The sequence below is a fragment of the Cnephaeus nilssonii genome, assembly GCF_951640355.1.
Source record: "Cnephaeus nilssonii genome assembly, chromosome: 7".
Taxonomy (NCBI): Eukaryota; Metazoa; Chordata; class Mammalia; order Chiroptera; family Vespertilionidae; genus Cnephaeus; species Cnephaeus nilssonii.
In genome coordinates, this window is record NC_137078.1 from 66,881,195 (window position 1) to 67,012,305 (window position 131,111).

Consider the following 131,111-nt stretch of genomic DNA (forward strand, 5'->3'; position numbering starts at 1 on the left):
TCTCTGTCAACAATCTTGACTTTGTTCCCTGAGAAGGAAACAGCTCCGGGAGGGACCTGCAGAGATGCTGCTTGCAAGAAAACCGTTTGGGAGCAGGGTGAAAAAAGACAGCGGTTACAGGAAATGGCAGACATTTTTTGTTGAATTAAACCATTAGGAGTGACCCCCAAACCAGAGCGAGGCAAAGGGAACAACTGGATACATTTAGGTCAGGACAAGCAGCCAAGTGAGGAGCTGAAACCAATTACCATAAATGAATGTTTCTCTTTTATTCACGACCACCATGCCTGTTCCCAGGATGCTCTTGGGCGTCTTATAAAAACAGATGAACTCTCTGGTTTTGTTCGGGGAGTTATTAGCTAATGCAACTGTTGGGCAATTTATCAAACATTAGCACATGCTGCAATTAATGACCAAAAGTTGTCACTGGCTGGTCCAAAGCCACAGGGGCTGCCCGGACTTCAGGGCTCAGGGTAGGTCTCCTCCTTGGTGGGATCATTTACTTGGGATGCTGATGCCCTAAGAGAAACAGTCACCCTCAGTATCTGCCCTTTCTGCAGGGTCCTTCTAGCCATGACTTCCCATGGTCCCTAGACACTGGTGGAATTCTGCTCTATGCTCCAGCCACCTAATCTGCCCACCCAATGCTGTGCTCTCAGCCTGGGGTGTCTTTTCCAACTTGCCCACCTGACCAAAGTCATCTCAATGTTCAGCGCTCAGCTCAAATGCTTTCTTCTCTAGGAAGCCTACCTGACTCCTGCTGGCAGCCTGGGGGTCTCCTTCTGTGTGACCTCTGGTTCTCAGAGGACCCCACTGCAACTTGCACCATATTAGGTTGGAATTGTGCGTTTACAGGTTGGTGACCTAGCTCCTGATCTCCCCGGAGTCAGGGACCGTTTGATCCCTGATGTGTCCCTAGTGCCCAGCTGAGCTTAGAGAAGGGGTGAATCAAGGGTTTTTGAATGAATAAGTGAATGGCAGAGCCATGTACAGCAGTGCCCTCCTGGGACTCCTGTGGTCTTAAGCTGTCTCACGGTCCACCAAGGGATTGTGGTTCTCCCAGCTGAGAGCTGCACAGAGCCATTACAGGGGAGGAGGAAGACCTGGGTTTATGGCTTGCTGCAACTACTTTTTCTTTTCAGGCCTCAGTCTACTCATCAGTCTACTCATCTATGAAATGGGTGGGTAATTCACCTTTGAAGCTTCTGGAGAGAAAAGTTGTAATACATGGTTTTAGGGGCATTCCCAATCCCAAAGGGAGGGGGGAGCAAACTGAATAAAAGGTGCCTCACTGCTTGCCCTTGAGTAACCATGACTTGAGGAAAAATAGTTCAGCTTCTTTAGAGACTTTTGGCTAAAGACCCTCTGCATGGGGGAGGAGAAGAGCTGATCTTCAGAGTTATGAGGCGTTGGGTCCAGTCCTGCTTAGCAGTGTCTTTGCTGTGTGACCTCAGGGAAGTCACCCCTCTTTTGGAGCCTTGGCGTTGATTCTGAAAAATGGGCCGATAATGTCAATATCTGAAAAGTGCTGTGTCTAGACCCTGGCCCAGAGCAGGGACTCATTACATAGTAGCTTCTATTATTGCCATTAATTATATATTAACAAATGTCACAGGGTAGGGGGGCAGTGAGAGGTGGGGAAGAACAGCCCTCAGTCTGTCATCCCCTCTGTTGTTTTTTGCCAACAAGATGTTTTGTAGGAGGTTCAGTGTTGCAGAATTAACATTCTTCCTCTCTGCTAATTCCACCAAAATGTGTTTCCAACCTAGCAGTGGCCCCTATGCCAGACTCTGCAGCAGGCCTTTCCAGGCCGAGCTGCCCTGTCCCCGGCTGGCGGGGGCTGACATCTGCCAGAAAAACAGACCACCTTCTCGGATTTTCCGTTTGCAGCTGGGAGGGCGGCTGGCAGAGCAAATTACAAAGCAGGCTCCAGCTCCAGCTCCTGATGGGGTGGGGCAGGCCCCTCGTGTGGTGGGCGAGGCACTGCCAGCAGCTGTCCTGAGATGGACTGGGAGTAGCAGGCGCCCACACCAGGGCACACAGGAGTCCCCAAGTGTCCCTGGGCCAACAAGGATAGCAGGGAAGGTGAAGGCAAGGTGCAGAGGGTCTTCCTGGCTGCAGGAGGGACTAAGGTGAGGGACCTCTCTGTGGACCTCAGGCAGGTTGTTTTGCCTCTCAGACTGTTTTCTCTAACTGTAGAATGGGAACAAGTGTAGGTCCACAGTCCCTTATCTGACACACTTGGGGCCAGCTGTAGCTTGGAAGTCAGAATTTTTCAGATTTTTAGAAGGCCATGTTGAATATACTACACTTTATGAAACACTCCTGGTGGGGTAAAGGAGAGCCTGTAAACAAACAAAATGGCGATTTTTCAGTGAAATGTATGAACAGTCATATTAAGCGTAAAAACCATAAATAGCCTCGTGTAGATTTGTTTTGGGTTTTTTGACACCTCTGTGAAAAAAATGAATTTCTGCAAATTTACAGGAGAGCTCTCCTTTTCAGAGCTTCCTATATTTCAGAATCCTATATAATAAAGAGGTAATATGCAAATTGACCATCATGACCTCACACGATGGCTGCCTATGACCAGGCTGGCAGGGGGGTTAGTGAGGGATGACCAAAGGATTGAACAGCAGGCTGCGTGGGGCAACCAGGCCAGCGGGGGGGGGGGGGGCGGGGAGGGAGCAGTTGGGGGTGACCAGGCTGGCAGGGGGGGGCAGTTGGAGGTGACCAGGCCGGCAGAGGGGGGCAGTTGGGGACAACCAGGCTGGCAGGGGGGGCAGTAAGGGGTGACCAGGCTGGCAGGGGGGGCAGTTAGGAGTGACCAGGCCGGCAGAAAGGGGGCAGCTGGGGGCGACCTGGCTGGAAGTGGGGGGGCAGTTAGGGGCGACTAGGCCAGCAGGGGGGGCAGTTAGGGGCAACTAGACAGCAGGCAGGTGAGCAATTAGGCGCCAGCAGTCCAGGATTGTGAGAAGGATGTCCGACTGCCGGTTTAGGCCCCATCCTTGGGGTCTAAACCGGCAGTCAGACATCCCCTGAGGGGTCCCGGATTGGAGAGGGTGCAGGCTGGGCTGAGGGGACCCCCCCCATGCACGAATTTCATGCACCAGGCCTCTAGTTATGGATAAAAGATGGTGCCCCTGTAGTGACTATGGGATAGGGTTGCTGTAAAGACGGCAAGAGATTGTGGGTATAATGCAGCCTTCACACCTCCAGGAGGTGGGGGATACTGGCTTTCCCACCCCCACAGCGCTGGCAGTGAGGCTTCAAAGCCCTTTTTGGGTGAGTCTTTACTTTATTGAGATACTAGAGGCTCGGAGCACGAAATTCGTGCACAGGGGGTGGGGGAGCCTCAGCCTGGCAGTTGGACATTCTTCTTGCAACCTGGTACTGCTGACTCCTAACCGCTTGCCTGTCTGCCTGCCTGATTTCCCCTAACCACTCTGCCTGCCTGCCTGATTGCCCCTAACCACTCTGCCTGCCAGCCTGATTGCCCCTAACTGCTCACCTGCCTGCCTGATTGTCCCTAACTGCCTCTGCCTCAGCCCCCACCACCGTGGCTTTGTCCTGAAGGACATCTGGAAGGTCATTTGGCTGTCCGGTCTAATTAGCATATTAAACTTTTATTATTATAGATAATTCATATAACAAGTAATTCATCCACTTAAAGTACTGTATACCGCCCAATGATTTTTAGTATAGTCACAGAATTGTATAACCATCACCATAATCAGTTTCAGAATATTTCATCACCTTCCTTTTCATCCCCCTACTTCCCCATCCCCCAAGTCCTACTTCCCCATCCCCCAATCTACTTTCTACCTCTACAGATTGCATATTCTGGACATTTTATGTGACTGGTTTCTTTTACTTAGCATGTAATTTTCATGGATCATCTATGTTGTAGCATGCATCAGGACTTTATTTTTTTTAATGCCTGAATAATATTCCATTGAATGGATATACCATATTTTAAAAATCTATTTGTCTATTGATGGACATTTGATGTAATGCTGCTACGAATATTTGTATATACGTTTTTGTGTGGACATATGTTTTTATTTTTCTTGGGTATATGCCTAGGAGTGGAATTGTTGGGCCAAATGCTGGTTCTGTTTAACTTTTCAAAGAAATGCCAGACTGCTTTCCATAGCAACTGCATTATTTTATATTCACACCTGCAGTTTATTTATTTATTTTATTTTTTTAAAAATATATTTTATTGATTTTTTTACAGAGAGGAAGAGAGAGAGATAGAGAGTCAGAAACATTGATGAGAGAGAAACATCGATCAGCTGCCTCCCGCACCCCCCCCCCCCGGGGATGCACCCGCAACCAAGGCACATGCCCTTGACCAGAATTGAACCTGGGACCCTCTAGCCCGCAGGCCGACGCTCTATCCACTGAGCCAAACCGGTTTCGGCCACACCTGCAGTTTATAAAGGTTCTGACTTCTCCGCGTCCTTGCCAACACCTGTTAGTATCTGACGTTTTGATTATAGGCATCCTAGTGGGTATAAAGTGGTATCTCATTATGGTTTTGACTTGCATTTCCTTGATGACTAATGAGGATGATATCTTTTTTATGTGCTGGTTGGCCATTTGTATCTCTTATTTGGAGACATGTCTTTTTAGGTCCTACATTCATTTTAAAATAGGATTATTTGTGTGTATGTTTTATTATTGAGTTTCAAGGGTTCTTTATGTATTCTAGATACAAGTGTCTTATTGGATATAACTTAAAAATATTTCCTCTCTTCTTGTGGGTTGTTTTTTCACTTTTTTGATAGAGTCCTTTGAAGCACAAAAGTTTTTAACTTCGATGAAGTCCAATTTATCTATTTTTTCTTTTGTTGCTTGTGTTTTTCATGTCATATCTGAGAATCCATTGCCAAATCCAAGGTCATGAAGATTTATCCTATATTTTCTTTTAAGAGTTTTATAGTTTAGGCTTTTATATTTGGGGCTTTCATCCATTTTGAGTTAATTTTTGTATATGGTGTGAGGTAAGGGTCCAACTTCATTCCGCTTTCCCTTCTTGGTTAATGCATGTAGAGTTTGAGAGCCACTGATGTAGAATGCAAATCCCTAAGAAGTCAGAGCTTGTATTTGCTATGTCCTTGGCACCGACAACAGCAGCATAGGAATGAATGGATAGATGAATAATGTGTACACGCCTGAGACTCCAGTGAAGGCAGATGTTCCATGAGTCAGAGACTCTAGGTGTCAGGTCAGGCTAGGTGTTGATGGAGACCAACCTCCCTTCTCGGAGTATCCCCTCTTGGCATGGCAGAGCTTATTCAAGTTCATTTTGACATTCCTTTGGTGGTGGGGAACTTTCTCCCCTCAGGGCTAGTCATTGCAGAAGGGTCTTGTTGACCTGAAGGAAAGTTCTTCCCTGCACAGAACTGAAACCTGCCTCCTCGTAGCTTATAACCACCCCACCCCCTGCCCTTTCTCCAGCCCCGGCTCTTCCCTCTGGGCCCCACACCCAGTACTTCAGCTTCCTCTGCTGGGTCATCCCCAGAGGCTGTGAGATGGGGATGGCTGCAGCATCCTCCCCTGCAGGCTGAGTAGTACTGTCTCCTCATGGGATGGGTTTCCATCTGCTCACATCCCAGCTACCTCCCTTGCATCCATCCAGCTGTTTTTGTTCTACCAAGAGGTAGGCATAGGCCTCAACACATTGTATTAACTGGGATTTAATCAACCAGCTCAGAAAAGAGAGGTTCACTCTCTCCCTTCTTTTGCACCTTTGACTTTCATCAATTTAGCCAGAGCTCACATAGCTCTCTTTAATTAGGCCCAACACACTGCTCACTCAAATAATGATTTATAGGATAATCTATATATACTAGTGGCCCGGTGCACAAAATTTGTGCATGGGTCGTTGGGGGGGTGAGTTCCCTCAGCTCAGCCTGCACCCTCTCCAATCAGGGACCCCTTGGGGGATGTCAGACTGCTGGGATTGGGCCTAACCGGCAGTTGGACATCCCTCTCACAATCTGGAACCACTGGCTCCTAACCTGCCTGCCTGATCGCCCCTAACTGCCTCTGCCTGCCTGCCTGATTGTCCCTAACTGCCCTCCCTTGCTGGCCTGATCTTGCCCCTAACTGCCCTCCCCTGACAACCTGATCTCGCCCCCAACTGCCCTCCCCTGCCGACCTGATCTTGCCCCCAACAGCCCTCCCCTGCCGACCTGATCTCGCCCCCAATGGCTCTCTCCTGCTGGCCTGATCTCTCCCCCAACTGCCCTCCCCTGCCAGCCTGATCTCACCCCCAACTGCCCTCCCCTACTGGCCTGATCACCCCTAACTGCCTCTGCCTCAGCCCCCACCACCATGGCTTTGTCCGGAAGGAAGTCGGATGTCCGGAAGATGGCCGGTCAACCCTGTCTAATTAGCACATTACCCTTTTATTAGTATAGATAAAAGCCTACATGACCGAATGACCAAATGACTGGTTGACCGGTAGCTATGATGCACACTGACCACCAGGGGACAGAAGCTCAATGCACAGGATCAGGATCCCTCCTGTCTGAATCAGGCCTGCGGGGATCAGGCTCCCTCCTGTCTGGATTAGGTCTGCAGGGATCGGGCTCCCTCCTGTCTGAATCATCCCCTGAGGGGTCCTGGATTGCAAGAGGGTGCAGGCCAGGCCGAGGGACTACACTGGTGCACGAATCTGTCCACCGGGCCTCTAGTATACTATATTGTAATATATTTACAATATATTAGTATTATCAATATTATATTAGAATACTAGAGGCCTGGTGCACAAAATTCATGCACTGGGGGTGTGTCCCTCAGCCTGGCCTGCACCCTCTCCAATCTGGGACCCCTTGGGGGATGTCCAACTACTGGCAGTTGGACATCCCTTTCACAATCCGGGACTGCTGGCTCCTAACCACTAACCTGCCTACCTGCCTGATTGCCCCTAACCACTTCTGCCTGCCAGCCTGATCGCCCCCTAACCACTCCCCTGCCGGCCTGACTGATGCCTAACTGCTCCCCTGCTGGCCCGATCACCCCCAACTTCCCTCCCCTGCTGGCTCAATCGCCCCCACTGCCCTCCCCTGCAGGCCTGGTCGCCCCTAACTGCCCTCCCCTGCTGGCCTGGTCACACCTAACTTTCCTCCCCTGCTGGCCCAGTCACCCCTAACTGCCCTCCCCTGCAGGCCCAGTCACCCCCAACTGCCCTCACCTGCAGGCCCAGTCACCCCCAACTGCCCTCCCCTGCAGGCCTGGTCGCCCCTAACTGCCCTCCCCTGCTGGCCTGGTCACCCCTAACTGCCCTCCCCTGCTGGCCTGGTCACCCCTAACTGCCCTCCCCTGCAGGCCTGGTCCCTCCCAACTGCCCTCCCCTGCTGGCCCAATCACCCCCAACTGTCCTCCCCTACTGGCCTGATCACCCACAACTGCCCTCCCCTGCTGGCCATCTTGTGGTGGCCATCTTGTGACCACATGGGGGCGGCCATCTTGTGATGACATGGGCGTGGCCATCTTGTGTGCAAGGACATGACAGTCAATTTGCATATTACCTCTTTATTATATAGGATATTAATGTTTATGGCATCATCTACTAAATGTTTACTATTTGCTGAGTGTTGCATAGATGGGCATTGAGACCTCTGTTAGAAAGTCATTCTTGTACCCATTTTAGAGAAAGCTGAAGCTCAGAGAGGTAGCTTGGGATGGGACCTGTGTTTGTCTGATATCAAAGCCCTTATTATAAGCTCTGTGCTATCTTTCCTCCTGGTGATGGTCCTCCTGGAGGTGGCAGTGGGGGCTGCTCTGGGCCTCTGATCTGTCATCCCACTTCCCCAATCCCCTTTCTGCAACTCTGGGCTTCCCAGAGTGTCTTCAGCCTGCCCTCTATGTCTTTATTGACAAAACTAGAGGCCCGGTGCACGGATTCATGCACCGATGGGGTCCCTCATCCTGGCCTGTGCCCTCTCGCAATCCGGGACCCCTCGGGGGATGTCAGAGAGCCAGTTTTGGCCCGATCCCTGCACCAGGCCTCTAGTATGCATATAAGATCTTTGGTTAATCTCTTCCTACCTTCTCCCCTCCCTCCTTTCCTCTGAGATTTATCAGTCTGTTCTATGTTTCCATGCCTGTGCGTTGAGCGTCTGCCCTCTGGTGGTCAGTGTGCATCATAGCTACCAGTCGAATGGTCAAATGGTCGATTAGGCTTTTATATATATAGATTCTGACCAGGTCAGGTGTGTGGAGAGGCAGCATCCTTAGTGTTTATTCAAGATCTTGTCCACCCCAAGATTACGTGGTCAATGGGAAGTCCCACTGACATGCCTTGTCTTTGGGGCCCTAGGCACCTCCCCTGGAGATTGAAGAAGCAATCACTGCATCACTTTCTCTCTCTTGGAACTTGGTACATCCCAGAGCATGACCATGGCACGGCATGTGGGGCCTGCCTCCCCATTCTGAGGAGTAGAGTGTTGGGAGTGTTGCAAAGATGGGCACTGAGACTGACCAGAGCCAGAGCTGGATCCTGCTCTGCAGACTTACCCTGCACTTTCCCTTTAAGGAGGCACTCACTGCTCTTCCATTGCCAGGCTGGCTGACCCCTGAGGCTGTGAGCAACTTGATAGTGGCCTGCAGGACCCTTGGAGGCCTCTAGTAGAAGGAAGGCACTTGGAACCATTTCACAAGTTCATTAGACACAATTTTAAGACCCAAATGGGTGCCAGAAGATCACAGAAATACCTGGTGGTGTATTTCCAGCCATTGTAACTTGACCAACTCACTTCAATTCATTATAACAAACGGGTAAACCAGACACAATTTTTACCTTCTCATCCACTCATTCATTGATTCATTCAGTGATTCTCTCATTCATTTACCACTGTATTCTGTGATTTGTTTGTTCATTTGTCCAGTCATTCATTTCCTCTTTCATTCATTTGCTCAGACACCTGCATAGGTCCACTTCCTCCCCTCTTTCAAGTCTTTTTTTCAAATGCCACATCATTAGAGTGGCCCCTCATCCCCTCCCCTACCACACACACAAAAAAAAAAACAACAAAAAACCCTTTCCCTGTTTTTTTCCCCTCCATAGCATTTTTTCTAAATACTAAGTTACTTGTTTTATTCATTGTCTGTCTCTGCCAACTATAATAAACAGGGATTTTGTCTACTGCTTTTATTACTAGTGCTTTAGTGCCTACAATAGTATCTGGCACATAACGGACTTAAGGATTGTTTATAAAATTAGTGAATCCACTCATTTATTCCATAGATTTATCCCTGAGAGTCTGCTGGAGACGGCGTTGCTTTTGAAGGGGGTCAGGATCCAGGATAGGGGCTTGGGAAGGAGGCCTGTGGACTGAGCTGTGAAGGCTGGGGATGTTGAGTTGGCAGAGATATTGATGGTTGGTGGGACAGCTAGTGCAAAGCAAGTGGAAGAGTGTAGAGCGTGTTTGCTGATGATCTGAGGCCTATGGCTGAATTGGTGAATGTGGAGGCTGAGGGTGGGGAGGTTTTGGGGATGACTCAGGTTATGTGTTGGAGAGTCTGGGTGGAAGGTGATGTCATTAACCAAAGGGGACTTTGGGGGCTTTGACCGGAGAAGGAAAGATGATGGCTTCAAGATCTCCCTTTCAAAAGCAACTTTCAATTACAATTTGACCCACATTTTTTGTGTTGTGTTGACTTTATTTTTGATTCACGTTGCCAAGCGCCAGGAGAAGAGGGCGTTTTGGCCGCCCCATCCATCTCTGCTGTCTTACGTCTAGGTGTCTGTGAAATGTGGCTTCTTAGTGTGGACGCGGAGGGGGTTACACCATGGAAGACCCGCCCAGGAGCTTTCCTTTGCCGTGGTTGGCGTGGGCTGTGGCGAGACTGGTCCTGGAGACGAAGCATTAGTGTTTGACACTTGGACCCGACTGCTTCCAAATGATTGTCTGCCTTTTGAAAATTATAGGTAAGCCTGCTTTGGCATTTTGAGCAAACATCAGTCACAGCTCCGAAGCTATGGATTTTATGTGAAATTACATAAAATCCCCCAGAGGAGAAGGGAAAGGGAGTGAAGCAACTAGGAAGACTTCTTGGGGGAGGAGTCTTTCAAGAGGTGTTTCAAGAGCTGCCCCCCCCCCCCCCCCCCCGCCGAGGGAAGGCAGGAGGAGGCATTTCTAAAGCATGAGGAAGGTCCCCTTCACAATCAGATTGTTCTAAGAATAGGATGGGTGGACTTGAAAAGTAGTGAGCTCCCTGATCCCTCAAGTGTGCACGCAGGGGCTGAACAGCCACCTGTTAGAGAGGCTGCAGAGTGGTGTCTTGTTCTGGGTGAGGAGCTGGAGTGAATTTTACCTTCGAGGTGCTCCCAGGGCTCATACCCCAAGCTGCTAAGAGATTTTAAGATTAAATATGTCGTATCATCGCCCTTCCCCCTGAGACACCCACTCCCCACCGGGACCCAAACCCAGGACTGTGAATGATGGAAATTAAGGTGTCAAGAACAGGTCAGAATAAAAATGTTCTCACTAACGAAAACAACAACAACGAAAGGACAGGGTTGGTGTCACCTGCTGTTTTGGAAAACCCAAGGGATGAACGGATTGAGACACTGAGCGTCAGAGCGTCTAACAATCCCAGGAAGAGACACAGCCAGACATTATGTGTTTCTGCCAAAACAGCACAGCCCCACCATTCGTCCTGCTGGAGGGGTCTGAGCCTACGTCTGACCTCCCCTCTGATTGCAGCTGCCAATTTGCAGGGAAAACAGAGGACAAAGAAAATGGTGAACGTGCCATGAATATACGTTCAGCAAACTCCAGTCTGTGGACCCTCTATAGCGCAAGGAGCCTTATCTTCAGCAGATGAGGTGTCAGGAAAATTAAGGATGGAGGTGGAACGCTGGGGGTCAGGAGAGACCTAAATTAAGAGTTGTCAAAGATAGAAAATGGGCACGACTAAGCCACAGTGTCTAGGGATGTGCATTTGAATGATAAGATTATAAGGGAAAGCAAGAAAATTATAATGACCAAAGTTAGGACTGTGGTTATGTTCAGGGAAGGGAGGGGGCTGTGATTGGGGGAGGCATTCCGAGGGCTCCTGGGGTGGCTGGCACGCCTCTGCCTTTTGATGTTGGTAACGGTTACACGGGTGTTCACCTTATAATGGTCATTAAACTGTATGTTTGCTTTGTGCGGTTTCCTGTTATTTTACAATAAAAAGGTTAAAAAGAGTGAGCCGCATACGCAGTGCTTTGGTGTTACTCTTCACGTGCCCGTGTGCTGGCAGCCCTTGGCTGCTCTGAGTGGGTGACAGGGACTGGCGACCTCCCCTTTCTTCCAGCCCCCAGACCCTCTGCTGGGAGCGATGACAGAGAAGGGAGAAAAATGGCCGGATGGAGAACAATCATTACTTAAAACCGCAGTGACAGCAATAGCAAGAGGGAAGTCCATCCTCGGAGTTTTCTGTCTCCAGTTAAGTTGATGTGTCCCTTCCTAATTATCCCCTCTTTGGTGGGACTTGGTGGGGATCCAGGTTGGGGAAAGGAAATATTGGGGGCGGGGAGGGGACTGTTATACTGACCTGTGTCCTAAAGGGGCCAGACCTCCAATCCTGCTCCCAACAGGGAAACAGAGAGGAGTCTTCAGAGAATTTTCTTATGAGCTTCAGGGGTTGGGGAGGTGGGGGTTGGGGGGCACTGGGGACTTTCGAGAAGCCTGAGGCCATCTTATCTTTTCCATCCCAGGGGACCCCACCCCTTGGCAGCATTGCCCTGGGAAATTCAGCAGGTCCCCTGGGTCTCACAGCCTCCCGGGAGAGGTGATAATCGGTTTCCTGTGAGATAAGGCGCAGGAACATATTTAGATAAAAACAAAATCAATTGAAATCCCTCAGGGGGTGGTACAGAAAGGTCCTGGAGCCCACGCAGTGGCGCCAAGGCTTCCAGTCTGGTGAACAGGGAGCCTGGCCCTGTCTTGTGCTGGAGACCGCCAGGCCTCCAAAGTCATGTGCACTTGTGTGTGTGTGTGTACTAGTATGTTTGGGTGTTAATGTGTGTGTATGCCTATGCTGGGAGCCCTGGAAGGGACAGGCCTGACCCCTGCTCTGAGGGGCTTACATGAGGGTTCCCCAGGTTGGGCCAGGCAGGAAATGCAGTAGAGAAACTCAGCTCTGAGGTTGGAGCTCTGGCACTGTTCTGAACACCGCTGTGTGACTTCTCTGCTCCTCTATTGTCTCAGGAAAAATGAGGGGATGGAATAAGATGGCCCGGGGGTCCCTCCCAGTTTTAATAGTAAGGGACTCTGAAACTGGAGGATTTCTGAGCTCATATTTTTTTTTCTTCTTCTTTTTTTTAATCCTCACCCAAGGATTTTTTTCCATTGATTTTTAAAAAGAGTGGAAGAGAGAGGGAAAGACAGAGAGAAATATTGATGCGAGAGCAACACATTGATTGGTTGTCTCCTGCATGCGCCCTGACTAGGGCCCGGGCCAGGGAGGAGCCTGCCACCAAGGTATGTGCCCTTGACCAGAATCGAACCTGGGACCCTTTGGTCCGCAGTCTGCTGCTCTATCCACTGAGCCAGACTGGCTAGGGCTGAGCTCATATTTCCTTGCGCTTCATCCTGGGCACCAAATTGTTTTCTTAGCTTACGCTTATGCCTCTCTCCTGGGGAAGATGCCGAGCTGCCTTGACATCTAACCTTCTCATTTCTTACCATCTTTGAAAAAAAAAAAAAAAGGTGCATCTCCGCCTTTCTTGACTCACTCCCAGAGCCTGCGGTGCATGCACGCCTTGTGGACATTAGACGGAGGGCCACTGAGCTGCACAGCCCAGCGTGCTCGTTGCTTGGCTGGTGGAGAGCAGACGGTGGCTATGAGCAAACTGGAAGGAAGAGCCCCTTTGATTCAGAAGACACAGCCTGGCGGCGTGCGCACAGTTTGCGGAGCAGAACAAGAGCTGAACTTCGGCCCCACCCCCTGGTAAGGTGTCTTGGACAGTGAACACCTGTACAACTGCACACGGTGGACTGTTTTACTGACCTGTGTCCTGAAGCGGCCAGACATCCATTCCTGCTCTCATCAAATAAACTAAACAAACAGAGAGGAGTCTTCAGAGAACTTTCTTATGAGCTTCAGCGCCCAGGACAGGCCCGGGAGAGGGTAGGAACCAGTAGGGTTTATGGAGCCTTCGACATCGTGGTTCAGCAGCCCAAACGCAGGTGGACTGTGCAGACTCGAATGGTCCCAGCAGATGCCCTGGCCTCCTATTCACGAAGAAACAGAAGCCAGTACAGGGGACCTCCCTCAGCTTCCCGCCACCAGAGCCAAGAGTCTAGTTGAGTCCCGGCTGCATTCCTCCTCCCTCACCGTCTCCAGCCACGCTGCCCTTTTCTGCATTTCTTCCTCCCACTTCCCCTCCTGCCTAATGCATCTGTTGATCTTTCATGTCTCCTTGAAGCATAACTTCTTCCAGGGCCAAGGGGAGGTGGTGGGGGCTTCCCTGACACCCACACCTGTTACAAACTCCAGTAGCTTTCTGCACTTTTTCATAATACCCTGCGTTTGTCATTTATTCCTTCAGCTTCTTTCCTTCCCCATAGACTGTAGGCTGCCTGGGGCGGGGGTGGGGCCTGTTCATTTGCTACAAACTCGGTTTCTCGCAGCCAGCCTGTAGTCTGTGGCTGAAGAGATGCATGGCCCCATGTGTGCGAAGTGAGGTGTACATTCATTTGTAAGTGAATGCTCTAAGCCCCTGTGGCTCACTTCCTCTGATCTCATCTGCAACGTGGCCCCCTGGGCCGCCCCCGAAGAATAAAACCCCACCCAGAGCTGCCTCCACAATTGCAGCCCACGGGCAAGGAGAAGCCAGGCAGGGCCAGGCCCTGTGCAGTGCTGGGAACCCACTGGGGAATCGGGGAGAGGCGTTAGGGTTGCCTTCATTGTGCTGGCCATGGGCACCCAGGGGGCTCCGTGTGCAGGCTTTGTGCATGAGAGAGACACACTGTGGGGATCTGAGGGACGTGTGTAAGAGTATGAGGCTGTGTGTATGAGCAGCAAGATGTGCATGGAGCTGAGTGTGGGTGAGTGCGACTGTGTGAGACCGTGAGGGCACAGCGTGGAGGGCACGGCACCGATGTGTAACCGTAAGGGGTGTAGCTGTGTGGGTGTGTGCGGCAGTGAGCCTGTGAGGTGCATGTGAGCATGTGTGTGTAACTCTGTGTGGGGTGCATGTGTGAGAGTGTGTGTTCTGTGTGCACAGCTAGGAACAGTGTGCAGAGAACAGACTCTCTGGTGATGTGGTTTTCCCAGCAAGCCGTTTTCTGTTTTAATATATTTTATTGATTTTTTACAGAGAGGAAGGGAGAGGGAGAGAGAGTTAGAAACATCGATGAGAGAGAAACATCGATCAGCTGCCTCCTGCACACTCCCTACCGGGGATGTGCCCGCAACCAAGGTACATGCCCTTGACCGGAATCGAACCTGGGACCCTTCAGTCCGCAGGCCGACGCTCTATCCACTGAGCCAAACCAGTCAGGGCAGCAAGCCGTTCTCTGCAGAGACGCATTTGAAGTGGGCAGCAGGCAGGGAGGGGGAGACGGAGTGGAAGTGAGGGGCCAGGGCTTCTGTGTCAGCCTGCAAAGGTCTCGGAGGTCCTCCCTCCTAGCCCAGTGCTCACCTCAGTCCATGGCGTGTCACGGGGGTGAAGTAGAGCCCGTGTGCTGCCTCCCTGCTGGGGGCTCTGCCTGCTGCCACTGCTGCCCCTAACCTGGCTGCTCCCTGCCGTGAAGCTGGGCCTCGGGCTGGGAAAGGGCTCAGGAAAGCCTGGCCCGTGAGCGATGTTTGGATCTGGCAGCGGCCCTGGCTGTCGGCTGGGAAAGGGACTTCAATCCCTTTCAGTGGCGGAGACAGCCCAGTGCCCTTCCTTTCCTGGGCATGTCCTCCACCTGCGCTCACACCCCACTCCCCAAAACCTGGACTGGAGGGCAGGAGACGGCCTAGAGCTCAACTCCGCACAGACCTGCGGTGTGACCTTCAGAGCCCCTTGCCTCTCAGGAGGATGGATGGGTGCTCTCTCATCTTAAATTCAGAGAGACAATGAGGCCCAACTCATCTCCAAAGAGAAGCAAAGCCCTGGGACCCCGTTGAGCAAAATTATCTCTTGAAGCTCTAGGGCAGGTGCTGAGTAGGATCTCTAGTACAGGAGAGGCACACAGTAGGGCTTCAGGAAGTGCTTAATGAACTGGAGTGGGACTCAGGCCTTCTGAGAAAAGGCCACCAGATATATGCTCCAGGGGACTAGGCTGGGGACAGAGAAGCGAAGGCAGGGTCTCCACTGGACCTCAGGATCTCTCTAGAAAAAGGCGCCCCCTGTGGGTGGACGCATAATAGCAATGATGAACCAGTGATGCTTCCCGGAGCACCTGCCAGGTGTCAGGGAACTTTCCATTAAGCCCTCACGCTGATCCCCACCCCCTCTCCACGTGGGAGGCATTATGAACCCCACTTAAGGGAAGAGGAAGCGGAGGCTCCTAGAGAGAGGTGTGCGCTGGAACAGCAGGCGACGCAGCGCAGTGGCCACCTGTCCTGCCCGTGTCCCGCCGCCGCCAGCCCAGGGCTGACCTCCGCAGGCAGGGCAGAGGATTTGCACAGCGCAGCTTCCTGAGAGAGTGGGATTAAGGGGAACTGCTCGGGTGGGCCAGAGCCAGGGGCCAGGGGGAGGCCAGGCGGAAACCCAAAACCTCTGCAGCTGTTTCCAGTTTGCTGCCTGCTGGACCACGTGGGGTGCGGTGAGGAGGGTGGCCAGTACCTCCCCGTGCTTCTCTGTGCATCCCTGTCGTGTCCTGGGTCTCTTCAGCTCTCAGACTGTCTCTCTTTCTCGCCTTAGTTTTTTTTTTTTAAATCTATCCCATGGAATCAAGGGAATCTTGGGGGTACTGGGTTCCCCGACCCCAAGCCTTCTGCTAGTCCGCACTGGACTCTCGCTGCTGCGGGGAGGGAGCTCCGCAGCCGGAAGGGTGGCCACGAAGCCCAGGGCTCAGAGCTCAGCATCAGGACAGTAAAGTGCCAGCACCAGAGGTCATGCCAGGGCTTTGGGGACGCCCTTCACCGCTTGGCCAGGCTCTGCTGCTCCACGCCCCCCCCGACTCCCTTTCCTGGGCGTGTCCTCCACCTGCTTTCACCCCCCAACTCCACAGGTTCACACAGGAAATCTCCACCAGGAGCTGGTTCCACCTCTGACTGCATCTCCAGGCAGAAGGCAGGACACCTCTGACCCCGGAGACAGCTCAGCCAGGGGTGGGGAGACAGTGGGCTCTGGAGTAGACCGACCTGGGTGCGAATTCTGCGTGACTGCTTCCTAGCTGTGTTCCTGCGAGCAGCACGCTCTGAGCCTCAGCTGTGAAAGGAGGTGGTCCTTGGGCAAGCAGCGGCGCAGTGCTTGCTGCAGAGTAGGCCTCGGGACGCAGGGCTGCTGCCCCATCCCTCTCCAGCCCATGACCCCCTAGGACCCCAGCACTCGCCTGTTCTGGTGCTTCCAGGGCTCACAGCACCCTCCACTTTGGCCTTCTACATGGCTGTCAAATCTGCCTTTCAGGGACTTACCCCAAAAGCACTGAGAGAAGCTGGAACAACGCTCTGCATTCTCCCACTGCCATCCTTTCCCCACGAGCTCCCACATATTCATGTGACTAAGGCCTGCAGGCCTTCCATGACGTCTTCTCTAGTCCCTCTGCTGGAAGAGGGCCACTTACTCGTTGCTTCACTCGACCATGCAGCCTCATGAAAACCCCCATCAGTGCCAGGTCCTGAGCGAGGCACGTGGGTCAGAGAAAGGGCCAGGCCGCCTACGCACTCTGTGGGCTTCGTCAGGTGGGAGGGGGACGGCCTCATCCCTGGCACCCAGAGAAGAGCAGGAGGGCCGCCAGGGAGAGGAGCACGAGGGGAGGCATGCCCGAGGGCAGCTGGCGGAGCTGCAGTGGGCACTTCTGTTCTCTCCCCAGCAGACCTCCCACCCAGCTCTCAACACTTGTCAACTCACCCACAATAGAGTTCCTTGGTTGAGGCTTAGAGTTCAGACTCCAAGTCCCAGGCCAGGTGCCAAGGGCACTGGGTTACCACTTAGGTAGGAAAGCCTTCCACAGGCAGGGCTGCCAGGCCCACTCGCCCACCTTCAGGCCGAGGGACTCAAGATTCCCCATGGGAGAGGGCAGTGTCAGTTTCACCCGTATTGGAGTGTCGCTTCTGTTACTTTCTAGGTTTAAAACCATGGGCACATTTTTGAACTCTTTTAAGCCTGAGTTTCTCCTTTTGGAAAATGAGGATGAAGAAGATAACAGAGAAAAAAAAGTAACCAAGAGAAGCCACACTTAAAAAAAAAAAAAAAAGGAGATAACAGAGAACAACGGTTATGGAACTTTAGTGTGCATCCCCTGGAGGGCTTGTTGAAACAGACTGTTGTCCCCTCTCTGCCCCCTCACCCCCATGGAAATTCAGATCTAGTAGGTCCGGGCTGGGTATGGAATCTGTATCTCTAACCCCCTTCCGGGTGAGGGCTAATCCTGCCAGTCCACAGGCCACATGGCACTAAGTGGCATTGAGATGGGAAAAATGGGCTGGCTCTGTCACAGGTGCTGTTGGGGTGTCACATGACTTGTACCTGGTGCTCTCACCTGGCTGCCCTCCTGGGGAAGAACCCAGGTTCTTCTCCTTCCTTTTGCTGCGGCCCACCTCTGGGTGGGGCTCTGGGCAGTGAGCACTTCACCCCTACAATCCCTGCCTGCAGAGCCCACAGCAGGGCTGTTAAAATCAAGTCATGAAAACCTAACAGAGCTCATAAGGCCCCAAGATGGACATTTCAGCAGCTTGATCCCCATAGAGGCACAGAGGAGCCAGGCCTGGGTTTGGGGTGGCCACGGACAAGTGACCAGCGCAGGAGAGTCCTCCCAGGGCACTCGCTGAGGTTCTTCCTGGGCTCTGTGGTCACCCCTAAGCCAGGCCTCAATCCAGACCCCTGTGGTAAAGCCTATCAGGAAGCCACCGCTCAAACTGAACAGTCACCCAGGCGACGTCACTGAGGGTGCTGCTTTGTCTGCCTCATGCTCTTTAGTCCTGAAAACAAAACTTAGAAGTTAAGTGACTTGACCAAGGGCACACAGGGAACTCTTTGTGGGGCCAGGGGCAGGACTAGCGGTTCTCCTGGGGTGGCCTCCTCTTTCCCTGCACTCCGGGGGACAGTGACGGCAGCCTCCTCTCTCTGGTGAAGCCTGTGGTAGCAGCACCCAACGTGTCACAATGGCGGAGGAGGTGACGATTGTTGCAGGGCTGTGTCTGTGAGCCTGTGCGCTCGCTTTCGGAGCCTGGGCTCCGTGCCTGACGCAATACATGCCTCCGGTTTGCACCTCAGCCCACCCTGCTGTGACCACTGCTCTGATCCCTGCTCCAGAGATGCGGACACTAGGAGCCATCTTTGGTGCTCATCTCCCCACCGTGAAACCTTTATGCATCCCGGGGTCTCACATCCCACCTCCGACGGTGCTGACCTCATGGTGTGTCCTGGCTGATCTTGGGCAGCTGTGTCCCCCTCTGAGCCTCCTCGGGCAAATCCAGGCTGGACTGGGTTCCCGTCCACGAGGCAGAATGAGCGCCCAATCACAGGGACACCCTGAGCCCGGTCGTGGCCTCAGGCTGAGTCCTGGCTCTATGCAGTGCACCGCCGGGCACAGCGGCACTTGAAGGGGGAGTTGGTGTTGCTGCTTTTCTCACACATCAGAGCACAGCCTTTTGTCACGAAGCACCTTTCGTCTGTGAATCCATGAAGTCCCTGCGTATAGTTATTTAGAATTGGGTAAAGGAAATAAACTCCATGTTTCTTCAGAAAAATGTGACCCCCAAATGTCTATAACGAAAGACTTTGAAGTCACCACTGAACATGAAGGCCCCTGACCTCAGAGGTGAGGCAGGAAGAACTTGGCCTCAGGGCTCAGAAGCGGTGGGCACGGTGGCCTCCGCTCACCTCCAGGGGAGCCTGAAGATGTTGCTTCTGGTCTGTGCAGTCACGGCCTATGGCTTTGGTTTCTGAGTTTTATTACCCAGGGTGAATTGTTTCGAGAGTGTGTGTTTATTTGTGTGTCTGTGGGTCAGAGTGTGAGGCGGTGCAGTTGTGTGCACGCATGTGATACCTGTGCGTGTGCTTGTGCAGGATGTGGGCTGCATGCAGCATGAGTGGGATGTTGGATGTGTCTGCCTTTGTGGTGTGTGTGTGTGTGTGTGTGTGTGTGTGGGGGGGGGGGGGGGACTGATGTGGGTTCTGGGAGCCTGTGTGATGACTTTAAAAAGTCTTGGAGCTCTATATGTGTTGTAGGCCTCTTCGGGGAGGCGGCGTGGGTTTGTGGAGGGCTCCGGGAATCGGGAATGGGCAGTAAAGCTGACTGGGACACGAAACAAATACAAGAAACGTGATCTCCTTATGACCCAAGAGCTGAGGTTTAGTTCGATACAAAGGCAACAGTTGGAAAACAGACCATCAAAGGAGACCATTTCTGATCCACTTTTGCTTTAAAAAGAAACCAGTCCCAAATGACAGTGCAGTTGATGCAAAAGTTGTCTTTGAGCCAAGGGCACAAAGCTGGCTGTGGAGCCGGGCACCTCTCCTGGGCCTCAGCCCAGCAGCCCCACAGCCAGCTTTGAAGTGATGCTCTGATGTGCGGGAAAGAGCAAGGGCCTATGCACAGTGGAGATCTGGGTTTAAATTCCAGCTCTGATGTTCACTCGGTATTTAACTTTGAGCAGGTAGATTCCTTCTCCGCCTCAGTTTTCTATCTGTAGGCCAGGCAATGGTATTGTCTTACAGGGCTATTAAGGCAATGAAGGACGCAATGTATGTACAGCACCTAATAGTTTATGGGACAGAGGCATTTAATAAACAGGTGCTTACTCTCTGAGCTAGTTAATCTCTTTCTTTCCCCACCAGCTTTGTGACACCCCCCGCCCCCACCCAATTCTCTGCCTTCTTCTGTGCCGCAGGAGTTTGACTCTATGTATGGTTTCACCTGGGCTCCCTGGTCCTTTGGCTTCCTGTTGTATTCAGCCAATGGAAGGCCCCAGAAAGAACTGGAGGGCTGGGGAGAAGGCCCGGTGTTCATTGTTTCCTCCTCTACTCCCTCCCTGTTGGATGCTGACTTTGGTAGTGGCTGTGTCTTCAGGTATGGTTGTAGCTCCTGTTGGGCAGCCCCTCTCCCAACAGTGGCTATCGCTCTCACTAGTAAATCCCTTGAAGAAAAAGGGGTGGTAATGGCTGGTCCCTGGACACTTCTATCCCGTGTTGGGTTCCCTATGCCTGCCAAATCCTCTGTAAATAGCCCTTCATTAAATTCCAATTAACCTTCTGGTTGAACCATCTGTTTCCTATAGGGAACCTAATAGACACACTCATCACTCATCCTGGTTTGATCTAGTAATTTATCCCTGTAGAGAGCTACAGAAGACATAGAGATGAATTCAGTGGACTTGTGTGAGCTTAAATTCATAATTGAGATCCAACATCTCATTTTGCCAATGGGAGAAAAAGAGGCCCAAGTTGGAACAGGACAAAGTCATGTCAGACAGCAATAGAGTGACCAGATGGATAAGAATTTAGAGCTCTTACTGCCTCAACCCCATAGACCCATTGATAATGGCTTTAGTCTTTCATTAGAAACTGGTGTATAATATTGTTTACTTGTGTCATAAGTCTAGTCTCTGACAATATTGTAAATCATTTAGGGCAAAAATCTTGACACATATTCTAAACATCCCCAAGACACTCAATACATGTTTTATTTATTTAACAACATTTTTGAGTATACTATATAATAAAAGGCTAATATGTAAATTGTCCCTTCAAGTGGGAGTTCGACTGGGAGTTAGATGTGTGCTGACAACCAGGGGGCAGCACAGAACATGGTGGGTGCCGGTGACACAGTGCTGGCAGTGGGTGGCAGTGGAGGTGCTGCTGGCCCTGATGGGCCCCGATGAGAATAGGACCATGGCGGGATGGTGGAGAGGGTGAGTGGGCAGCACCAGGCCAAGGCGGGTGTGAAGGGAGGCCCTGGCTGGCAGCTGCAAGGGACCCTACCTGTGCATGAATTTTGTGCACTGGGCCTCTAGTCTTATAATAATAACTATAATTTGTTGAGAGCTTCCTATGTGTCAAACAGTAAATTAACTACTTTATATACATGTTTTCATCTAATTCTCATTTTATAGATGAGGAAATTAAACCACAGAGAAGTTCACCAACCTTCCCTAAGTCTTGAAGTTAGTGAGTGGCAGAGTGGGGTTTTCTTAAGCACTTTGCTCTCCTGCTTCTCTATGATGTGTCAAGGTCTGAGTCAGATGCTGAGGATTCAAGAGCTTGTCAGACATGACCTCTGTTCTTAGGAAGCTCAAGGCTGAGTGGGAGAGATGTGTGTGAACAGATATTCCAGGGGCACACAAATCCAACATACAGCCTAATATCTGACAAGATGATAAAGTAATGCTGGATGCTGGATCTCACCTCAAAATTGAGCCCTGGAGATGCCACAGATTCAGAGAGATGTGAATTAATTTCAGATAAAAAAACACACAAAACAACTTTGAGGAGATGCAGAAGGAAGGTGGTAGAGTCCTGGGGATATGAGAGGTGGATGGATGCCTGAAGCAGAAGAGTGCAGGGGCCATGGATGGGGGTAGGCTGGGAGAGGATTATGTGGCATCCTTGAATGTTCTTCACATTGCCCTTGATGGGTCTCTGACCATCCTGTTGTCACTGCAGGGTAGAAAACAGCAGTGACAGTGCTAATAATATGTGCAGGAGATGGGTCAGCCTCTGAGCGCTCCCGAGGAAAACAGTTGGTATACCAGGAGGAATAAGAATTTGAAATAAGCATAAGTGTCGCAAAGAGATCAAGTGGGGTACTGATAATATGAAGTAGGTCCAAATAGTTGTAGAGGAGAAACAAGGGGATATTCTGGACATAAGACAGTTTATCACCAAAAATTTTCTGAAAGAAACTTCTAAAAGGTGTATTTGAGAAGAAGGATAGTGAACCCAGAAAGGAGTGTGATACCAAAAGCAATACTGGGAAAATAAAAGTAAATATGAAGATATATTTCAACAAACACTGACTAAATCAAACAACAATAATATAATATTAAGAATTATAATAAATTTAGGGGTCAAAAGTTAAGGTAGAATTAAAATACTGAATAATATCATTTAAGCCCGACCAGTGTGGCTCAGTGGTTGAGCATTGACCTATAAATCAGGAAGTCATGGTTTGATTCCAGGTCGGGGCACATGCCTGGGTTGTGGGCTCGACCCCCAGTGTGGAGTGTGCAGGAGGCAGCCAATCAATGATTCTCTCTCATCATTGATGTTTTTATCTCTCTCTCCCTCTCCTTTCCTCTCTGAAATCAATAGAAATATGTTTTTAAAATGTCATTTAAGATGAGAGGAAGAATTATTTAAGTTGAAACATTCTAAAGTCTTTGCATTGTTGGGAAAGAGGAAAAATGTTACTTAATATTAGATTTGGTTAAGTATGCATGTTAAAAATTTAAAAGTAACTAGTAAAAAGGTAGAAATAAAATGTACCCATTTTAAAATAGTACAGAAAAAAATAAATTAAAGAAAAGTCTTGGTTAATTCAAAAGTAACAGAAACAGAAAATTAAAAAAAGAAATAGAGGAGATATAGGGTAATCAGAAAGCAGAAAATAAGATGGTTAACATAAATCCATATAGATGAGGAACTCCAGTAAAAGTAAATGGACTAAAATCTCCAGTTAAAAAAGGATTGTCATATTGGGTAAAAGTGAACAAAAAACTCTCTGCCCCTATGCTGGCTATATGCTGTTTATCCAAGACACACTTGAAACATAAGGACTCAGAAAGGTGGGGAAAAAAGAGTTTGAAAAAGATATTGTGAAGGTAAGTAAGATTGACAAATGATTCCTGACTTGCCAAACCCAGCAATGTTTACTAATAACATATTGTGACCTGTTTGTGTTTTTTCTATTAATGCAAAGATGATTTAACATTTTGAAATCTATTAATTCAAGCTCAAATATTAACAAATTAAAAGAAAAAACAATGATCTCAATGGATTCAGAAAAAGCATTTGCCCATTTATAAGAATTTTAGTAAACTAGGATTTATAAAGGATATTCCTTAACCTGAAAAATTATTCCTTAACCAAAAAGTCATAGCAAACACAATATGTTATGGGGGAAAATTTGAAATACTCCCTTTAAAACCAGGAATTAGGCAAGGATGTTTACTATCACTGTTTCTATTCAACTGTAATTCCTAGCTAGACTAGTAAGGCAAGATGAATAAGTAAAAACCAGATTGTGAGTGCTTATGATAAGAGATAATGATCTATGTAGAAACCTAAGAATATCTACAGACAAACTATTAAAATTAATTGGAGCTCAAAAAAATGAATTGGAGCTCAGTAAATTTGCTAGATATAAAAAAATCAATATACAAAAATCGGTTGTGTGACTATATACCACAACAAAGTGTTAAAAATGAAAATTTAGAAAGGTAACATTTATAATGTGAACAAATAACATAAGGTACTTAGGAATAAATTTAACAAAGCATGGGAGAAAATTATAAACCTTTATTTTAAAGTACTGAAGAAGATCCAAATAACCGGAGAGACATATATTAATGGATATGAAGAATCAATGCTATAACAATATCCTTTTTCAGTAAATTAATTATACATTTATTGGAGGCCCAGTGCATGAAAATTCATGCACAAATTTACTGAGTGGGGGGCGGGGGGGTCCCTCAGCCTGGCCTGCCCGCTCTCACAGTCCAGGAGCCCTCAGGGGCGAGAGGCGACCCGGCAATCAGGGGAAGGTGACGCCCCATCACCACTGCTGGCAGCACAAACCTCAGCCGGCCCTGGTTACCTGAGCCTCAGGTGGCCCTGGGTGGCTGGGCAGCTGCCATTTGAGGCTTGCCTGCACCTCGGGCTGGCTCTGGGTGGCTGGGGTGCTGAGGGGACTGGGCGCTGCCTTCTTGTGGCTGTGGGCACTGCCATCTTTGAGGGCATGGCAGTCAATTAGCATATTCCCTCCTTATTGGCTGTGGGTGCTGCCATCTTTGAGGGCGGGGCAGTCAATTAGCATATTCCCTCCTTATTGGCTGTGGGTGCTGCCATCTTTGAGGGCGGGGCAGTCAATTAGTATATTCCCTCCTTATTGGCTGTGGGTGCTGCCATCTTTGGCTGTGGGCGCTGCCATCTTTGCAACAACATGAGGGTCAATTAACATATTCCCTCTTTATTAGATAGGGTTGGAATTAAAATAAAAATCTCAACAGCTTGTGTGTGTGTGTGTGTGTGTGTGTGTGTGTGTGTGTGTGATTTTAATAGCTCATTCTCAAACTTATATGGAAGAGTTAAGATTCAGTAACAGTTAAGAAACAATTGAAGAAAAAGAGCAAGTTGACTAAATTTGTCCTAGCAAAAAGTAAGACATTTTAAAACCTTAGTAATTAAGACATTGTGTACATCTGGACTAGATATGGCTGTGTAAATCAACATATTTCTCCTTCTCCTAGAAATCACCCAAAAGCAACAGAAATAATTTTAAAAAATATATTTTTGGCAAAACTTGAGGACAGGTATTATCCCAAACTCCTAAATATGTGTAAGAACAGCCCAAAGAAGCTAAGATTAGAAAGAAAACAAATAGGAGAAGATGAAGAGAAAGAAGCTCAGAAAAAGATTTTTTGGATATTTATCCAAAAGTTTATTGAAGGGCAAATATCCTTCCTAAAGGTAAAAAGGTATGTCCAAATTTGCAAAACTATATTGCCTATTTTCAAAAGCAGGTGCAATGATGGAACTAAAATGGACCAAAGGGAAATACCTTCCTAGAACTGATTTTGTAAGATGTATATATAAAGTTAATAAGCAAGAATTGCTTTCATGTATACATATAGCCATTTGGAAGATATAATGAATGAAAACATCTCATTTACAAGGGCAATGACAACAACAGCAAAATAAACTACTTTGCTGTAAGGTTAACATGAAGCAGCAAGACCTATACACAGAATATGTTGAAACACTCTAAGGACACAAAGAAGACTTAAATAAAGGAAAAGACCATGTTTTTGGCTAAGAAGATTCAACATCATAAAGATGTCAATTGTTCCTAAGTTAATTTCTAAATTTAATGCAATCCGAATGAAATCCCAGCAGTTTTTTTTTTAACCAGACAAGCTAATTTAAAGTTCATGTGAAAAAATAAAGAAGTGATACATTCAGGAAAACTCTGAAAAGAAGAGTAGTATCAGGGGACTAGCTCTACCAGACATTAAAACATATTAAAAGTCTCCATAATTGAAATAGTGAAGAACTGAAGCATGAATAGCAAGACAGGACAATCAACCATAATAGAAAGTCCAGAAATAGAAGTGAGTGCACAGATGGGAGTTTAGGTCATGAAAAAACAGGCCTCTAAAATCAGTGGGGGAATGATTCACTATTCAGTAAACGCAGTTGAGGGTCACTGGTTGGCCAGGTGAAAAAAAGATAAAGTTAGGTTTGTACCTTGCACTATGTACAAGGATAAATTTCAAATAATTAAAGATTTAAAAGTAAAAACAGTGCTACAAATGTGCTATTAAAAACCCGGGAAATCTATACTAATAAAAGGGTAATATGCTAATTAGGACGGATGTCTTCCGGATGTCCTTCCTGACAAAGCCATGGTGGCGGGGGCCGAGGCAGAGGCAGTTAGGGGCCATCAGGCAGGCAGTGGAGCAGTTAGGGGCCATCAGGCCAGCAGGGAAGCAAGCAGTGAGGGGTGATCAGGCTGGCGGAGGAGCAAGCAGTGAGGGACGACCAGGTCGGTGGGGGAGGAAGCAGTGAGGGGCGACCAGGCCAACAGGGAAGCAAATGGTTAGGAGCGATTAGGCTGGCAGGCAGGCGTGTGGTTAGGAGCCAGCGGTCCTGGATTGGGATAGGGCAGTTGGACATCCCCTGAGGGGTCCCAGATTGGAGAGGGTGCAGGCCGGGCTGAGGGACCCCCCTATGCACGAATTTCGTGCACCGGGCCTCTAGTCCTATATAATAAAAGCCTAATATGCTAAGTGTCCAGGTGTTCAGTCGGCCATTCAATCAATCAAAGCATAATATGCTAATGATATGCTAAGGCCACTCAACTGCTCGCTATGACTTGCACTGACCACCAGGGGACAGACGCTCTGATAGGAAGGTTAGCTTGCTGCTGGGGTCCAGCCAATTGGGACTGAGCAAGACAGGCCAGACATGCCCTGGAGCCCTCCATGGTCCCTCCCTGGCTGGCCAACCTCTTGCATCCCTCCCCGGCCCTGATCATGCACAGGGCTCGATTATGCACCAGTGGGGTCCCTCAGCCTGCCCTGTGCCCTCTTGCAATCCGGGACCCTTTGGGGGATGCCAGAAAGCTGGTTTCAGCTTCAGGAGGTGAAGTAACTTAGCAAAGAACCATAGTGAATGTTTGGGGCTGATGGTGACAAATTCAAGACTCGAACCAAGAGACTACTGATTGCAAAATGAGCTCTTTCTGATAATATTCCATGATGCTTTATTCCATATGGAATGGAATAATATTAGGTTAATGGATCCGAATAGAGAGACTTGAAACAGACGCCTACTTACAAGGAAACTTTTAACACAATAGAGGTGGCATCCCAAACCAGTGGGAGAATGACGGACAACTCAATCAGTTGTTTTGGGAAAACTGTTATCTATATGGAGAAAGTAAAACTGGACCACTAACTCTCATTCTGCACAAGTTAATTTTAGAATCAATATGAAAAAATGTGGGAAACAAAAACTTAACACTTTTAGAAGAAAACAGAGGAGTGTCTTCATGGCCTCAGGGTATGAGAGGATTTCTTAAACAATTCACAAAAAAACACAAACAAGGGTGGAAAAAGATGGATAGATTTGACTACATTAAAATTTAAACATTTATGTGCATCAAAGGACACTATAAACAAAGTAAAAAGAGAAGTAACAGACCAGGAGAGGGAATTTGCAACACAAATAACCAAAAAAAGTGATTTCTAGCCAGAACATATGAAAAGACCCACATATCAATTAGATAATGCAAAGACCCTTACAGAAAAATAGTCAAAATATAGGGAGAATCAGTTCACAGAAGAGAAAAACTGAATGGTACTACATATTCGAAACAGTGCTGCAATGTACTACTAATTGGTGAAAAGCAAAATGAAATCACACTGTGATTATATTATGCACACATCAGATTTGCAAAAATGTGAAAGCTGGACAATTTCAAGCGCTGAAGAGATGCCCACAGAACAGTGGGCGCACTCAGGCACTGCAGATGGGGGTGCAAATGGGTAAAACTGCTTTGAAGAGCAAGTTGGTAATACCTGATAAAGATACACACACGCATTTCATGTATGCATGAAATTCTCACACAAGGAGGCATGCACAGGAATAGTCTCGGCGACATTGTTAGAAAGAGTAAAAAAAAAAAAGGTTGCAAATTAACTGTTCAAGAGCAGAAGTGATGAGTAAGTTGTGGTTGCGTTGAAAGGAACTGTTAGCGTTGACAATAAAAGAACCGGAGCTACATAAATCAATATGCGTAAATCCCACAAACATAGAACTGAACAAAAATAAAACAAAACACACACAATGTAATACACAGGTGATGTATTATAGAATTGCATACTGGAAGCCTATATAATTTTATTAACCAATGTCACCCTAATAAACTTAATAAAATTAAAAGAACACACACACACACAAAACAAATTGCAAGAAGACCTATATAGTATAGTAACATTTGTATAAAGGTTAGAGGCAGGCAGAAAAAACACTACATAATGTTTATGCTCACAGGAATTTTATATAATGTGTGGTGGGGCATTCCTAAAGATCTGAATGGAAAGGATACAGCTTGTCAGAGAGTGCGATTACCCCCAGCGGGAGGGAAGGAATGGGTGGGAGAGGTCCTCTCAGATCTTCACTGTATGTGAATTGTTTTCTTTTCAATCAGAAGGTGGGTACGTGGATGTTGCTTACTTAAAAAAAATATTTTGATTGATTTCAGAGAGAAAGGGAGGGAGAGAGAGAGAAACATCAATGATGAGAGAGAATCATTGATCGGCTGCCTCCTGCACGCCCCACACTGGGGATCAAGCCTGCAACCCGGGCATGTGTCCTGTCTGGGAATCGAACCGCGACCTCCTGGTTCATAGGTCGATGCTCAACCACTGAGCCACACTGGCGGGCTTTTACTTTTTTTATTCTCTACATCTTCTCATGGCAGACATATTTTTAGATTGCAAAAGGTGAGTGTTGCTTAACAACAGAAGTAACTACTATCATAGAAAATACAATAAGGTATAAGATACCTCTTCGTTTTTTACGCTAGCCACAGAAACTATTAAGTATCTAGAAATTAACTTATAATACTCAACTCCATGGAGTACCAAACAAAATTTCCTTCTCTCCCACCCTCACCCTATTCTTTGATGTGGACAATTGATGGTTTCGCAATTTTACAGCTAATGCCTATGAAGCACTGAGAGCAGGTCTCACACACAACAAACACGGATTAAATGGGATCAATTATGACGTTTTAATCCACCACCGTGAGGTGGCCTCTCACACTTTGACTTTGTTGGGGATTTCTAAAAGGTCAGGGTACTGTGAATGTTAATAGAATAAACAATAAACCACTTATTCGTCAAGGGTGTGGTGTGTGTGTGTGTGTGTGTGTGTGTGTGTGTGTGTGTGTGTGTGTTATTTTCAACTTATGAAAGAAGAAAAGGGACCTAGAGAGGGAAAGGGTCTGACCTGAGTTGTGCAGCAGGGCAGTGGCTGAGCCAAGATTAGAACCTGGGGTTGGGCTGAGAAGGAGAAGGGTGAAGGTTGTGAAAGGAACTGGTGAGGAAGGGCTAAGAAGGGAGAGGAAGGGAGAGAGACGAGAGGAATAGTGAGGGCCAAGGAAGTGAGACTCCATTTGGGTCTGTCTTCTGGCTCTCTCCGGCTGGAAACAGTTGAGGACACCTCAGCCTCCTCTCTGGGGGAATTTCCTTGTCATACTTCATGGTACTGTTCCACTATCTCAATGCAGTGGCATCTTTTGGCCGATTCTGCTCTTGAACATTTAAGTTGCACCCATTTTTTTATTTTCAACAATGTTGCAGAGACTATTCCTGTGCATGCCTCCAACTCCATTTGTCTCTGCATTCTCATGAAAACCACAGGTTCCTAACTGGTCCCCAGTACAATGTCAGCCCCTGGGCATTTCAATCAGAAGCCTGATGAGAGATGAGTTCATGGGACCGTTCTCCCCCCCACTCCCCGCCCTGCCCCGCCCCGCCAGGTCTGTCTCTGGTGAGACACTGAATCCCAGCAGAACATGATCATCAGGGGGATAGGCTGGGTCCCCAACCTGAGGACAGACCACCAAGGATCTCAAGTCCCTGGGAGGGGCTCTCCATCCTGCGGTCCATTTCACCTGCCCCATCAGTCAGACACAGCCACATCCGCACTCACAGGAAGTGAAGGTTGGAGGCTTCTCAATGGAAAACATCGCATCCCTGTTGAGGACAGAGCATCTGTTATACTGGAGAACAGACACATTACCTCTCATGATGCTGGGAACAGCCCCTCTCTGGTGAGATAGGAGGAGGGGTCAAAAGGGACGAAAGAACACTGGTTCCCTCCAGAGCTCTGCATTCTGTATTGCACAATCTTCCCACTAACTCCACAGGGTGGGTATTACTAATTCCAGTTCACAGAAGAGGACAGTGAGGCTCCAGGAGGTGAAGTAACTTAGCAAAGAACCATAGTGAATGTTTGGGGCTGATGGTGACAAATTCAAGACTCGAACCAAGAGACCACTGATTGCAAAATGAGCTCTTTCTGCTAATATTCCATGATGCTTTATTCCATACGGAGTGGAATAATATTAGAGTTGTTGTCTGAAAAATAGGAGTGCAGAATCCAGGGGAGAAGGCTGGAGCCACAGAGACAAGGATGAAACCCTGCAGCAGGACCCCGGAGACTGCACTGGAAGGGCTCTCAGTCCTCAGGCTGTGATCTCAGGACACGGGCCCTCTGGTCTCGTCTCCAAGTTCTCCTTCTAGGTTATGAATGTTCAAGCCATGAGCTCTCTGGAAAATCACTTCTTCACATCTAAGCCTGTGACCCCGGCATGCCAACCATCATCACACTGTGGGATGTGGATGTTGGCCCATGGCTTGAGTGCTGACCCTAACTTCAGGCATGGACGTCTGTGGTCTCCACAGGAAACTGCTCCTGTGAGGCAGGGACCAACTTCTTGAGTGCAGGGCATGGACATGCAGGGTGGGGGAGAAGCAAGTTTACAGTTGTGAGTATGTAAAACCGAGTTTATTCTTGTATTATTATTTATTAATTATTGTATTACTGTATTTTTCATGTGAACAACTATAGACCTACGTTTGCCCCACCCTGTATTTTAACAGCATGATGGCAAAGGAACATGCCTCCAGGCTCAGGGCACAACCCTCAGCTGGAAGGGATGGTGCTCAGGGGAGCGGAAGCAAGAGTAACTTAGCAATCATTATCTCTAGACTACAGGTTCTACATCCATGTTCCTGACAGTGCCTCTGTGTGTGTGTGCGTGTGCGTGTGTGTGTGTGTGTGTGTGTGTGTGTGTGTTCATGGTGGGTGTGTACATGTAGTCTTTGCTGTGTGCAGTGATTTGATTCTCCATCATCCTCTTGAATTAATTCACCAATCTTGCAATCCTATGGGGAGAGCTATAGGCCCTTCCATGGATCTCCACTCCTCTGGGACAATGTCCAAGTTGCTCTGAGGAGTACACTGACTCTCCCTGACCTGACCCTGATGGCCTCTTCGCCTCCTCTCTTGCCATTCCTAACCATGACCCTCACCCCTCTTCCCCAGGTGCGTGCCATTCTCAGATTGCCCCAGGCCTACTTACCTCTATGCGTTTGCACATACAGTCTCTCTGCTGGAGTGTCCTTTTTCCTTCCCATGTCTAGCCAACATAATCAAGGGCCACTTCCTCCAAGAAGTCTTCCCTGACCTGACCAGGGTGGGTTCTGTTTGTATACCTTTGCCATACTCACCCATGCCCTCTGTAATTATCCATCTCTATGTCTGTTATTCTTCCACCAGAGTGTAACCCCCTTATGAGAAGTGGGTCTAATCCATCATTGCATTTCTAGAGTCCCACACAGGGCCAGGCACAGTGTGGGTATCCAGTGAGTGTTCGATGAATGAATGAATGAATGAATAACAATGTAAGGGTTATGGGGGCTGGCCTTGGGTCCCTGCTGCCTGAATTGGAATCCTAATTACTGTACTTACTGTGTGTGACTGTGAGCAAGTTTCTAATCTTCCTATGCCTCAGTTTCTCATCTGTAAAATTGGGCCAAATCGGGGTGCCTGCCTCATTTGGAGTTGTTATGAAGAGTTCATGAGTCAACATATGAAAAGCACTTAAAATGGTGTCTGGCACATGGCAAGTGGCATAGTAAATATTAGTTGTAATTTTTATTGCAACTAAATAATTTGTTCATTTCTTCAATTGTTGCTAATTTTCCCCCCATAAAACATTTCATCTAGTGCCTTTTCCTGTGACAGGCATTGGGTTAGGCATCGGAGTCACAGACATAAGTCAGATAGCTTTTGTCCTCAATATTGGCAGGGCCAGGGGAGACAAACACAAATACTGAAAATTACATCCCCAGGGAGGGGTCCCAGTGCTCAGAGGAGCATGGCTCAGGGCGGCAGACAGCCCCTCTCCTCTTGGAGCTCACTGAGGATGAGGTGGCTCCAGGGAGAGGCACCTGTATAATGAGAGTTGAACCTGGGAGGTCCTCGGGGTCTGGGAGCCCTGAAATCCAGGTCCTTTGAGTTTTCATTGACTAATGCTGCATTTCATTGAATGGAAGCGTCCTGTTAAATCAAAACAGACGAGGTTTTAAAAATAATTCTAATTGATTCCATCCCTAGAGTTCAAATCAGTAGCTCTCGGACCCCGCCAAGAGAGGAGTTGTGTGAGTGTGCATGTGTATGTATGCCCCTGTGTGTGTGCACACCCAGGTATGTACAGACAGATGACAAAAGTGGTCACTTTTCAAATACCTACAGTGCACCTGTCACAGTGCTAGGCATCTTTCCTACTTGATTTCATATAGTCTTCATATCACCTCTAGGAGGCAAGCACTGTCATCAGCACCATTCAAAGTAAAGGGACTGGAGCTCAGAGAGGTCAAGACACATGCCCAAGACCATGAAGCGGTAAGTGGTAGAGTCAGCACTTGTTCTTGGTTCTTCCCAGCTTCAAAGCAGCACACAGTGAGGGGTTATGAGAGGAGTGAGACCAGAAGGTGAGAGAGAGTCACCGGGCTTGTTTTGATGAAACAAGGGACCCGAGAGATGTGTGATAACAACAAAACTAATACTAATGACAGATGCCATCTGGTGAACCCACCTACTGTGTACTGTCATTGGCGATTTATAGATATGAAATCCTCATACTATTTCTGAGAGGAAAGTATTATTATTCTTAGTTTTCAGATAAGGAAATTGAGGTTCAGAAGGATTAAAATAAACTTCCCTAGTCATATCACAAATAAATGTTTTGGGCTCTGAAGCCCTTGTTTCTCTGTGGATATTATGTACATTACTAGAGGCCTAGTGCATGAAAATTTGTGCACTCAGAAGGGGCAGGGGGGCAGTGTCTCTCAGCCCGGCCTGCACCCTCCAGCAGTCTGGGAGCCCTCAGGGGATGTCTGATTGATGGCTTAGGCTGCAGTCTGGCTTCCCTCTGCAGGAGGTGACCAGGCAGGCTAATCAGGGAATGGCACTGGTCGGTGAGCAGCTGCCCCCCCTTCTCACCCCTCCACTGCTGCTGGTTGCTGCTGCCCCCCCCCCATTGCTGTCCCCTTCCTCTGCCCACTGTCACGTGCCTTGGCTGGCCTGGTGTCGCCTGCTCGCCAGCCCCATGCCCCACTGACCGGTCGTTCTGTCGTTTGGTCAATTTTCATACTATGCTTTTATTATATAGGATACACACACACACACACACACACACACACACACACACACTAGAGGCCTGGTGCATGGATTTGTGCACCAATAGGGTCCCTTGGCCTGGCCTGTGGGGATCGGGCCTAAACCAGCTCTCGGACATCCCCTGAGGGGTCTCAGATTGTGAGAGAGTGCAGGCCAGGCTGAGGGACCCCACTGGTTCATGATTGGGGCCAGGGAGGGACCGCAGGAGGGCTCCAGGGTGTGTCTCGTCCGTCTGGCCCAATCCCAATCCACAGGACACCAGCAGCAAGCTAACCTACTGGTCGGAGCATCTGCCCCCCATGGTCAGTGTGCATCATAGTGACTGGTCAAATGGTCCAATGACCAGTCAGACACTTAGCATATTAGGCTTTTATTATATAGGAGATATATATATATATATCTCCTATATAATATATATATATATATATATATATATATATATATATATATATATATATATATATATATATATCTCCTATATAATAAAAGGGTAATATGCAAATTGATCCTAATGGCGAAATGACCAGGAACCACTGGTCACTATGACATGCACTGACCACCAGGGGGCAGATGCTCAACACAGGAGCTGCCCCCTGGTGGTCAGTGTGCTCCCATAGGGGGAGCTCTGCTCAGCCACAAGCCGGGCTGACTGCTATGAGCACAGCGGCAGTGGCGGGAGGCTCTCCTGCCTCCTCAGCAGCGCTAAAGCTGTCAGTCGGACATCCCCTGAGGGCTCCCAGGCTGTCAGAGGAATATCTGACTGCCAGCTTAGGCCCGATCCCCCGGGGAGTGGGCCTAAGCTGGCAGGTAGATAATCCCCAAGGAATCCTGGACTGCAAGAGGGCACAGCCAGGCTGAGGGACCCCCCCCCCATCCGAATGCAAGAATTTTTGTGCACCAGGCCTCTAATATATATATCTCCTATCTAATAAAGAGGGAATATGCTAATTGACCATCATGCCCTCACAAAGATGATGGTGCCCACAGCCAATAAGGAGGAAATATGCTAATTGACTGCCACACCCTCAAAGATGGCGGCGCTCACAGCCACAAGATGACGGCACCCAGTCCCCTCAGCCCCGCCAGGGTGGCAGGCGCAGCACAGCTGGGCCTGCCCCTAGCTGGGTCTGGCCACTCTGCACACCTGCTTCTGGAGTCCCCCAGTCCCCTCAGCCCCTCAGCCGCCCAGGGCTGGCTCGAGGCTCAGGCAAGCCTTGGATGGTGGCTGCCCAGCCGCCCAGGGCCACCTGAGGCTCAGGTAACCAGGGTCGGCCGAGGCTTGTGCTGCCGGCAGTGGCAGCAACAGAGGTGTGATGGGGGCATCGCCTTCCCATGATTGCTGGGTTGCCTCCTGCCCCTGAGGGCTCCTGGACTGTGAGAGGAGACAGGCAGGGCTGAGAGATCCCCTCCAGTGCTCCAGTGCATAAATTTTCATGCACCAGGCCTCTAGTGTGTGTATATATATATATATATGTCATGGAGATATGATTGTGCTGTTTCTTCAGAATATTCTATTTAGTTCTCACACTCTGAAGTGTGAGCTGCTTAATTCATTTATCCACTTGGTTACTCAACACCTGCTCTGGGGCTGACTCCTTTGCAGGTGCTAGGGACACCTGACCACAGGAAGTCAGAACAGAGACCAAGACAACAAGACAATCAAGGTTTCTACTCTCCAGGAGCTGTGGGCAGAGACAAAGGCCCTGAATTAAGATACCAGGAGGGCTTCAGTTGTTTTGGGAGTGGCTATTTTGGTAGGTCGATTTAGGGGGAGCGGGACATTTATGAAGATAAGAACTGACCATGTGATGTTTTCGAGGAGGAGCATTCCAAGCAGAGGGGGCAGCTATTGCCTAGGTCCTGAGGCTGGAATAGGCTTAGTGTGTTTGAGCACAGAAAAGAAGGCAGGGGGCGGGGCAGGAAGGAGATGAGGTCAAGGCAGGTGCCTGGATTAAATAGTGCCTGGTAGGACAGCACAAGGAGGTTGGATTATGTGTTATGTGTTGATTACAGTGGGAGCCAAAGGAGAGTTTTAAGCAAGGGTGTGGCTTGAGCTGATCCATGTTTATAAGGATTTCTCTGTCTGAAGAGTGGAGAGTGTTGGGGGAAGAGGTGGGGCAATGTGGCAGCAGAGAGCCCCATCAAGAAGCTACTGCAGAGTCCAGGGGAAGGATGGCTGTGACCTGACCGAGATGTCTGCAGCCAGGTGAAGAGAGGTGGACAGACTAAGGATATGTTCCTGAGGAAAGAGCTTTCTGATATACTGCATGAGGGGTGTGAAGGATGGAGGAATCAAAGGAGACCCTTAGGTGAGTGCCTGGGTGAATGATGGAGCTTTTACTGGAGATGTAAGAAGACCAAGGAGGGACAGGATTTGGGGATCAATTGGGAGTTGAATGGGGAAGCGAGAGATGCCAGTTAGATGCTCAAGACAATGCATCTGGAGTTCATGGCTGTGGATTTAGATTTGGGTGTCACCAGCACATGAGAGACAACATTTAAAGCCAAGAGACTGGCTGGGATAACCTAAGGGAATGTGGAGACAAAATTCAGGAGAGCCAGAGAAACCAGATACAAACCTGAGGGACTCCACTGTTGCTTTGGGGTGTCCTGAGAAGGAAACAAGATGGTTCAGATACTTTGATGTTCAAAACTGGTTTCTCTCAAGATTTTGATAGACCGTGCTAACTGTGAATCCAAGCCAACTTCAAATCCATTCTTAAGTTGTCTTCCTTTTGATACTTTCTCTGATCTCTCACGGATGCTCTCTTTCCTGTCTGCTCCTGGGGGGTTGATTGCCAAGTTTAGGAGAAGGAACTAGGCTTGAGCGACTTAACTTTCTCGCTCTCTCAGGGATCAACCTGCTTGCAGAACAGTTGTACAGGTGCCCCAGCCTCGTATCTGCCAGGCCCGCACTGATCTTCTCATACTGGCAAGCCAAACCTAAGTCCTGTGGGCCTTTACTTTCCCTCCACTCCTTTGCCTTCCTCCCTAAAGATGAGAAGGGATTGGCTAGAGACATAGCTAGAGTTTCTACTCAACTCAAGTTCATGTGGGGGTCTGGAGAAATGAGACAGTCACACAGGAAACTGCTGGGAATAGATCCAAGAGGGGATGGAACCCACACCTGGAGTGTGTACACCACCCCAGAACTCTCCCCTGGGCCCAGGCCCTCACATCCAAGTTGCAGAGCAGACATCTCCACCAGAGCCTCCAGGTGAACTCAGCCCAGCCAAGCCCCCCGTCTTCCCCACACCCCTGGCACCCACTGTGTGGGAAGATAGCAGCCACTCTTCTCTGTCTCCTTTGAGACTGTGGGTGCTGTGAGTGCAGGAGGATGTCATATTCACATTTGTTTCCTGAACAGAGTATAAAGCTCCAACTAGAGCTGACCTGCCTGGGAGTGACTGAGGATGGAACCGAGGCAACAGAGCCTGGATCTGTGGGAGTGGGGAGGACCAAAACCAATAAGGTGGGCTGTGGGTCCCAGGGGGAGGGAGTAGCGACTGTTGGGCCCGGTCCTGGTGGTACAGCCCTCATAAATGCCTCTAGGACTTTGTGAGAGTGAGGGAGCATTTTGAGTCTGGTCACCCCTAATTCTAGGACTGGAGTTGGAAACACCAGGGACTGGAGGAGTTAGCCATTTACATGGGGAAATTGTAAATGGGAAAGATAAACATTGGAAAATTAGGCACTGACCCATGGGCTCACTGCTGGGACAGGGAAATCTGAGCCGAGCTCATGGAAAAACTATAACCAGAGTAGGCTGAGCCCCACCGTCCCAGAAAAGCAGATGGGGGCAACCATAAAACCTGACCCCTTTGAGCTGGCCAGGCCAAGCCACGTGCTATTTTTAGACGCCAGTGTTATTCTAAAGCATTCCTCCTCCTTGAAATGCTGCCCTTTGCCCTGTCATGCAGTGTGGTCCAGGGGTGCGTCACCTGAGGTCCCTGGGTCTCCACCTCTCCATCTGTGGAATGGGGTGATCTCTCCTCTTCCCTGTCAACCAACACGGGTCTACTTGGGGTAAAGAGAGAGTGCTTTTGCTAGAACATTCTAGAACTCTGCGATTCTGGTTCCCTTCTTCACTTTTTGTCCTGCATTAGGAGGAGAAAGGTTTTGGAGCTAGCATCCCAGTTCTCAAGCGTTCCTAGCTGTGTGATGTTGGGCCAGGTTTTTCAGCTCAACATCTATAAAAGGTGGGCGTGGTGGGAGTGGAGGGCCTTCTCCAGCCCCACCTGACTCTGCCTTGCCAACTTCTTTGCTCAGTCTCCCCGTGTGCCCCTGTCTCTGTGCGATGACTCTGTCTGGGATGCTTTCTCCCCCTCCCTCCGGTGTCCACACTCCTTCGACTATTCCACAGACGGTCACTGGGCACCTACCTCCTTTCTCCCAGTCAGGCACTGGGAGATGAGTGCTGGGCTGTGGAGCCCAACCTGGGGACCCTGAATGCTTCCCACAGGTGTAGCGCCTGGTGGATCCCGAGAAGAGAACAGGGACGCCGAGGAGGGGAAACTGGCAGCAGGTATTTCAGGCCAAAGGAATGCGTGGGCCAGCGTGCAGAGGGAAGCTTGCATGCGAATGAAACGAAGCACAATGGTGTTTCAGGCCCATAAAGCGCAGGGTGAGGTGCGGGATGGGGGGTTCTGGAGAGGATCTTCGGGGATAATGTGTTTGTACTTACTCTGCCTGACAGCAATGGGGAGTGACAGCCAATTTGCCATCTTCCCTCTCTATAGACCCCACTCTGACCAGGGGACACTTGCAATATTTCTCTGGGTGTTTCACAGCCCATCTGCTCAGCATGGACTTGTTCGTTCCCATTCTCACATGGCCTCCAGGTCCCTGCCTTAACACTCTGATACAGGCAAGTCCTTAAAGATGATGTAATCCAAACCCCCATTGTACAGATGGACAAAATGAGACCCATAGAAGGGCAGATTCAGGACTGGAGTCTGGTCTTCTGACTCCCGCCCAGGACTCTGCCACGCCATGCCTTGCCTCTGAGTCCTGAACACGCTGGGCGTGGTGGGAGGGATTGTGCCTGCAGGCCTGTGTGGGCTCTATCATCACTCTTGAGATGCAGTCAGTCTCTTGAGAGACTCTTTCATAGTCCATCTCCTCCCCTCCATTTTAAGGGCAAGTTGCTTGTAAAACAGTCAAAATTAAGCCATTTATAGCAGAGGAGTTTGGAGAGGGTTATAAAAATGTATGGCTGGGGGCAGGGACATTGTTTTTCTTTTTCCATTTCTCTTCTGACTTTCTCTTCCAAGGGCTTAACTGGAATTGTTTGGAGCCTGGTAAACTCCTGAGAGATGAATGCCAGCAAGGGCCTGATGGTAGAAAACTGTGGGGAGTGGCATCACCCAGGTACTTCCAGAAAAGGCTGGGCTAGAGTGGGCACCCATGGAGAAGGAGACCAGGAATCCTGGCCCTGGAATACCAGGTCTGAGGAGTTTCTTAAGAAGAAAGAGGAGAAGATGTGGAAGAAGACAAGAGAAAGCCAGGTCCTTATCTTAACCCTCAGATACCATGTCCTCTAAGGGCAGGACAAGTCCTTAAAGATGATATAGTCCAAACCCCCATTATACAGATGGACAAAATGATACCCAGAGAAGGGCAGATTCAGGACTGGAGTCTGAGGGAGATTCAAACTAAACCAGAGTTTTGGAAAGAGAGGGCCCCACAGGGACTGGGGAGATGGGGGGAGGGAGGGAGGCAGTCTGATGGGGGAGGCACCTCAGGCTCCTGTCCTGAACTCACTCTGCAGGGCTGTTAGCCTCTCCCCCTCAGTGTCCTCATTCTCAGAGTTGGAGCTGCTCCCTGCCCTACACATGGCTGTAAGAGTCGGGAGATTATGGATTATGACAGCATCCTGTAAAGGTCTCACGAAGAAGGGGAAGCATTGTGAATGTCATCATCACTATTTCCAACCAACAGTGAGGCTTGGTCCTGGGCCCTGGAAGACCCTCAGCGATAGAGAGCTGAGCCTAAGCCTGCCCAGAGAGCTGAGCGGGCACTTCACCCACAGTCTTGGCCTGTGGACTTCCATCCAGGATGGTTACTGACCTCCCCTCCCCTGTGGGAAACCTACGGGCACAGCACTTCTCCACCCACCCACCATCTCACTGATTCCTTGCCCTGAGCCTAGGAGGCAGGTGGGGCAGAGAGCATTTGACCATCACAGGGCAACTTGCCCAAAGCCATGCAGCTACTAAGCAGAAGAGCTCCCACTTGCAAAGGCCAGTTCTGGCCATTGGGACCCTAGATTTCCTAACAGATGAAGGCAGCCTGAAGCCAGAGTTAATCATTCAATAGTACTTGCTAACATTTCTCAACACGTACTCTGTGCCAGGGGCTCTTCTAAGTACTGTAGGAGCAAAGCATTGCATTTGTTTGGTCCTTACACCAACCCTATGAAGTAGGCGCTTTCATCATCCTATGTTTTATGAGGAAATGGCGTCATAGAGAAGGTAAGTAACTCACCTGAGATCACACAGCCAGGAAGTAGCAGAGCTGGGATTTGAACCCAGGCAATCTGGCCCCAAACTCCATGTTCTTAAACACTTAGAAGTATACAAGCAAACCCCCAGGGGGAAGTGTCCTGGGGGAATTCCCTGGGAGAAAGTGGCATTTGAGGAGTATCTTATTCTTTTCTGAGATCAGCTCTTGGCAGGGAGGCCAGAGAGCCCTAGGCCTATGGGGAGAAAGGGAGCAAGTCTGAGTGTGAGCACCAGGCTTGTTTAAGTCTCTGGGTACTGGGGGATCTCATGTGTCAAGTGCAGTTGACTAGAGCAGGGCACCCCCAGCCTCCCAGGCCCTGTCATCCACCAGTTTTTAGAGCCAGGCACACCTGGGCGTGATCCTTGATTCCTCTTCCTCCCCTGCAACCAGTCCACCTGTGAGTCTAGCCAGTGCTTCCCCAGGATACCTGTTGAATTTGCCAACCTCTCTGCCTCCCCTGCTGTCACCTGCCTCCCCGGTTCCTCTCTCACTCCACCTACAACCCATTCTCCACACAGATGTCGGAGGGATTTTCTTAAAATATAAATCGAATCACATCACTCTTCAGCCCCAAAACTCTTCATTGCACTTAAATAAAATCCAGATTTCTGGCCATGGCCTAGAAGATCCTGCATGGCCCGGCCCGTTACCCTCTCCGATGTCACCTGTGCTGTTTAGCCCTCGCTCCCCGTGTCCCAGCCCAGCTCGTTCAGTTTCTGTCGTGCACCAAGCGATATTCCCCCTCAGGGCATTTACATTCTGTTCCCTCTGCCTAGAGCAGTTGTTCCTCGTTCTTCCCGAGGTTAACTTCTCATAAATGTCACCTCCTTGGAACGGTCTTCACTGGCCACCCTCTGGTTGGTTCCTTTGTGACTTAGAATTATTTCCTGAGGGAGGCCTTGTTACCATCCTCCCATCAAGGCAATGCCTGCTCTGCGCCTTGTCAGGGTCCATTGTGGGGGAACAGGGGTGGAGATGGAGAGCTTCCTGGAGAGGGGCTGTGAGCGCGCCTTGATTGAGTCATTCGGACGGGAGGACAGATGAGGACATCCAGAGAGAGGACAGCACTTGGAAAGGCTGGGAAGGAGGGGGTCTGCTGGGAGCAGCAAGAATGACTGGGGTGGCCGTGGGCGTGGATGTGAGGAGGAGCAATCCAGCAGGAGGTCAGGGCCAGGTGTGAAGTCCACCCTATTTTTTCTGCCCACTGTCACGGCCATGGCCTTGTTGATAGCACCATCAGCAAGGGCTGGGGAGTGCCTGAATTTGGAAACTGGGGCCAGGGATCCTGGTGAGGCCTGGCAGCTGTGACTTCCAGGGCACACTCGGGACCCCATCCTGCCACCGATCAACTGGCTCATCCCAGGATCAGCTGCAGGAGTCTGCTCAGAGGTGACTGTGAGTTGAGGAAAAGCAGGCGTCCTGGGGTGGGAGCACGTGAGGGCTATGAACGCACGTGGAATGTGTGTGTGTGTGTGTATTTGTACATGCTATGGGTCTGCTGTGGGGAATACATAGTCTGTGAGGTGTGGGGTGCGTGTGGGCCCATGTGCAGGCACTTGTGTTTCTGTGGGACCTGCTGGGTGTGCTCTCTGTGCATGCCTGTGTCTGTGAGTCCCAGCTGCCTGTGAGTGTGTGTGGTATGCGTGAGGGCTGTGGGTGTGGGACTGTCCCGTGCACATGCGCTCCCTTCAGCTGGTGTTAAACACTCTTTGGACAGCTCACTAGGTAAACATTCAATAATGTAATTTGGAAACCGAGTCCCCAGGGCCCCGCTGTGTGGCCAGGCAGCTGGTGGGTGGTGGGCGGATTAAGATATTAGCGCATTAATGCCATATCAAAGCCCAGCACCCTGGGCCGCAGGGTGTCTGCTGACAGCCGCACAGTGCCCAGGGCTTCGTGGGCCAGCAGCCCCCGCCGCATCTCTCCCGGAATCACAAGGAGGCCTTGTGCTCCGAGCAGCTCTCAGAGCCACAGGGCTTGCAGACATGAGCTCATGCCTGCCAGTCCCTTCGGGAGGCGGTGGGTGGCCTGCTGGTTCAGCAGGCCTCATCCCCACCACAGGGGCCAGGATGTGGGAGGAGTGGGGGCCGGGCTTTGGGTCTGCGCTGGTCTTTTGACCTGGCCAAAGTAGGCACTTAAGTGTTTGGTGAGTGAATGAATGACTGAATGTCTTTCCAGGAACTCTCTTGAAACTCCCCAATGGCATGGGCCAAGTTCCCCTCACCTTGATATTCCCGCTGCCTAGCAATGCTTACCACACAGTCAGTGGTCAGTTACCGTGTAGTGGATGAATGGACTGCTGGCAGAGAGTGGAGGACTGGACTGTAAGTCAGCAGGCCTGGATTTGCGCTTTTGATGTGCTTTGTGGCCCTGCGGGAACCCTTTACCTGCCTGAGGACCGAGTCAGGTAACAGTGATGCTAAGTCGGACCGTGAGTGTGAGCCCCCATGGCAGAGATCGTACTGGGTCTGGCACCTTTTCCCTGGGAACAGATCATGTGGAGGGTTCAGATTATTGACGCGAATCTTTGTCTGAGGAGGTCCTCAGGACTGACCAGAAAGACAGGAGCCAATGCAGAGATTTCTACAGAGCAGACAGAGGGAGGAACACGAGGCTCAGATAAGTGGGTCCATCTCCAAAACAATTTAGCCTGATCTTCCACTGTATAGCTGTGAAAACTCCAGAGAGGATAAGGGATGTCCAAGGTCACTCCATACACAGTGTCCACGCCAGGGCTGGTACCAATCCCTGAGCAGAGGGAGTCGGCTGTTTGAGGGCTGGCATCAGAGCACAGCAGGGAGGACACTGTGTAAGGAAGGGAAGAGGTGAGAGGATGAGGTTGGGACCTCAGATGGCTAGGGCCTTGGGCCCAGAAGTGAAGGAGCATTTTCTGACTATTGGGCTGATAAACAATCACCAGTATTGTGAGTAACAATAGTAATAGTCAGGGGTTACAGGATTGGTAATGGTGTAGAAGCTACCTTTGATGAAGGCCTCACTGAGTGCCAACTGTTGTGTTCAATGCTCTACACATTTTCTTATTCATCCTCACAAAGCCCTGTCCTCACAGAAATCCTAGACAGGGAGCGTGGTTTGCCCCAGGTTACGGTGCTAGTAAGCCAAGGAGCCAGTGTGCACTAGGCCTCCAACTTCTTCCCCACTAGATGACACTGTGAGCTCTTGAGGTGGTGGGTGTCCTGCCTCTGGTACCTGAGCAGAGGCCGGTGGCCCTGTCAGGGGAGCTGGAGAGAGGCCCTGGCAATGGGGGGTGGGGAAGAATATCAGACCTGATGACTTGATGTATTGTTCTATTGCCAGAAGCATCTCAGACTCCTGTGAATCTATACTCCTGAGAGTCGAGGAGTTTAAGGATTTACGTTGACTCCTACCAGATGTCACCATCATTTGCTTCTCTGACACTGAAGGAAGATGCTGAAAAAAATAAGGAAAGTGTCCCAGAGGCCTATGTCTAATTTCCAGGCAAGGAGTCAGGTCCAACAGTCAACGAGGGACAGAATGAAGAGGGCATCCTCTCTGCTTTTGGGAACTCTTGATTCTTGGGATCCTAGTTTTTCAGTTGGAGGGTTCCGTGGAGGTTACTAACTTGAGGCTTTCCCATATCGCTTCTTTAATTCATTTCTACCCTAGTCAGTTCAACTTACTTTACCTCAACTCAGCTTTACTCAAGATCATGAAATTCAACCCATCTTATCTCAGTATGTCACAAATCAAACTCAATCGATGCAACCCAATCCAAGCCAATGAATCAAACTCTAGTTAGCTCACCTTGACTCATTGCATCTCACCTCGCATTCCAAGCAGGAGAAAGAGCCTGAGCAAAAATGTGGAAGCTAGAGAGCTTCCATGGGGGACAGCGGGGATAGGAGCACAGTCAGCTAGGTCAGCACCCTGGGACAGAAAGCATTAAGATGGGACAGACTGAGAGGGACCCTGGCTCTCACTGCCACAGCTGCCATGCCGGGCTGAGGAGGTAGCTTCGCCCACCTTCACTAGCTAATACTGAGAGTTCCTTGGAAGAGTTTGACTCCAGAGAGGAGAACCTCAGAGCTCTGCCCTGGAGTCACGAGGAGACTCATGCTAGGACCCCAGATGAGCCCTTAAGGAGGACGTTGTATGGGAAACCCTGCCACATATGCTCTCACAGAGGAACCATTAAGGTTCTTCGCAGCTTGGCAGAATCTGGAAGGCAAGTTTGCTGTCCTTTTCCAGGAGCCACAGAAAAGAAGGAAATAAACGCCCTAGAGCAAGCTGGAGACCACCCCCCTCCCTTTGCACCATGCACAGCTTCCATCTTGACCCTGCTGCTTATTAGCTCTGTGTGTGGCCTGCAGCAGGGCACTGTGTGTCTCTGGACCTCAGTTTCCACATCTGTCAAATGGAGCTCTCACATGGTATTATTCACATCGAACAAGGTAACTTGAACTTGACACCAAGCACAGTGCCTGGTACCCAGCAGCAAATAACAGAGACCCTACCTCACTTCTTAACTAATGGCCAGGCACCAGCCTATGGAGAATGACAATTTTAGTGAGTATCCCAGCTCTGCTACTTATACCAACCATGTGACCTCAGAAGAACTACACACCTGCTCCTTAGCTTCAGTGTCCTCAAGTGAAGACCATGCAGCATTTATCTTATAGCATTAATAGGACAGTTGAGAGCACTTAGCATAGATCCTGGCACTTAATAAACTTTCAATAAATGCTTTTATTATCACTGACCTCCTCCCATCCGAGAGGTAAACTGATAACACGAAAAGCTTGTTTTCCTCTGCTCTGGGCCTCAACTTTTCCACCTCTCAAGTGGGTGTGCTCATCACTCTTCAAGGCCTCTTTTCTCCGATATTCTGGGCCTTCTAGATTGTGCTGGCTCATGAGTCTGAAGGTCAGGTAAAGGCAGGGGGACATGGGTTGAGGGTGGTTTCCAATCTCCTGGGGTGTGGCCCTGAGAGTTCTTGAACCACAAACCCTGCAGGACCCAGGGAGCCCCTGACACCTCTTACCCCCGCCTTCCCCCAGCGCTGCCATGGGAACCATGCGAGCCAGTGTGCAGCAGCTTGTGATAAATATGCATGAACGGGCTATGGTTGGAGCTCCTCCTCGAGTCCATTTGGGGCACCTCAGTGAGCTAATTGAGGGTGGCCATTGTCCCTGCATCCCAGCCTGGGCCCCATTTTCACATTCAAGTGCCTGGCCTTGGTTTAGAGTGGTCGAGTGGCGGGTCCTATTTTTATTCAACAAAAGCCCCTTGAGAGGATGGATGGAGAACTCTGTGGGCCAGCCCATTGCCTGAGCCCATTCCTGTCCAGGGCCAGGGGGAGGGGGTCACACCAGACCACCTGATTGCAATTGAGGTGGAGGCCGCAGGATAGGCACAATGCATGTTCAAGAGGTCCGTTCAGCTATTGGGATGAATAGAGTAGGCGCTTTCCCTTCAACCCCCTGTTAGAACCTGGTATAAGTTCCCCCGACTGGGGGGAGGGTGGGCTCTTCAGGATGAGAAGGGGCAGAGGAGAGGATGGGCTGTAATAAAGCCAGAGGCTCTTTGAAACCCACCCAAAAGACTCTGCTCCTTTGCCCTCCTCCCCTACCAGGAAAATGTCCAGTTAGCTTAATGATGGCACGAGTGGCCTTCACGAAGGGCAGGAGAGCCTCGGGAACCACAGATGGAGGGGGAGAGAGTAGTTAAGACTTAGGGTGTCTCACCCCACCCATAGCTCCCATCATGAAGGGCTCTTAGCTAAAATGCAAAGGGGAAGAGAACAGTGAGAGCCCCCCCCACCCCCACCCACCCACTCAGTGGTGGCCACCTTCACACAAGGGCTAAAGGCCGGGGTGGTCCACCGAAGTTGGCTCTGCATCCTAGCTATAAAAGAAACAGCGCTAGCAGCGAGGAGAGAGAAGGGCAAGGATGGGTGGTCCACTCTCATTTCACCTCCTATCGGGGAGCACAAAGCTTGTTGCAAGGTTGGTGTTCAGAGCGCCTCTGTCCCAGCACTCCCCAAATCTCACCAGCCTACAGGGGATGGCTCAGCCCTCCAGCCTATCAGTGAAGAGACTGACCTCAGAAAGCTGAAACAGCTTGCCCAACGTGAAGCTCCAAAAGACAGCAGGGCCCAGCAGAGAGGACAATGGCTTTGGAGGCCATAAACCCCGTCTTGGCCACCCACGAGAGGACAGAACCTTGGGAAATCAACTATGCTCAGACATCAGAAAAGAAAGTGGCCTATGAAGAGGACAGCGGGAGAACTGGAATGAGCAGTGTCCTAGAAACCAAGAGAAGAGAGAATTTTAAGAATGAGGAAATGGTCAACAGCAGTTGCTACAGCTTAGCTGAGGTACTAATTCATACCAAGAAGTGGGTGGTTGATAGAGCCAGGAGGACATTGCAAGATTACTTAGCACGACTTTTTTTTTTATGTCGAGGAGATGGGGAGATTAAGGTCCTAAGAAGTAAAGGGATTAACCTAGAATCACACAAAATTAATATCAGGGCTGTAGTTTGAATGCCATCCAAGGTTCCCATGAGTGGCTGTTCTCCTGGAGACATTTTTTTGAGGCCTTCTACACCTTTCTTAAAAGAACAACTATCAATATCTTGCTTCAAGAGTTCCCTGTGGTTGGATTTGAGTTGATGGTGACTAATTTTGGCACAGGAGCAGACCATGGGAGGCATGCTGAGGCTTAGTCCTCCAGCCTGCTGGGCAGTGGTTGCCCAGAGGGCCAGCCCATATTTTGAGGCCAAAATACACTTGGACAAAAATCCCTAAATGGGAAATTCAGGGAGTTTCCTCATTAAATCTCAAAGATAAAGGAAAGAAAATCCAGGTAAAGGAAAAAGTTGAGAATGTTTTGGAAAAGAAAATGAGGAGGTGAAAGTGACTGAAGAGTGTGATCCCCCTGCCTTGTAGAGTTGTCATAGTCCAGAGAAAGGGGGCACACTCTGAGTGGTGCATGTCCCTGGAGGCTAGGATGAGGTTACAGACACATCGCTGCCAGCCACACATTTTGAAGAGCGTTGAAGTCAGAACTACCCCATGGTGGAGCTAAAACTCTCCAGGTAGTGAGGTCCCCATTAACAGGGGCATGCAACCAGGGACTAGTAACTCCTGGGATATCTACTCTATGGAGATTTGACAAGATGCTTCCATATTCCTTTTATCAAAATCTAGAATTTTCTCAGACCCAGAGTGGTTTGGGTTTCCTGAGTGAAATGAAACCACCTGGAACGGGTGGAAAGGCCGCCCACTGTGCCAGGCCAGGAGGAATGTCCACAATGGAGCCTCAGCAGATGGGCCAGACCACAGCCTTGGCAAGACCAGATTATTCCATCACAACTGACAGGCGTTGCTAGGATGGAAGAACTCTGGGGGCTGTTCAAAAGAAACTGCCCCATTGGGATTTATGGCAATGCACAGGAGTGGTTCTGGGCACAGCTAGATTCCTATCACCCATTGGTGGGACCTGGCCAGGTGTGTGTGTATGTGTGTGTGTGTATGCACACGCATGCGCTTGCACACGCTCAGTATAGCTCCTGCCTGACCATCAGCTGGTTGGTGGATCAATGAGTATTTTATTAAGCAAATGTTTTGAGCTGGGCACTGTGCCAGAAGCTGGGCTACACAGTGAATGAGAGAAAGCTCAGCCTTACTCTTCAAGTTTGGCAGGCAGACACATAAACATAATAATAATAGGCAACCCTAACAGTTTATTCTCTATCAGGCCCTATTCTAAATGCTTCGATCAGTCAGGATAGGAGAGGTATGTTGCAGTAACAAATGACCCCCTAAGAAATCCCTATGGCTTAAAATAGCAAAGGGTTATTTCTCATTCATATCACATGTCCATTATGAGTAGCAGAAGTGCACAGCACAATCTCCTCACTCAGGAACCCAGGCTGAGGGAGAGGCAGGACAAGGGGACATGGCCAATTGCAGTGTCTCCTTAGGCGTCCTCCTGGAAGTGGCATACATACCTGGGCTCACAGTTCATTGGACAAAGCAAATTACATGGCCATGATAGACCTTAAAGCGGTGGGAAGTTCAGTCCTGCCATCTGCCCAAAGGAAGAGAGAACCAGGGTACCTGTGAACAGCCCCAGTGACTGCCACCTGCCGTATGACCATTGTGAATTTAAACTTCACCTCAGCCCAATGAAGTAGGTGATTTAATTATCCTCACTTTACTGATAAGGAAAAAGGCACAGAGAAGTCAAGGGGTCATTCCAAGGCCACAGAGTTGGCAAGTGGCAGAGCTGGGATGTGAACTGGGCAGTCTGGCTCCAGGTCCATGCTCTAAACTGCTGGGCCTCACTGCCATGCATAGAATCAGGAATAATAGGGAAATATAATTGCAGTGGTCAAGGAGATGGTCAAGGGGTTAAGGGAGCTTATCACAGGGACCCCCAGCCCAGTATGGGGTGGCAGTCGAGGATGGCCTCTAAGGAAGTGACCTTTGTCATAAGCCAGGAAGAATGAACACTGCCTGGGTGAGGGGAGAAGAGGGAAGATGCCCAGGGAGGGAGGGAACTGGGTGCACTGGAGGGGCATGAAGCCAGATCTCAGCAGGCGAGGTGCCAGCATATAGGGAGTCAGAGAAACTAGAATTGGGGGCTGTGAGAGCACAGCCTGGGGCATCAGGGAGGGGTTGCTGGAGGAGGTGACATCTAAGCTGGAGAAAGTAGGGAATCCCAACCATGTTCCAGGAAGAAGGAACAACATGAACAGAAGCCAGGAGGGAGGAGGGGCGTGGAGGGCCCAGTGAAGTGTGGGCGCTGCCTGTGAGGTGGGAGGTGAGGCATATGGGTGAGCAGGAAGAGACTCACAGCAACCGGCTTCTCTACTTCTCTTCATCCTGGATGCTGGGAGTTTGGGTCTGTCTGATCTTAGATATTGAGAACCTACTGTGTGCTGGGCTTAGAACTCTCTCAGCCCTTATCTCCTGGGTGGAATCCTGAACTTTTGAGCTAACAGGTGGGATGTCTCCTGCTGCCAGTGTGTTTTGTTCTTACCTGACTTTCTCATACAACTGCTGCCAAGTGGCTCTGGGTGTCAGCCTGGACTCCACAGTCTGACTTCAGGGCACCAGCAATGCCATCTCTGTCCTTTCTTTCCTTTGTCTGCAAGGGCCACCAGGCCCTTTTTCTTGGCAGTTAAACTGGGAACAAATGCAGTGTTCCATCAGAGAACAAAGCCTGGGTCCTCGAGGGCAGCTTGTCCACTCCGTGGCTTTGGACAGAGCCACCGAGTCTACATACTGTGGGCAGTCCACCTTGAGGCCTTGTGCTCGGGCCACTCCTCTTCCCAGCATAGGCTCCAGGCCCATCCTGACCCTCAGGTGAGCTGGGACTGACCAGGTCTTCTGCAGTGGAGATACCTGTCCTATTATGATAAGAAGACGATCGCCTCAATTTAAGTAAATTTAACTGAACTGCACATCTGCTATGTGCTCTGGCCCTTGCTAAGCATCAGGAGAAGCATTGCTTACTGGCCCTCTATCCCACCTGAAGCTTTAATGTGTTTTGTGTCCTGTCAGTTCTTCCTCCTAAGCACGTCCCAAATCCATCTCTGGGTCTCATTCCAGCTGCTCCATCTCAAGGCTGCCTGTTGTCATCCTCCTCCTGAAGTGTCTGGGGTGGCCTCTTACCTGGTCTCCACACACTACACCACAGCCACGGAGGCCCTTCTAATCTGGAGATTTCATCATGGTTTCATTATAAGCATCACCTTATAATCTGCTTGAAATCCTTTAATAGTTCCCTGTTGACCTCAGGATAAAGTCCAGACTCATTAGCTTGGTATTTGAGGCCTTGTCTCAACAAGCTGGCTGCCCCTTTCTTCTGCCTTGTTCTCCACTTAACGAAACCATTCTTGTCCTTCTAATCTAGGCTGTACTGCAGCCACCCCTCTTCCAGGAAGCCTTCACAGATCACCCAGTCCTCAGAGATTTCTCCTTCTCCCTCCAGCTTTTGTCTTTCCTACTCAGCTGTCCTAGATGGATTCAGCTACTTACCCCTTTCTCCCTCTCATCCTTCTTCAACAGATACTTTTGGCTAGCTAGATACTGGATGTGGGTGCATGAATGAATGAAAATATGGTATGATGACAACTGTTATAATAGAAGGAAGCCCAGGAGGCTGTGGGGACAGGAGAGAGCATTTGATTCTTACGGGGTAGGAGTTCAGGCGAAGCTTCCTAGAGGAGGTGAAGGCTGAGCCAAGTTTCAAAAGGGGTCGATGTTTTCTAGGAGAGAAGAGTTCCAGGTAGAAGGAACAGCATGTGCAAAGCTGGAAAGTGGAGAAAATATTGTACATTTATAAGTACATATGACTGGAGTGTAGAATGTGAGGGCAGAGGTGGCAAGAGAAGAGGCTGGGGGTGGGGATGGAGCCAGGGCCAGAACATGGAGAATACTGTAGGTCTTAATCTTGACTCCAGAGGGTAGGTTTTAAGGGGTGTGTGACCTCAGCTTTTTTGGGCTTTAGAAAAATGAGTCTAGCTGCAGTGTGGAGAGTAGGCTAGGGCAGGGATGTGGGTGAGGGCTGCTGGGGCAATTCAGCGGAGTGGATGAATTCCAGAGACATTTAGGAGGTAGGCCTGGTAAGTCTTGGTGATTGATCGAATTGGGGGGTGGTGAGAGGGAGGAGAGAGAATAAAGATAATCACTGGAAATCCCAGGCCCTTGGGCTCTGACCACAGTCCATAGTGGGTCCCGTCAAGTGCCTGGATGCTGTCCCTGGGGCTCTCAGCTTGGAGTCCCTGACGTCATTTACACTGAACAGACCCTGTTTCCTGTCTGGCCATGGAGGCCTCAGAAGGGATGCCCTGGAGGCTGGCCCAGTGGCTTCAGATGCCAGAGTGACTTGGCTGAGATTCAAGGAGCTTGAGGGGTGAAATCTGGGCACTCAGTGTACACATCCTTGTCTGCTCCTAGAGACCTCAGTGTGGGGCAGAGATGCAATGGGGAGGCAACAGAGGCCAATGTCTTGGCATCCAGAGGAACAGCGGATCCCGGGGAAGCTGACCTCTCCTGGGGGCATGGAGAACAAAAAGTGGATCGGAGTCAGATGCAACATTAATCAAGCTGTTACTATGTGCCAAACACTGTGCTAATTGTCTGGGAGTCAGAGACACACATCTCTGCCTTTGGAGAGTACCCAGCTCCTAGACGTAAAGTGTACTGAAGGGCTCTGCCTGTCAGCCGTCCTGGAGCAGGTGGAAAAGGGGAGGCTGGAAAAGGGGAGAGAGGGCTCAGGGAAGTTGGGGGTGGCAGCCTTGGCTCTGGCTTTGCAGGGGCACTCTACTGCAGCCACTGGCCACTGGCCTGGGCCCCACTCTCTCCTCACCCTTGACTGCTGGGGCCAGGGATTCCCACAGACTGACAGACTGCTGACGGCTGCGGGGTTAGCTGTAGTCGTCATTCTCTGTGGGGCATATCCTTGTTCACATGGGCACTATGTCAGAGACCCTCTTCCCCTCTGTGCCACCAGCCCAAGGATGTCTGCCTTCTGAACTCACCCGGCATGGCCTATTGTCTTTATTCTGAAGCTTTCGGGCTCCCTCTCACTCCTGAATAGCCCTGCCGCTGGGATCTTGATCTGTTTCTCCCATTCATTCGTTCATATAAGAATTCTGATTATCTTTTCATATGGGCTCTTGAGCAGGTACTGAGGATACAGTAATAAACAAAGCATTCAAGCCCCAGTTTTCATAAAACTCACAGTCCAAGAAAGAACAGATAGCAGATAATTATAACTGAATGTGAATAAAGCCCTGAGAGCCCAGAGGAGGGGTTGCACCAGCCGGGGAGTTCAGACCTAGCCTCTCAGGCAAGTGGTGCCTAGCTGAACCCTGGGACGGGTAGTAGTTCTGAAGTGCAGTGTGGGGAGGAGCGTGCCCGGCAGTGGGCACAGCTTTTGGAGAGAGTGTGGGCATTCAGGCATTGAAGGAATCACACGACTATGGGACTACCTCTGGCGTTCCCCTTCTAAGCATATGAGAGGGTTGCCCTGCCTGGCCTCCCAGTGGCTGGGTGGTTTCATAAGACTAGTTATGGCCAATGACTTGTGAAAGGAAGTGACATGTGCCCCTCCGAGGCTCCAGTGTGAAGCCTTCCACGGACATCTTCCTTCCAACAGTGACTGTGAACGTTCAAGGTGGCTGCTGCTCCAAGCCGGGGACCCTGAGTGACTCTGATGACCAGAGCCCCTGGCAACCCACAATGGCCATGTAGTGTGAGTGAGAAATACTGATATTTTAAGCTTCTGAGATTTCTAGTATGCTAGGTAACTACAGCATAACCTAACCCACATGCACTAATATAGTGACAGAGTGGGGGGTATTTCCTATAGAAAATTATTTTTAAAGTTTTAAGCAGAGAGAAACCAATTAAGATCTGTGTTTTAGAAAGACGGCCCTGGCTGCTGGGTGGGGGATCTGAAGCAGGCTCCAGTGACCCATGTGAGCCCTTAACTAGGCTTGACCGTGGGCGGTGAAAAGATGTGACTGGATCTGAGAAATCTGTGGGAGGAAGAACGGACAGGTCTTGGGAATTGGGAGGAAAGGGCAAGAGAGATGTCAGGGACGACTTCCCAGTTTCCGGGTGGAGCACCTGGTGAACGGCAGTGCCTTCTCTGAGGAGCCACTGAGGGGAGGGAGAGTTCTGGTTGGGACATTTTGGGTCTCGAGGTTGTGAGAGCTCAAGGAGGGGTATCTAGTAGTCAGTTGAATATGTGGGTCTCAACTTTGGAGAGAGGGAGAGACAGGCTGGAGGGAGAGCTGGTGGGGGGCCCGAAGCATGGAGATGGGGACTGAAGCCACCAGTGGGGAGCTTGCTCTCCTCGGGGGAGCCCAGGGTGAGCAGGGCAGAGCCCCAGGGAAGCTCCAGGGGACAAAGGAGGTGGAGAGGCACCGAGTACCCCAAGGGAAGCACGCAGCCCTTGTGGTTGAGCCGGCACTTTGGGGCAGGGACCTTGTCCGGAGGCACTCCCTGTCCAGGGTGGAGGCCTCTCTGGGCTCACCTGGCTCTCACCGCCCCCGGAGGCTCAGGGACCTGCAGCAGCTCTAATGCCTCCACAGCAAATGAGAACATCCAAGGCCACGGCAAGTTCAGCATTCAGAGCCCTCTGTTGGAAGCAGGGAAGCAGGAAAAGTGTAAAGTTTCCCGAGTTCTCTGCTGCTCGCCGTCTAAGATTCCAGACCTCTCGGAAAGTCAGGTCTTGAGATCCTGTTATTCTAAGACCCCATGACTGGGGCCCACGCTACCTTCTTCCATGGCAGAACTCAGCCTGAGTCAGCTGGTTTGGGCTTTGCTGGCTCTGTCTTGAGCTCATCTCTTGTCACGTTTCCTGGAAGAGGCAGATGCCACCTCTGCTCACTGTCACCTTCAAAGGTGCTGTGAGTCCTCTGGGGGGACATGGGTGCTCAGAGAGCCGGGCTCCAGAAGGGCCTTTGCTGCATTAGCTGCAGCCTGTTCTGAGCCCCTGACCCTGAAAGCTATCAAATCCCCTAAAGGATCTTCGCAAATCTCCGTTTTGCAGCAGCTTCCACCTCAGGGCGGCGAATGGCTGGCTAGGAGAAAAGCCTAGAATTTGACCTGAGCCTGTTTCCTGGGAAGAGGTGGCTGGGGCACCTAAGGATGAGAGCAGTGGGGCGGGCCTGGGCTCTGGACCCCGGACCCCTGACCTGTCCCGATTGTCCTTCGACTCTCCATTTGGGGCTTGGGCCATATTGATTTAGGGAACAACGATTGTAAGGCCCAGTTTCTTTTTACAAACGCCAGTGTTCCCTCCTGCAATGAATTCCAGATGGTGGGAGCTCTCGGTGAGGGAGCTGGCTCCTCCGAGGATGGCCTTCCCCCTGCAGAGTGACAGCGGGCCGCGGACGAGCCAGCAGTCTCCTGACACTCCGGCCTTTACAAGTTACTCGACCCCTTTCCAGTTTGTTTAAAACCTTTTTCTTTTTCCATGCAGATGTTCCTCCGGGTGAGCGATCTTTATAGTTTTGAAAAGATTATATCAGTTTTCCATGAGATTGTGTTACTGTGTTTCTTGGGCTCCCCCTTCTTTAATGGCACTGGAAAGGCCAATTCCTCCAGCAGACATCACTAGTGGAATGCGGAGAGGGAGGCGGGCGGCTGAGCGCTAAGCCCAGGGCTCAGAGTCCTGCAGAAGGAAAACAGACTTCCACCGGCCGCCTTCCAGAGGTGGCTGCGCTGGTCAGAGAGCTGAGAAAACTGCTGGGGCTGCGCATTTTTCGATGATTATCAAAGGTGTTAAAATAGAGACAGAGGCACATGTTTGGCCGGAAGGTGGGAGAGGCCACCGCACAGTTTTGCAGGCTTCAGCTGTCTTGAATCAAAACTATCACTTTGATACTGGAAAATTATTATGAAAATGTTAGTTTTGGGCCTTGGAGCACAAAGCAAAGATTGCTTGGAAGGCGGAGGGCTCTTCATTTAGGATTTGTGTCAGGTCCAAAAATAACCTCTCCCAACTGCTGGATTTCACCTTTATCCAGGCTTAGAGGCGGCTCCGTCCTGCCCTGGAGCTTTCTAGGGCGCTTGAGTGAGCCTGAGGCCACCTAGTGTGTCTTCTTCCAGTTCCGAAAAGATGGGAGGGGCAAGGCCAGCAAGGCTTCCTGGGTGAGAAGGATTAGCTCCAGGCTTTGGAGGAGAAACAATGTATACAAGGAGAGGAGGCAGGAAAAGGGACATTTTCCGAGGACCTAGTCTGCAGCCGGCTGTGTTACTGGTGAGGTTTAGAGTGGTTATGTCACACACGGAGGCACCTGGCGAATGAGATGAGGTTCAACCTGCATCCCTAACAATACTGGCCAAGACTAATACTGGCCAAGAGCAGAGGGGAGGCTAGAGGCCTGAGGGCCGGGTCTGCGATCTGGGCTGCAATGAGTGTGGAAGGGGCGGCAGTGACCCGGAGAGCGCCTCCAGTGCCAGCCAGTCAAGAGGACTTTGCTCTGTTAGATGCTGGGCGATTTAAACAACTGCTACTCAAATTCTAAATTAACTTTTTCAGCCCGGTTGGCGTGGCTCAGTGGTTGAGTGTCGACCTATGAACCAGGAGGTCTTGGTTCGATTCCCGATCAGGGTACATGCCCGGGTTGCGGGCTTGATCCCTAGTGTGGGGCGTGCAGGAGGCAGCTGATCAGTGATTCTTTCTCATTATTGATGTTTCTATCTCTCTCTCCCTCTCCCTTATTCTCTGAAATCAATAAAAATATATTTAAAAAAATGTTTTCCATGCCCCAAGGCCCTTTGCTGTATTTGCTTCCCGGAAACGAAGAGGAAAGAGATATAGACATTTATTGACCTACTGTGTGCTGGGCTTTAGGAAACAGAAGCAAGGAAGGTACAGAGCCTGCCCTCAAGAGGCTCACAGAGAATCAAGAGGAGGGCAGAAGCCCCAGGAGCCCAGAGCAGAGGCTGCTCACTCATCCTGCTGCGATCGGAGGCAGCTTCCGGAGGAGGACTGGATGCCTGCTCCGAGCTTTGGAGGACGAATAGGAGACGGCTGAGCTGAGTCTTCAAGGTAGCTGTGCACCAAGGAAGAGGCTGGGCGGGGCACTTCAGGCGGATGGTGCTGTTAGGGGCCAGGTTCGATGCAGGTCCACGGAGATGGGGAGAGCAGCCCCCACTGTGATGTGGCTGCTGAAAGAGCGGGGTCTGGGAGACAGCAGAGATGTTATTAGAGAAACACCGGTCACCACCCCTGCGGACTCTGAGCTGCCCAGACCACCTGAGAAGGGCTCTGTGCCCTTGCTGTGCCCTCCCTGGAGGTGGGGGGGGGGGCGGGGCTGAGGGCTTCATCCTGGCAGTGATGGTCGCAGGAGTTGGCAGTTGTGCCAGGAATTCCTCAGACTCAGGGCAGAGCGGCTACTTTGAATCCCATCAGGTGTGTTCTGGGGCAGAGAGAGCAGGGGTGCTGTGGGATGTGGCCCCAGGGAAGGCTTGGGGCCAGGAAGGGGTGATCAGCATCGTGCTCATGCTGTTTGCATGGTGGTGAGCTGTTGGCGTGGTGACTCGGACTTGCTCTCCCATGTCCTCCACTTCACTCCCAGACCTTCTGCTGGGACCTTCTGTTTGGTCCCTCGGGTCTCATACCTGTCCTCATCTGGTGTTGACTTCAGCCTCTAAAATCTCCCTTCCCCACTCCACATTTTATCTCCATCTTTGAGGCTGTCCATCGCCGTGAGGCAGGGATCTCAATAAAGTGCGCATGCTGGGGAGTGATCTGATCTAATTCTGGGTCACAGGACTTGGGGTCAAGTCACTGACTTGCTGCATGACTCATGGGAAATTCACTCACCTCTCTGGGGCTGGATTTCCTTAACTGGGTCAGGGAACTGAGGACCCCTGTCCTATCTGCCTTCCTCCCAAATGAGGACAAGGATGGTGGCGGGCACATTCTAGTTGTTAGAGGCAGCCCAGGGCCGGGAAAGGCTACGTAGATCCTGGCTTCTGGCAGTTCTTGGCCACGCCAATCCCCTCACTCTGGAGCCTCAGATGCTGTAAGTGTTTACAGGCCAGAGGTGAGGAAGTTCCATCCATGATCTCAACTTCCCACTGAAGTCAGCTTTTAAAGCAGTAAGTGTAGAATCAAGTGGGGGCCCTTTTGGAAACACTTTGGGGGCTTTCCATTGTCAGCAGACCAAGGTCTCATGTGTTGCCTGCTCTCTCTGCTCTCTGGTCACAAGGAGGAAACGAGTTGAGCACCCCGCCCCCCTGCCTCAGGGCCTTGGCACATGCTGTTCTTGTGCACAGAGCACTCACTCTGCCCCACACCCTTCCTCTGGCTTACTCCTACTCAGCATTAGGTCTCAGCTTAAATATTATTTCTTCAGAGAGGCTGCCTTCAGCCCCTGCCCTGCGGATGCTCTCTTTGCACCTAGCATATCCTTTCCAAAGCATTAACCCGGTGCATAAATTGTTTATTTATTTGTGTGGAGGTTTGTGTTGCCAGTTACCTCTACAGACTGTAAACTCTACAAAGTCAAGAAGAATGGCTGCTTTGTTCACCACTGTATTCCTGGTACCTATTCCAATGCTTCACCCACAATAAATGCCCAATAAAGTCTTTGTCCAACTGAATGCATTGAACTATCCAGTACACTTGGAGGTCATTCTAAATGTGTCCGTGTTGCTTGTAGGAAAATAGACTGGGAGAAGAGAGGCAACTTGCCCAACTTCTCATAGTTAGGGCCTCTCGTCCGGTCATTCATAAATTCTGATAGCCTGTGCTGAGAAGGGGAAGAAAAGGGAGACTAATCAGGCTGGTCCAAGAGAGGGCTGCTGTCCTACCTCTCTGGCTCTGCAGTGCCTCCACACTGGCAGACCTTGGGCTGAACTTGGTGGGCAGCCTGAAGCTCTCCTGTGTTCCTGCCGCCTACAGGTGCAACCCACATGAGCAGGTGAAAATGCAGAGGTGCTGACAGCTCTCAACCCTGCACGCCCAGGGGCATCTGGTTTGGATTTGGTCAGGGTTTTTACTAGTTGTTTTAGAGACACTTAAGCTTGCACGTTACACCTTGAGCCCACCACATGGCTCCTCCAGGGCCTCATTGAGCCACCCAGGGGCAGAGAAAGGGCATTCCATGGACCTGCCATAGAGAGAATAAGAGGTTCCCGCCAGCACCCTTTGGGGACCAGGCAATCAGCAATCACTATGCTGTGGGCCATGCCCTGCAGAGATGTGGGAGACACATGCAGAGTCTAGCCCCGAGCCGCCAGGACCTCTGTCTTTTGATCCCAATGTCCCATCCCATCATCATCTCTCTCTCTCAATGCCCCTCCATGCCCTTGACACTTGAGATGTTCACCTCCTGTGTACATACCTTATGCCTCCTGCCTTTGCTTATGAACTTGTCCCCGCCAGGATTGCCCTTGCCTGTGTGGGACAAAGAATCATAAATCCTCTTCCATCATTCTGGCCTTTGCAGCGGGGAGAACCAGGACAGGATAGAAAGGTTGATTCCAACTCCATCCAAGCAAACTCTTTCCATCAGAGTTTCCCAGGAATGGGCTGACCTGTCTCAGCTTCACCCAGGGCCTGGGACATCCTCCATTAGCAAACCCCGGGGCCAGTCCAGGTCTGCCTCCAGCTGTGGCCTTTTCTATCCCATCAGGAGTCCTTCTGCCTTGGTCTTCATTTCAGAGGCAACTTCATGCCTTATCACAGCTGCCATTTGTCCCAACTCTCATTCTTTAGGTCAGTTTTCTCTCCCTGGCACATGTTCTGGTTGTCACTGTGCCCCTGACATTGTAGTGGAAACTTTGTCTTTTCTCTGAACTCGGTTGCCTGTCGTAAGGCTGGGCTGGCCTGGCTGAACCGGAGCATGAAACACGAACTTCTGACAACCCCTGTTGGTTATAAGGGACCCTAAGTTTCTGGTGTCCCAAGGTCCTGGGATTCTAGATCTTATTTGTCTAATGTCTTGTGATTCTATTATTTGGTACTTTTAAGGATTCCAATACCCTAAGAGTGCATGACACTAGGTTTGTAGCATTCCCTGACTCTAGACTGCCCTGTGCTTGCAAGCCTCCGGTGGCCAGCCCAGGGCCTGACATCTCACAGGCATTCAAGAAATATTGCTGTATGATTCTCTGTTTCTCTTACTCTTCAATTCTACTTATTTCCACATTTCCAGGATTCCCTGAGTCTATAATTGATCATTTCACTCATCATTGACAGAGACTGGGCTTTCCACTTTGTAATCAATTGTTGCAGAGACAGCTTTTTCTGATGAGTCATTATTTTGGGAGTGGGAGGTCGAGGGGGGTGGCAGGCCACATAGATGGGCCAGCTTTCTTTCCAGCTCATTTCCTCTACTTGTGGGTGGTTGAATGGAGTCTCTTGGGTCAGCTTTCACTGGAGCAGGCTGTGTACATGATAGGGTGTGGCAGGAGTCAGCCTTTACGGCCTGACATCACATATGCACCGTCCTGCACAGCCTGTGTCTCAGCCAGGGCACAGTACAGCTTGCCAGCATGGCCTTGGGGGAGCTGTTAGGTAGTCCTCCTGCCCCCTGGGACTCTTGAAAAAGGAGATAGGAGCCTTCCAGGCCTTTAGCCCCTGAGGGGATAGAATAAAAGGGGATGGAATAAAAGGGGATGGGATAAAAGGGGATAGAATATCTGAGTGTCTGAAGACAAAAGGAATTTCACTGCTTTCTCCAGAGGAAAAGATGCAAGTGGCTTATAGTTGTCCTTTCATTCTCATGTGCTAGAGGTGAGTGCTGCCCTGGGTGGATGATGGAATTCCCTCTTCAGGTGTTAGGTGCACCTAGATTGGCTTGAGGCCAAGCATCTGAGAATGAAAGCAAGGCCCATCTCTGGTGATTAATCCCCCAGGGGCAAGAATCCTGAGGATGTTGGAGGGACCCTGCCTGATACTCATGAAAGAAGCCCTTGGGAGGAAGAGGCTAGCCTGAGAACCAGATCCATTTAGTCCTGGCCAAGCACAGGGAGGATTCAAGGTCGCCGGGAGTCCAGGTTGTTTTGGATGGGATGTTGGCCACATGACCTCAAAGCTTCCTTTCTGTTGAAGGAGACGATGGTCAGATTCAGGGTGTCAGAGTGAGAAGGGGTCTTCAAGACAACTGAGGGCTACCCCCTCATTGTTCATGTGGGGAAACTGAGGCTCCAAAGAGGAAATGTCTCACTGTGTGAGTTGATTGCTGAGCCGAGACAAGATACCCATGGTTTTGTCTCCGATCACTGTGAGCTTTTTTAAAATTAACAACAGATCAAGGTCAGCCATGTGACTTTCTTAGCCCTGGAAGAGTGACGATAAGCAACAAAGCTTTAGGGCAAGGAGGACCTGGGTTCAAGGACCAGCTAGACCATTTAGGTGGTTGGACTTGGGCAAGTGAATCACCCCAAGCCTCAGTTTCTTCTGTACAAAGTGATAGCAATAAGAGCCACCCCAGAAGCTTCCATGCCCCCACTTCTCAAACTTTTGGTGGTAAAACACTACTTGTTATCTGCAATCTTTTGCTGACCAGTAATACTTTTGTGAACGACAATAAATCTTGTCACGGCAATGCCACCTATTGATAAACATTTCTAATAGCTTTCTTTCAATTTCTGAAAACTCATCAGAAACTGGTAACCAAACAGCCAGGGCCTGCTGGTACCAGGCCTAGGAGCGCACTTGGAGGGCAACTGATATTGCTGTGTGTACTCAAGAATGTCTTGAGTAAGTTCACGGTGGAGGAATGAATCAGCAGGAATCACAACATTATCATGTGCTAAGCACCTGCCCCATGCCTGGTGGGCTACCCACATTATTTTGTGTGAAATCCCGTCCGCCTGCCTGGGTGGCATGATGACCTCATTCCGCAGGCTTCTCTCAGTTTCCAGGTTCCTTCTCCCAAGAGAAAGGATGATGATCACAACGGAGTTGGCCTTGCAAGGGTTATTCGGGTTGACAGAATGAACATTTCCTGTTGCTGTTTAGGAAAATGCCTCCTTGGCCCTGGTGAGAAGTTGTGGTTCCCACCCAGAGCACATGGCACGGGCTGGGCACCACCCCAGCTCCTCAAGTTAGGGGATCTGGCCTGCAAGAGGCTCCCTGGCACTTAACCCTTGGGCGATTGGGCACAAGACTCTTTAGGTTGGCAGGAGAAACAAACCTGGGCTTTGCTCTGCCATTCTGCGTGCACACTGGAGAGGAGATTTATGGTGGCAATCTGGGGGAAGGGATAGTTTATCTTCTAAAGGAAAACTTTGGGAAGCCTCTGCTTGGGTCCCAGACCTCACAAGGATCTAATTAAAGGCCTATTAGTCAAACTAATTCCCGACATGACATCGGTTTGCATTAGACAAACATCTTTGACTTTTCAAACGCTCTCTTGGGAGCCAGGACTTGATCGTGTGACATCTATTGATACATAATCGGGGAAATGGCTGACAAGAAATTGGGCTGTCTGATGCCAGGGGTGGGGGGTGGGGGGTGAGTGCTGGAAAATCATGAGGCTGGTTTTATTTGTTTGGCAGGTGTTCAGCTCATGAACCCCGTGGGGCTCCATTTCTCTGCAAGGTGATCCCTCTCCTTTGTTTGTTGATTAAGTAAATGATTAAAGGCCTAATAAGGCCCTTGCCGGTTGTCTGTGCCAGGCTATAGGCTGCTGGTCTCTGTGTCTCTGTGACCAGACCAGGACCCAGCACATAGTAGGTGTTCAGGAGTGGGGCAGAAGGAAAGGCTCCATGACAGCAGCCCAGCCCACAAGCGAATAACACAGTCTCCGCTCTTGAGGAGAGCAGAGGCCAGTGGGTGGGCGTGCACATGAACAGCGAGCGACACGGTGACCCAGCGCTGTGGCCGGACAAGCATGGGCTGTGGAGGGAGTATCGACGTGTGTATGTTTCCAGTGGCAGAGGCTGTGCCTCACGCAGTGCTGTGACTTAAATGTGTCTGCTTCAAGCGCCACACTCAGCCATTTACACCTTCTCGTTGGCCATCTCCCCTTCCCACAATAATACTCACTTGTGTGTGAGGCTATGGGTCAGAGTCGGGCCCAGGATCAGTGTATAAAAGGGTTAGGATTCAGGCTGCATCGAGGCCTCGTCTGAGTTGGGCCTAGGCCTTAATCTATAACTAGGTTCAGGGCTCGGTTAGCTATCCAAGATCAGGGCTGAGTCAATAGGAGGATCAGGGCTCAGACAGGTCAGTGTCAGGCTCGGTCAGTAGCCGGGCTCAGGACTCACACATTTGTCAGGGTCAGGCCACAGTCTGCTTTCCCTGTGGAAAGTTCTTGGAGGACGGAATCAGTTCTTAACCATCTCTCTTCTCCTAATCTTGTTGCACAGGGAGTTCTCAGACGGTGTTTATGAAACAAACTCTGCTGATTTGAATCAAGAATGATCACAGTCTTTGCAAGATTGTCCTGTGGCAAAGAAAACAGGCAAAAGGCATTTTCTGAGGGACCCCATAAGGAGTGCTGCTCCATAGTCTTTATAGGTAGTGAGCTTCTCATTCCGGGAGGTGTGCAAGCTGAGGGAACAGGGGATTGTTGCCCCAGCGGGGGATGAGCCACAGTTTAGACATTTAGTCTGTGGGCATCCCAATTCAGAACACCAACCATTACGACAAAGATTCTGCACAAACAGCAGCTGCCCAATCCACAGCCAGGGCCAGTCCCAGGCTTCCGATGTTCCCCATGTCTTCAGCTCACGGGGTCAGCCTCATCCATCAGCAACGCTGCCTGTCATCAGCCCTCTGACAGGCCTCTGGCCACCAGGGTCTGCTGCTTGGTGAAAGCCCTTATTAAAATTAATCTCATTTTTACGACGGCACCATCTATCTTCTGTCCAGTGGGGACTCAGGGGTCACTGTATTTTTGTTTACTGTCAGCCTACTTCCTTTGGCCATAAATTGCTTTCCTTCCCAGCTGAGCTGGAGCCCTAGAGAACAACCCATTTTTTTTTAAAGTCAGCCCAGCTTGCGTTGCCTCATTTCTCTGGCCTCTGCTGCTGCCCTCCATCTGCTCTCAATTTGGGGAGTCTGGTGATTTCAGTTTTTCCTGTCTCTAGGTGGCAGCCACCCACACTCTGTCCTCTGTTCCTCTCTCCTTCCAGGCTAGAGAGTCCAGTTGTTATGAAAGTTCTCGAGATATGTACTGAGCATCTGTCATGGCCAAGCATTGTGCTAAGGTCACCAGAGAGCACATTCCAGCAGGAGAGATGGAGAGGATACACATATAGTGCTGCTGTTCCTTCCACCTAGAGTACTCTTTTCCCCAGAGAACTCCTATTCATCCTTCAAAACCCAACTCCAATTGTGCCTGCTCTGAGAAGCCTTTCCTGATCTTTCTCCAAGACTGAGTTACATGCCATGTCCTCTGTGTTTCCACAGAGGATTTTTTTTTTTTACTACCACATTTCCATGCTGTCTTGTAATCAGCTGTTTATGTAGTGTTCCTTGAAAGTGGAGAACATTTCTCTATTAGCTTGTTAGGGATGCCATGACAAAGTACCACAAACTGGGCGGCTTGAAACAGCAGAGATTTATTCTGTCAACATTTCTGGAGCCTGGGAAGTCTGAAAGGAAGGTGTTGGCGGGTCATGCTCCTTCTGAAGCTCTGGGAGAAGATCCTTCCTGGCCTCTTCCAGCTTCTGGGAGCCCCAGGCGTTCCTCGGCTGTGGCAGCGTCACTCCAGTGTCTGCTTCTGCTGTCACATGACACTCTTGTGTGTCTGTGTCTCCTCTTCTTATTGGGACACCAGTCATATTGGATTAAGGGGTCCACCCTCGTCCATCATGACCTCATCTCAGCTTATCTAATTACATCTGCACTGACTCCATTTCCACAGAAGGTCATGTTCTGAGGTGCTGCTGGTTAGGACTTCAAGTCATCTTGTTGGGGGGGACACAATTCAGCCTCACAACAATCTCTCTTATTCATTATATTCCAGACATCAAGTACAACCTGTAGCATGTAGTAGGTGCTCAGGAGATTATGTCAAATAAGTTAACACTTTCTTGAACAAATATATAAAACTAGAGGCCTGATGCACGAAATTCGTGCAAGAGTAAGCCTTCCTTCCCCTGGCTGCCGGCACTGGCTTCCCTCTGGCACCCGGGACCCGGGCTTCCCTCACAGCCCCAGCTTCGTCTGGAAGGTCGTCTGGAAGGACATCCAGAAGGATGTCTGGTCTAATTAGCATATTATGCTTTTATTATTATAGATTCAAGGTAGCAAAATACGGAAGCCCTAGAGCAGTGATGGGCAACCTTTTGAGCTTGGTGTGTCAAACTTTGCCAAAAAACTGAGCATAACTCAGGTAGTGTGTCACTTTGAGGAAAAAACTAACTCCAAGACTCTAGTCGCAAATGTTTCATCCTCAGGAGCAGCAAATGTTTCATCCTTGGCATGCGGCCGCGTGTCATCAGAAATGGCTACGCGTGTCAGTGCTGACATGCGTGTCATAGGTTTGCCATCACTGCCCTACAGAGAGAGATAAGTGAGTGTTCTATGCACCAGGGGGAAGAGAAACTAATTCCACCTTCTGGGAGGCACTTGAAGAATAACTAGAAGTTCAAATGATGGACAAGTTGGGTGAAGGCAGTAAAGGAGCAAAGTCATGGACACAAAGTAAGGACTAGTCACATTGACCTTTGGGCCAAACACACCTTGGAAGATAGACTTGTTTTGCAGTCACATGGCTAGGAAATGGCAGAACCAGCAATAAAATCCTGATCTCTCCATTTCTAGTCTGGTTTTCTCCATTTTTGTGTTTCTCTTTTGCATTAAAAATTGAGTTCCCTCTGAAAGATCTGTGTCTCCTTTCTTTTCTTTTTTTAAAAATATATTTTATTGATTTTTTTACAGAGAGGAAGGGAGAGGGATAGAGAGTTAGAAACATTGATCAGCTACCTCCTGCACACCTCTTACTGGGGATGTGCTCTTGACCGGAATCGAACCTGGGACCTTTCAGTCCGCAGGCTGACGCTCTATCCATTGAGCCAAACTGGTTAGGGCTGTGTCTCCTTTCTTGAGAAGATCTTACTTGTCTCAAATAGGCAAATCACTGATGATTCTCTCTGAGACTTGTCTCGTTCGTGTTCTCATTGTGGGTCTGTGGGCCTGTGTTAATTTCCCCTTTGGAAACCCACTTTTCAGATTGGCATGTGGAGGCACAGAGTGAGTGCTTCTGTGCCCAGTCCCTTCAGGACACTATGGAGTAAAAGGAGCAGGATATGGAGAGCTGCTACTCACCTGCTCCCCCAAAGTGCCTCCCATTCAACAATTCCTCCAGCATTTTTTTAAAAGCATGTATCCATGGGACTATGGCAGGCATAGAAAAATCACCTATTCACCTCTTTCTCAGGACGGTCTTGCGAGTAATACACTCCACTGGTGCAGCACATCAGTGCGAGTTGGGGAAGAGCTGGGTCAGGAGTAGGGGTTAGGGACATGGGCTCCAAAGACAGACATCCCGGGCTTGTATCTTGGCTCTCCATTTACTAGCCGAGGCCTGTGCCTCAGTTTCACCATCTGTGACAATATGGCAGTACCCACCCCGTGGGGATTTTTGTGAGCATTAAATGAGTTTGGATATGTAAAGTGCTCAGAGCAGTGCCTGCCACGTAACAATAGCAGTGGCAGCTGCTATTATTATTATTGCGTTGAATTGAGCTTCATATGTAACACGAAGAGAGAATGGGTTGGAAGGTTCGGGTCTGGAACATGTATCTAAGATCGTGATAACTTTGGCTGGAGACCCTTAGAACCTGTAGCCTCCTCTCAGCATCACTGCCATCACATGGGAAGGCTGCTTCCTGATCCAAGGGGCTGTGACGAAAGAGTGAGGGGACAGGGTTTCAAAGCAGAATCTTTGTGAACAGAGGCGGTGAGGCAGCCGGGTGGGGCCCTTGGATCTGGGAGGAAACCAGAGGTTTTGGAAGCAAGCACTGAGCCGAGTGAGACTACAAAAAGGCATCAGTTTGTGCCTACTCTCTGTATTTATTTCAGTCTTGCTCTTTTTTTTTTTTTATCATTGTCTAAAGTTTTACATATGTCTTCTTTTTCCCCAATTGACCCCCCCCCCCCAACTTCCCCAGCCATTCCCATCCCAGGCAATTGCTCATCTTTTTAAATCTTGCTTTATATAATCTTATAACCGAGTTTAATGTAATCTTTTAAAATTTACTGTTACCAGTATTTGATTATACAAAATGGACAGTAACTCAATCTGGGAAACATCAGAAGATTCTCTGAGGATAGCTTCTTCCTTGCCATCCTCTCTGTGAAATCACTTGCCAGTTACCTGATCCTCTTCCCTTCGTCACATCTGTCTCCTTTCTTCATCCATGCTTCCCCGGCCTTGTCTACCTGAGCCTCCCTCACCTGGCTCCTGCAGCAGCGCCCCTGGCCCGGGGCGAGTGGGCAGGTCGGCCTTCACCCGCTCCTCCCCATGCTGAACCTCTCTGCCACTGCAGAGCTGGGTTCGTGGAGATTGGCATCCGAGGCCCCCCAGGATTTGGCTTCAATCTCTCTTTCCAAACCTCTTTCCCACCCCTGCCTCAAACATATTCTTTCCTCTTGCCAAAATGGACAGCTTGTATGGGGAAAGAAAGGAAAAACCATTAGGCCCTGAATACAAAACCACAGTTAAAAAAAATGTTCGTGTGTCTCTAAAGTGTGTGATTCTTTTTCTCACCATGTTTCCTGAAATGACTTCCCAGCTGTCTGCCCATTCTATTGACTGAATTCCTCCCCTCATCCCACCAGTTGTCCCAGCTCAGCTTAGCCGGTGTTCCACCTCCCCAGCCTTGCCAGAGGAATTTATGTCTACTCAGAGTTTCTGCAGCTCCTTATTTTTCCATTTCTTTGGACTTCCATCATTTTCTGCCTTGCATTATATTTATTTCTTGTGTATCTCCTCCACCAAGCTCTGAATTCCTTGAAGGAGTAAGCTACTTGTCATTAATTAATTAATTAGTTAGGTAGCTAATTAATTAATTAATTAATTCCACGGAATGTCCAAAATGCCAGGTCTTTTCCTAGGCTGTGACAAGACCAAGACAAATAAGGCAGGTCTTTGCCTTCAAAGAGTTTGACTCTCATTAAAAAGTTAAATTGAAAAACCCAGTGATTCTTAGCTTTTTGGGACCCTTGACCCCTGAGAGTGAATGCTGTCATTCACCAGCGAGAGTGTGCACAGAATATTGTCTGACACGCAGGGTGCTTCCGGAAGCCACCGGGCAGTTTCAGGAGCTCTGGATCTAAGGGAAGAGAGATGAACAGAGCCCTTACTATGTGCAGTTCTTGCAGAAGGGACTTCACCCGTACCATCTCTCAATCACTGCACCCCCAACCTCCCCCGCTGCCTAGCACAGGCCGGCTCAGCCACGGCTCAGGATGAGCCAACAGGTGCTGTCTGGGGGCACGGCTCCCTCGCCAGAGCCTTGGGCTGCTGAGGGGACACTCAGGGCTTCTCTTCCCCGCGCTGCCAAGGGGCAGAGGGGTGGAGCGGAGGCTGTTCTCAAAGGCAATGGTTTTGTGTTTTTCTAAGAACCCGTTTCCTATTTTAGGACTTGTCACCGGAACAGGATGGCCTCTGGCCAGGCAGCCTCGCTGCGGGGAGGTGACTGTACTTGGGAGTGAAAATGTCACAGGCTTATTGCAGGCGAGCCTGTCTGGGTCTCCCTGACATTTATGCCAGTGCCTGCTCCTTACATTTGCAGCACGGGAGCAAGGGGAGCGGGTGAGAGAAATCGCTCGGCTGGCCTTTCCAGAGCCGAGGAAATGAGGAGAAGGACCGGCTCGGAGAATGGGAAGGAGAGGGCTGTCAGGTGGGCTCCTCGCTGCAGCCCAGACACAGGAGCCTGGCCTTTGAATGTGGCCATCTTGGTGCATGTTGGCATGGAAGAACAATCTAGAAGATTCTTTGCCCTTTCTTCTCCTTCCAGCAGAAGATTTGTGGTATCTGGAGAAAAAAAAAAAAGAAAGGAAAACTATTAGGTCTTGAATAAAACCACAGGACTTTTTTAAAAAGGGTTTATTTTTCTGCAAAGTTTGTTTTTCTTCCAATGGGAGCCAAGACGCCCTCTAACGCCGGCCTCTGCTGGCGCTGGGCGCAGTGGGGAGATGGCTGTGTGTGGAAGGAGTTTGCTGATGGGGACTGGCAGGCCCACGTGGAAGGGGGTCTGACTCAAACGTCTTCCTGAGAGTGGCTCACGCGGCAGCAGGAGGTCTTGTCTGAGAAGCAGGGACCAGGAGGACATTGGGGCAACATGTTGCCCATCTCACTGGAAAGAGAGCTTTCCAGACTTCGGGCCCAAAATGATGGCTACTAGTTTCCGAGTACCTGCTACATTCCAAGCACCTCGCGAGGAACTTTCTACTTGTATCATTTGCTCCTCCCACAAACCTGTGAAGGTGTTCCTACGATTACCATTTTACATATGGGGAAACTGAGGCTAGAGACTATAACTAATGATCCCACAGCAAGTAAGTAGTGTACAGCTGGGATTTGAACTGAGGTTTAGTATGATTCCCATGTCTTTGCTCTGAAGTTCTATGTTATCTAGTGTCTCTTAAGTGACCTTGGGCAAATTATTTAATCTATCTGTGCCTCAGTTTTCCAATCTACAGAATGGGAATAATGAAATTTTTTGAGGCTACAATGAGAAGATGAGTGTAACACACTTGCAGTAATGCCTTACACATAGTTACTATGTGTTTGCTACAATAATAGGAATGATTACTGTTCCATGTTCACAGGCTTGTGCTTGGGGGACAGGAAGAGGAAGGAGGTTGGCCCCTTTCCTCAGGGGGTGCACTGTCTGGTGAGGTCCTGGGTGCCAAGGACTCCATGATGGAGATGTTTGGTCATGAACTTCATTCACAGATGGGGATTGCCTGCCCACCTGCCTAGTATGGGCCAGGCCTCTATCATTGCTGGGTTCACAAGGAAGGGTCAAATATAGTCACTGTTCTGGGGGAGCACACAGCTCGTTGGGGAGAACAGGTGGATCAGCAGATGATGAAACGCAGCGTGGTCAGCCCTGTGTAGAAGGACCACACTGTGGCTGTCAGGCCCGCCCTCATGTGCACACCGCATTCTGCCTCAGCTGGCTGAGGCTGCCTCCTGTTCCTAGAGTACCCCTCTGCCTCCGTGTGTGGTGAACCCCTCCATCCCTGGCTGACCATCGCCTCCAAGGAGGCTCTGTCCTTCCCGACTCACTGCCCCCTCCGGGGGCTGAGGACTTGCTTCTGCTCTCTGTGCTCCTCCTGCTCCTCCTCGCCAGCCAGAACCTTCATCGCACCCTTGCTCACATCTGCTTCTGGGTTGTTCCCCTCATGGTGGGGACTCCAATCCTCACACTCAGGGAGTCTTCGCTGAAATTCTAGGCCTCTAATATTTCCCCCCTGAAAGGAGGTTTGCCTTTTTGCCGGCCATGCCAAAAGAATCTCCAGAATGGTGTGACTTGTGGCTTTGGTGGGAGGGAGGAGGGATGAGCTGGTGGGTGGGTAAGGCTCTTTGGCCATGGCTGCGGTAGCAAGCCTGGCCACGGAGCACATTCTTTGGAAGTAGACAAATGCTGTCAGAGACCAAGCTCGTCGACACTTTCATTGATGCCCTTGAGTGACATATTGAAATGAATCTGTTTCCACATGTGTGAAAGGGACAGCAGCAGTATCCACTTCAGAAGCTTGTCAGGAAGTTAAATGAGATAATAAATGCAAAGCACTTAGCACATGGTGTCTGGCACAGGGTCAGAGCCCAAGAAATATCAGTGTCAGTGTCATTTCCATAGCGATGATGACAATGGCCAACAAATATTGGTGGAATTGACCCATGGCAGCAGTCAACGGGTTTATCTCTTTAAGACTGATTCCCTCTAGAAGTGCTAAGAGAGCCCCTGAGACGCCAGTGGCTCTTTGCTGGAGAAAACAGAAAAGCGTGTCACTATGTAATAGTCATATTTTAAATGTCCCAGCCCCTGTGTGTGGCTCCTCTTCCGAGAAGCTTTCCGGGATCAGCCACTGGGCTGTTCTCTCTCCTCTTTGAGCTCTCATGGCACGTAGCATCCGGGCTGCCCATTTAGCACTTGATTACAGACTGTCTGGTTTGCTCTCTAATTGCTTTCTCTGTGTATGGGCTTGTCTGCCCAGCTAAATCACAAGATCTGTGAGAATAATGATTGCATCTCATTTATATCTCTCAAAATACCTCTCTCTCTACTTTCTATGTAGTAGAAATTTAATCAGTGATATGCTGATCTGACCTGCCTCAAAACATCTGGTGTTTTACCTGTCCTAAGAGAACCACTAAAAGTAGAAACATGGATAAAAGACAGAATTCACAGAAACAGAAATGTAAATGACCTAGAAATTAAAAAAAAAAAAGTTGAATCTGGCTTATTAGAAATCAAAGAAATGTAAATGAAATTGAGATCCAATTTTCCTTATTATAGGCACTCATTTAAAAATTATAAAAGTGCTGGCGAGGTAGGTGAGGGGGCTCCCACAAATGTTGCTGGTGGAAGGGTTAATGTATGGTCTATGTGACAATTTGCAGTAACAGCAAGTGTCTAAAAAGCGCATACCCTCTGTACTCGGTAATTACACTTCTAGTAAAACCTTTCTCAGGAAATACTGAGAGATACAGACAAAGACTTAAGGATAAAGGTCATCATCACACTGTTATTTTTAACTAGAGACCCGGTGCACAAAATTTGTGTCCTTCAGCCCAGCCTGCACCCTCTCCAATCTGGGACCTCTCAAGGGATGTCCGACTGCCCGTTTAGGCCCGATCCCAGTAGGATCGGGCCTAAACGGGCAGTCGGACATCCCTCTCACAATCCAGGACTGCTGGCTCCCAACTGCTCGCCTGCCTGCCTTCCTGATTGCCTCTAACCACTTCTGCCTGCCAGCCTGATCACCCCCTAACCACTCCCCTGCCAGCCTGATTGATGCCTAACTGCTCCCCTGCCAGCCTGTTTGCCCCTAACTGCCCTCCCCTGCAGGCCTGGTCACCCCTAACTGCCCTCCCCTGCAGGCCTGGTCCCCCCAACTGCTCTTCCCTGCAGGCCTGGGTCCCCCCGCAACTGCCCTTCCCTGCAGGCCCAGTCGCCCACAACTTCCCTTCTCTGCCAGCCTGGTCACCCCTAACTGCCCTCCCCTGCAGGCTTGATCACCCCCAACTGCCCTCCCTTGCAGGCCTGGTCCCTCCCAACTGCCCTCCCCTGCTGGCCATCTTGTGGTGGCCATCTTGTGTCCACATGGGGGCAGCCATCTTGTGTATTGGAGTGATGGTCAATTTGCATATTTTTCTTTTATTAGATAGGATAGAGGACCGGTGCATGGGTGGGGGCCGGCTGGTTTTCCCTGAAGGGTGTCCCTGATCAGGGTGGGGGTTCCCCTGGGACGTGGGGCGGCCTGGGTGAGGGGCCTGTGGTGGTTTGCAGGCTAGTCATGCTCCCCAGCAACCCAAGTGGAGGCCCTGGTATCTGAGATTTATTTATCTTCTATAATTGAAACTTTGTAGCCTTGCGTGGAGCCAAGCCTCCTGCTTGCTCCGTGGCCACAGCCATTTTTGTTGGGATTTATTTATCTTCTATAATTGAAACTTTGTAGCCTTAAGCGGAGGCCAAGGCAGGCCAGGGCTGCAGAAGCTTGGCTTCCTCCATAGCCGGGGGCAACTCAAGCCTCCTGCTCTCTCCAGCTCCATGGCTGCCGCCATTTTTGTTGGGATTTATTTATCTTCTATAATTGATTTATAATTTATTTATCTTCTATAATTTTGTAGCCTTGAGTGGAGGCCTAGGCCGGTCAGGGCAGGTGGAAAGCTTGGCTTCCTCCATTGCCGGGGAAACCCAAGCCTCCTGCTCTCTCTGTGGCTGCAGCCATCTTGGTTGGGTTAATTTGCATACTCACTCCTGATTGGCTGATGGGCGTGGCCTGTGGGTGTAGCGGAGGTATGGTCAATTTGCATATTACTCTTTTATTAGATAGGATTAGAGGCCCGATGCATGAAATTTGTGCAAGAGTAGGCCTTCCTTCCCCTGGCTGCCGGCACCAGCCTCCCTCTGGCACCCAGGACCCGGGATTCCCTCCAGCCCTGGCTTTGTCTGGAAGGACATCTGGAATGATGTCCTGTCTACTTAGCATATTACCCTTTTATTATTATAGATAATATAGTGAATTTTGAAAGATGGGCTAAGTACATTATGGCATGAGGGAGAATTGGTGCGGTAAGATGATGTTTTTCTTTGAAAAGATGTCAACTCTTTCTCATGATAAAAGCAATAAAAATTAAAATAAGAGATTATGTTTATAAATATAAAGAGAATAAAAAATTTGATAAAATGCAACCTAGAAGAGCTGACATTTTAATATACCACTGGGATAGTTATCAATGACAATTTTACAAAAGCAAAATTTTTAAAATTTTATACAAATTAAAGAAATGCACATACCTAGAAATTGTACCTCCAGGAACCTAATCATAGATACACACACACATATATGCACAGATATATGCACAAGGTTACTTATTGTGGCATTGTTTGTAATAGCAAAAACAAAATGGATACAACAAAATGCAAATCAGTAGGAGATTAAGAATGAGGTACATCTTACTTTTAAAATTATGTTTTTGAAGAATTTTGAATGACATGGCAAAATCCTTATGGAATAACATTAAGAGAAAAAATCCAAAATTGCATATTAGTTATGATTTCAGATTTGTGAAAACAAACCACAGACCAGCAAACCACACTTGCATGGGATGGAGGGACTGGGAAAGTGGCTATGCAGTGTTGATTTCAGTAGTTTCTGAGTGGTGGGGGAGTGGGTGATTTAAAAATGCTCCTTTTGTACTCTTCTGTATTTTATGAATTTTATACAACGAGTTGCATTGCTTTTACAAAAGAAAGGAGAAAAAAGAAACATTTCAAGAAGGAAACAGAACAAACGACACCCTTCAATGGCTCTTCACGGATAAATGGTATTGGCTCTTTAACTCTCTCAACAAACAGTGTTAAGCTGTGTGGTTACTAACCCTGTTTGAAGATGAGGAAACTGAGGCACAAAGAACCTTGGTTCCCGGGGCTCCTCTCTGAATGATCTCACCATGTTGCCACCTTCTTAGTCAATCAAGTACAAACTTGACCTGAAGCCTTCACCACGCCAGCCTCACTCCTGGCCACTTTGACGGCTCCTTCCCCCTAGGTCACAGGGACATCATCCCCCAAGCGGGTCAGCACTGACTGCCACCCTGGCCCTCGGGACAGGCTGCTCTCACCTTGTTACCTGGCTTACATGTCTTCATTCTTCAATACCCAGCCCTGCTGTGAGGAGCCCTCCTGGCCTCCTTGGGCTGGGTCAGGTGTCTCTCCTGGCTCCTAAGCTCCCTTGCGTTTAACTTCCCCTGCATTAATCTCCCTTTAAAAACAGCATCACCATCGTCGTCGTCATCGTCATCATCATCATCATCATCATCATCATCATCATCATCAGGGTTGTCACTATTTTGTTTAAAGTTGCGATCGAAAAGCCTGTGGACTGGATCAGGCCTGCAGATGCTCATACTACAGACTAGTAGTATAACGTAGTGTTAAAAGAGAACTGAACTGTCAGCGTTTCAACATTGGGAGATCTTGCAGAGAGATCCTGATTTTTGGCTTCTCTTTAAAACTCCATCTGGCAACACTGGGTACACACTCCTGCGCCACGGCCATTGGAAGGAGCGGAGAGAGGCTGCTTCCTTAGGCGGGGACAGTTTGCCGTGATCGCCACCGCTCTGCAAGGCAGCAGTTAGGTCCCTGCTCATCTGGGTGGTTCCTGTGCCGTGGCGGCCCGTGGCCGGCTGGCTGTTGCAGAGGTAATTAGGTCTCCACATCCAGCAGGCAAGCCTGGGGTGGGGGCAGGGTTCCCAAGAGCTGAAAGAGGGCAGGTCTCGTGGCCCACGTGCTTTTCAAGACGTGCACTTTAATGTTATGTGTGATAATGTCCCACTCGCCGAAGCAAGTCACAGGGCAGTCCAGAGTCAAGGGCTTGGGAAATGGACCCCGTACCCTGCTTGGAGGAGCTGCAAAGTGACATTGCAAAGATTCCGGTGGGCAGGGATGAGAATTTGTGGTCATTTTGCAATTTACCATAGGCAGAGCCCTTGCCTTACTTGTCTGTCACTCATGGCAACATCATAGGGCCTGACCTGTGGGAGGATAATCAGTAAACGTTTGTTTAATTAAATGGAAATGAATGCAAATGAACCTATTTACCTCTGGCTTTGAAACCTCTTCTCAACACACTCTTCTTCTATGCTTTCATTAGCTTTCCTTTCATCCTCAGAGGCCCTCCCCTCCTCCTGTGCTCGCCAGAAGCAGGGAGGGTGGGACATCTCAGGACCCCGGAGCCAATGGTCCTGGTGAGGGCGTGCTTTGGGTTCAGGCTCCATCCCAGGCTGAGTTGTATGGAGCGAGAAGACGTTGGATCTATGGTCACTCTAAGCAAATGCCAATGAAGCCACAGCCGAAACTGGCTGATTGGAATGGTCCCCTGTGATTTTGTAACTGTGGTGAGAGAATCTAAAGATGATCTTAGTTTTTGCAAAGGGTGGGTAGGGGGGTTGTGCCTGCCACACAGTCCTGCCCTTGCCTCTGGCATGGCCCGTGCATGGCCCACAGCTGAGACCACAGGCACCCTCAAGGCAGAGCTGGAGACAGAGGTATGGATGGTGACCAGTTGCTCAGCCCCCATGATTCATGATGACTTGGGTTCCTGCTCATGAGGCTGCCAGCTCTGGGCCAGTGAGTTCTCATTTCAGCCCAGGCACTACCTTGCTGTCCCTCTGACTTCAGACTCCTGCAGTAAAGTGGGGGTGGGGGGGGGTGGGGAGGGGTAAGGTAGGGGTAGGGTGGGAGAGGGTGGGGGAGTTGTGGGGGTGCGGTGCTCCCTAAGCCCTTCCAATGCTGAGACTCGAAGAGCCTGTATGCAGGCACTGGTGCATGTTCATCTGGTCCCAGGATGCTCACGGACCCCAGTTAAACCCCCACTTTCTCCCCAGCTTTCTCATTGGCTTCCATGACTTTAGTTATGCACCACCTTCAAGTCTTTGCTTAAATATCACCTTCTCAGTGAGACCTACCCTATCTACCCTATTTAAAACTGAAATCCACTCCCCTTCATACCACTTCCCCTCACCCTGGTCGACCTTTCCTTTTTTGCATCATACTTGTAATCTTTTAATACGTCATATAGTTCACTTATGTATTGTTTGTTGTTTGATGTGTGTCTCCCTCTCCTAGAATAATACAAGTGCCATTGGGTGGAGATCTTTGATTTGCTGATATATCAGTGCCTGGAACAGTGCCTGGCACATCAGTAAACAGCACAAATGGGATGAATGAATTCACAAATGTTTGTGATGGTAACTCCCCCATCTACAGCTCCAGCTCACTCCTGTAGCCTGAGGTCCACACCCATATATTTAACTGCCCAGTGGGCCTGTATACGGTCTGAGGCAGGACCCTATTTGGCTCACTGCCTTCTTTTTGGTGGTGGCCTCCATTCCCATTCTACAGGGGAGGAAACTGAAGCCCAGTGAGGGATAGGAAACTGAGGCCCAGTGAGGGATAGGAAACTGAGGCCCAGTGAGGGATAGGACTTGTCTAAGGGCCTACAGCTACTTCACTACGATTCACCCCTATGCACAATGACATTTTGGGGCTGATCCACCTGCCTGATCCACTGCTCCTCCCTCAGGTCAAGGGGAGAGAGCCACTCAGAGGAAATGATCCCGGCCAGTGAGTTCTCATTTCAACCCAGCCACTTGTTCCGGCTCCAGTGACATCAGTCACAGAAACTAAAGAATAGCTCTGCTGGGCCTGCCTGACGTCCCGCCCTCCTTCTCCTGGGAAGGGCTCTCCCTCTCCCATGGGGAAACCGCTCCTCTTCCCTTCCACGAGAGAGGTGTCACCAGACAGAGTTCTCTGTTCCCTCTGTGCATGGAGCCCTTCATAATACCCCATCTCTTTGATCACAGTGATTGGCTCAGGGGTGGTGGGCTCATGACCAAAACTAGACCAATTAAATCCTTCCTTGGAATTAATTATGTAGACACCAGGACAGCGAAAGTCACTAAACTGGGACAATGCAAGAGTGGAGCTGTCTGAAGTCATCCCTACCCTATCCCTCCACCCTCTTACTCCAAGTTATGAAGACCATGTAGAGTAGGACATAACGAGACACAGAGAAAGAACTAGTGGGAGCAAGAGTGAAAGCAGGTGTACGTACATGAGCAATCTGACAACTGCACTGCCTGGCTTTCAAGCTCCAGTCTGATTCTGGGAAAAATGCAGTGGCCTTTGGCCCCAGAGAGAGTGGGGATCCATTTCTCCTTCTCTTCCTCCCGTCGGGCCCAGCCAAACTTCCTGATGCCTCTCCCTCCTCACTGTCCCTCCATCGATACCACCACTGCAGCCCCCCTTCATACCACTTCCCCTCACCCTGGTCAACCTTTTTTTTTTTTGCATCATACTTGTAATCTTTTAATATGTCATATAGTTCACTTCTGTATTGTTTGTTGTTTGATGTGTGTCTCCCTCTCCTAGAATAATACAAGTGCCATTGGGTGGAGATCTTTGATTTGCGGGTATATCAGTGCTTAGAACAGTGCCTGGTACATCAGTAAACAGCACCCCCTGGCCCCAAAGGCTCTTTCTCCCATCAGCCTGGGACCCACCTCATGCCACCCCACACCAGGCTTTCCACATGGGCCCCTGTCAAGTGACTCGTGCCTCCACCCCAGCTGGCAGTCCCAGGACCTGCTGCTGTTCAGGAAGGGGGTGAGCAGGCAGGTTTGTGTGACAGATCCTGGGACGCGTGTGACACGTCTTTCATTTGTGGTCATGGCGATTTGATTTCTCCCTGTAGCGTTCCTGCCCAGATTACACGGACTCCCACCTGTCCTGCCCTCTCTCCTCCATCGCTCTGCTCCTGGTCCCCCTGGGTCTCTCTCCTTCATGTCTTTCTCCCTCCAGGCCTCTCTCTGATTATCTCCCTGCTCCTGTGTGTCTCAGCTCCATCTTGTTCTCTCTCTCCCTGACTTTCTGCCTCTGCACTGTCCCCATCCCCACACCACGGCCTTCGCTGCGGCTGGCTTCCCCTTTTCCTCTCTCTGGCTCCCTCGCTGGCTTGTCCTGTCTCTAAGACTCCTGACTCCTCATGTGTTTTTGCTCTCCCATGCTTTCTCTGTTCCCGATCCGTCTCCATCTCTGTGTGTCTCTCCGCCTTTCTGTCTAACTCTTAGTCTGTCTCTGCCTCTGTGTCCACACCCTGCCTCTCTCCACCCGTCTCCGCATCTCCCTGTCTCTGCGCCTCCCTCAGCCCCTCTGCAGCCCCTGAGACTGAGCGGGTCTGGGTGGGATCAGAGGGGAGCCAGGCCGGCCCCTCACCCCCAGCACACAAGAACTCCATCGCCCCATGGAACTGCAAGGCCTCTGCACACCGGAATGTGCTGGGGCTGAGGCCTGGAGCTGAGGAAATCCATTTGTCATTTCTGATGGAAAGGGCCCCTTCCCAAGAGGTCTCCACCCCCGCTCTGCTCCCCCTCGCCTGCCTGTGAACTCTGCGAGCACCTGAGGGAGAGCCGCTTGCCTGCCGGGAAGAGGGTTCCACATGGGAGCAGCTTTCCAAGGAAAACATCGCCTTGATAGATCATGTGTTGGGAGGGAGCTGGTTCCACACACCATAAATTGCCAGCCTGACCTCCCCGCAGGGCCCCGCAGCCCCCAGGTTGAGGTGCTCCTGCTGGGCCCAGCTGGGTTGGGGCAGCCAGACTTGGTGCCCGGAGACGGGAGGTCAGGAGGCCTGGGTACCAGTGAAACTCCCAACCTGCAGCCAGCAACCAGGCCAGGCACCCCACCCTTCCACCGGATGGAGAGCCGAGATCAGGGTGGGCCAGGCACCGGGAATTAGTGCAGGCAATGCTTGGGGAACTCCCGTGGGCCTTGTAGTCCCAAAGTGTGTTTACAGCCAGCGCCTCTTTGTTTTCAAATCAAGGGGGCTGCTTAGCTCCATTTTAGGTGAAGAGGCATTAAAAGTCAGGGAGGAAAAATGACTGAGAAAGCACCACAGCAAATTAGAGACATAGTGGAGAACGTTTGACTGGAAATCCTATCCCTACTCCCCTCCCATCTCCAATTTAAAGTCAGAGAAGGTGCCTGGGGGAGAAAGGCATAAGGTTGGGCCTAAATAGTGAGCAACATCGTTCATTCACCTCTTCACCATTTGTTAGGTCTCTACTTTGTGCTCAGTGTTCAAGGGCCACAGGGGCGAATCTCACATGTTTTCCACCTGCCAGGAGCTTGCAGCCCGAGAGTTGACACAACTATTGTAAAAAGTGAATAGCACTCTATAGGAAGTACCGGTCAGAACTATGAAAACCTAAAGGAAAATCTAGGAAGGTCTAAAGATCCCTCATAGGTGGGAGGAGGGCAGTTAGGGAAGGCTTCCTGGAGGAAGTGGTCTGTGAGTTGTACTTGGGGGAAGGGTGTTGCAGGCAGATGGAAAAAGCAAGGTGGCAATGGAGGTGCAAAGGCATGAAAGCAGGAGGTGCAAAGGCATAGAAAATAGGGGGCTGGCCAGCTTGGCTGGAGGGAGAGGGAGAGTGAGAAGCAGAGGACAGGAAAGGGTGGTGAGGGTCCAGGTTCTGGGGGGGCGGGGCTCTGAGGAGGGACAAGGATGTCATGAGAGGGTCGAGACATGGTTCAGATGATGTGGTCTCAGATTTGCTTGTAGATTTGGAATATGGAAAGGATCAGCAGAGATGCTGGTAGGAAGATTTTATGACGTAATGTAGTGATTAAGGCGACTTAGACTCCCGCCTCGCCAACAAAGCAGCTATGGGACAAGTTAACTTCCCTGTGTCTCAGTGTCTTACATTTCAAAAGGGACTAATCACAGTACTACCTACACTTAGAGCTACCCCAAGATGAGATGGAAGCATGCAAAGGCCGCTGCTGGCTAGAAGATTGTAGCGGTGTGCATCTTACTCCATGATTCAGCTGTGCTCGACGGAGCGAGTCCCTGTGCTGCCTAAACAGGGATTTAGTGTTTTGAGTCCCCTTCTCACTGAGCTGGTAGGAAATGCGACCTTAGTCACTCTCAGGCTCAACTCCACGCAGTTTCAGGGTCTTGCACTGAGCTGATCCTGGTTGTCCATCAGCTACGTCAGAGCTGCCCCTTGCCCCTGCCACATGGCCCCTTCTGGAGTGGCAGCTGTGGGGGGCGCCTGGACATAGTGGGGTGTGGCTGCCTGGACACACCTCTCACAGGCGCACCCTCACTGAGCATCACAAGTCCTCTCTGCCTGGGTATGCACGGATTTGCTCTGCTCCTCTGTATAGTCTGGTTCTGCGGAAAATCCTGCCGCTTTCTGTATCGTCCAAATTGGTCTGTCTCATTTTTCTGTTTCAGCTTCTCTGCACAGCCCTATTTCTTTTTGGAAAGAAAAACTAGGAACACTCCCTGGCCACATTTTTTCTGCCCTACCACATACCTCCCCTGGGACAGTGAGTGCAAGGCCATTCTGTGCAGGAGCAAGGGCAAGGGCAAGAAGAAACTACCAATGGCGGAATAAAATACTACTCTTCTCTTAATAACGTTCATTGTCCTCTTCATCTCAGTCTCAATGACAGGAACAAAGTTAGGAGCGGGGAACAGGTGCGGGAGGAGGGGACACATACAGAAGCACAGGTCTAACGGTCCATCGAACCATTAGGGGCAGAGATGGGAGTGAGGAAGCTACCCATTTTGGGGGGAGCAGAGGACCAAGGGAGCTGCTGCTGGCTCAGTTTCTCCCCTCCACTGCCTGTCATGGCGTGGCCTATGCTAGCTGAGCTGGGAATGCCCACCTCACTCAGAGACATATATGTTCACACACACACACACACACACACACACACAAACACACACAGTCACACATACTCAACTGACACAGATTCACTGAGAGCATAATCTTGGGTGACGTATGATGCTAAGCCCCGGAGAAGAAGACAGGGAGTGTTTTCCAGGGAGACTATTAGTTTGCTCGGGCTACCATAACAAAGTACCACAGCCTGAGAGGCTTAAACAACAGAAATTCATTTTTTCACAATTCTAAAGGCAGGAAGCCCAAAATCAAGGTGTCGCCAGGGCTGGTTTCCTCTGAGGCCTCTCACCTTGGCTTGCAGATGGCTGCCTTCCCCCTGTGTCTTCCCTCTGTGCTTGTCCACATCCTAATCTCCTCTTCTCATAAGGACACCAGTCTTACTGGATTAGGCCCCACCCTAATAATCTCAGTTAACGTATTTATTTCCTTCAAGAGACCCCATCTCCAAATACAGTTACATTCTGAGGAATTGGGGATTAGGACTTCAACATATGAATTTTGAGGGGACACAGCTCAGCTTACACCAGGGAGCTTACTTCTAATGGGGAAGATAGACCAGCCAACAGAAGTATAAAATGAGTCAACTCTGATTGGGACTATAAACAAACCGAAATGGGCTGAGGGAGAGAACAGGGATGGTGGAATAGGCCTTTAGACAGGACGGGTGGGGAGGAGCATGCAGACACAGGCCACCTTCTCCCCCTCCTCCACCCCTGCCCTGGGCTGAGTTCACATGGTGGGGCTGAGTCTATTCACCTCTGTATTCCAGGCCCCACAGAGGGCTTAGGCTGGAGTGTGGCTCAGCAAGTATGTTGAGGGTGGTCAGATGGGTGAGTGGATGAATGCGTGTGGTGCACCTGCAGTTGAAGAGACCCGGCCCTGGAGGAGAGGCAGGCCAGAAAACATCCCATGCCTTGAGTGCCTGGGTGGTCAAACAGGGTGTGGACAGCCTGGCAGGAACCCAGAGCCTCAGCCTGGGAGCAAAAGGGAGGGAAGGAGAGAGATGCTGAGGGCTGCCCTGAATGCTAGCTCTCAGTCTGCTGTGTGACTTCGGGCAAGTTACCTAACCTTTCTGAGCCAGTTTCCTCATCAGTAATAAAATGGTAGCTACCTCCCAGAATTGCTGTGAGGATTAAATGCAATCGTGCATGGAAAATGCTTAGCACATAGCCTACCCTGTAATTGATGCATAATAAACATCAGCTAATATTGCTGCGATTGCTGATATTCCTCTGGAAGGCAAACACGCCATGTAACTGAGTCATCCTTGACTCCGCCTCTTCCTTGTCACACACATTCATAACCACTAAGTTCTTGTTGATTCTGCCTCCTGTATGGGCCTTCTCCCTCCCCTGTGGTAACAGCTTGGACATCCCACCAGCCTCCCCCTTGACTTCCCAGCCTCCAGCCTCCAGCCTCCATACTGGCCTCCAGAGCAACTCTCTGAACTGCAAATCTGATTGCATGACTTTCAGGCTTAAAATCCTCCAGAGCTCAGTCCCACCCACATGATAAAGGGTATTCAAAGCCTTTTTGGCTCTGGTCTCAAATTCCAGCCACAGTCAACATGTACCAGACCCGGGGGGCAGATGGGACTAGTTCCCAGGCCCCAAATCTCAGGGGCTGCTCAGACTTCTGGGCCTGGGTACATACTTTCCCTCTACTTGGAAGGCCCTTCCCAACTTCTCTGCCCTGACAACTCTTACTAATCTTCCTTGAGACTGAGCTCCAGGGTCAGGAAGCCCTGCCCCGGCTGGAATCACCCGCCACTGTGGCTCTTGGTGAGTCAGGCCCACTCTGCTGCCTTGAGAGCGGCGGTTTGCATTGCTCTTTTGGATGTCCCTGGCCCCTGCACAGTGTGTGGCTTAGTAGGCTCCCAGGACATTCTGTGAGTCACTGAACAAAGGCTTGACCCTGTGAGGTAGAGACTGTTCTCTTAGTTTTACAAACAAGGAGTTCAAAAACACAAAGCAATCTGCCTAAGCTGACACAACCAGGCTAACCATGTTCAGAGCCCTTTCTACACACTGTGTCCTCTGCTTGGAATTCTTGCCCTTCCCTCTCTTTCCTGGCTCATTCTTGCAACCCAGCTTAGGTAGCACTGCCTATAGGAAGCCCCCCAGGCTCTTTCTTCTGGGTTCGCCCAACACTGCTCTCACAGAACTGTGAAGTAGACTGTTTGCCACCTTTGGATTGTGAATACAGGGACCAGGGCTGCCTCTAGGTGTTGGGGGTTATCCAAAACCAGAATGTCAACACCATTCTGGAGACCCAATTTCATGGGCACCGACAAAAGAAACATCACATCAGCTAAATGAAATGATCAATTTGCTACGCTGCTCTCCTGGGACCAGGCCTGACCATGGAGCCCCAGGACAATACCACAGAAATGAATCCTGGAGCTCTTCAGGGCATCTGGTCAACCTCATGCATGCAGTACAGGTAGAAAGAACCTGGAAGGGCAGAAATGGACCAGAGCCTATGCAGGTCTCAGTCTGGGCTCAGAGCCTTCCACCTGTAGGGCACTGTCAGCTCTAGGCAGTCCCAGACATTGGAGAGGGACTTGGAAAATTTTGCAGAAGGCACTCCAAACTGTAGGGCTGCCTGAGTGGGAGGGGGGCAGGAGCAGGAACACAGCTTGCTCAGGTCAAAAAGCAGTATTGTTAGGGACTGTACCCATCCTAGTCACCACTGGGACAACTTAGCCTTGGGGCCATTCAGATAGCCTGGGTGGTTTATGCAACCCAAACCCAGTATGAGTCTAGAGAGTTATTAAAAGTGTGGGTGGCATTAACAGGAGAATTGTCTCTAGATCAAGGGAGGCCAGTATCTGCTATTTTCTGCTGACCAATCCACGTCTAGAATTAGGTGTTCAGTGAGAAGCTCCATGTTGGAGGAGGAACAGAGGAATTGGACTATGTTTACCTATTAGAAGGGTCATGACATGGAAAGAAAAGCAAAATTAATATTGTGAGACCCGAGGGCAGAGCCAGGGAGGGGGATGAGAGTGGGGAGGTTTCAGCTAGATTTTAGAAAGTATATGCTAATAATCCCAGCTCTTCAGAAATGAACTAGGCTGCCTGATGAGATAGTGAGGTCTCTGTGCCTAGAGGGGTGCAAACAGAGGGTGGATGGGCCACCTTCGGGGGGCTGCGGGGCAGATTTCTGCCCTGGAGTGGTGGCTTGGTTAAACTCCCTGTAAGGCCAGTTCACCCTTTGCTTCTGAGACTAAATCTTCATTAGCTATTACTGTGAGGGGGGGAAGGGGGAATAGGAGGGGGAGGGGGGAGAGAGGGGGTGGAAAGAGGAGACAAGGCCTCAGACACCAAGGATGTGTCATTTTGGGAAGTAGTGGAGGTTCTAGGGGCTGAGACAGCCCAGAGGAAGGACCCACCTTGCACCATGACCACAATCCTGTGTTCAAAGACCAAGGATGTTGACCTCAAGAGCAGTGCTGTCCAAAGGCAATGTCTATGATGATGGAAATGTTTTCTATTTGGGCTATCCACCATGGTAGCCTTTTAAACAAAAAAAAAACACTGATTTCAGAGAGAGGAAGGGAGAGGGAGAGATAGAAACATCAATAAGAGAGAATCATTGATCACCTGCCTCACACACGCCCCACACTGGAGATTGAGTCCGCAACCCAGGCATGTGCCCTGACCAGAATTGAACCGTGACTTCCTGGTTCATGGTTCAACGTTCAACCACTGAGCCACACCGGCTGGGCCACCATGGTAGCCTTTGAAACATGGCTAGGAGGCTGACATTTTTCTTTAATTTTGATAGCTGTATGTGGTGAGTGCCTACTGTACTGGGCAGCACAGATATAGGCCAGTCCCATCATTGTGGGAGGTTCTATTGGATGGCCCTACTCCAGAGAGTTCAACAGGCAGCTCCATGCCCCAAGGCCCAGAAGACGCCTCTCCCTGAGGACCCTTCCTACCCTTCCCCATCGTGTTAGCAACACAGAAAGGGAAGGCTCCAGACTGGGAGTCAGAGCACCTCGCTTCAGCACTGGACAGGCCAGCTTGCTGTGCAGTTTTGGATACATCCTTCACCTCTCTGGGCTACAGCTTCAATAAAATGAGAAGTTGAACTATAATAGGGCTTTAAAAAAAAAAGACTGGGTGGATTTGGGATTTGGAGATTCCTTTTCTCTCCTGAAAGGAACCTTCACTCCTTATCCCTCCTTCTTCCCTTTCCCTCCATTGACCCCAACCTCCCACCACCCAGACCTTAGCGCCCAGCGACCTGAAGAACTTTTGTTTTTATCGCTTAGCACTTGCTGTACGGGTCTATGACCTTCTTTAGAAACTTTTTCTTTACGAGTTTATTTTGGCTTGTGCTGAGCATTCATAAAATTCCTAGGGAACTGCAGGTTTAAAAGTTGGGCTTGTAAAAGGAGTAGGTGGGAGGGGGCGGGGAGGGGGCAGAGAGGGGAGAGGACAGCAGCCAGCTCGAGAAACTGGGGGGAAAGGAGAAGTCTTCCGTTCTCCACCGGCCACACCGCTGTGAGCTCTGGGGCTTTCGGGTCACAAAAGGGGAGAAAAGATGGAGGAGACAGGAGAGGGTGGGTGGGGGGAGCCGGGAGGAAGAAATTGGAGGCATGGAGGCTGAGATTTTCCCACTGGGCGAGCAGAGCTGAGCCGGGTTCTGATAAGGGGTCCCTTTGGCTTGCCTGGGATTTTTCTTGTCATTCATCTCTTCTTTGGCCCGGCTGCTCCTCAGCAGGTTGGAGGTGCTGGTGAATGGCTGAGAGAGCACGGGGCATATGAAACAAATTAGGTCTCTGTTACAGCCACCCAGAGGCGGGTGATGGATGGGGGCCTGTGTTCACGGCAAAGCTAATTGGCAACACACAGAGACATCCAAGAAAGTATATTATTTTGCCAGACTTTGGAGTCATTGGGCTTTCTTTTTTTATTGTAGAACATTATACAGCCAGAGATAAAAAGCACAGTGAAAGTTTTAAATCTAATAAAAGCTTTTGACTGCAGAGTAAAAATAACATACACAGAGAAGTTTGATTTGGATTCAGGTTTTATTAATGTTCTTTCATTGCAAAATGTTTCCAATTAAAAAACAATTCAGCGAGCGCCACATTAATAAACTGCTTGTCTTTTGGAAGGGCCAGAGATTTTGAAATGTAATGGTGGACAGATACACACGCGTACATACAGTGCTACCAGGAGGTTATTACAACATGCAACATGCTCCAAATTGGGGTGTGTATAGCTCAGACCTGGAGGAGGTGAAACACCTCATTCTGGGCTTAGAGAAAAAGCACCTGAAGTGTATTTAGCATCACCTGATCCAAGGGCCCCAAAATAACACACGCACCTGGCTTACTTGTCATGAGTAGGGATCGGCAAAGACAGGGGTATACTAGGCCTCAGTTTCCCCATTTGTAAAACGAGGCTGTTGGGTTCAGTAGTCTCCGAGGATTTCAGCATTTCTCCAGGCGGGAACTCTTATTGATTATCCCCAACGATTTCTTCATCCTTGCTTTAGGAAAAGGTCATGAAATCTGAAATTGATCAGCAATCAGGAGACCAAACCACATTTGGAAACTGTCCAGCCAGGGGCGGGCGCTTGTGCCCCCAGTTGTTTGTGAGAGTAACTGGTGGTTTGACTGACTCCAACTGGGAGTTTGCAAAATGACTAGCCATCTTCATAATATGGGGAATAGGGTTGTCACATTATTTTTAATGGGTGGTTTTCAAACGAACTTCATCTTGCAAAGTGAGTGTTAAATTAATCAGTTCCTTGACTAATTCCTGACAAGTTGTTTTTAGAATAACTGGTCATTTTCCATTTAAGCACTTAACTAGATCCAACTGTTTTATTTTTGCCCCCATACAAACGGAGGTTTAACACTGATGAGGAACCACAATTCTAACCTGGTGCTTTCTTTAGGCGACCTGAGCAGTTTGACACCCCTTCCCCCCCGCCCCCCCCCACAAGGCCTGGCCTGTGTAGCTCAGTTTGGGGGAGTTAAAATCTCCTTAGGAGACTGCTCACGCCCATTGTGGGCCCAGGAATGCTGATCATAAAGCTAAAGATAAACCCCTCAGCTCCCCAAAGGCAAGGAGCAAGGGTTTTCGTTCCAGAAGGTGTCCGAGAGGGCTGGGCTCCGGTCTCCCTCTTTGCAGATTGGAAGATGACCACCCTCCTCACTCACTTCCCCAACCCCACACAGTCCTCTCTCCCATCCAACCTCTGGGGTCAGACTGGATGAAGAGCCAGCTCCCAGAGGAGGGCAGAGGCAGCCGGAAACCCACAGAGTCAGCGCCTTCACTCCTGCAGGGCCCAGCCTGGCCAGCCCAGCACCAGCGTAGAAGCTCATTCTTGGGTCAGCTTTTTAAACAGAAGAGAGGGAGGGATTTAGCTCATTTTTTCCTTTCTGTGGCTCATGATCCTACTCTCATTTGGCTTTCTCACACCTTCTGTGTCCCATACTGACTTTTAGAGTCCTGGAGACAGCACACAATCCGACAGCACGGGGTCTGGGCCTGGTCTCCAGGGAGTCAGCTCATCGCTCTGTCCCACCGCACGACCCCCTGACCCACCCTGTCCACTCATCTCCGCCTGCAACCCCAGTGTCCTGGAAAGCTGGCTTGGTCTGGCGGTGACCACCGCCCCCGGGCCCTCTCCTCTCCACCTTCCCAGGGCCTGGATGGCCTTTGAGTAAACAGATAGCCCAGCGAGGTATGTGATCAATTAGCTTTGCTGAAAATACAATCATTTTGTTATTCCAAGCTGATGAGAAGGCCTCTTCGGCCTGCCTCTCCCAGCCTCCACACGCCAATCAGCCCGTGTCACCGATATAATTTTCCACATAAACACAACCTTTGTGCAACATCTACTCTTGTAAATAGATGTAATTCCCAAACCAAATAACGCACTTAGAAGGGAAATGGATATTATGCATGCAAAAAGAAAAGCGGTGATTTTTACACTTCCCAGGCAACAAAAGATTACCCCTAATTGCAATGGGGGAGGGAACTGTGCGGGGCGAGGGGGGTGGCGGCTGCTGGGAAGGAGGGAGGCTGGCTTCCAGGCGGTTTTTCCCCCTCTCTCTGCACATGTGTGAGAGCGGACCACCAGGAACTGCTTAACCTGGGGTTTGTCCTGTTTAGGCAACGGGGAGAGCGTGGTTATTGTTGTTGATATCTTAAAGGAAATGGCGAGTTACTTAATTATATGGTTGGAACTCCCTTGCCAGCAGGGACCCCCCTCCAAACCCCAAACTGTACACATCCTGTTGCAGAAATGTCCCCTACATTCCTGGACAGGAATGGCCTCGGTGGCCGGGGACTGTGTGAGTTCCTCTGAGAGGCACTGGTGTGTCTTGCTCAGTGTTCTGCTCCCTCAAGTCGATCCGTAAATTAGGCCTGGAAAGCAGCATCAGTTCCCAGGCAGCCGGGAGGGAGGCCTCCGTGAACCCACTGCGTAATCCTGGCCAGGTCTGGGCACGGCGGCCTCCTGGGCTCTCCAGAGCCATGGAAATGAAGGCTGGGACGCCCCTCCTGTGCCTCTGGTCTCTCTGTGTCCCCTTCTGCTGGAAGAAAAAAAAGCCCTTTGGGGGTCACAAGAGGCCCCTTGGGGGGTCCCAGGCCAACGGAGGGGCAGAAGGCGTGCGCCAAGGGAGAGAGCAGCGGCAGGAGGGAGCAGCGGCCTGCGGAGCTGTCCCTGCACAGTGCCAGCTGCCTCTGGGCCGGGCAGCGTGGCCCACACAGAGCCAGGAGGCACCGCGCAAGCCCCTGGGCCTTACCCCCGCATCTAACGGAGACGGTCAGAAGATTGTCTTTTGCAAAGATGAAAGATGCCTCTATTAGCAGGTGAGCAGTGACATCCTGGCCTCAAGTAGGCCTTGATGCTTTCATTTAATGCTCTGAATCTTTATTTTGTCCAAATTCAAAACAGTGAGTGAGGAGTTAGAGAGGAGGTGCTGGGCTGTATATTGAGAGATAAAACACGGGATCAGAGAGGAGCGACAGAGTGACCACGGGGGTGGGGGTGGGGGGCGCGGGGAAGGGTTGGGGGGCGGCATCCAGGTTCCCAGGTTCCAGTTTCCGTCTCCAGGCCTGGAAGGGGATGGGTGGGCAGCCCGTAACACTTCAGCTACAAAAGATTTTTCTTTCTGACCCCCGCCCCCACCCCTCCCCCTTTGCCCACAAAACTCAGCCTAAGAACCCTCATCCCCTAGCTCCCATCCATCCCGGGCTCCTGAAGGCCATCTGAAACTCATTAGCTGCTTGAAATGATTGTCATGGGAGCTCTTGATGGAGAACAAGAAAGGGAGACGGATACTTTTAAAGGACAGCAATCGGGACCCAAATGCTGGCAGATGTTTGGAAGCCTGGCTGTTTGAGGAAGGGCCCCAGGAGGCGAGGAAGGCGTGGGGGGGTGGGGGGCGGGCAGCTCCTCCACCTGACCCGGGCCAGCCCCCACCCTTTGTCTCAGGGCGGCTCCCGGAGCCCAGGCTGGATCAACTGGCCGTGTTCTGGTCCGCTTCCCAGAGGAGGAAGGATCAGGGCCCTGGGGCCTGCCGCAGCCTGATTCAGAGGACAGCTGTGGTAGTCACTGGTTCTTTGCCAGTTACTAGTACAGCTTAATCCCTGTACTTTGTAGATGAAGCAACATTCTGTTTGTCATAACAAAATAAAAAAATATCAGCCATGTTGGGATTATGAGAGCATACAATATTAAAATCATGGAATGAAGAAGCTTAGAATTATAGACTCTTCAAAATGTAGAACTTTAAATAAAAAATACCCCTTTGCATTGTAGGGAGTTATAAACCCAGAAGATTCGAAACATAGACTGTTAGAATTCTTGGGGGAAAAAAATGATTTAGAGAATCACAGAAATGCTTTTGATTCTTAGTAAACAGAATTATGGAGTTTTAGGATTATGGATTCAGAATTCTCAAAAACTAGAATCGTAGCACATTAGAAATACAGGAAAATAAATGTATAGCAATCCAGAATCCTGGTCTCTTAGAATCATAGAACACAAGAATGGTGGAATGTTAGAATTGTTAGAATATTAGAGTACGGAAATACTGACTGATGTAATCTTAGAACCACAGAATATTAGCATCACCAATGAGAGAATTAGAGGCCCGTGGCTTTTACAATCACAGCAGCTTGTAATTACAGACTCATTGGATGACAGACATTAGAATCATGGAACATTAGAATTGGAGCATGTCTGTTTTGCTAGAGAAGTCTAGGATCTACGAATTACAGAATTTTGGAATTATAGGCTTTTAGATAACAGCCTTGTAGAATTTCAGAGGCAATAGGGGATTTAGAGGTCATTTGGCCTCACTTCTGGCCCAGCCAGAATCTTCACCTAAGCCTTGTCACATACACACCCCACACCCCACACCCAGCCCCTTGGCGATCCTGTGCTTAGGTCTAGATAACACGTTTAATTTGATCGTTCCTGTACCCCCTGGAGCTGCTGACCTCCTTTTCTGCTCCCCTCTCATCATTACAAATTCCTACCATCCTCTGTTTTTTGAAGGGACAGTTTGCTTTTCTTTATGCAAATCACCCAGAATCTTAATTCCCCATGCCTGGGCCCTGCAAGACAAGACTATTTCAATGATTAACATGTTAGTGAAATGAAGCTTCGGCCCCTTCGAGGCCTGGGATGGGGAGCAGGAGGGACGGACAGACTTGTGCATCTGTGTGTGTGAGTGTGTCTGTGGCCTCTGTCCCAGCAATAGCAGCAAACGGGTCCAGATATGAACCTATGGCCCCCATTCCTTCCAAAGGAGGTGGGAGCTACTGCTGAGGCTGAGACCAAGCAGCCAGGCCTATTTAGGTGGGAGTGAATTGGAAACTATAAACTATTTTATGCTTATTTACTTTATAATCCTCACAGGCTGGCATTTACATAAATCGGACAACATGTGGATCAGATAATTTGCTAGGAATTAACAGTCTCTGATCGTTATCAGTCTTGGGCTGATAGAAGCCGAGTTGATGAGGATGGTTCAGCGATGAGTTGATGATGTTATTGTTTCCTCTTGGGGGTTCAGAGTTGTGGGGGACAGTATGCACAGTGCACAGGGATGGATAGTAACACTTTGGATTCTATTGTAGTGTTTAGGAATAAGCCAAAAGCAAAACAGCCAGCTTCAGGGTCACCCTCGTCCTTTGGAAAATGTCACTTCCTAGTGAGCTCATCCCAAATTGTAAAAGGACTGGTTAGAAATAAACAATTTAAATACAGAATCTCCTGCTTTTTATTCAAGCACCATGAAGAAAGTGGCCACTTAAATACGAGGATGTCTTCCTTGAAAGATCTTTTCTCCAGCTCAGCTCAAGCACGAAATTGTCCAGCCCCATGTTCACCTAACGCACTCCAAGACTCCTCAGGGAGGGAGCAGCTCAGGTTGGAGAAGCTAAGAGATCAATCAGTGCAATTCTCCCCACAGTGGAAACTTTATAGATGATCCCTTTCACCAATTTCAAATCTTTGGCTAAAAGCCAATTTAGTTTACAAACTGCAAAGCACCCAAACCAAATTGCGGTGCCCAGCTGGTTCTGGCAACACCATTTCTATGGAGCTGAGATTTTTCCAAAACTGAACCGCCTGCCTGAGAGGCAGAGCGTGGCGGGCTCCAGGCGCTCTAGCCCAGCCCTGTGATGCTGTGTGCCTTTAGACAAGTAGATCTCCTCTCTGGGCCCCAAGAGGACCACCTACAGATCAGAAGTTAGATTAAATAATCTAAATGGGGGACAAAAATATTAGAAATAGGAAAAAAACAATTTGGTTTTGTTTCAAAAAAAAAAAAAAACCACACAAAAAAAAAACCCTAGAGGGGAAAAATTGGTTTTGTTTCCTATTTGTGAGTTGAATTTCAAATTAGTCAGGCCAGTGTTTCTATTTATTTTTGAGTCAGTTCAACCGAGAATTGCTGTTTTCATAGCTTTAGCTTTTGATTTCAGATGCTAAACAACAAAACCCTGACCCAGACTTGCTTGACTACTGACTGCGGCTTTTGTATGCACTTTCAATGGAGCGGCATATTGCACTAAAATGAATGACAAATGCAGTTGTCCTCTCAATTCTGAAAGAAACACGGTGGAAAGGAGCTAACTGGGTGTCAAGGGGTCTCATTGCGTGACTCAGTTTCCCCATCTGTAAAATGGGGAGGGGATGGAGGCAGGGAGAAATCTTCCTGCTCCAGAGCCAAGTTGGAGCTTCTGAGGCCTCAGCCCTGATTATAAGCAAGGCTGTTGGGGATATTGTGTCCAGTTACACGCCCCTCTGGGGCCACCCCTGCTGAGTGATGGGAGGGGTGGGGCCTAGGGAAATGAAGGGCCTTTACAAAGGGGACAATGGCAAATCCCCAATTTGTGGACAAGTCCCTTTCACTGGGAGCCTGAAAGGCTAAGGGGGGGTGGGCAGGGTGGATGGGGCAGCGGGGGTGAGGTCCCTCTTGCTGTGGCCCCATTGAAAAAGTCCATGGATCCGGCAGCAATGAAAGGAAGTGAGTTAAAGAGGCAAGTGTGGGGGGAAGAGGGTGGCTGTGTTGGGGGCTTGGCAATCCCCTAACACCGTGGTCTGCAAACTGCGGCTCTCGAGCCACCTGCGGCTCTTTGGCCCCTTGAGTGTGGCTCTTCCACAAAATACCATGGCCTGGGCGAGTCTATTTTGAAGAAGTGGCGTTAGAAGAAGTTTAAGTTTAAAAAATTTGGCTCTCAAAAGAAATTTCAGTCGTTGTACTGTTGATATTTGGCTCTGTTGACTAATGAGTTTGCCGACCACTGCCCTAACAGATACCAGACCTGACTAGAGGGCTCCGGCCATGATACAGCCACCAGGCATGGGTGGGACTTATGGCTGGGACAGCTGAGACTGGATCTTTCTGGAAAGGCCAGTGTTGACAATAAGGTTGAAGGGTGGGGTTGGATATCAGCTGGTTTGACTGCAAGCCCCAGACCAGTCCATTCCGCCCAAATACCCTGTCAGGACAGCCCCCCACCAGCCGCCTGGCCCCACAGCAGGTCACTATAGACAAGCAGCCAGTCCGTTCCTCGTTCCTCCAATGATGGGCCAGTTTAGACAAACAACAGGTCAGTCCAACCAAAACAGTTCAGTTCAGTTATAAAAATGGTCGGGGGCGGGGGGAGGGAGGAAGACCAACAGAAAGACAACAACACCAGTTCAGTTTTTAAAAAGTAGTCATGCAACGTCCTTGGCTATTATGTAAGGAAACAACCCATCAGTTCCTGAAACAACTGCTCAGTGTTGTCCAGACACTCGGTGACTTGACAGGTCGGAAGGAAACACTGGTAAATGGTCCTTTCGTCCAGTCCAGCAAGGTGGTGACCACGGACTTCCCGATGTCCTGCCCTCACTGAGACCCAGCCAGACATTCCCGGCAGGTGGAATATCCAGGATTCTTCTAGCGAGCTGCCGGAGGGACCGGAAGCCTCCCTGGGCATTTCCCCGTGACCCTACTACCTTCCCGGGCCCACTCATATTAACTGCTTTTAAAAAAAGAATTCAAACAAAACAAAACAGAAACCTCTCAATCTACAAAACAACATTTCTCAGTTAATGGGCTAGGTAGAAAGGGGACATGCTAATGTTCCCTCTTAGGGGAAATAAGGAAAGAAAGGATCAAAAGAAGCATGGAGGTCCCAGCCAGGTGGCTCAGTGGGTTGGAGCATTATCTCATACACCAAAAGGCTGCAGGTTTGATCCCTGGTTGAGGTGCATGCAGGATGCAACTGATAGATGTTTCTCTCTCTCTCTCTCTCTCTCTCTCTCTCTTTCTCTCTCTCTCCCCCCTACTCTCTCTAAAAACCAATAAAAATATATCCTGGGTGAGGGTTAAAGAAAAGAAAAAGCATGGGCATGGGGGAGGAAAGGGAAGGAGGAAGGAATAGGGAAGGAATGATGGAAATAATAAACCCACTTTGCACATGCAGAGCACATTACAGTTAGAACGTACCATACAGTGCATTTCGATGATTCATAACTACCTTCTGATAATTATGCCCATTTCAGAGATGGGGAAACCAAGGTCCAGAGCAACAAAGTAACCTTGCCCATGTTCCCACAGTCAGTTGATGGTGGAGCTGGGATAGAGCCTGGGTCTCTTGTCCCTTGTCACCCTTATCAAGCTCCCAGTTATAACAATGTTAGAACTGCTGGGAGTGGAGCTTGGGATTCATATACTACTAGTCTCATCGTAGGAGTGAGGAAAGGAAGCTCGGACAGAAGAGCCCAGAGTCCTTACCAAGAGAGCACAGTATTTCAGAAGGTCCTGCTTTCTCTGAGCTGAATGTCCATCCTTGGCAGAAAGTTCTTCTTTGGGTCTAACCATACTCTCTCTTGCTGCTGGGCCAGGCTGGATGCTCCTCCTTGTGGCCAATTTCTGGAGGTGAGCATTCGAGGTCTGAGGAGCCTGGGAGTGGGCTGGAAGCCCCTCTCCCCTGAGGTGGCAGAGGGTCTGGCTGGCGGAGGAGAGCCCAGAGGGCCGTCTCTATGTTTGGTGAATAAACACTGGAGACCAGTTCCTGGCTTGTCACTCTGCTGCCTTTCAGCGAGTGAGAGGCTAGGTGGGCAGGAGGGAGTTCCCGCAGGCGGCACATGAAGAGGCCGGGCCTGGGGGTCTGGGGCCCAGGCAGGCCCCTCTGGACAGCCAGGAGAGTCAGCCTTTTCAGGCCACAGAACTTCACACCTTTGAAAGGCTCCAGAGCGACCCACAGCAAAAATAAACCGTTCCTCCCATCCGTAGCAGGCCGACCATCCTCAGGGGCTCCGCATCATGCACACGGAAACCCTGTAAAAGGGCCCAGTGTTTCCTTTTCCACTCCTCGAAAGGATGCGTGCTGAGCCTCGTGAGGATGGCCGCGTTGGGTGAGAGTGCTTTATCCACGGCCAGCGAGGCCTGGTTCCAGCTCCATCCCCCTGGGCTAAGCCACCCTGGCTCTCTGAGCCTTGGTTTACACACCTGGAGGACAGGAATAGCAATACCTCCCTTCGACTTTCCTTCTGTGTGTGTTTGATGGTGCAATAGGCATATGTGAGAAAGCACTTAGCATATAGTAGAGGCTTTATCTATGGCCTCCTCTTTCTTTTACTATCTACATAACCTAGAGCAGTGGTCAGCAAACCTCGGTTCGGCTCGCGAGCCACATGTGGCTCTTTGGCCCCTTGAGTGTGGCTCTTCCACAAAATACCACGTACCCTAATTAAGTTAATAACAATGTACCTACCTATATAGTTTAAGTTTAAAAAATTTGGCTTTCAAAAGAAATTTCAATTGTTGTACTGTTGATATTTGGCTCTGTTGACTAATGAGTTTGCCGACCACTGACCTAGAGCAAATCTCAGTTCCCTCCTCTGTGAAGTGGGGTTACTGCCTATATAGTCAGGATTAAGTGAGACAAAGGGTTCATACATACTCTGTATGCTCTAGTAGTAGCTTCCCATCCCCTCCCCCCCCCCCAACCCCGCCCCTAGGTCTCAGGAGCATCATGTTACAAATGGGAATGGGAATGACCCTCCAGGGCGGGAATGCTAAGGCAATGCCATAAGCACCTGGCGAGCCTGGCAAGGCCACAGAACTGTGGGAGAGGCTAGATCTCAAAACTCATTGAAAAGGAGCAGGAAGAATACAAGGGTCAGCGCGTCCTAGGGTTATTACAACAAGTTTCACAGGACATGGCTTTGGTTTCATCCAGGGATGGTTCAAGCAGGAACGTTGGGAGCCTTGAGGAGAAAGGGAGGCACCAAGGAGGGCTTCCTGGGGGAGTGTGCTGTCCAAAGCTATGGAGCTTAGTCTTTCCATCCAGGTTTACTTGGTTGCAAATGCTTGAAGCCCAGACTGCTGCTGGCCCCTAGGCAAGTTGGGAGATGCCCCGAGAAGTGCCTTTTTCTCCCACCGGGGATTTACAGCTGGGAGGCCACAGTCAGAACTAGGACTAAGAGGTGGGCGGATGCAAGAGCAGATCCCAGTGTGAACTCTCCAGCAGGTACCCCGCGTGGCTGCAGAACCCGGTGACAGGCACTAGGTGAGAAGTGGGACTATCTGACCGTCAAACTTTGGGATCAGACACACCTGGGCTCAGCCTCAGCTTTGCAGTTCAACCCTGAGTGACCTTGGGTTAGTCTCCTAACCTTGGTAAAGTCCCAGGTTCCTCAGAGGTAAATGGCAGTAAGTCCTATTTCAAAGAGTCGTTTTGGAGATTAAATGAGATAATGCATGTAAAGCATTTAGCACAGTGCCAGAAACATGCGGGCTCCCCCTGCGAAGCTGAGAGTCTAAGGCCTGATAGCCTGAAATTTGTAGGGGTTAAGATCCTATAGTTTGAGGACTCTGAAATGATAGGCGATTGCGTACACTTATTTAACAGAACACTTACATAATGCTTGCCCTGTGCCAAAAGCTTTTCTAGGGGCTTTACAAATATTTACTCACTTAATCTTCACAACAATCCTATGTGGGAGAAACTGAGGCAGAAAGTTACATAACCTGCCCACAGCCACACAGCTGAAGAAGTGGTGGAGCTGAGATTGGACTCTGTGTGCATAAGAGTCTAAGACCACAAGATTCTAAAACTGCTCATGTTCCTAAAAATCCAGATAATTTAATTTTATGGAAATTTTATTAAAGGATGAGATGATTCTAGAACAAGAGTTGGCAAACTTTTAAAAATATATGTTTTTATTGATTTTAGAGAAAGAGGAAGGGAGAGGGAGAGAGAGAGAAATATTGATATGAGAGAGTAACATTGATCAGCTGTCTCCTGCACAGACCTGGAGCATGTGCCCTGATCTGGAATCAAACCAGCGACCTTTCGGTACACAGAATGGCACCCAACCAACTGAGCCAGACTGTCCAGGGCAGGAGCTGGCAAACTTTTTCTGCGAAGGGCCAGATAGGAAATAGTTTAGGCTTTGCAGGCCATAAGGTCTCTGTCATGACGACCCAACTCTGCTGCTATAGCCAATAGTTAAATGAATGGGCATGGCTGTGTGCCAATAAAACTTTATTCACAGAAACAGGTGGTAGGTGGATTCGACCAGAAGGCTATAGTTTGTTGACCACTGTTCTCGAGACACAGCTCAGGCAACTTCTGCTCTGATGAACACCTGCTGGGGGCTCCCTTCAGAGCTGAGCCTTAAGGAGGCCCAGCTCTGCCCCTCTTTGGAGAAGCAGAGGGGCCTGGGATGGCCGGGGTGGCGTCCTGGGGTGTGGGTGGCTGAGTGTGGCTTTCTCTCTGTCCTGGAGAGGCTGTTGAAAAGGCTCCTCTCTCCAGCAGCAAAGCCTCATTACTCACCGGCTGAAAAACAATGTTAATTTCCCCCAAGCGGGAAGCAGCTGCACTTGTGAGCCAGGGCTCATTTTGCTGCATGAATATTTATGGCATGTCCCCTAATTAAGCCCAGAAATAAAATTTACCCTGCTCACAGGGGCCACGGAAGACTGCGAGGCAACGGCAGGAACCAGCCTCTTGTGCCTGCGGAGGAGGGTTGTCAGGAAACATTGTGTCCAGAGCCACTTGGCCAGGCCCAGTGTCCACAGGACTGCTGGGGTGGGCGTTCTCTAGCAGGTCAAGCACCCTTCCTGTGGTCACATGCTGGTGTGGGGGGACTCCTGAGTCACCTCACTGTGCCCTGGTGGGTAGCTATTGTCCCAGGGGCTATTGTCTCAGATCTGCGTGGGGTGACACAGAGGTGACCTGAGGCCCGAGCCCAGGCAATATTGTTTTTCTTTTAGTCAGAAGGACTCAGGTATTTAATGACTGGGCCTCAGAGGTCACTCTAGTGGCATCGGCTCACAGAGGGAGAGCCCCTTCAGGAAGCCGGGCTTGAGTTCCCCTCTGACACTGATTCTGTTTGATCTGGGCTAGCCCACAGCTTTCCTAGCCTCAGGTCTCATTGCCACCGTGAAGGAGGAAATATCAGCATCACGGGGTTGTTACCGAGCATCATGGGAGGTGACAGAAGAGAAAATATTTGGGGCAGTGGTTCCCACCACAGTTCTGGGGTTTCCTGACCTCCAGGCCCTCCTTCTCTTAGAGTGGGTGCCGAGGAAGGCCGGCTGTGCCCAGCCCAGGCACCTGGAGGGTCTCCGGAAACCATAAATCTTGAGGGGTCCTATCTCCGGAGAACTGCTTGGGCCTCACATCCTCTTCCGCGGGGGGCCAATAAACCAAGCAAATACCATAAAGCTCCTCCTGACCCCGGCCTGAGGCCCAATGGTTGGAGCCGGACCTGGAGTGAAGAGGCAAGGGTTTCAGAACATGACCATGAAGTTGAAGGTGAATTCCCGCCCCCCCGCCGCCCCCCCGGCTCTTGCTTTCTAGAATGGAACTTGCCTTTGAGTCTTTCCCATTACCTTCCTCTTTAAACTTTTCACAGCACCCGAGAGATGCCTCCTGTGCTGGGTGGGACTGGGATGGGAGGATGCTTTCCTAAGGTGGGCCCAGGTGTGTAATTGTCCCACGGCCTTGGCAATCAGCACACCTTGTAAATCCAAAAGTCAATAAGATGTGGAAGTGGGGGAGACCTCAGGCTAAAGAGGCGGAAGTCGGGGGGAGTGAGGGTGGGCCAGTCAAGGGTGGCTTCAGTGTCCTCTGCCTCCCCCAGGCTGGGCCTGCCCCACCCCTGGGAGGCCCAGGATGTCCTGCTCTCTCACACTCCACCTTCACATCCTGAACTCAGGTCTGATCACATCAACAGCCCGACGGCCCAGACTCTGAAGGGCCCCCCACCCCCATGACTTCTCTCTCTCACCCTTGATTATCCTGAGTGAAGGGATTTCCAGCTCAGGATTTGGTCATGAGTACATGAAGGAATGTTCATTGAAGAATGAATAAGTGAAGGGATGAATGGAATCAGATGGATGATGTGGGCTCAGATAATATATCTCTGTATTTTCTTCTTTTCTATCCCTCTTCTAAAATGTGCCAGGCCCAGATTTTGGCACATGCAGAGGTTTGACAAACATCTGAAGGAATGAATGAGAGTGCAATGAATGAATGGATACAGAATTTATTACAGAGCACGCACTGTGGGCCAGCCATGCAGCCAGATGCTGGTGTTACAGCTGTGAATAAGACGTGATTTTTGTCCTCAGGCTCTTACGTTTTAGCTGAGAAGTCAGGCTCACACAGAGAGTTGAACAATCCATTACCTATTTAGTTACCCTTGTGATAAATCCTACAAGAGAGGAAAATGAGTCAGCAAAGAAGTGAATAAGTGAGGAATGAGTGAAGACAGGAATAAGCAAACAGAATGAGGGAGGGAATAAATATGTAAGTGAAAATTAGGGAGAATAAAGGAAGGTATGAAGGAATGATGGATGAAGATTAATCAGTTACAAGGGAAAGCATCTGTTCCACATGACCCAGTGTTTATGGACACAAGGCCTGGAAGCCAGAGTTGCCCAGAGCCAGCCTCTCTCCTCTTCCCTGGGGAGACAGGGCCCTAGGCTGGGCAGAGAGGCTCTGAGGCCAGGAAGCCAGGCCCTCTGCACCCCAAGGTCAGCCCTATTGCCACTTTCAGTACCTCCAGAACTGAAAGTCAGTCTTAGAAAGGGTTGAAGACTTTAATGTGTAGAATCTCAGGGCCTGCAGATTCTAGTTTTTGCTCAGCACCTCCTCAAAGCTCAAACAAACACCCCCAACCCCATGAGTACCCTCCACCATGAGAAGTCAGGCTCAGAGGGAAAGGGGGCCCACCCAAGGCATGCCACCAGAGCCCCTGACTTCAAGGTGCCTTAAGGAATATTTGCTGGGGCAGATGTGGCCCTGTGTAATCCAGCCTCCTGTTCATCTCTGCCCTCCTCTCCTCTCCCTTGGGGGCCTCCTCCATCCTCCAGGCCTCCTCCATGTTCCTGGCCCGTGGCACTCTGCTCTTCGTTCCCTCTGGTGCGCCCAGACCTCAGCAGGACTGGCTTCTCCCTTCCTTCAGGGCTTTCCTCCAAAGTTGCCCTGAGGCCTTCTGTGGCCTCTTTGTCTATAATTTTATCCCTATTCTTCTTTCCAAATCCCTTCCTTTGCTTTGATTTTTCTTTATAGTATATATCCTTATCTAACACTGTATATTTTTCTTACTCATTTTCTTACCTGTTTCTCCCACTAGGATGCAAACTCCAGGAGGGCATGGATTTTATATTGCACTACTGCATCCCAGCAGCTAGAAGAGAGCCTGCCTACAAAATAGGTCCTGAATGGTAGGTACCCACAAAACATGTATTGAATGAATAGGTGCCCATAAAATATGTATTACATGAGTAAATGAAGCCAACTCAAATCCAATCTCTCCTCTCCATCTAAAAGCCACTACCACTGTTTTTCTTGCCTGGACGCTGCAATACCCTCCTCCCTGACCCCCAGCCTCCTCCTGACCCCCAGCCTTCTCTCTGACCCCCAGCCTCCTCTTAACCCTCAGCCTCCTCTCTGATTCCCAGCCTCCTCCTGACCTCCAGCATCCTACCTGACCCCCAGCCTCCTCCTGACTCCCAGCCTCCTCTCTGACCCCCAGCCTTTTTCCTGTCCCTCAGCTTCTTCCTGAACCTCAGCCTCCTCCTGACTGCCAGCCTCTTCCCTAACCCTCAGCCTCTTCCCTAACCCTCAGCCTCTTCCCTAACCCTCAGCCCAGTCTCCTCTTTGGCCCAGAGGGATCCTTCTTCTCTGATAGATATGACCATATCATCCCCCTCTGGAAACTCTTTACTGTTCACCTCTTTTCTTTCTCTTGATTCTGCCATTCCTGACTCTAAGGTAAAGATCTAAAATAATATACGGTACAAGAAGCGTCTGCCACATGCATGGCACACAACAAGTGGTAGTTGCAGTTATCCCTGAAGACACGGCATCCAGTCCGAAGGTGCAATGAGCAGGGCGGGGACTATTTCGAGGTGTGGTGGCTGTGTGAAGCAGCAGGGATAAGCATAGGGGGATGGCAGCAGCGTGTCATGAACTGAGGGACCGGCTGATTGCTGGCAGCCTGATTTCAGCAGGAGAATCCTGACACTGGGTGACAGATTGGTTGGCTCAGATCCCAGGAGGTACTGAGTGCCACACGGAGGAGCTCTGCCCGTGCTGCAGGCTGCAGGAAACCTCTGTGCGCTCCTTCAACAGCATTCAGCACGTCTGCAAGCGCGGAGCAGGAGTGGAGTGCTCCGGCGGGCTCTTCCATGAGCAGGCTTCAGTGGAAGTCTTACAGCGATCCTTGGAAATCTGTCCCCATTTTACGTGTCGGGAAACCAAAACCCAGGAAGGCTGAATAACTTTCCCAGAACTTTGAACCAGTCCTAGGTGACCTGAAATCTTTGTATCTTTTTATTACCCAGAGGCCTAGCACTCATCAAGTGTTTGTTGATCGAATGCAAGATCTGCCAGAGCCACCCCAGCAGCCTGCAGGCTGGTGCTATTTACCCCCACTCAGCCCCTCCCCGGTTCCCAGAGCCGCCTCCACAGCTCCGAGCTGTGAATCCTGTGAATCGAGCCTTCACACAGCGTTTCTCGGACTTGGAAGTCAAGAAGCGAATTCACAGTACTTTGGAAAACACATTTTCTTTTAAGGAAGAATTTTTTGTTTTCATTTCAAACAGCCCTGGCTGGTGACGAGTGGCGAGGAGAGGTGCCCTGTTTTCCATCCCAACACCTATTTCCAGGTGGGGGCAGGGAAGGCTCCATCCCGAAATGTTATTTCAAAACCTTTCCGGGCCTTGCAGCTCCATTTCCAGGCCACATGCCTCAAAGAAAAGCACAATTTCCCATTACGTCGTGTTGCCCTTTCTGAACTGAGCACCTTTCAAAGTGGGAAGACCCAGCTCGCTCCAACACTCCCCCTTCTGTCTCCATAAATAAAGTCTCAGCGCCTGATGTGGGGCTTAAGTAAATAGCTTTGCGGGGCACCTGATGGCCACAGTGCTGATAGGCGTGCTTGCCAAGAACAGCAGACTGAGGCTGCCCCTCCCAGCCCCTCAAAGATAGGAGGCAAGCCTGCTGTGCCCCAACACTCCCTGCCTGCTTTCTGCCGTCTGAGGCACATTCAAAAAAGAAGGAGGCCAGCGATGTCTTGTCATCTGATGGGTGAAGACAGAGATGGATGACACGCTCCCTGCCAGGGAAGGCCACGGTCAGACACTCGCAGATAGCCGGCTGCCACTTTATTAACAGCAAATATCCCCATCTGAACCAGGCTGGGAAAGAAAATATTTATGCTTGCCTGTCAGGAGGACCTTCATTTTTCTTCTGGGGAGCCAGCCAGGGTGCTGGGCCAAGGCTGAAGGAGTGTGACCTGTCTGTGAGGCTGGTCCAGCCCAGGGTTGACGGAGACTCAGGACAGCTCTGGAAGGCACGAGGGGCTTCAGGAGGGATGGACCTGGAGCCCAGGAGAGGTGGGCGGGGTCTGTGTAGCCAGAACATGTCCCAGGCCCTGTTAAAACTGTAAATGAGAGAATCTGTGTGTGGGCGTGGACTTGGTTAGAGACTGAGTCCAAATGCACCAATAAATAATGTCGTCATTAATTAAAACATGTAGCTGTATTAATCTGAGAAGTGACTTTGAACTGAGAATAAAATAATCTTGTATTGTCAGAAAATGCCAACCCTGGAGATGGGCCTGTCATTTAAGCCAGGCATACCGTATTTCCCGGCGTATAAAACGACTGGGCGTATAGAAGATTTTCCTGGGTTAAAAAGTCGTCCTATACGCCAGAAAATACGGTATATTAAAATGAGCTTATGGCCCTAGCTGGTTTGGCTAGGTGGATAGAGCATCAGCCTGCAGACTGGAGGGTCCCAGGTTCGATTCTGGTCAAGGGCACATGCCCAGGTTTCGGACTCAATCCCCAGTAGGGGGTGTGCAGGAGGCAGCCGATCAATGATCCTCTCTCATCATTGATGTTTCTATCTCTCTCTCCCTCTCTTTTCCTCTCTGAAATCAATAAAAATATATTAAAAAAATAAAATCAGTTTACGCCATCACTCTTATCATGGTCATTATTTTGAATAAAAATCACAAGCCATTTCTTCAACAGGTTTCAGGGATGCCTGTGAACCTGTAGCCTGGGAAGACGAGCCTCGCTCTCTGTGCTCTGGGAGACAGCTGTCCCCAATTACGATAATTGAGTTATAAGGTGTGAGGCCGAACAAGTCAGGTGGCCCCCTAGGGAATGGAAGCTTTGGCCTGGTGGGCATGGCAGGATTGTTTTTTTCTGACCCTGGTGAGGTTCCCTTTCCCCAAGTGCTAGATCACTTATCATCCCTACAGAGCATGTACATGGGAGTCAGGAGGCCTGGGTTCAAATCCTGACTCTACCACGAGCAATTGTGCAACCAACCCAGAGCACCTTATTCAAGATTTAATTTCCTTGATGAAATGGAGCTAATAAATGTCTCCCTCTTGGGGTTATCTTGAAAATAAAGTAAGGTAAAGTCTGAGACACTTAGCCCAGAAATTCATAAGTGATAGGCAGTAGTAATGGTAGGTGTGACACACACAACATTATTCTCTCTCTTTAGAAGTGTGTCAATAATTTTTATTGATATGTAAGTTGCTATTTGCAAATGTGTGCAAGTAAAATTCCTAGTTCATATCTGTATTAGTCTGCTTGGGCTGCTATAACAAAATAGCATAGACTAGGTGGCTTAAACAACAGATGTTTATTTCTCAAAGCCCTGGAGGGCTGAGAAGTCTAAGGTCAAGGTGCTAGTGGATTTGGTTTCTGGTGAGCGCCCTATTCCTGGCTTGTAAATGGCTATCTTCTCCCTGTGTCCTCCAGGGCAGAGGAAGAGAGCTCTGGTCTCTCATCTTATAAGGACATTAATCCCATCACGCAAATTCCACCCTCATGACCTCATCTTACCTAATTATCTCCCAAAGTCTCCAAGTCCTAATCCCATCATATTGAGGGATAGGGTTTCAACATAGGAATTTGGAGGTGAGGGAGGCACAAAAATTCCATCCATAACAAAACAAAATCTACATGTGATATTTGTATAGTTCATATCTGGGTCTGCTTATGAACCTGTGTGTTATATTAATGTCTATTTATAAGTTAAAACAGAACAATGATGGTAGGGGGTTTACATACTTCTGTGTATGCCTCTGTGTCTAGACCTTCGTGTACCTGAGAGCCTAGCACAGGTTAAAGTCGTGGGTTCAGGCTGCAAGTGTAAGTGTATTCATGTGTAGCATGTGTACACATGTGTATATACAAGCATGGGAAGGGCATGACTCAAACCACAGTGGGCAGCTGCCACTCAGCTCAACCTATGGGCTGGCTGGGCTCCTGCTCCCACCAGCCCCTAGCAGCTACAAGGGTACTGGGCAGAGGGCCTCAGAGGCTCTCTGGGGCTGGGGATCCGTCAAGGCCAAGATCCTCGACTGCAGGTACCTGAGGATTTGTGCTGTGCTGTGGAGGAACCCCAGTCCCTGAGAGCACAGTTTGCCTGGAGAGAGGACAAGGACTCTGTCCTTGTGGGGAACTTCATGAGCCCGTCTCCATCCAGCATGGGATCTGTCTTCATCTATTCAAATGGACCATTTACCTCATTTAGAGCCTCCCAAGCTTCAGTCCAAATGACATTTGCTTAGCAGTTGGCCTATTTGAAAAAGCTGATGTATTAGAACGAAGGCATGCAAATGCTGTTACTGTCTTTCTGAGCGGGGGGTGCAGGGAGACAGGCCCATGGAGAGGGTGGCAGGGAGGTGGGGGGCATTCAGTTGGTCAAGGATCCCACGGAAACAGGCAGACACATTATCCACTCCAACACGGGCAATTTTGTCCCCAGGGTGGCTAATTAGCAGGCAGCTGCCCAGGCTGTCTACTTGACTTGCAGAATTAGAATGCTCAGCACAGAGATTTGTGTTTATGCTCAAAATCTGTCCTCCCTCTTCTCCAACCAGGAGGGGGGTTCTGACTGCTAGCTCTGCAGCCTGGAGGCCGCTCAACTGGCACTTCAGGGGCCCGGATGGGGCTCCTTCTCCATAGAAACTCCTGCCCTGTTGGAGGCCTCAGAAAATGGCAGGCTCATCAATGCAGTCACAGGACATGTCCACATACAAGCACAAATATCCCTCCACTTAGATAAATGTGACACAAAGACACGGCCACAAAAATTAGCCCAGCGGTATAGGCACCTACCCTCGGAGACACACAAATGCACAGAGAGATACAGGCCCTTGGCCAGCACATCCACTCACGCAAATACCCAGAGATGGCCCGAGACCTACATCCCCCCTCACATACACAAGGAAACACATACTTGCACATGTGTGCACACAGACACATACCTAGACTTATACAAATGCAAGTAGATATACCTTCACAGGCTCCTTGGAACAGGTATATGAGGGCACACTCAGAGACAGAGATGCTGCTTAAATCTATAGAAACAAATTCTTGGAACACAATCTTGGCTATTCTCAATCAGAATCTGAGATCAAGACCACATATAAGAACTAGATATGATCCTTTGAGGAGACATGAGATATCTGAATCTCTGATATCAGACAACATGTGCAAATCAGAATTCTCTTGGAATCCCCAGGGAGCTTTGCATAAGTGCTCAGATCAAGTTCTCCCTGAATTTGCTAAGCTGTGGGTGAGGCCTGTGAGATAGTGGTAGCCAGGTGAATTTTGAAAGGCTCCCTTGTATAATGAACACAGAACACTCTTATAAAAAATACAATTAAATGGCTCACTGCTGAGTATGAGGAGGAAGAAGAATTTGATTGGGTGAGGACCATTGGGACTTTTTAAGGTGGTGGTTTTTGGTTTTGTTGTTTCAGGAACATAGGATAACTCGGAAGTCACTTTTTACTGGCTGGCTTCTTTATGTCGTCATTAAGCAGAGAGAAACTGTAACAACAAATACAACTTGTCCAGATTTTGATTTAAACACAGATGTTTCAGACTTCCTGTTTAAACTGGAAGGTCCCACTCCTGTGGCAGATAGGGAAACTGAGGCCTGGGTAGGGCAAGCCACTGCTTAAGGTCATATAGCTATTAGTGATTTCTGTGAGTTGCACAGGGAGAGCACACAGCTGGAGCTCAATACGTGTTAGCTGCTATGATTATTGCTATTCTTCTTCTAATCGTAAGTCATTATCATTAGCAGAGAAGGCTAAGAATCCAGATCTTCCTCCCGTCTGGTTTGGACTCAGGATTTCCTTCCCAGTTGAGAAGACACTGAAGTACAGTAGCAATCTGGGCAGCAGCTCAGTCCCATCTTTAACTTTGACCTGATGTGCTCCAATCCTTCTACTTCCAGGGAAAGGGGCAAAGGAGGGTTGCTGAAAGCGATAAGGGAAGCAGCAGGGTGAACTTTTTTTTTGGGGTGGGGGGCGAGTTTCCTCTTGATGAGGGGCTTCAAAGGACAGCAGCCTACTTCTGCTACCCTCTGTCTCCAGAGACACAATTTCTGATTGGCATCTGGAAGGACAGAGCAGTTGCAGGTACAGGACTGGGAGCGCCTTTCTGCATGCAGCTCCCTGGAGAGTCTCTTCTGGCCAAGGAAAGCTTTGTTCTAACCATTTCTCCGGGGGGAGCCAGGGCTGCTGGGTGGTCTGGGGCAGGAGGGCAGAATGGAGGTGGGGCAGGGCAGGGCAGGGCCGGAAGAAGTATGGAGTAGAAGACTGGGGGGTGGGGGAGGGAGAGGGTGAAATCTGTGTGTGTGTGTGTGTGTGTGTGTGTGTGTGTGTGTGTGTGTGTGTGTGTGTGTAGGGGGTGGGGGTAAGGGCTGGTGCAGAAGGAGAGTTGGGATCAGCATAGGAAGGTTTGGAGGAACTGGGGGACCAGCAGATGCCAGAATAGGGGAAAGGGTCTATGGAATCAGGCGGGGGTCCGCAAGAGTAAGTATAAACTAAGATCCCTCCCCAGACCCTGCCATCCCAGGTGGCTAGTGGGAGGGGTCCATAGCGAGGTGCTGAGCCCCCTACACTTTGTGTCTGAGGCTCCAGAACATGTGGCCAACACGCTCCCGCCCCTGCCACCCCCGCCGAAGGGCTGCCATTTGGAACGCATTTGCAGACACATGGATTGTTTTTAAGTTAATGCTTTTTAATTCACTCTGTTTCCCACTTGTCGTTTTTTATTGAAAAGGCGGATTCTGCTGGTGTGTGTTCCTTTGCGGGGGCGGCAGGGGAGTTCTCCACGGGCAGAGATCCGATGAGAGACAGAGACAAAAGGCCCAGGGAGACATGGGGAATGAGTAAACAGGATCAGAGAGCAAGGAACAGGGAGAGAGATGCTCGGGAGAGACAGACAGGCACAGAGAGCCCAGGAAGGCTAAGGGAGGGACTCAGCCTAAGGGCGGAGCGAGTGTGCTGAGCAACCCTGCTTCTGGGCGGCAGATCCCTCCACCTCCAACTAAGGCCCTGGGGGCTGAGCTTGCTCCTCTGCGTTCTGGTTCCATTCAGCGTAGACAAGGCTGAACTGGCCTCAGGGAGATGGACTGAGTACGCAGGACCAGGGTCGCCAGGGCTAGGGATTCGAGACCAGACAGAGAGAGGGGGGCCTGGAGGGGTTCTCTCCCAGGTCCCGCAGGCACACCTTCTGTTTTTGAGCGAAGCCCGAATCTCCCGAATCCCGCGCAGCGGCTCTGGAGAGTGGCGCCCCTGGCCTGCTGTGCCGCCTAGGGTGAGCGCCCTAACCTCTCTGAGCCCTGGCTATGCCACCTGCAGGAGAGGAGCGCTGGTGGCTGAGGGTCGAAATGGTTCGGGGTCCGAGGAGACAGAGCTCGGTCTAAGACACCTCGGTTTGGCGGTTACATCCGAAATCCCAGGGATTTTCGGCCTCAGCCGCTGCTCCGGGCTCACGTTTATGTACGACTTGCTTGCGCAGACCGGAGAGCCGGGTGCTAGCTAGGCTTCCTTCCTTTGCAGCTGAGAACCAGTTCATCCTCCTCCTCCCCCCGCCCTGCGACCCCTGCTCTCCTCATAGGTGCCTGGTTCTCCGAAACTTCCCAGCGGCCAGTGTAGACACATGACCGAGGACCCACAAAGATGTCCTCAAGCCAGCACGTGGTGGCCGTGTAGACAGTTGGGCAAACACAGACACAGGACACAGGGTGCTGTGGACCGGGATAGAGCTTCCAGGCCCCGGCGAGAGGGCTCGTTGGGCGGAGCAGTGGCTCCTCCCGCGCGTTCACCCGGGGCGCAGCTCCCAGGCCCGGAGTCGAGAAACTGAAAGCCCGGGATAATTAGAGCTAATTACATGTGTGCAAACAGCCACAGCGGAGGCCGTGGGCGGGACACCCCTCCCCCGCCTGACCCCCGCTATCCCGCCCCAGCAAAGGGGCTTTGCTGGCACAGCTGGGGCTGAGCGCCTGGGGGAAGGGCGCAGGCGGAGAGCCCGGGGCCCAGGGGTTGGGGTGAGCCATCTGCCTCCAGAGCGCCCCCCCCCCCCCCACACGCAATTGCACATTCCAGCGCGCTCTGCGGCCCTGGATGCCCGGTTAGGAATTAGGACCAGAACTTGGTCCGAGCTCCCCTTGGCCTTGTGCTGAGCGGGCCCTGGCGGCATGGGCCCCGGCATTTGGGTCCGTAGGTTTCTATTATCTTGGCCTCCTGAGCATTCCGGTTTCTGCGAAGATTCCGGGCGGCTCTCCTTGTATCCTGCCACGGGGAGTGCCTGCCTGGAGCTGAGGCCGCGGGATGAGGAAGGGACGGAGTCTGGTGCTTGGCTTTTGGTGATCAGTTTGTCTCTGCCTGGATGAGCCATAGGACCCCAAAAGATTGACTTTTCTGAGCTTTCGTTTGCGCGTGCATACCGTGCATGCCTCCTCCGAGATGCAGAGTCCAAGGGGAAGGAGAAAGGTGCGAATTCCTCACGTGTGAATGAGGCTTTACACTTTGCATGCTAGCCTGAATCAGCGACCTAATTTTGTGGTTTCAGGAGCCTTTGGCGGGTTGAGTTGGAGTGGTGGCGGGGTAGGGTTTTATATTTCTATATTATAGGTGAAGCTCAGAGAGGTCAGACGTGTCATTGAGGTCACACAGCGGGGAGAGGCAGCTAGTTGTCTGGTCTTTGGATTTAAAGTCCAGACACTGCTCAACTCCCCTTCTCCCCTCCCGGACGCCGTGGAACCCCAGGCACCTCCCAGCGCTCTGCGAAGCCTGGGAACCGTCGGCGAGCAGGAGGAGTGCGGATCGCAGAGGTCTGTCGCTGTTTGTGGGTCCCGCGGCACCCGCTCGCTGTGGGCCCATGGCGCCCCCTTGCGCTCGTGGCCAGAGACGCACCCTGCTCCTGGACTAGCTTGCCGAGCCCCCAACATTCTTGCCAGATTCCTCTGCCTCAGTTTGCGATTGTGCAGGAGAGGGCTGATTAACTGCTGAAAGGGTGACATGAGGTGACACAGGGATGCGCTTTGTATAGCGGGGTCTCAAGGGCACTTAGTGATGACACAGAAGGGCTGAGGGCAGGGGACATAGTTGGAGCAGGCTAATAAGAAGGGAAAGGACTGTGGAGCTGTCACCCCCACCCTCTGCAAGACTGGGGTTCTGGGGCAGGAGCCCTCCTCCAGAGCCCTCCAAAACCAGTGTGCTGAAGGCAGAGCTTCCTGAGAGCTGGCTGGGAAGAGGTGCTGGGTGCTGGTGCAGGCGGTGAGCAGTCTGAGCCCAGTGGTTCTCCAACTTCTGGAGCACCAGGCTCCCTCACCTGGAGGGCTTGCTAAAAACGGATTGTTGCCTGACTCCTGCGGCTTCTGATTCCCAGGTGCTGCTGATGCTGCTGGCCCAGGGACCACACTTGGAGAATCACTGCTCTGACCGAGAACTTCCCCTGAGGCTCCAAGGCGTACCAGCTCCACATTTACCAGCACACCTGTCTGGATCAACCTTATTTTGATCAGTTTCCTTTCCTGGCCTTGGCCTCAACGTGAGATGCAATGTGGCTAGGCCTCCAAGCTTCTTTTCTTAGTCCTTTCACCCCAAAGGGTCAAAGAAGAAGAACTTCTCCATCTGCCAGATGGGGTCGTCTGGCAGGCTTCCTGGAAGAAGTGGACTAAACTTGAAGCACTGCTAGAAGGGAGTTGGGAGAACAGCTGGCCAGAGACGGGAAAAGTGGAGGTAAGACCTTCCAGTGGTCGTATGTAACATGGCAGGGACTTGGGATTCTACTCTAATGCTCCCCCTGAAAAACATACAGCCCTGGGCTGGGAACAGGGAAAAAGGGGGACGGCAAAAAGCACCCAAATGAATGAACCTTTGCCAGCTGGTGTGGCTGGGGCTGGCCCTGGTAGCTGCAGAGTCCTACAGATGGTGGTTCCAACAGGCTCAGGGCAGGCGTGGCCTCAGGGGCTGCCCTTCCTGCCTTGGTTTCTCCATCTGAGGAATGCGTGTCATGTGTCTGCTGATTCCCTGACCTTCCCAAGCTGCCAGCAGGATAATATATGGAAATTGCTTTGACCTCCTGAGAAAAGAGGGTCTCCAGGAATAGAAAGTTCAGCCACTAATCCCGTCCCCCCAGAGTTCCCACTAATTCCTGCTTCCGATGTCAGCCTGGCAGGTTGAGTTTAGCAAAAGAAAGAACAACTTAGAGGGATGATGGTTTTTCTAATGGCCCCAGTTCTCCAAACACATCCACACACAATACACACGCACACACAGCCTGGTCCCAGGCCCACCCTCACGCACAGCCCTTCCCCTACTCTCGCTCGCGCACATGCCTCCAGCGGAGCAGTCATAATTGTGGAGAATAATTAGAACTAACATTTGCACAGAGCCCTGCCATTGACGGAGGAGTTCCACCCTGCACTTTCGTTTAATCCTCACAACAACCCCAGAGGCAGGGCTTATTGCTATTATTAACTGAGGCTCAGAGAGGTTAAGTGACTTGCCCAAGGTCACTCAGCTAGTAAATGATAGGCATGGCTCCGAGTTGGTCTCCTGGCTCGAAAGGCTATTCTCTTTCTGCTGTTCTCTGCTCCTTCCTCCATGCATTCATGCACATTCATTTGTTCATCCATTCATTCACTCAACAAATCTATATTGTGTATCAGGGTCCCCTTCAGTTGTGTGTGCAAACTGAAGGGGACCCTGTGCTGAACAGGGTGAGCAGGAAGACTGGGCTGAGACAAAGTGTGGGACCCCATCCTGGGCCAGACTCTGTGAGAGGTGCTAGCTGCTTTCCTGCATCTTCTCACCGAATCCTCATGACAGACACGAACTGAGCACTTTACCCGTCCCCACTTCACAGCAGAGGAAATGAGAACAGGGAGACTAAGTGACAGATTTGAGATCTGAGCCCACAGTGTGGCTCTAGAGCTCTGGTACCCGTGCTATCCTGATCCCATGTACGCTCACACCGTGTGCACTTTTGCAGCCCCTACTCTCCTAGGCAGGAGCAGCAAGGTACCTGCCTGGGCCCTGTGTATCAGGCCCCCAGCCTGTCCCTGTCACCCAGACATTTCAACTGAACAGGCCCTAATGCTGTTCAAGGATAGGATTTTCTCCAAAATGCCATTGGCATCTCTGGGGACAGAGTCACATTTTCCTACTGATTACACAACACTGTAGCATTTACAATAGTCACTCTGTCCATCAATATCAGTCAGAGGCGGCGAGAAATGTGTATCTCCCACCCCCACCTGTGCTGACCCGGGCCGAGAGCAGAGGTAGGATGCAGGGAAGAGCCGACATGGCCCTGCCCTTCACAGAGCCCAGGGGCGAAGGAGAGATTTCCTGCCTCAGGGGTGGCCTGGGGGTTGCTGTCACTAGTGCCCATGGACCTTAGTGTCACAAGACTTAGATTCTGATCCAGGCTTTGTGCTCACTCGCTAAGCGAGCTTGGGAAGTTCAGTTACTTCCTCTCTAGGAGCCTCAGTTTTCTGGTGTGGCAAATGGGGACAATGACCCCTCTGTGGAAGGGTTGAGTGTGCAAACTGAAGGGGACCCTGTGCTGAACAGGGTGAGCAGGAAGACTGTCAGGCTGAGACAAAGTGTGGGACCCCATCCTGTCCTGTCCTGGAAGGGCAAGGACTTCCAAGTGCAAGTCCCCTCTGCACTACACCACCAAGCAGAGTCTGAGTGTAGGGAGATGATGAAGGGGGTGACGCTGGTTTGTGCCAGGTATGTTTGGAAGTTTAAGTTCAGAGACCTCTCTTCTCTTGATACTGAGTCACAGAGGAAGTGCATGAACCTATGACCTGATCCAGGCAACCCCAGGGGGCAAGGGGCCCATGCCACCAGGGCCATGTATGGACATGTGTATCACTGTGGAAAGAACATGGGTTTCTTTCCTCATTTATTTAGTAATTGCATATGTGAATCGAGTAAATGTATGTTGAACACCTACTATGGGCTAGGACTGTTCTAGATGCTGGGGCTACAACCACAAACAAGATGAGCAAAATGGCAAACCTCATGGAAGCTGGATTCTGCAAGCCAAGCGAAGGAGATAGACAATGTTCATGCAACAAAAACAAAACAGCAGCAACAATAAAACCATGAATCCTAGCTCTGCTGTGTGTCTTTGGGCAAGCCACGTAGCCTCTCTGAGCATGAGTGACTCCATTTGGAATATTACATAATGACTCCTGCTTCACAGTACAGTTCTGAGAGAACGTATATAAACTGAAAATATATTGCAGACTGGAAAGCTTTGTGCTCATGTGCATTGCTGTGGTGTGTGTAAACATGTGTGCTTGCCAGCACCCGTTTTCCTTGGCTCAGTGAACATAGCACCTGTGGGACTCCGGAACTGGTCCCAAATTCCATAAAATCCACAGCTCCTCCCATTAGAAATGTAGGAGGAAACCATATGGCTCTGATATCCTGACTTTGAGTTTGGTTTTGCCTCGAGACAACACATCTTGCAAGTTTCTCTGCTTGGAACTTATTTCCAAATCCTCTTGCTCTAATAGGTTTCATTTTAAAGAGAGCAGAGGAGGTTGAGCTGAACACTGAAATGCCCTAAACCTGGGGGCCGGGCTGGCTGGGGTGAGGGGACATAGGCCCAGCCCCAGGCGGTGCAGAGGAAGCCCACTAAGGGGGCAATGACTCTCGGCACTGTTGTCATCTTCAAGCTCTCCTTTCCTGGCTCTGACTGAGAAAGACCGTCACACTGGAATCGAACAGTTTGACCCCCATGTCCAAGTATCTGCCCCATAGAGGGTCCCAGCACAAATCACCCATCCCAATCCAACCCTTGCCAATACCACCCAGTCCAGCTCAGTCCAGACCAATCACACACATCTCAAACCTTCCAACTCAACCCAATCCAACCAATCCCAACCCCTCTTCACCCAACCCAGGCCAACCTCGCCCATCCCAACTCATTCCAACCCCACTTAGCTCAGTGGTTGGAGAGATTGGGGACTGGCTCGTTCTGTCTCTATTCCCCTCTCCTTCTGTTGTGCCTTTTTATCCCACAAAGGCTGAAAGCTAAAAACTATTTCCCAGACTTCCCTGTAGTTAGTTTTGATGTGATATTGGTTTCACCAAATGCCATGCCCTCATGCAAGGCAATTCATTCAGAAGTTAATTAAATGGACAGAAAGTCAGGGAATGAGCTATCCATGCAAAACATTACTTGCAAAAACAAACATGCAAAAGTAGAGAGAACAGTCTGGTGTGCCCTTATGTCCCCAATCACCCAGCTTCAACAAGTATTAACATTTTTTTTTCACTCTTGTATTATCTATCCAAAGAATTTCTTCGTCACATTTCTTTTCTGAAGCCAGAACCTGTCTGTGCTTTCATAGTGAGGTGTGCATTGAGCTGGTGTGGACAGAGGAACATGTTTCTGGAGCTAGAAGCTTGGCTGCCGGCTTCCTGATTTGGCAGCTGGCTTCCTGATGGTTGCAGAAGGCGCAGCTGCCTTGGTGGTCCCCTTCTGCAGCACAGCTTTGGGAGTTGGTCCTGAGGATGCAGCCTGCGATCTGTTTCTTCAGCTCTCCAACTATTCTGTAAGCCATTAAATACCCATTCATACAGTTATTTTTGCTCAAACTACCCAGAGTAGATTCTGTTTCTGCAACTAAATACTGGCTAATCCCCAACCTAACCTATCCTCAACTCAGTCCAGCCTACCCCAAACCCATCCATCCCCAAACCATTCCAGCCCATCCAAGTCTGTTCAATCTAGCCTGACTTTAATCAATGTGGTCCAGCTGAACCCAGCTCCAACCAACCTCTCCCCACCTCAGCCCATCAAAACTTCATGCAACCCATCCCAACCCAGCCTCGGCCAACTCTCTCAATCCAAACAAGCCAACTCAACCTGTGCAATCCCATCCAATGACTCTCAGTCCAACCCACCCTATGTGAGCTGAGTAGCGTACATAGCCCGTTGGATTTCACACATATTTTCTGAGTATCTTTTGTGAGCCACCACAAGGGAGCAAAGCAAACTTGAACTTCTCTACAGATGTAAGGTTGCTTTCGCTTGTTAGCATTTCTTTCCTGTTTCTCCTCTGCCAGTCCTGCCCCCTGCCATAGACCCTGCCTCCTTGTCCATGTCCATTCCCTCTGGCTATCCAATGCCCCCGCAGTGCTTTCTGGGTGTTCAAGGCCTCCAGAGGAAGTCCCTCTCTATCCCAGTCCCCTCTTCCTAGGGAGCACCTCTAGAACTCCCAATTCTGCAAAGCCTCCCGTTGCAGTAGGCAGACTTTCTGAAATGGCTTTCCAGAGCTGTCCTGCCCTAATCCTGGAACGTGTGAATCTGATGAGACTACACTAAGCGGTGTGGTCCAGTTTACATTGGGATCTAAGGGAGGCTATCCCGGATTAGCTGGGTGGACCCACTGTAATCCCACGAGCCCTTAGCGAGTTTTCTCCAGCTGGGGCAGAGGGGAAGTCAGAGAAATGCAGTGAATCAGGTTAAAGGTATTGGGAGCATGAGAAGGAATTGCCTCGAAGTTGCTGGCTTAGAGAATGGAGGAGACCACATGAAGAGGAACATTATGACCTTCAGGAGTTGATGTCAGCAAGGAGATAGGGCCCTTGGGCCATAGCTTCAAGGAACTGGATTTAGCCCACTACCTGACTGAATTTGGAGGCGCATTCTTCCAGAACCTCCCCATAAGACCCCAGCAGGCTGACACCTGGATTTCAGCCTTGTGACACCCTGAGCAGAGGACCCAGATGCACCCACCTGGATTTCTGGTCTCTGGACTGTGAGATAATAAATAGGTGTTGGGAATTCATTCATTTAGTCCTCAACAAACCTTCTGGTGCCAGCCCCTGTTAGATGCTCAGGAATGGGCTCTGGGTTTAGCTCGTGCATCATGGAACCCTCTGGACATCCAGCGAGAAATCTGACTAAAGAAGCTCGAGGGGCAGTGAGGGCCAGAGGCCACACGCTTTGTCCTTGCTGGAAGAAGGGGTGGCACCAGGTTAAAGCTGGGATGGTCACTCCGGGAGCCGTGCTATGTTCCCGCTGCAACCTGCTGCTGTGAACCTGAAGGTCAGATGGCCCTTCATCTGGACCTTGGCTCTGTTGCTCACGAGCGACATCATTGCTCTTGCACAGCTTTCTCTAGGCCCTCGTTTTCTCATAAGTAAAACTTGGGCAAACCACCTGCTGTGCCAGGGCTGGGTGTGAGAGGAGAGGGTGATGCTGGCCCATGGGACTGCAACCAGTGTACACATTTCTTCTTCTGGGCCATGTTCTGAGGTGAGAAAAGGCAGCTAACATTCATTAAGCATCTTCTATGAGCTATGAACTTGGTGTGAGAACTGCATTCTTACAGTGATCCACCTGGTGGGTCCCCCAATGTGCAGAGAAACTGAGGCCCAAAGAGGTGAAGAAACTTCCAAGTTCTCCAAACTTGCCCCTGCATGGAGTGTGGGAGCAGGGTTCCAGCCCAGCTCTGGAGTCCAAATTCTGCCCACAGTGTGGGGCCCCTGCCCAGGCTGGAAGGGAAGCCACCAGGGCCCTCAGGTTGAGGAGGCCACCAGCGCAGAGCAGGGAGGGCAGGCCTGGCTGTGAGATTCAGCTAGTCCAGCACAAACAAACTCCGGCAAGGGGCCGGGCCTGGGGTTCACTGCGGAAAGCTCTAGGGTAGGGCTTGGGTTTCACTTTTTGACCTGCTCAGATGGGGAGTGACAGGGCTGGGGGCTGCCTGAAGTTCAAAGAGGATATGTGGCTCAGAGGTCGCAGTTCAGCCGAAAAGTCATTCCCAGCCCCCTCAGCTGGGAAGAATGTGTTCAAGCTGTTCCCCCCTCTGGCGCGCTCTCCTCCATCGTCCCCCTTCCCCTTCCCCTGTCCCTCCCACTACACTGCGGAAGAAGGGGAAACTGGGACCCAATGGGCCTGGCTCCAACCCCTCCTCCTGCAGGAAGTCTCCCCTGAACACTCCTGCCCCCACCAAGCCCTTCACTCCTTCATTCTAATTTCAGTGAGCACTTACTAGATGCCAGGCTCTATGCCAGGCACTGTGATGCTGAAAGGAGAAACAGACAAGAACAGATAATGTCAGTACATGATGAGAGCTTGCATTTCCCCTCCGCCTCCTACCCCCTCCACCCCTGGGCCCCTGTCACGCTCATGCTGATGGCTGCCTCCAGAACCAGCGCCCCCTCCTGTGGCACAGGCACTACGGGGCAGCCAGGGCCAGGAGGCAGCGCCCTGCTGAGACCCAGCCTATCAGGGGGTTCATCCCTGCTCTGATGCTAATTTGCTGAATGAGCTGAGGCAACTTCTTTTCCTTCTCTGAGCCTCACTTTCTCAGCGGCAACGTGAGAAATAAATAGGATCTTGAAGGAGACAAAAATGTATTCCCTACCCACCCAGATGAGTGCACACAGCATTTCCCTCACTCCCTACCTGCCAGGATCTGGCATTTTAGGACACCTGTCCCCGGAGTTGCTACTAGCAGAGGCAGCAGCAGGTGCAGCAGGGACAGCACCCTTTGAATACTATTTCCTCCACTTGCTGAGATCTATGGCTTGGGGCAAGCTGCTCCCCCTTTCCGAGCCTCAGTTTCCTCATTTGTAGCAAGCAGAGAAAAGACCCCCGTGTGATAATGAATGGGATACCATTGAAGTGCTGGGCATTCCCTGCCATTCATCAGTGGTCACGAGGACAGCTGTTCTGTGAGGGGGGCGTTGATGAGGAAAACAGCCAGGCATCCTGCTGGGGCGTGTGAGGTGCCCAGCTGCCTGGGCCACAGAGCTCCCCAACCACCCAGGGGATCCCCAGCAAGGAACTACTCAGACCCGCTGCCAGCACGGGGCACATGCCATAGTCACACCGTGGGCACAGCCACACCTGTGTCCATGCAGCCAGCCCACGTGTGTCCTCACACTGTCTAGCTACCCACAAACACAGCGTGAACATCCCTGCCTGTCCAGGACCAGCTCCCCCTGTCAGTTCCGGGGATGAGTCTGAGGCTGAGGGGGAAGGCACTTGCCCAGGAGACAGGGCAAAGGCGGAGCCCGAACTGCACTGGGCGCCTGCTTCCCAGGTGGCTGGTTCCAGTGAACCAGGCTGCCCGCTGTGGCCCACTCGGTGTGCAAAGGGTGAGGTGCACACCCAGCTCTCTCACGCCCGGCCAGGGCACACGCATTCAAGCGGAGCCCTAGGGAACGAAGGCCCAGCGCGGCGCACAATACCCACCAGGAGTGCCCAGGAGCCCAGCAGGGGACGCGCAGTCTGACGAGGGTGCCATGCACTGGGCCCAAACACATCCCACAGCCGTGCGCCCGCCCAGTCTGCCCGCCCAGCCGCCCTCCTCCCCGTCGCCAGGGCGGCACTTGGCCTCGCTAACCTGGGCGCGGGACCGCCAGGGCCGGGGCCATTATGCGGGCGCATGGCCGGCCGCGCCAGGGCGCAGAGCAAACTTAACCTTCATTTGGGAGCGCCCAGCGGCCAGAGCTCTCGGCGCAGCCATCGATCGCCGCTAATGGCCTCGTCTAAATGCGGAGCCGCTGCCTCCGCCCCGCGGGTCAGGGCGCACCGCCCTCGCCCCGCGCTCGGTGCAAAATGGTGTTTACCAAAGTCAATATTGGCCGCGGCGCCCGCTGGCCTCCCCTGCCAGGGCCGATCCGGGCTGCTAAGGCCTCCTCCCTGTGTCCCAACTGCCCCTGGCCCCGAGGAGGAAGGAGCTTGCGGGCCAGACCCAGGCGCGCCACCCAAGGTCTCCCAGGGCTCTGGCAGCGGGCAGCGAGCAGCGTCTGCGATGGGAAGAGGAAACGGGAGGTCTGGCCTAGGAATACAGCGGGTTGACTCCTGGCTCCGTATCTCTCTGTAAATTTGGACAGGTCCCTTCACCAATCTGAGCCCTCAGGGCGGCATTTGTTAAGGCGTTCCCCAAAGGGTTGTCTAAAGGATCACAGTAGAGAGAGTTCAGGGCAGGTGCCCAGCAGGGACGCACACGGGCACTTGGAGAGTGGCTGCTCCAACGTGAGGCGGGGAGGAGTCTGCCCCCACCTGCGTCCCCCATCCCGTGGTGCCCGTCTATGGCCTGGTTCTCTTCCCCAGGGCACGGCGGTATCAGCTGCTGCCAGCATCAACTTGTTATGGACACAGCACAGATTCTGGAAGGTTCTCCATCTGAATCCTGGCCTCATCACGGGAGAACCTGAGACAAATCCTAGACCTCTTAGATCCTGTGCTTCCTTGTCTGTAAACGTGGTGATGTAATTCCTGCTCTCTCAGACGAATGGGTGTCTTGAGCTGGGGCACGGCAGCAGTGGGTGATCGTGGTGAGAAGTGGGGAACATGCTGACGCCCTGCAGTATGGTCTGAGGGCTCCATTTATGCCTTCCCAGGCTGCAGCCATCAAGTGCTTATATGGCACTATATTAAACTCATTGGGCAATAAAATCACCTTCCTGCTCGGGTCCCCTTTCATTCTTGCGTTGTTGATCTTTGGATTGATAAGGAAAACATAGTAATTGCAATTTCCCCCTCCCTCCTCCTTCTCTCTGATCCCATCAGAGACAGGAACTTCTAAAGGAGAGCCCCAGAGAAACTTGGGGGCTAGTCCCATATCTGAGCTCTGGCCCAGCAGGGTTAGGAGGGACTGGCAACTCGAGTCTGCCATCTGGTGGCCATGGCTATGCTGACCGCCCTCCTCCTGAAACCCGGCAATGAGGAGTCCTAGTCCCTGGGAATTTAGACTCATAGTTGACATCAGAAGAGTCTCCGACTCTTAGAATCACAAGGTAGTATCCTCTTAGGCTCAGATGATTTTAGATTCTTGAGATATTGTGTGCATGGAACTTTAGAACAGTAATGATAACTAATGTTCCCTGAGAGCTTTCTCTGTGTGGGGAAACTATAGTGATGCTTTTGGGAGCTGTGTCTCTAATCCCCTGTGCAATATCAGCAGCACATGGCTACTGTTCCACTCCACTGTTTAGGCAAGAAAGCTGAGATTCTTAGGAAACGATATGTCTACAATCACGTTATGATAAGCAATAAGTTGAAATGTGAATCCCAGGTCTCCAGACGCCAGACCTGTGCTGTTAACCAGCATACTTTACTATAGCATCTTAAGATAATATAAGCTAAAACTTCCAAGTTTTAGAATTATAGAATTGTAGGGTATTAGAACATTAGAGTTGGAGAGTCTCAACATTTTGGACTCATGAAATACTGAGGAGGGCGGGCACCTAGACCTGTGGACTCAGGAGACGTGAGCGGTTAGGACTGGGAAGGCCCTTGGGGTCCCTCATTTTGCCCATGAGGTCAGACAAGGCAGGCACCTGTCTGGAAGGTGCAGGGCAGGGTGGGAACCTCGGTTTCCTGTCTCTTGACCCAGCCTCTTTCCACTGTGGGTTTCTCAATCAAGGCTTTTCCAGTCATGTTCTTTTATAGCCACCACAATAAAGCTGTGGACTTTTGCTCCAGAACAGCACATAAAATATCCCATTATTTGCCTCTTAACCTGAGCTTCTGTTTTACATCTTAAGTCTGATGTGTAAGCCTCATAAAAGGTAATCATCTAAGGCCTGTTCAAAGAGAAGCCATAAATTGGCCATTTAGCCCAATCAGTCTTTATTGCACTCTTACAGGCACCCAACCAGTATAAGCCTGTGCCCGCGGAGAGGACGGGGGAGCATAAACCACAGTCCAGGACTGTGAGCTGCTTAACTCTTCTCTGGAGAGGAGTGCAAAGATGCTGAGTCAATCCAAGAAACATAAATGTCACCAGGGACTTCACTCTATTGCTAGATACAAAATGGGGTGGTGCGAAAGGCCAGTGTGGGCTGTGAGAACAAAGGTAGGACATTTTTTCCTACTAATTATTAAGTAATGACTGGGCACTAGACACGGTGCTAAGTATGTGATGATGTACATTATTGCAAAGAATCTGCACAATAATGGTATGAGGTTAAGTGGTTTACCCCAAGTCCTAGCTAGTAAATTCTGGACCTATGATTTGAACCTAGGTCTATCTGACTTCAAAGCCTTTGCTTTTAATCAGTGGCACACTACGTTGGAGTTGGGCCTTAAATGGCCAGAATGGCTACTTGAAGAAAGAAAGCCACGTGGGGTATGTTGGTATGGAGGCTGGAAGGCAGGAAGGAAGTTGGCTGTGCTAGAAAACCGCACCTTGATGCAGGCTCACCCTGTTCACTCCAGTCTCATTCTTAGCTCAGAGCCCCCAAGATGATCAAGGATACAGGTCTTCTCCCAGGCTTGGCAACCCAGCATCAACTCCATTGTTAGGCTGTCTTGACTGGGCCTGAGCCGCCCAGGCTCCCATGAGTCATCTCTCAGGGGAATACCCCATGAGGATCCTCCCCTGCTGCCTTCCCCCTCTCCCACCCACTCCCAACTCTCCCCAAGTCCCACAAACGTGTATGAGAGTCTAGGAAAGGGCCCTGCTGTCCCTCCAACAGGGGAGGGTTTTGTCACCATCTTTCTGACAGTGTCTGCTGCAGGCTCTGCCTGTGACTGTGGGGACTTCTGTCCCTGAGGCCAGTCCTGATTTCACTCTCTCTTTCACACCAAAGGTTCCAAGATTCTGCCCACTGTCCTCCTTAATCACTCCCCAATCCTCCTCCCCCTCCACTTCTCTAAATCTCAGCCCTCACTCAGGACTCATTATATCCAGGTTAGGGCACAAGTCCCCTCACTGGTCTCCAGGCCTTCACTCTCCCCAATTTTATGCTTTACACACAAATATGGGCACTGCCCAGCCGAGACCCCTCCAGGTCCCTCTAGGGTTAAAGGCTCCTCCTTCTCTACATCTATTGACATCTTTAGATTTTCCTGTTTGGGTTCTTTTGAATACAGGGTGTAGCCTGGATTAGAACTTTAGTCTCATGCTATGGGCCATATGATCTTGGTAAAATTACTCAACCTGTAAATCTATAAACTGGAGATGATAATAGAACATTCTGCATAGGGTTACCACAAAGATATGGTAACTAAAAAATTGTAAAGTACTTATAACATTGCCTGGCACATAGTAAGCCCCAGTAAAATACTCAGCGTTAGCGCCCATCAGCAACTTACACGATAGTTCTCCTACATCAAACAACATGCTATTCTTCTAACTCTGCTGTTTCACAATCTCCCAGAAAAGATCATTTAATTACTGAGGCAGATTCAAAATGGCTACAAGTTCTTTGGTCCTGCTTCTTCGAAGAGATGGGTCTGTGTCTCTTCTTAAAGGTGGTGTGGCCTGTGACTGCTTGACCAATGGAGTATGGCATAAGTGACACTACGCCAGTGCAGACCTGCTTTTAAAGAGACAGGTTGGTTCTGCCTGGTCTCTGGGACCTTGACCAACCATATAATAAGCCTGACTATCCTACAGATTTATCACCCAGGGAGACTCTGAGACCTCGTGGATGAGGCACTGCTGAGTCCAGCTCAGCAGCCAACCCCACCCACACACTAGGCATCCCAGCCCAGTCAGTGGCTGAAAACTACAGAGTGATCCCAGGCAACCCCCTATGGAGAGAAAGAATTGCCCTGCCATGCCCTGCCAATTCCTGAGGCAAAGTTGAGAGATATAATAAAATGGTTGCTGGGTTAAGCCACCAAATTTGGGAATAGTTTGCACATACGCTGAGTGGCCAGATTATTATGATCTCTGAACGCATAATAATCTGGCCACTCAGTGTATGTGTGTATATATTGGAGGCTCAGTGCATGAATTCATACATGGGTGGGGTCCGACCAGCCTGGCTATGGGGAGGGGACATGGACGGTTGGCCAGCTTGCCTGCTGGTTGAACTCCTGGTCCAGGGGACAATTTGCATATTAGCCTTTTATTATATAGGATAACACTTAGTGGCTAGATTATTATGCGTTCAGAGATCATAATAATCTGGCCACTCAGTGTAGCTTTAGATAACTAAAACAATGACTAAGGGGAATCTGGGCTGGCAGAGAAGGACTCTCTACTATTGGTACTTAAAAATATTTTAAAATACATTAAACATCTTAAATAGTTAAACATTATAAGCTTTAGTGCATTGCTTTGCATAGTTGAAGCTGCAATTACAAATTATGTAATATACTTTGCGTCCTCTAAACTCATAAAACAAACAGATAAAATGTATACAAAACAGAGTTATTTAAACTTCTTGCTGTGTTCACGTTTATACTTATCCTAAAAGCATTAGTTCCATGGTTCATTTATTCCTTTATTATTTCTATACATAATTTTTATATCTCCTTAGTTCCTTCGATATGTATTTTGATACCTAGCCAGGGTTGCAAAAACTTTCCAAATTGAAAAGAAAAGTAATACTGACTCAGACCAGGATCTGAGGAACCAATCATTTGATTATTGATTGGAAATGAAACATGGTTGCTTCTCCCAAGGGCTTCAAACAAGAGGCACTGGTCAACAGACCGGGCTGCCTCTTTTTGGCTTAATCTTCCCTTGTTACACCAGTAAAATTTGCAAGTCTGGGCCTTTCTTTCACACAGGACTCAGTTTTATTGCAACCTGGTATCTCTCCCCAAATATGATACGTTGCACACCTCACTGGGTCAGTGTTCCATCACCCATTGTCCCGTCATTGTGACGTATGGATCTGGCTGTGAGAATTATTTAGGACTTCGAGATCCTTTTTATTATCTTATGATCAGTGAGGACATCTAGAGGTTTAATAGGAGATGAGGGATTGGGTCTGCCTGTTTTTTCTCCTCTCTCAGCTATTCAGTGAATCTATCTGCTTGGTTATTGGATCCACTGTGCTGTGGGCTAGCTCCCTGTGGGGCTTGTCTCCTACTTGTTTGTTAGCAAGACCAGCTGTTTGGGTTCTCAACACAGTTCCTACCTTTGCTATAACTTCTTGGCTTACACATGGTTTCTTGTGATTTTCTTTCCTTCTTATGTAGCCAGAAACAGATACATGACAATGCTTTATAAAGACATAAATTACTAGAAAAAATAGAATATCCATACCCAAACATGCTCCAATGTATTGAAATAAGAAAAATGAATAGATCTTATAGATCCTTTTATACTTACCTTTTAATTACAACCTCCTTTTTGTATACTTTATATTGACTTTTTAAAGTGTCATTCCCAGCCTTTCATGAACTTACTTTGTTTTAATAAACCATGTATCTTCCTCTCCTCCTCCTTGTCTGCCTTCTTTTTGATGTACAGGTGATCAGGACTTTGCCAGTGGAAGGCACTTTAAGCTACTCCCCACCCCCCATGTTTGTTTAATGCCAGACTGATATCCTTTAAAGCAACCTTGCTTCTTGCTTTCTAGCAACAGCAGGATGCCCCATAACCATCCAAACTTTTTTTTCCCCTCTCTCCAGGACCTAGAACCACCTGTCCTCTGAAGCATACAATTCTTTTCAGTGGAGAAGAGCATTAGAGACCAGGATGTGGGCACCAAGGGGGCAGGTTAGTCCTGGTGCAGTGACTCCAGCTCTTATGTTTGGGCCTCATGTGATGCTGCCACATGGAGATCAGGGGGTTGTGCTGAGGGCCCCCAGTGCTCCAACGGGATGTGGGACACTGCTCTCCTCTCCACCACACTGTCCTAACCTTCCCTTAATTTCTCAAGCAAAGCAGAAGTTTTATATAACTTGATTGGAAGGTTTAGGGACAATAGGGGGGCGGGGATTAGAGAATAACATAATCTCTGCTATTTGTGGCTTCCCTTAGAGTCCAAGTCTAAATCCATTCTGAGATCACGTTCAAAGCATTCCCTGCCTACCTCCCTGTCCATCTCTGCAGCGGGAGAGGCCAGCTCACACCCACCCATCCCTGCCCTCGCCAGGGATCCCCTGAAGATGTCTGCCTTAGAATTTTGGACCAGCCACCAGAAGGCCTGATGAGAAGGAGTGTCCTCTCATTCCAAGTGTGGGGGCCACTCCTGCCAATATCAGGGTGGACGGCTGCCTGGAGGGTAGACAATAGGAATGTCCACTTCCCTATCTTCACAAAGACGAGGCCCAGTTTTAAGTGCCCCAATGACAATCGCATCAGAAAGCAACAACTGAACAACAACCAGCACGTTCCCCACAGTCTGTGTCATTTAGCTTTATAGCCTGGGAGCACATCCATAACTGAGCGCGTGTGAGGTACACACAGCCCAGTCCAGTTAATGGTTACCATGGGTCTTGCAACCCTCTCCCAGCAGTGTGGGCCTGCACACCTTTCTAGGTTCTCAGCTTAAACCATCTGGAACTGTTATTAAATAAGAATGCGCACACACATAAGCACAATGAAGTCTAACTTGTACCAAGCAATACAATATTTATCTCTTTTTTTTTTTTGTTTTTAAAAAAGGAAAATAAAATCTACAGAGACGCAGCACTCACCACAACCACATTTGACAATTTACATGACCAAATTTCTACTTCACGCTACTTAGACATTCCCCCAAGAGGAATTGGGGGGGGGGGGTACTTGTGTTAGAAGATGTCCCTCAATGGCCAGTTCTTGTGTTTTCCCACAAGCAGAATCATATGTAGATTTAAAAAATGTAATGCATTCCCATGACTCCTACTTTGGAAGTTACAAAATGATATACAATGAAAAGTCTCCTTCCCACCCTGTCTCCACCCGGCCACCTCCACCCAGAGGACCCAGTGGCCAGTTTCCTAAATCCCTTTGCAGAGATATTTTTGCATTTGCAACTGAGTGTGCATACATGGTCTTCCCCCACTCCTTTTAAAAACGTGAATGAGAGCACACTATGCTGTTTTGCACCTCACCTTTTTAGCCTAACAATCTATCTTTCAGATCATTCCATAATATCTTATAAAAACACTAGAGGTCCAGTGCACGAATTTGTGCATGGGTGGGGTCCGGCCAGCCTGCCCCAATGGGGGCCGATTTGGGCTGGGCTGACAGGGGGAGGGGCCATGGGAGGTTGGCCAGCCCCGCCCCCGATTGGGGGGCGGTTGGGGGTGGGACAGGTGGGGTGGCTGCAGGAGGTTGGCTGGCCAGCCCTGCCCCCAATTGAGGTGGGGGGGCCAACTGGGGGCAGGGCCAGCAGGGGGGAGGGGCCACGGGAGATTGGGGGGGCCTATCGGGGCCCTGATAGGACTGGTTGGCTGCCACAGTATGCGTCATAGTGACGGGTCGTTCCGGTCGTTCCAGTTGTTCCAGTGTTCCAGTCGCTTGGCTTTTATATAAATAGGTTCTTATTCTTTCCCATCCCAGAAGATACATTGGATATATCCCAGTATGTTTAAACATCCTCTATTTATTGACATTTAGTTTGTTTCTAGTTCTTTACCATTACAAACAATGCTACGATTAATTCCTGTATGTTCATGCATGTGTATAATTGCATCTACAGAATGAACTCCTAGGGGTGGAGCTGCTGGGACACAGGGGATGTGCAGATGGACTCTGATGTTGCCAAACTGCCATCAAGAGAGCTGAACCAATTGACACCCAACCCTCCCCCAGCAGTGTGGGCAGTTGGCTTCCATTTATCTTTGCCAACAGAGTATGTCATCAAACTTTTTATCAAGACCAGTCTGGCAGGTGAAAAAAAGATCTTAGGGAAGTCTTAATTTGCCTTTCTTTAATTAAAATTATGAATATCTTTTCATATGTTTAAGAGCTATCTATGTATTTCCTATTCTAGGAATTATTTGTTTTATATCCTTTGCTCTTTTTGGAGGGTGGTAGAGTGTTGATCTCTGTAATTGATTTTCAGGACTTATATTTTAAAGGACATTTACCTTTGCCTGTGATATGAGTTGTTGAAAGTATTTTTTTCCAGTTCTTTATTTGCCCTTCAATATTATATTATAAACATTTTTGCATGTTAACTTTTCCATATAAACTTTAGAGTTTGTGTAGTTCCTAAAAATCCTATTGATATGTCTATTGAGTATTATTGCCATGAATACAATTTATATTTTTGTATAGCCAAATTTATTTATTTCCTTTATTTGTGGCTTCTCAGTTTTGTCACATTTAAAAAGTCATTCTTGTTCTGAGATTATGAAATCATTCTCCTTCTCTGAAATAAGCCAGTCAGAGAAAAACAAGTATCTTATGGAAACTAATGAACAAAATAAACTAACAAACAAAATAGAAACAGACTCATAGATACAGAGAAAAGGCTGACAGCTGTCAGAGCAGAATAGGGTTGGGGGGTTGGGTGAAAAAGGTGAAGGGATTAAGAAAAAACACACACTTCACAGACAATAAAGAGGGAAAGGGGGGTGGAGAAGGTAGAAGAGGGTAAAGGAGGGTAGAAGAGGGTAAATGGTGATGGAAGGTGACTTGATTTTGGGTGGTGAACACACAGTACAATATATGGTGATGTATTATAGAATTGTACACCTGAAACCTATATAATTTTATTTAATCAGTTACCCCAATAGATTCAATAAAATAAAAAATCATTCTCTTTCTATGCTTCTTATAATACTTTTAACGTTACATTAAAATCTTTGACCCACTTGGAATTTTTCCTGGGATAGCAGCTTCCACCCTATTGTCTCCTTTGCTCCCCTAATACACCCGATGCTCTATGGCGGCACGTGGCTGAAATATGTTGTTTCCTGCTGCTAAGCACTGGGAGATACTGGCTGAACCCATGGCAATGGCTCATGTTTCTCAACCTTAAACCTGGTGGATCTCAGGGGACCTCACAACCCTCTGTCTGTGGGGAAGAAATCACCCAGAAGACTCCACAGTCTCTGATGAGGAGTTTTTCTTTCTTTCTTTCTTTCTTTCTTTCTTTCTTTCTTTCTTTCTTTCTTTCTTTCTTTCTTCCTTCCTTCCTTCCTTCCTTCCTTCCTTCCTTCCTTCCTTTCTAGTAAACTTAAAAATTTATTTTAGAGAGAGGAAGGGAGAGAGAGAGAAACATCGATCTCTTGCCTCCTGTATGTGCCCTGACTGGGATTCAACCTGCAACCTGGGTATGTGCTCTGACTGGGTGGTGGGAATCAAACCCACCAACTTTTGATGTGCAGGAGATGCTCTAACACTGAGCCACCTGGCCAGTGCTGATGAGTTTTATAGACTATTCAGAGAACCATTTTTATTTACATTTATTCTATTTTTTCCCATTTTTCCTTTCTCTCGGATTATTCTGGTAATTTTGGGGTTTATTCTAGTACTTTATCATAAACAAAAACCCAAGCTCTTTTAAAAGATTTTAGGAAGTAGAGAATAGAGTTTTAAAAAACCATATAGAAATTTCCTAGCACAACCACTAAGAATATTTGAGTCCTCTGTTATAATCTTTCCTACATGGACTTTTATTTTACATAGTTGAGACGATACATGATACACAAGTTGTAACCTATTTTTCTACCCCCAAATAGCTTACAAGTATATGCTCACATTAGGGTAAAGTATTGATATGCATCATTTTTAGGGCTTTAGACTTCAGAGAAGAGAATGTGCTATAGTATAATTTATGTAGCCAGCCTTCATTGTTGAGCAGGTAGGTTGTTTCTACATGTTTGTTATTACACACAATGATGCATGGAGCTCTGTACAGATGATAAAATTACTGGAACAAATTTTAAGGAACCTGGTCCAAACTTCCAGACTAAAGCCTGTATTTCTAGAGAAGGAGAAATGGAAGCTGAGAACAAGTAAAAATCTTGCTTTCACCCACATTGTTTCCTCGGTGGTGCTACAAGTTCCTCTGGTAGGAGAACCCTGCCTGGGCCCTTAAATATTGTTGTTGTTTATGAGCTCTTTGCAGTATTGTGATATGAATTAAAAGTATAGCTAATGTTGAATAGAGAGAAACAGAGCTGGAGAGAGGAAGGGAAAGACAGTGAGATCAAATGTTAGGGAAAGATACCACTTTGAACCACATCCATAGCTCTCCTGTATGCTGTAGTTTTCCATCTTAAAGTCTCCACTAGGAACTTTGGTGTTGGAGAAACGGTGATGTCTCAAAGCCAGGAAAATGAGGTCTGAGGACTCAGACGTGTGCCCAGACACAGGGTAGAGTTGGCCAAGGCAGAGTAAGGCTGGGCTGGACAGCGGTCAACTGCTCTAGGGTTGGTCCATCTCACAGATGGACTCTAGGTGGCGCTGTGGCTGTAAAAGTTTTGGGCTGAGGAATTTTGGCAAAGCTGTCAGGACTCTGGGAAGAAAGGAAGGGAGAGAAGAAAAAAAGAGAAGAATAGTGGACTGGAGAGAAGGAAAGCTGGGAGGGAGGTAGGGGGAGAGAGAGAGAGAGAGAGAGAGAGAGAGAGAGAGAGAGAGAGAGAGAGAGAGAGAGGACAAATAACACAGAAAGAGAGAAAGGGGAAAGAGAGGTGCCCCAGCATGTGCTTGTGCTTGGTCTGGACGAAATGGAATAAGCTGAGGGCTTATTCATTCGCTCAACAAGCATTTACCAAGGTCCACTCCAGGCCTGTTACTGTGGTAGATAGTGGAGATAAAATGGTGGACTGAGCAGCTTATTCTCAAGGTCATGTTGCACATGAAAAGTGAGAGTGGCCAACATTACTTAACCTACACATGAGTAGATATTGGCACACTTGAGATGGACCCTGAAGAAAGAATTGAGGATCCTTGAGGGTCATGATTAATGAGGTAGCCTGGTTTTGGAGGGAGGGGAGAATTGTCAGAGGCAATCACCCAAGGGAAGCTACTGGAGGTGAGATTTGAAAGTAGTGAAGGGAGAGAGGAGGAAGAGGGCATTCTAGGCAGAAAGAACACACACAGAGGGCTGTAGTGAGAAGAAACAGGACGGAGAATCAAGGTCGAACCAGAGAGAGGAAGACAGGGTTGGAGAGGAAACTGGAGAGGAAACAGGTTCTGTCCATACAGCACCTTATTCACACCAGAGATTTTGGTCTTTATCTTAAGAGCGTGGAAAGGGGCTGAAGGGTGTAATGTAAGGTAGGGGTCATGCTCAGAGTTGCTTTTGGAGATCACTCTGGTTCAAATGTGGAAACTGAGGGGTTGTTGAGAAGCTATGAGGTAATGAATTGAGTTACTTCAGTAGGTAGTGGCCATAGAAATGGAGGGGAATACACATGTTGAAATGTTGAGGGGTAGAGTTGATAAAACATAGTCAGTGAGAAAGATGATACCTACTGCTAAACTCCCGACATTGACACCTGTTGAGACTGTGCATCATGGAAGATGACCAAGTTTGTGAGGGAAATCATGATATTGACTTTGGAACAGTAGGGACAACTGTTCTCTCTTCCTGGTGTTCCTGCCTCCACACAGGGAATAGGGACTCCCACCCTTTCAGAAGAGTCAGGAAGAGAAGCTTCCTCCTCCCTCATAAAGAAGGAAGGTGACTTATCTTATAGTGAGATTAAAATGACCATGTGTGCCCTAGCTGGTTAGGCTCAGTGCATAGAGCGTCGGCCTGCAGACCAAAGGGTCTTGGGTTCAATTCTGGTCAAGGGCATGTACCACGACTGCATGCTTCTCCCTGGCCTGGGCCCTGGTCAGGGCGTGTGCAGGAGGTAAACAATTTATATGTTTCTCTCTCATAGGTATTTCTCTCTGTCTTTCCCTCTCTCTCTAAAAATCAATGGAAAAATATCCTCAGGTGAGGATTATAAAAACAAATAAAATAAAATAAAATAAACCCGACCAGGTGTGACTGCCACCTTCTCTTGTTGGACTCAGCCTGTCTATAGGAATGAAAGGTTCTACTCTGCTCTTTCATGTGGAGAGCCCAAGGGGGCAGGGTCTCACCTGCTTCTTGAGGTTGTCTGGAGGTCAGACTCTCTTTGCTCCCAATATTGTGTCTCAGTGGCTATAAAGATATGATTCTGAAGAATTGTGTTTGCTCAGTTGGGTGGATCACTCCAAGGACTTGTGTTGGGGTAAGTTTCAGGAAGGATTGTGGATACATATTTCAGCAGAATTTTCAATCCAGATTCCCCAGTACTAAAGCTGCTATTTTTATCTGCACCTATTTGAATCACATGCCTTGCTTTTAGTTAGTTCAGAATAGAAGGAAAGGGGTTGACTTGTTGCCTTAGAGACACCTAATAGATCTGAACCTTGGAGAAGAGGTCTGGGCCAGAGAGATAAGTGTGCGTCGCCAGCCATGAGATCAGAATGGAGGAGAGAAGAGGCTCTTAGTCTGAGTGTTGAGGAACTCCAGCATTTAAAGGCTGAGAAGGAAGATGATCTTGCAAAGCAGACCAAGCAGGAAGGGTAGAGGGAAAATCAGGGGAAGGTGGTAGCACTGAAGCCTGTAGAAGAGGGTGTTTAAAGAAGGAGGGAGTGAGCAATAGCAAAGAGGAATGTTATTTTTAGCGATGGGGAGGCTGATGGTGACTTTAGCAACAAGTCCTGTTTGGGAGGGTGATGGGGGCTGTATAAGCCAGATTGCAGTGGGAGAAGAGAGTGTGGGAGGTGGAACAGAGGTAGCTGGTGTAGACAGCTCTTCTGGGAAGTTTGTGGGAGGTGTAGGTGTAGACACCTGTCATTCCTTTTGGTCGCCCAGTAACTGCCTCACGTCCCTATGTTTGGGGAATTCCCTATCTATGAATCTTGCTGAAAGGCAGAGCCCTCCTCCCAGTAGATATGAGAAAGGTGCCAGATACTTGTCTTCCCAGCTGGCCTTTAGCTGGGATGAGCATTAGACAGGGCCAACCAATCAGAAGCATCACTTGAAATCAGGGATTAGTGAAGCACAAGAGGAAGGACATGGAGGGATGCTTTCTGAGAGCAATGCTGGTTGTAAAAAGAAGAGTGCCTGGGCCAGCAGGGCTGGTGATGGTGGTGTGAATGGGCCTCACCCTGGCACCAAAAGAAAGGCCAGTGATGGTGGTGGTTATAGAAGCATACCCAAACTACTGATCTCTCCACCTTCCTGGCAATCTGTAAGCCAACCAAATTATCTATCTATCTATCTATCTATCTATCTATCTATCTATCTATCTATCTATCCATCCATCCATATTATCAATATATATCTACCTCTATCTTTCTATCTATGTATATATATATATATAATCTTGAAAATCAATATTAGGTACAGTCTAGGTACTCAGAATGAACTTAAGGCACCATTCAATGAGTTTTGACAATGTATGTGCCTGTGTAACCACTATTCTCATCAATACATAGAACACGTTCATCACCCAGAAGGTTTCCTTGTGCCTCTTTGTGCTCCACCACCCCTGCTCCCAAGGAACCACTTATTAGTTTATGTCTATAGATCAGTTTTATCTGTTCTAGAGTTTCATATAAATTCAATCAATATTTTTGTGTCTGGCTTCTTTCTTTCCGCTTAATATTTTTCATACTTATCCATGTTGATGAGTGTTATCAGTAGTCCATTCCTTTTTGCTGCTTAGTGTTCTGCTTTACTTAACATACCACCATGTGTTCAGCTTCTCACCTGTTGGTGGATATTAAAGTTATGTCCACTTTTTGGCTACTATGAACATTTGTGTACAGGTTCTTTTGTGGACATAAGTTTTAATATTCATTTAATCATTTTTTTTAAATCAGCAAGAGCTTGTTTCTGTAACTAGCTAAGAAATCTGACTACAGTAGAAGGGTGAAGGGAAATAAGCTGGAAGGGGGTGTTGGGTCAAGGAAAAGATTTTATTTTTAAGATGCAAACGATTTAAACAGGCTTCAACAATGGTGCTCATGACTGGTTGAGAGGGAACTATTGAGAGAAAAGAAAAGCTAATTTCTGTGAAGGTGGGAGGGAAGTGGTTCTGCATTCTGGGCCCAGGAGCAGCTCGGATGGGGTGAGGCAGAGCCTCCAGAGGAGCAAGGGGGAATGAGGAGAGAGTGGAGTAGGTGCGATGCAAGTGCCTAGGTAGCCGGAAGGTGAGGGAGCTTTCATCTGAGGGTTTCACACGGGGCCAGAAAGAAAGATCTTTACTTCCGATTCCAGGCATATTCTGAGGAGCACGTATTATTTATCTGCGGTCCTTGGCGCCCAGCCGGGACCAACACAGCACGCCTCTGAGGCTGGCCAACGGGTCAGTCCCTGAGTTAGGGCTTGGGGGCCAGACCTTCACATTGCCTGTAATTATGCACATCCTGTTAAAATATGTAACCATAATTTCACCGCAAACAGAACTTTTCAACATTTGCACCACAAATATCTTTTGAGAGTGGGCTCTGAGCCAGTCAGTGGAGATGGAGCAGTCGCGACTGTGCAGCGAAGGCGGGAGCCATGAGGAGCTTATTATGTTCCAGTGCTGGTGCTGCCGGTAAGTGCGGACATCAGGCACCGAAAGACATCTGAATACAATGTCAGGTAGTCCATAGTGACACGGAGAAAACTAATACAGGGTACCGGGGGAAGAGAGTCCCGAGGCAGTATTTTATATGGGATGACCAGGGAAGGCCTCTGAGAAGGTGACATTTAAGGAAAGATGTGACGAGGGTGAGAGGAAGTAGCAAAATCTAGGGCAGTGATGGGCAACCTTTTGAGCTTGGTGTGTCAAACTTCGCCAAAAAACTGAGCAAAACTCGGGTAGTGTGTCACTTTGAGGAAAAAACTAACTCCAAGACTCTAGTCGCAAATGTTTCATCCTCAGGAGCAGCAAATGTTTCATCCTCGGCATGCGGCCGCGTGTCATCAGAAATGGCTATGCGTGTCAGTGCTGACACGCCTGTCATAGGTTCGCCATCACTGATCTAGGGGAAGAGCCTTCTGGGGAGGAAGAACAGAAAGTGCGAAATCCTAACACTTAAAGATACTAGGGATGCTCAAGGAATGATGAGACCAATATGGTTGGCAGGGAGTAAGCAAGGAGAAGAGGGTGGGGGATGACATAGGAGGC

The 131,111-nt window shown here is 49.7% G+C and overlaps 1 long non-coding RNA gene across 2 annotated transcripts; it reads left to right on the forward strand.

Annotated features, from left to right (window-relative positions):
* The first annotated feature begins 35,187 nt into the window (after window positions 1-35,187).
* Window positions 35,188-108,982, forward strand: LOC307103342. Of its 2 annotated transcripts, XR_013813807.1 has the most exons (4): window positions 35,188-35,391; window positions 54,952-55,149; window positions 98,135-98,225; window positions 107,724-108,982. It is a non-coding gene; the product is annotated as an uncharacterized lncRNA (long non-coding RNA). The 2 variants fall into 2 exon arrangements; XR_013813808.1 differs by lacking the exon at window positions 54,952-55,149.
* Window positions 108,983-131,111: the final 22,129 nt, after the last annotated feature.